Here is a 144,179-nt window from a genome sequence, read left to right on the forward strand (position 1 = left end):
GTGCCCATCATCGGATGAATGCATAAAGAAGATGTGGCGCATATATACAATGGAATATTACTCAGCCATAAAAAGAAACGCAATTGAGCTATTTGTAATGAGGTGGATAGACCTAGAGTCTGTCATACAGAGTGAAGTAAGTCAGAAAGAGAAATAGAAATACCGTATGTTAACACATATATATGGAATTTAAGGAAAAAAATGTCATGAAGAACCTAGGGGTAAGACAGGAATAAAGACACAGACCTACTGGAGAACGGACTTGAGGATACGGGGAGGGGGAATGGTGAGCTGTGACAGGGCGAGAGAGAGGCATGGACATATATACACTACCAAATGTAAAATAGATAGCTAGTGGGAAGCAGCCACATGGCACAGGGATATCGGCTTGGTGCTTTGTGACCGCCTGGATGGGTGGGATAGGGAGGGTGGGAGGGAGGGAGACGCAAGAGTGAAGAGATATGGGAATATATGTATATGTATAACTGATTCACTTAGTTATAAAGCAGAAACTAACACACCATTGTAAAGCAATTATACCCCAATAAAGATGTTAAAAAAAAAAAGGAATCAAAATAGACATGTGTGCAGCAAGTTATGGGTACTATTATAAGACTACCCTGATCATCTAATAACAAAAGGATCTTTGATACTAAAAAGTCTAATTAGCCACTTGCCCCATGACAGCCATCATTGCTGCCATCAAGTTTTATTCACACAGGCAGGTAGTAGAGACAGAGACTGATATGGGATGCCATGTGTATTTAAACCAGAGATTTGCCACTTAGCCCTTAAAGCCAACTTAGAAGACACCATCTAGAGATTGGAAGATTTGTCCTTCTTCTGGAGAAGCTTCCACTGAGACAGGCAGTTCTAAGGCCACCCTGGAGACTCAATTTACTATTTGGGGTTTTAAGGTAGTTCACTCTTAAATCTCTTGGAAATGATACACATTCTTGAGAGAGGAGAAATTATCCAACTATCCTTGAACTATTCTAGGTTTTGTATTAATACATTCAAATGCCAAGTAGTTTATCATTATAGATGCACACATACCAAATTAGCTCTTGTTCCAACCTCAAAATCTGGGATAACTCCTGGCAGCTGAAGAAACGTTCCATGGTTAGGGATACGCATTCAAGGTTGATGACTGGCACTTTCTAGTAAAGTATAGATGATGGCATATGCCCTCTCACTGCCTAGATTCACCTTATAAAACACTGTTAAATAAAAGTCAGAGCTGAGTGACTTTTTTAATGACAAACTATTACACTGAAAAAGTAATGTAACCATTATGAACACCTGAAAAAAATATACAACCTCTCACTATATGATTCTGGTTTTAAACACAATTTTTAAATTATTACTTCTCTTTTATTTTCAAAAAGCCATAAGAGGACTCTGAGAAAGCATCTAGATAATTTGATAAGTATGAAAATAAATTTAGGCATGCTGAATTAAGTTAGTAATCCAACTGGTAGATGGTAACTTACAAGTTTTAAAGTCATATAAACTGAAATAAAAGGAACATTTTCCTGAAAATGTTAAAATGCATGAAAATTAGCTGGTATATCCTAAAACCTACACAGCCTGGTATATTCTATAGCTGTAATTTAAAAAGATAGCTTTATATACCATCTGGAATTTATCCTTACACTGAATTTAAGTAAGAAATGTACCACTTGTTATTGGAGGAGGATAATAAACTCCCACCAGAACTGACTTACATGAATGCCTATTAAAATATCACTGATGTAGAAATTAAATAATTTTTCAGCTCCAGATGTGTGAAAGACAGAGACAATTTTCAAAGGAGTTTGGCTACTAACTTCCTCCTCCCAGAGGTCTTTGAATCAAGACAACTTTAGCCATTACTTATCCTCAAGTCTCACGTTCCAAACCACATACCATTGCAACTTTAAGTTAACCAGACATTTTAAAATGAACAAATATTTAGGTAGATAGTAATGGTGAGGGAGGTCCATCTACAAGTGGGCTGGCCATGCCAGGGGTAGGGAGTGAGCCAAATGATAGTAGGTTACAAGAACAAGGGGAGAGATGAGCAGCAGAGTCCCAGTTATAATTAGAACCCAGGTATATGACATGGGATCCCTATTTCTCTCAGCAGCTAGGATTTTATTACCCTATGAGGCAGAGAGTGTGCCCTTCATTGTTTAAAAATTTAATTCCCTGCATGGTTTAGGGCTGTGAACTTAGTATCTATTTGTTGAATAAGTGAATAATTAATGATGACTAAAATCTGTCCACAGGTCATGTGTAGTTCTGAGGAAAGACTTCAGCTATTAAAGGATCTATTAGAAGTCTTACTTTCTAAAAAGACTAATTAATTATTGATATATATTGCTGACCATTTCACTCTCACATGGTAGAGAAAGCAGTGAGGTTCTCTTGGCCCTCTTCCTCTGCGTTCCACAGCCCTCTCCCCTGGTCCACGAAGGGGCAGTTTTGTGGATCTCAGTTCATTTGCACTTCTGCTAGAACCTCCTTCCATTCTCCAATGTAGCCACCTTCGCTCCTACCCAACATTCACTGGGGGAGTGGGGTGCGGGGAGCAAGAAGAAATCACCCTCTAGATGTCAAAGGGAAGAGAAGCATCATTTGGGCCACCATGACTGTCTCCTAAGCTCCAACAAATATTTCTACTGGATCTCAATGCTGTTTTCCATAGAGCCCAATCCCAAATTGGCCCCGAGTTACACAGAGGAATAAAGACTGGGAAATTATTTACCCAAACTTCCCTAACCTAACTACCAAGATGAAAAAAGTAAATGCTCAACTCACCGTCCTTTTTTCTCCGTCGCATGGCGGTGCCTCCTGGTGTCGGAAACTTGACTGATAACAACCCGTGGCTCAAAAGCGTTGGTAATTTTGCCGAACCTTCTCACCTTGTCCAGTTACATCTCCAGGCAACCCCTCAGCCGGTCAGTTTAAAGCCCAGATGAACAGCCAACTTTAATTATGACCAATCAAGACTGTACCAGAAGCTGGAGTTCCTGAGTACCTGATTTGCTGCCATCAGGAGGGCTAAAAATAAGAATTTGGCATCGAGAAAAGCTGATATGTAGGCAATGCCCAATGGAGACCATTTTTTTTTAAGTTTCAAATGTATAATATCATCAGGTCCACACACCTGGGATAAAACCAGGCTTACATTTAAAGAGGCTAAAAATTTTTGACGACAATGGTAACTAATTTTACACAGGAACTTTCTTTTTAACACGCTGCTCTCCTTGTGAAACCGTGGGTTAAAACCATTTCACCTGCCTTCACTAATCAAGGTCATTTTACGACTTGCAAGTACTCCGAGCTGCACGCAGATAACTTAAATAAGATGCTCGCCCGAGTTACTTTTCAGGAACTTGGAGTCAGCTGCGTCTAGTTCCAGCGGAGCTGGTTAAAACCAGATAGGACCACCAACCCTTCTACTGAGCATGCGCGGGTGTCCGCTCATTGACCTTTTGACGTCAGAGGGCCGAAAACTTGATGCTTAGAAAGTGCGGAGGCCTGTAGCCTGGTTACGCATGCGCAGAGAGCGGTTACCGCACCTTTTTCCAATCACGTTTTCTGCGCTTCTGAAGGGTCAGGGTGCCCTGCTTCGTTAGTGTTATACCCTGAATACTTGGAACCTCTTACCTTAAGAGAGGCAGATTTGAAATTTGTTTTCCAGGTTCCTCGCTTGGCTACTTTGCGAATAATCACTATCTTTGCTGCAAACTTCGGCGGCTGTGAGTCAGGCAGAAGGAACCTGGTTCAGGTAACACTTGTCTTAAATTTTGTGAGTTGCTAATATGATGCTATCTTTTTTAATGAAGTGTCCTTTTTAAAATAAAAAGGGAGTGGAAAATATACTATAATGTTTACATTATCAAAGCTGTAGGAAGGCTGTGTATATATTCCATAAGTCCCCATCATCCACCTGGTGGCCGTTTACACAAGTCGAAATTCAAATACCAAAAAAGGTAAATAAAATTTGTGTTTTCCTGGCCTTACTGGCTTCTGAGCCCAAATCTATAAAATGAGGAGAAACTTCCTAATTACTCACACTTTGCTCTGTGGAATCAAAACAGATCGATTAGAAAGATGATTCCATAGTAAACAACTAAATGTGATCACTACCTTCTGTGCTTTCTTGGTTCATGTTTTTATTGTATGGGGGTTTTTTTCCTTTATAAGCAGATAATACTTTTCCATAGCAATGTAAAATTTGCAGCTGCATTAAAAATGTCAATTTATTTTTTTTCTTTAGGTGTCTTTTTCAAAAGGTGTACAAAACAAACGAGAAAGTCTGGTGTTGGAAAGGATAAAGAAGAATAAAGCTTGAAAAGGAAGGAAAATTAGTTATTTGAAACAAAAGTTCTTGAGATAAGGGAGCTAGTTACTTAGATTAAGGTTCTGTTCTAGTTTTTACTGTTTGTTTCTCTTAGAAGACAATATTGATAGCAGATAAGAAAGAAGGGTTTAAAAAGGAAAATACCAAGGTGTATTGAGATTGACAGTTTCATGAAGATGTTACAGAAGGTGTCCCTTTTCCAGCATTTGTCAGCATGGTGTTATATATGTGTGCAATGTGGAGAAGAGTTCACACACATTGCTGGGTGGGTGATCAAATCGTGATTCCCAGAATAGAATCAGACACTGATTCATTTTCCTCTTGAGATTCCATAATCTTAGTATCAAAAGCTGAAAATTCAGAGGAGGTGTATATATATATAATCTTTGTAAAATTAAAAATCAGTAGGAGCCTATTACAGATAAATGTGCTTTGCTTCATAATCAATACTTAAGAACATTATAGATTTAAACAATATATACATGGTTAAAATAATATAGTCTAATATTGGATGTATAATGTAACATTGTTCAAAATGCTTTTTAACCATGCAAATTGATCGTTAAAGCGATTATCATGGTAATTTTGGAAGTAAATGGCATTGTGGGTTATGGCAAAATGTCTCTGTTCAAATTACATGATTCTTTATTTTTTTGGCCATGCAGTATGTGGGATCCCCAATCAGGGATCGAACCCTCGCCCCCTGCAGTGGAAACGCAGTCTTAACCACGGGACCCCCAGGAAAGTCTGAACTACATGATTCTTAACAAAATAATTATCTCAAAGAAATATCTGTATCCCATGAGTACAAAAAAAAGAGCATTCTCAAATTAAGATAACTTAAATCTTGATTTAAAAAGAGGCTACTTACAAAGGTGTGGGGTGATAGGAGTAGAGGCACCACAGTAAGTAGTACAGAAACTCTGTCTTAGTAGCGGCAGAGAATCCTGGGGAAGAAGCCACCTTGAGACAAGAAAGGAACGTGACCTTCTTAAGAGACACAGATTGGCCAAGGAGACCTAGTAGGGAGGGACCTTGTGGAATAACCCCTGACCCCTCTCTTCCTCCCCACTAATCTCTTGAACACAGACAGAAGCCGAAGAGTAAGGGAGCCTACTGTTATATTCAATACAGGTCGTTCTACTTGGATAGAAGTGGGTTAAAGTGTGGAGTACAACTCGGAATAAGGAGCAAACAGAATATTTCACATGTGCCAGTCTAGATCAATCATGTCAACAATGGGGATTTTCAGTATTTGAGTTCTCCAATGAAACTTACATGCATCGCTGTATTGTTTTGCATTTACGGTGATTCCAGATATGGGTGCAGACATGAAACTTTTGTTACCTTCATTGTGCTTAAGTATGCAAAGGCTTTGGCACAACTACACACAATTTATCATATAAAATGTTTTATTATAAATTGATTTCAAATTACTTCTTTATATTAATTGGGACATCACATTTTTTAATGACTTGAATACATATGTTATGTCTTCAGTAACATTTTAGAGTAGTGAAGAGGCCATTTAAGAACTTGTTATGAAGTGGAGATATTGGATCAGATAGAGCTGAGAACCCTTGACTTAGATTTATCACTATTCATTCTAGGGCCAAGGAGGGCCCACTGAAGCTCATAGTGTCCAATTCCTACATAAAATAGGGGTTCTATTAACCAGAGGAATAGAGAATGTTTGTTATGAAAGTAAAAAGTATATCCTCTATGGCTTATAACCTATGCACTGTCTAATAATCAAATAATTAAAAGTTAAAGCCTCATAATGTGAAAGACATTTGATAAGTACTTTGAAACAAAAATATGGTCCCTGTTTTCAAGTAGTTGGCAGTCTGATTGCTGAAGCAAAATAACAGGTCTTTTGAAGAACATTAAATGGAAGAGAATGTAAGAACATCTTCTCTGTGTGTCTGCAGTGTGAGCTTTTTCTGCTTCCTGTTAAGGGCACATTCATATGATTTAATAACTGAGCATAGAGCACCCTAAAGGATAGTTTATTATTTTATTTATTTGCCAACCAACAACTTTCTAGATCAAAAATCAGCCATCCGGGCTTCCCTGGTGGCGCAGTGGTTGGGAGTCCGCCTGCTGATGCAGGGGACGTGGGTTCGTGCCCTGGTCCGGGAAGATCCCGCGTGCCGCGGAGCGGCTGGGCCCGTGAGCCATGGCGGCTGGGCCTGCGCGTCCGGAGCCTCTGCTCCGCAGCGGGAGAGGCCACAGTAGTGAGAGGCCCACGTACCGCAAAAAAAAAAAAAAATCAGCCATCCTTTCCTCAGGAATGAGCCCTAGGAGAAGCTGTGGGCAAAGGCAAAGGGCAATCGTAGCCCCACAATAACTTTACTCTGGAAATATCCAGGCTGTCAGTGTCTAAAGCCTACTTTTTTCTATCAGTCAGGTAACGATGTAATTGAGGTAAGCTTGGCATGACTCACTCTTAGTGAATCTCTGCCACCAGCTTTTTACCCTAAGTGCTCTCAAAACACCTATTTAATGGACCTTCCTGAAATTGTGCTCACAATCAATATGAAGCTCATTGATATTGTATTTTTGGAATTCACCATTTGCTTCTTTATTAAACCTGGAATACTCACCTATCTTCAGGGTTCTAATATCCCAAACACTCTCCTCGAGCTTCTCAAAATCACCAACATTTTTTTCCACTAGGATTCCTAGAAGACTTCTTAATAGTGTGTTTTTCTGACACGTAAATTATTTTACAGCAAGGAGAATATAACATTATCTTTCCCGAACCTAAACTCACAATTACACGTCTTGTATCATCATTGAGGACCTTATCCTTAATACCAGAGATCTCTTCTTTTATAAATTTTAGTCTTGGAAATAATTTCTAACTTCTCTATAAATTTAACCAACATTCTTTACTTGTATTCTGCTATTAAGAGAATTACATAATATATTGAAGACTAAAACCTGCCCAATTTTCTGATGGGAATAGGAAGGGTTTTTTTTTTTCTCCTAACTAGGCAAAGATCCTGATTTTTCATGCCAAAATACAGGCAAACTCAAGCATTCAGGCTCTGAGATTCTAAGAAACTTGACACAAGTTGGCTTTGGGTAGTTCTAGTTTCTAAATTATAACATGGGCATGTAAACATGAAGGGGAAAATCAACTATTACTATGTAAACTTCATGATATTCAAAGGAAACTATGTATCCATGTGTTTGGGCTCACAGAGCAAGAAGTTTAGCTTGCTTGGATGTCACAAATGAAAACTTTTACTGCTATTCATAGAGTTCTAATACATTTAAGCCATCTCCAGAGTAGCACCCATGGGGAAAAGAACATATGGAAAACTAATTGTTTTTTGATTTGGCATTCCTCTGGATTAAATTTAGCACTTTCTTTTTAAACTCTCTCCTTTTGCCGGTCATATGTAATAAACTTTCTAGCAGTACAAGAGCTACTTCCATAGGAAAGGACGGAGAGCACCACACCCAACAGGGATTCTTTGCTCGATACAGCCAAGTTAGAGCAGCTTCTAAAGGTGTGTCTAAACAGTGTTCTTCTGGATTCATATTATTCACCCAAGTATGCCCTGAAAATCCTATCTGTTTATGCCATTTATAAAGCTAAACTAAGAGGTCACAAGTGTAGCATTCACAGACTTCAGACTCTGACAAAAATTAATAGCTGTGCAGTTCAAAGGATTTTTTTCTTATTTGTTTTATCCTTCTGCACACAGTCATAATGCTGTCTTGCTGACTGTCCTCTGGGAGCAAAGAGTCATACCAACCAGAAATACATACCTTAAAGAGAGATGTTTATTACTCTGCTATGAATTCCATCTCCTATTATGCTTTAAGGATGCTACAGGGCTTCCCTGGTGGCGCAGTGGTTGAGAGTCCGCCTGCCGATGCAGGGGACGCGGGTTTGCGCCCCGGTCCGTGAGGATCCCACATGCCGTGGAGCGGCTGGACCTGTGAGCCATGGCCGCTGAGCCTGCGCGTCCAGAGCCTGTGCTCCGCGGCGGGGGAGGCCACAGCAGTGAGAGGCCCACGTACCGCAAAAAAAAAAAAAAAAAAAAAAAAAAAGGATGCTACAAACTTGAACCATTACTATATAGATGACATTTCCAGCAAGCCTCCAAATAACATGAGATTTCAAATGCTAAGATTATGAAGCAGTAAAAGATTTCAGGAAATAAAAGAAAGAACAATATATGTATAGATGGTATTAAAACACAAATTTGCAATTATGAAAGCATATAATGAGTAGCAAGCTTTATTTTAAACACCAGTTAAGTCAGAACCACCACACAGGGAATAAAAGTGAATATTAAACGATTGTACCAACAATAACAAAACTTTCTCTTGCATGATGGAATTTAGTATTTACTGAGGAAAGTATAAAATAAGATGCCTTTAAGAATTCGTCTACCAGAGACAGTGTGGAGAAAAGGGAACCCTCTTGCACTGTTGGTGGGAATGTAAATTGATACAGCTACTATGGAGAACAGTATGGAGGTTTCTTAAAAAACTAAAACTAGAATTACCATATGACCCAGCAATCCCACTACTGGGCATATACCCTGAGAAAACCATAATTCAAAAAAGAGTCGTGTACCACAATGTTCATTGCAGCTCTATTGACAATAGCCAGGACATGAAAGCAACCTAAGTGTCCATCGACAGATGAATGGATAAAGAAGATGTGGCACATATATACAATGGAATATTACTTAGCCATAAAAAAAAACGAAATTGAGTTATTTGTAGTGAGGTGGATGGACCTAGAGTCTGTCATACAGAGTGAAGTAAGTCAGAAAGAGAAAAACAAATACTGTATGCTAACACACATATATGGAATCTATAAAAAAAAAAGAAAAGAAATGGTTCTGAAGAACCTAGGGGCAGGACAGGAATAAAGACTCAGACATAGAGAATGGACTTGAGGATGCGGGGAGGGGGAAGGGTAAGCTGGAATGAAGTGAGAGAGTGGCATGAACATATATACACTATCAAATGTAAAACAGAGAGCTAGTGGGAAGCAGCCGCATAGCACAGGGAGATCAGCTCTGTACTTTGTGACCCCCTAGAGGGGTGGGATAGGGTGGGAGGGAGACACAAGAGGGAGGGGATATGGGGATATATGTATAGCTGATTCACTCTGTTATAGAGCAGAAACTAACACACCATTGTAAAGCAATTATACTCCTATAAAAATGTGGAAAAAAAAAAAGAATTTGTCTACCAAATTAAGAAGTGCATACACTGGCCAATAAATAAATAAATAAATAAAGCAAAATGAATATTAGTCAAACAACAAATTACATTTATTACCTTTGTATTAATAATATGTTGAACATTATTAAGCATTAACATTTCATTCTTTGAGCCAAAACATACTTAACATCAGCACACAGCATTGATATACTATTGAGAAAATAAAAGCTTACCATCTTCCAGTTCCTACTAAAGACTTTGTGTTATTTCATGCAATAATTACAATAAATCTATGAGGTATACACTGACTTTATAATTTTACAGAGAAGGGAATTGAATTGTACAGAGTAAGTTGTAATGACATCCATATAATCAGTGGCATAGTTGAGACCTGAAGTCATCAACTAGTAGAGTTTAATTTATGAAAGAAGTACAAATGATGGTTAAAAGCATTGGCTCTGGATTCAAATTCTAGCTCATCCCCCTTAGCAGCTGTGTGATTTGGGAGAAAGTTCCCTTACCTCTCTGTGTCTTATTAGTTTTACCTATGCATCAATTTGTGCCTCTTTTGTGAGCTGGTGAGTATTATGCTAATTGATGCTTATAGAACACTTAGTGCCTGGCTCTTGATAAAGATTAGCCATCTTGTACCATTTTCTTTACCTTGAATAGTTCATGGCCTCATAGAAATCAATGTCAATATGGATAAATGCTTATAAAGGCAACAGGAAGAAATATAAAACCATATAAACAACTCCATTTTACTGGAAAGCATATTTGAAATCTGTTAAATTGAGAAGGGGAAGGGAAGGGCTCTAAGGATGAGCTCATAATGGGGGATCAGTGACTGGAAACTGATGAGGCTTGTCTAGAACATTCTTTTGGAGACCCTGAGACTTAAAAGTTTTGACAAAGGAGAAGAGATGATTGAATAGTGTTGGGAAAAGACATTTCTGAAGCCAGCAGATATGACAATTCAATAACAAGAAAGACAAATGCAGTACAGGGAAACAACATAACGTTATTTAATAAGTAATAACGTTATCGGGTATCAGTAATGTCTGTCCACAGCTGAGCAGACCCTTACAGCTTGGGTGAAATTGATTGTCTTTAAATGCAACTTTTAAGATTTAAAAATCTATTGTCAGTGAGTAAAGTGGGGATTACCATCAACACCTTTACCTCTAGTGGGTTCTCAGATCACATTACAATGTAACTCTCTTTTATCACATTCCAGACATTCCTTCTTCCTCCTGAAAACATCTTCTTTGAAGACTGTGGCATCTCTACGCCTTTTATGTCTGTCATCCATAGATCGTCAGCCTCTTGCTTAGTCTTCCATTTAATCCTGAATTTTGTTTATCCTACGTCACATGCCCTCTCCCCCAATGCAGGTTCTTGACTGTATTCTTAGCACTGACTGTGGTTACTTGGCTCTGTAACCTACTCCATTCCCTGAGCTACATCTTCAAGTATTTCTCTCTGAACTTCACCTCTAAGCACCTAGGATCAATTTCTTGCTTTCCAACTATACTTTCCCAGTGCTCCAAGTATCCCCTATGACCTCTTCTACTCTTGCTTTTCATCTACACAGATGCCAAATTCCTTGATCCCTCCAATTTATCACATTTTTTGCTTATTCCAAGCCCTTATGTGTCCCTGCAATCTGTATATTTCCTCAGGAATTATGGCCCCATGGTGTATTTATGACAGTAGACCCTATGTTAGGCACTATAAAAATAAGAATAAATCCTGGCCTCTGCCTATAAGAAGCTAGTTTCCAGCCTAAAATACTGACAAGAAAGTAAAATGCAGAATGATACGTCTCCAGAAGCTGATGAGCATGTACCCAATTCAGATTGGGAATATCAAGGAAGACTTCTTGAAAGTGCTGATAACGTGCTGTGACCAGAAGAACAAACAAAAAATTTAGAAATAAATAGAAATAGAGGATTATATGGATATGAGTGTAGAGAAGGGACATCCCTGTAGGCCAAGGAAGCTTGGAGATGAGAGAAGGCATGAGAACATATAGGAAAGTTCATTAGCTCAATATGGTTGGAGAAAACTGTATGAAAGGAAAAGCAGGAGAGAAAGCTATAAAGAGAATTTTATCACAATAGGGTCTATACAAAATGCTAAGCTATTTGGACTTCTTCCTTATGGCTACAGGAAGACCTAGAAGAACTTGATGTAAAAGAATGACATGCTTAGGTGTGTGTCTTAGAGCACTCATACAGCAGCGTGGAAGACTTAGAGAGGAGACAAAACTTCCAACGACATGAGATTGTGAAATCAGGTACCATCAGTGGAGATAGAAGGAAAGGGTTATAGAGGTTAAAGAGTTGGAATAGATTGGCTATGGAGGACAAGTGTGCATTGGAGTAGAGGAAAAGATGCTGAGTATGACCCATGGCTAGAGGTGGCTTTCACAAAAGATTGAGAAGTAATAACCAGAGAAGTAAGGAGGAAATTATTGGAGTGTTATATTTCCTTCTTAGTAGAAACCTAAGTAAAACGTATAATCAAATACTTGATCTTTTAACTGATCTCTACTTATATTGCTCCTGAATTAACATACATTTCAGTCTGAAAAACTGCTCAGCACTTTTGGCTGGCAGGTTATCTATTATACCCAGGTATTTTTGCTAACACCAGCTGAGGTATAGGTTTACCAAGGGTGCCTAACCTGTTCTCTACCATATATACAGTATTTTATCATTGTATGTACAAGATTATTTAAATATTATGAGCATCGATAACAATATAAATTTAGTTATAAATACTGTGAAGATTAAATGGATGCTTTTTCAATGGCTGTCACAAATTAGATGCTGAGTTTGCAGTATGTGTTTCTAACGAACAGAATAATTAAACAAACTGTCTGATTCATGATTGTCTATAGGGGAGAGACTTTAACATTGCCCTGAAACTTAGAAAACAAAGGACCATCAGAGGAGTGAATGGTGATCCAGAGTCTGTACAACTTTAGCATAAAACACAGTTCACCTGAGTCAAACATTGTTGCTTTAGGGAATTACACTTTTTAGTCAATATCCAAAATTTATAATTTCAACAATAAGGCATTGGTCTAGGAAAACTACCATTGCATATATGAAAAAATGGAGAAATCTTCCCGAGTGTAGAAATTCTAATGATTTCCCTCATCAACTGTTTCCAAATGCAGCCCATGGAAAGCATACGTTAGGGTTATTTGAAAGGACATGCAAAAGTAATACATATCCTCAGCTCCCCAACCCAGAAATGTAGGAGAAAGGCTAAAATCCTGCCCCATCATAGATAGATATCTCTATGTTATAGTGTTGTCAGTAAAGGCTTCTAACAGTGCCTCATGGTTACACCAGATTTGATAATTAAAATGACTCATAAATGGTTCTTATTATTCACATCACATATTCAAATAATATTTCCCAAACTAAATATTGTCTTTCATGAAAATTAGCCAGAAAATCATGACCCAAGCTTAGTCCATAATAACTGCAGAGCATTCAAGGCATACCAATGCCTCCTGTGTTGAGAGATTAACAAGAAATTACATGTTATAATGTAAAATTTTATCTCATTTGGTAACAGGTGATCTTCATTTTGCAGCAATAGAGAATTCTAGAATTTATGAGATTCCAGTTTCTCAGGAAGCTGACATTTCAAGAGGAAGCCATAAGGGAAGGAAGAACGTCAACCCTCATTTCAGGTAATCAGAATTTAGCAAATATCCTTCCTTTGTTGAAGTCGCAATGGGCACTTCAATGCTATCATTAATTCTTTCATTATTAGATAATACTATGGGAACTTCATGGGAAATAGGCACTATAGCTCCATCACAAATCGAAACAAGGTCTTTTTTATGATAAGCATCCCCATAAAAGCACAGTTGCGAGATCACAACTCCTAGATAATTTACTCATTACCTCTACAGATCATGAATTGTCTGATCAGCTTTCCTGTATCTTCACTTGTTCACATTTGATTCCATCATTCTATCAGTTGTTACAGAAGCATCTTACATTAACTTCCCAACTACTGTTTCGTATAATGTTGCCTTGCCATCTTGAGCAACAAAATATAGGGCTCACTCAATGAGGTGACGTAGACTCTGGCCTGTGCAGTCTTGCTTATATATGACACCCTTTTCTACCAACACCAAGGGCAGCCATACCTACAACCATCTAGAGAACACTGAAATGGGAGAGTCCATAGATCAAAAGGCAATAATAAAGGGTTAGTGCAGGATAAAAAGGCTACCTAGACTCCTGCTTAATCCAAATCTGAATAGATTCAAAATGCTGGTGCTATTCATGCCTCTTCAACAGTTCCAAATCTATTGATTTTTCTGGGCTACACCTTCCACTGCTAAAATTACTAAATGTATAGAAAATACTACTGAATGTTGATAACCTTGTTTTGTGCCTTTGAGTGCCCTTATTTATAGTTGTGTGTTTCAGTGATCTAACTTGGGTTTAGACCCTAAACTTTACTTGCCTTGATAAGGTAAAGTTGTTAAGATTCTGCTTATTTCTTGATTCTTATTATATCAACACTTGATTTACTGAATTCAACAGTGAGAATAACAAATGAATACATTCTGTAACCTGGACGCATCTTAACCAGGCATGTTCCTTGGTCGTGCTATGTACAAAAGTGTGTGGAGATAGATGACCTGCAATGCTGCATTTGTTGCCTGTGAAACCAACGGGAAATGCAGGCTACTGAGGTTTACTTACGCAAGGCATATTTCCCACCAGCAGTTTTGGGAAGCTTTACCCACAGCCCATATATCTTTTGATATGTGGGTTACCTCTAAGGGGGAAAAACTGAACACAAGCATCAACTTTGCATAGAGCTGGACCTGTCCCAGAGCTTTTGCATGAATTTTCTTATTAAGCAACTGTTGTACGTCAGCACATTCACACTATCAAACTTCAAAACAAGAGACCAAATTGTATATTTTGCGTTCTGTAAAATTTGATAAAAATATTTTTAAGCTTATACTCTTACAAATGCTGTTATTAGATTTTTATGGCATATTAGGATATGCCAATTAGGAGATTACTTTCAATTTAATTTAACCAGCCCCCTGCGGGTGGGCTAATTAGTTATACATCACAATTATATTGGTGGCCATGGGTCTCACAAGAAGGTCCTAAGAGTGTTATTTCGCCTACAAGGGCATGAATGAAGAGACTTAATGAAAATCAGTCATTACAAAGGAAGAACTGTGGTAGCCTAGCTTTTCACTTGTAAAATCCAATTAATTTTACCATTTAATATTTTAACCTAGCAGGCATTCCTCTTATAGTAGAACTTGAAACGTGCTAAAAATCCAACTATAAATGTCCTATACACTTTGACGGAGGTAGCTGTTTGGAGTTGAGCTTTTGCCAACTAGACACCTCTAAAAAATCTGGGGGGGGGAGTTTTCAGGAAGTCATCACACCCCCTGAACATCAAGGTTATTGCTTTTAACATAAATATAAATAATTTATCCACTATCAACCACTTTCAACAGTCCAGTAAGTAGTCTTTATTGCTCATTGCACTGGCGTGATATACATAAACAGATGATCCATATTCTGTGGTACGTTCAGAAAGTTCTACCTGGTAAAGTCAAGTTTTGAAGTTACCTTCCATGTGATATTTTTCTTATAAAAATATGTCCACTTAAAGGCCTATTTCTATTTTTTTCTCATTTTCACCTCCAGCCCATCTTTTGTCTCCTGCCTGTACCTCATGATCAGTGCCCTGTAGCATTAAATATTTCTGGAAATGCTTCAACATAAAGTTATTAGATATAGAAAAAAAAGTACTTTACCAAACTTTGTTTTATTCATGGATATCTTTACCTACTCAGCTCTAGATAACTATTTATAGGTTCCATATGCTATTTATATGCAGTTTAGAAGAATTTTCTTCAAAATCAAAAGTTTTACATAATTAAAATTATGTGCTACTGTAACTATACAGTGTTTCCACTTGTATTTCAAAATTTAGAAATTGAAGGAATCAATGTCCAGGTGCATAGGATTTATAATACAAGAACAAAGGTTGCTGCAGAAAGCTGTCTGCCTTACAGATGTGTCTAATGACTGTTTATATGATTTTGTATATACCAGTAACTGGAGACCTGGACTGGTCAATAATTATATTAAACAAGAGAAAGAAATATTGCTCAAATTTCAACAACCAGCCAAACTGAGTAGGTTAGCCCTTTGAATTAAACAGACACTAGACAGCCTTTACAAATTAAACATTTTCACTGTTTTAAAAAATTATATAACCATCAGAGTATGAGGAAAAAAATGAAATAATCTACTTTAACTTTTTAAACTGTATTAGCCAGAGAGTGCTTATATCCTAACTTCATTAGTGTCCTTTGGCTTTAAAAAGAAATCTTTCTTTGAAAATTCACACAAATAAACTAATGTTGACATTTATTTGAGGTACTCTTTAACCTTTCAGACAACATTTTGAGAACTCATTAGCCACATATCACCCTAATACAGGCTAGTAATACACGGAAATAATGAGGTCATTGTAAAGTTTAAATCAGTGATAGCGTGATCAGGAATTTTCGTTAACCTAAAATGCATAATTGGCTCTAGAGGTAGAATGAAAGACAAAAATCACTTCACCACTACGATTCCTTTGCTATTAAGAGTCAGTGAAATCTATAATTAGGGAACATTAAGGAAAGGTTAAAGATGAGAATACATGCAGTCTATCTATAGGAAACCTAAACTGTTTAGGTTAATGAAATGTCTACTAATTAGCAAGTTCACAGGAACCTAACTTTTATAAATGCCATAATAGAAAGTATTAGAGCTCCATGCCCACACCTGTGTCCCAACTAGATTACTGCACAGTGCTACCTCTTTCAAACTTCTATTCATTCCACTTCCCCCCCACACACAATTATCTGGATGCTATTAAGTATTACACATTTCTGGAAATTCTTCATGAAGTAGAAATTTCATTTAATGATATGGATTTGAAGATGTTGAGAAACAGTAGAAACTTCCTATTTTTTAGAAAAAAGAATTGTTGAATTTTCAACGTTTCATTAACATAATGTTATAAGATGCGATATTTCCTTACTTTCCTTTGTCATTTCTAATGTTGACCAAAACTATTCCTTTTCATTCAAAGATGAGAATTTTACCCATAAAAATCCAGTTTAGGGCTTCCCTGGTGGCGCAGTGGTTGAGAGTCTGCCTGCCGATGCAGGGGATGCGGGTTCGTGCCACGGAGCAACGGGGCCCGTGGGCCATGGCCGCTGGGCCTGCGCATCCAGAGCCTGTGCTCCGCAATGGGAGAGGCCACAGCAGTGAGAGGCCCGCGTACCGAAAAAAAAAAAAAATCCAGTTTAAACTGGAAAACAGAAGGCTAGAATCAAATCGTATGTGAGGGATTAATTGTATAATAAGTAGCAGGGCCAGAAACAAAGACAAAACCAGAATATTATCAGAATCAATCATTACCATGACACCAGTTCCACTTTGATACCATGATGTTAACCACTTATCCACAGGAAAACAATCACTGAAGGCAGATTTTTTGGTGAAAGTTGATTATTGTTGTCCTTGCCTGCATCAACTAAAATGATACCTGCAAATAATACCTTTTATCACTGTTCTTACTTTCAAATGTATGGGTATATCTGATTAGCCGAGCCTAAATTTTATATGCACATCTGCCTACATGGAATATTGGAACTTCAAGCCTTGATTCTGTTTACAGAGGGATTTACAACTTGGAAATTTCTTTAAATATAGAGAGGTCTTTTCAAAATATGATGTACAAAAGTTTAAATTACAACGATGTGGTAGTAGCTCATATCTGACTAACTCAAATGCAGAGGAAGAAATATAAACTCAGATCAAAACATTTGAAAGACATTTGATATCATAGAATGAAAAAGTAAATAGGTAGAGATATCAGAGTATGAAAGAAGATGACAGCATTAGTTGTTTGCATTAATTCAATTTTATATCTGATGACACTCTGCAGTCTCTGAAGAACTGGATGACTATATGAAGCAGTAAAGTTTTTCTAACTTGAGGAATAAGTAATAAGTACCGAGTTCCAGGCTAAAAGAAAAGAAGGGCTGGGAAATTGAGTGGGGTGGGAGAGAATCCCATACAATTGAAAGTCACAGAGGAGAATGTCACAGATAGTGAAGATCTGAACTATGCATATAAACACCATTCAGATTATGGGTGACCCCTAAATTACACACCCATAGGGGAAACTCCATTAGACCCCAGCAGAAAGCAATAGCTGGGGAATTAGAGCAGAGATTTCAATTACTACCCACCACAAAGGAATGAAAATTTGATGTTTTGAATACAGATAGATGCATAATACTAGAAGAAGGTCACTCTTCAAAGGAAAATAACAGAACCCAGAGTCTCTACAATGTATCAACCACAAAATCTAGTATATAGTTAAAAATAGCTAGACATAAAAAGAAACAGGAAAATATGTCACATTAAAAAAAGCAGGCAATGGAAAGAGACATTGAGATGGAGTACATGTTGGAATTTGAAGACAAGGACATAAGTATGTTCAAGATTAAAGGAATGGGTGGTCATACGTATGAATATATGGGGAATTTCAGGTGAGAAATAAAAATGGAAAAATGAGGAAATAGAAATTCTAAAACTGAGAAATACAATATCTGATATGAAAATTTTACTTGATAGGCTTACCAGAGATGGCAGAAGAAAATATCAGTAAACTTGAAGACAGGTCAAGAGAAATTTTCCAATACGAAGAATACAGAGGAAAAAATACCAATTAAATTCTGCAATGGAATGTAATTTCTCTAAATTGACTGGAATGTTCATTGTCACATCATATGGCTTTTTCATCACTTTAATCCAGTGATTTTTAAACCACAGTAGATTTGCTTAAAATTTTAGAAATAAGAGCTGAATTAGTGTCTTAAGGAGTAACACCCAGGCTTCTAATTTTTTTTGTTGTCAACTCCCCAGTGATTCCACTGTGCAATCTGGCTCTGCCTTATTCAACCACATGTACTTCATTAATTTTCTCCAAACTCAATTTTCTTTTGTATATGAAAGCTAGTTTGTTTTTTTTTTTTAATTTATTTGTTTACTTTTGGCTGTGTTGGGTCTTCATTTCTGTGCGAGGGCTTTCTCTAGTTATGGCAAGCGGGGGCCACTCTTCATTGCGGTGCGAGGGCCTCTCACTATCGCGGCCTCTCTTGTTGCGGAGCACAGGCTCCAGACACGCAGGCTCAGTAGTTGTGGCTCACGGGCCTAGTTGCTCTGTGGCATGTGGGATCTTCCCAGACCAGGGCTCGAACTTGTGTCCCCTGCATTAGCAGGCAGATTCTCAACCACTGTGCTGCCAGGGAAGCCCTGAAAGCCAGTTTTGACTATAAACATGACCACTTAGTTTCTTTGCAACTACAGTATATCCATTTATTTAACCAATATTTATTGACAACTGACTATATTTTCAGTTGCAGGCTAGACTCAGGAATGTAGCTGAAAATTACCCAGGTAATTTTGCTGTTTCTTTGAAGGCAGAAAGAGAAGTACACTCAGTCTAGGTTCAAAAATGAATGTAGGGGCTTGAGAGTCCGCCTGCCGATGCAGGGGACACGGGTTCGTGCCCTGGTCCGGGAAGATCCCACGTGCCGCGGAGCGGCTGGGCCCGTGAGCCATGGCTGCTGAGCCTGCGCGTCTGGAGCCTGTGCTCCGCAACAGGAGAGGCCACAACAGTGAGAGGCCCGCGTACCGAAAAAAAAAAAAAAAAAAAAAAAAGAATGTAAAGTTCCAACAACAGAACTACATTATTCTATGAAATTCCCAACTGCTTTTATAATTTAGGCTGAAATTCTGCTAATACACAGGAAATTACTATACCATGTCATATAGAAATGGTTTAATTTTTAGGTTAATAATCTTCAGGTGTTAAAAATGTACTATCAGTGCCTTTTTAAAATATTTAATTTATAAGTACTTCTCTTGGAGTTTGCTTGTCTAAAAATCCTTCAGTCATAAATTGATAAATAAGTTTATCTAAGTACATTCAATTCATAAAATGCTGATTAATGGGGCACAAGGCTTTGAATTATAAAATAGAGATAAATTTTAAAAAGCTAGCCAAGTTCATAACATACATAATATATATATTTTAAATTATTGTCATTAATAATTCTCTTCACCTTTAATCAGATTTGTTCTAATAGTTTGAGACTAAAGTGGACTGTAGTGATTAGATTAAATGCTTTATTATGTACAGATGAAAAATTTTCAATGCAATTTTATAGGATATTTTGCTGATATAATATCCAAGTTCCCACATAATTTATAGTTTAAGGTTTCGCTTTTAGTTTTTCCAAAGAATTTAATGAGTTTCTTCCCTGATATAAAGTAAGTTTAATGAAGCTCAAAATGCATTGAAATATTTATATTTTAGATTGAAAATTGATGAGTTACTATGATCTTTATCATCAGGAGGTAAAAGGTAGATTTTTCAATCTTACTAGTTTAAATAAATTCCACTCTATCTCACATAAAGATTAGCTGTGTATATGGTATCAATATTTAGGGGTAAAGAACATAGTTGCTCTGTGTTTACATCTGGCTTAACAGGTGTGTAATGTTTCCCATCATTTTTTAAATTTATGAAGGCAAGTGTCACTTTATACTAGAAAGTTATTTTCTGCTGGTGACAAGGCTGAGAATTGCTGTAAATTGCCACCAAATGGATGACAGTGGCTGATGCATGTACACGACACGTGCACAGCCACTGGACGGCAAAATTTAATTGTCAGTTCACATTCCCCTTCATCTCCCCAGAATTGCATCTAGATTCCAAGGACCACGGTGGGGTTTTCTATATTGTTGAGATTTTGCAGTGGGTGGGAAGTAGCACCAAAGTTAACCATCAAGATCGACTTACTCTTATTGGGTCCTTAGTCATTAGTCCATGAAGATCACTGCTGTGTTCACTTTGTTCCAAGGACAACCATAAGACCTCTTCAGATCTGCCAGGTCTGTGGAACACATATTTCTGATATCAGGTCCACAGGCTCATGATGAAGCTCCCTTGTCATTCTACCTGCTGGACAAAGTGCACTAATTTGACTAAGCATCTCACTTTTTTCTTGAGAGCAATGTGCAGGATAGGGTCACAGAGAGGCTTCTCAGGCCGATCTGATTCCACCACATTGCAGACATTTCTCCTGCTCCTACAGGAGCTGGTACAGGGGAACTTTAGGATCTTGTTTTTAACCACTCTTCTTGGATTCTCCAAATCCATTTCCAACAGTCACTCCCCAATACCAGTTTCAGTCTGAAGTGAGGAGAGGTTCTCACCATCAATTTCTAAGCTATCCTAGAAATTGCTATCTGCGCTGCTTCTCCTCTGTCTTTTCTCTTCCCTACCCACAGCCTAACCTAGGGGATCAAGGGGAAGACAACTTCTCTACATCTGTGATCCCAAAATGTTTGGGTCCTGACCTAGGCTTTAAAACCCAAGAGCCTGACAAAAAGTTGACTGGTTTGGTTTTATGCCCTATGCAGTGTCATCCATATTCAAATAAAAAACATATAAATTTATAATTATACCACATCACCCAACAACTGGTCTTTGTAGTTTATTCTGTTTCTTATGATTTTTTTAAAATACATAGTTAAACAAATTTTAAAAGGGTATAAACAGTGACATAATTTAGTTTCCTCTCAATGAATGGATGCTTTTTGTTTTTTTTTGTTTTTTTGGTTTTTTATTTGCGGTACGTGGGCCTCTCACTGTTGTGGCCTCTCCCGTTGCGGAGCACAGGCGCCAGACGCGCAGGCTCAGCGGCCATGGCTCACGGGCCCAGCTGCTCCGTGGCATGTGGGATCTTCCGGGACCGGGGCACGAACCCATTGTCCCCTGCATCGGCAGGCGGACCCTCAGCCACTGCGTCACCAGGGAAGCCCTGAATGGATGTTTTATCTGGAGTCCTAGAGCAATACCCAGACTGTTTCAAGAGTGCTTAGTTGGTATCAAAATTTTTTTAATTAATTCATTAATTAATTTTTTAATCTATTTTGGTTTTGGCTTGTGTTAGGTCTTTATTGCTACGTGTTGGGTTTCTCTAGTTGTGGCGAGTGGGGGCTACTCTTCATTGTGGTGTGCAGGCTTCTCATTGCGGTGACTTCTCTTGTTGTGGAGCACAGTATCTAGGCACACAGGCTTCAGTAGTTGTGGCGCGCAGGCCCTAGAGAGCATGGGCTTCAGTAGTTGAAGCGTGCGGGCTCAGTAGTTGTGGCACATGGGCTTAGTTGCTCCGCAGCATGTGGGATCTTCCCGGACCAGGGCTCGAACCCATGTCCCCTGCATTGGCAGGCAGATTCTTAACCACTGTGCCACCAAGGAAAGCCCCTGGTATTAAATTCTTAAGACCATCTACAGTGTCCACTTGCAACCCAAAAAAAGGCAAATTAAGGGGAAGAATAGTTCTTCACTAATTAAAAAAGAAATTTTCATATATGTATACATAAATCTGATTCACTTTGCTGTACAGTACAAACTAACACAACACTGTAAAACAACTATACTCCAATAAAAATTAATTAGAAAACCAAAAGAAACTTTCAAAACTCACAAACCAGTGAGTATAGTTGAACAGTTAAAGATCTATCAGGAGAGAAAAAACAATTCTTTCCTGCCCCTTTACACTTTAATTCTATATGTAAGCCAGGCTTATTTCACAGTTTGTATTAACCCCAGGAACTGTGCTGACTCATGAGTGTTATCTTGGAAATTTGTGAGGCAAATCTAGTTACTGGGAACCAAGCTAGGTAAAGAGGGAAAGGCCTCGCTCTGACATAAAGTCCACAGAAGGAGTGGGTCACATGCTATCAGACAGACACCCCCAGCCCCCTTCAGGGTTTGGTAAAGAAGGTCCTTGCTACTGGGAGATAATACAGATTCAACTATTTCAGTTACAGGTAAATGGATTGGCAATGGTGTCTAAGATGAAAGAGTATATTACCCACAAAAGGACATTTAGAATAGTTAGTACTTGAAATTCAGAAAGAGATTAGGCCTTTAGGTTGAGTGAAACTTGCAAGAAAAGCGGAGATCCAGTTTTAGAATAAAATTAGGCCCTAGGAAGGTTTATAATTGAAAAATTTAGAAGAAGCCAAAGCAGAAGGCTGTCTGCCGGGGCTTTCAGGCAGTGAGAATGATTGGACTACTAAGCCAATTACCAAAACTGGAGCTCAGGAATATGGATTCTTAGGGGACAGAAACTTACTTGCCGGATTATTGAGGTAATTATGAGGTAGACCGTGGTAGAGAGAAAGAGCTCGAGTCTGGAAATAAATGGGGTAACCTAAGATCTTAATTGGAAAACTCCATAACTGTCAGAGGTGTTGCAGAAATAAAACTTTAACTGTGAGCTCTTTTAATCCCCAGGATTGGTTCTAGAGACAGGGAGAGGGATATAGCCTACAGATAAGTGTGTGTTAGTAGCAGGAGATGAGACTGTGGATGGGAGAGAGGTATTGGGTTGACCGAAAAGTTCGTTTGGTTAACGAATATGCTGTTCAATAAAGTTCTTGGTGAAAATGAAAAATGTGTCTTTTATCTTTACTTCACACCAAATGAACTTTTTGGCCAACCCAATGTTAAGGCTGAAAACTGGATGCAGTCTTTAAACTACGTGGAGGGATTTGACCTTTGTTGTTCCCCGCCAGCAGCTGCCAGTAGTTCTCAATCATAATCTCCTGGAGGGCTTGTGAAACCACAGTTGGCTGGGAGAGTTTCCAGTTCTGTAAGAAACCCAAATTGGAGCAAGATGAGGTAAGCTGGACATTTATGACACCGTGGGCTGCTCCTGGAAAGAACATTGACTTTGAGAGGGGTAACCATTCAGCTTAGGACAGGGGCAGACAGACAGGGAGAGATGCTGACACTGATGATCTGAGCCATACACCAAGACATCTTACAATTTACTCTTTATCAGTATATCCAAATGGCATTGTGTCTTTAGACACTTTAGGAGGTTAAAAATTAGAAACATACATCCAATGACATTCATTTGCCCTTGGGTAATATATCAGTCTGGATGCTTCCAGCTTGCCCTTGCTTGGTTAGAATTTTGGGTTGCTCAGAGGAGAATTTCACATTTGATCACATGAAATTTTAATGGATTCAACTCAGCCACTGACCTACTGTTGACATTTAAAAGATACACCTATATAAACCCATCTTTCTACATGAGACAATTCAGCTCTTGTTTTCCTTGTGGATTTAAATACTTTTCATAGTAGTAATGCAAAACAACATGCATAATGCAGAAAGCTGCTTGAATGCTTTGTATTGTTTTATCATTATTTAGTTATGTGGATCAAAGTCACCTTAAAATTTCAAGGATTGACTATAGATTGAGGACCAATTCATGTTAAAAGGCTGCCCTCTTGTGACAATGTGTTGTGTGTTTTACTGGTAAAACGACCTTATACCCTTTAGAATCCAACTTATAATAGTATTAAAAAGAAATAAAACCTGAACATGTTTTGAGATATTTTAATAATATTTTGTGTATGTGGAAATTTTGGATAATGGATAGTTCTGATTAGATAGATGTTCCAGGGAGATGAAGGTTTAAACTTCTCTCATTATTTAATTTACTTAATGGATATGTTTCTAACATTTATAAACCACTTCTCTGTTTCTTTTTAAATAATTAGTTAAATTTCACTATAGATCAAGGTGTCAGTGGCACATATCATAGAACTTAACAGCTTAAGTTGTCATCTATGTTCCTGTAACTATGAATATCACCTCCAAATTGAAGAATCAGTTAATCGGTAAACATCAGTAATGGAATGATGACTGGTACATATCTTCTGGCTTTCAAATGCTCTTGGTCTAATGTAGGAGAGAGATGATATAAATAAACAATTGCAAAGAAAGACTGTAATGTTTTGTGATATCAATTTTGGGGGATCTTTTTTATTTCCAGTATTTTCTGAGGTCTTCTTCCCCAGTTCTAGGAGCAAAGCTATTCTGGTCTCACTGATTTAGAGAAATAGCAAAGAAGAAGGAAGAATTTCATGGAAAGGCATAAAAACCTGCAATTCTTTCTGTCTTTTGACTTCTAGAAGCCTGAGCCTTAGGGACAGTTTAGAAGCATCATGGAACTGGTGTAGAGCAGTATTTTGCTGAATGAGAAAGACTTGTACACATGTGAAAGGAGAAAGCTTGTCCCCAGATTAGGAAAAAATCCACTGTTGATACCTCTACACTCTCTCCCCATGGTTGAGATGAGGGGAAAGGAGGGGCCCCTTGATGAACAGTAGAGATCTAGGAGCAGTTCTCTAGAAATATCCCAGGAGATGTAAAGGTCCCAGAAAAGAAAACAGCAACAAGGGTGTCTAGGTGGAAGGGACCAAGGGGAGACTCATGGAGGATTTGTGCACTCCAAGTACGATAAAGCAGCAGCAGTGAGCTTGTTGTCCTCAATGTGTCATGCAGGAGTGGACGAAGGAGAGGCCAGCAGCAGACTGTGTGGACAGATGGCCAAACACTAAATGCCTAACCCCACCTCCATCCCGCATGCTCTGGCTCTGCTCACCAAGGCTATGCTCTGCCACCCTGATGCCATCTTCAGGACTACGGCATCATTCTTCTAGCTCCTGGGAGTGTTGACAGCTGACTCCTTGCAATAATGCAGATGAATATGCAAATGATCTCATCCAAGTTCACAGCCCCTTTTCAGGGACAGTCCCTATCCAAAGACTGGTCGTGTGGACATAAAAGGTGTGGCTTCCTTACCCTGATTTAGAAGCATTTTTAGACCCTCTCAGAGTCAAAAGAGGAGTAAAATAATTTTATCAAAGACTTAATAAGCAATCTCAATAGTGTAACATCAAAATTGCAGTTAAACATGGCACTTCATGATTACTTAAAATGAATAGTTTAACTCCAGGTACAAGATATCTGGGATATACAAGAAATTGGTAATAGTTTTGTCTCTAGAGCAGGGAACTCTGGATCTATGTCCTTTTAGTGCATTTTTATTCTGTATCATATTGAGAGAGAAACCCTTACACAAGCAATAGGAAATTCCCTGTAACACTATATACAGATTCCAAGAGTTCTGTAACTCAGACAACTTAGACAGGAAAACTATGGCCTACAAAACCCTGTAAGATAACTTTAAAGAGGGCTTAATTGATTAAAAAAAAACATATTTATGTAAAAAAAATGCACGTGAAGAGTTTGGGTAAATTGTTTCATGAAAAGTGAGAATTTCTATATCAGCATATCATCTTATATAATTAATAAATTTTATAGGTAGATGTTTGACTTTTATCCACAGCATAACTTCTGTATTCAATTTATACATTTGAGTTTGCTCACATGAAAAACTGGATCTTCCGAATAGGAAAATTTGGGAGATCTCTAATACCCTCCCTTTCCCCACCCAGGGACATAAGTAGATATATGTAGTTATTAGTCAGTGATTTTTTTCCCTAGGAAGAAAGAGAAAATAAAAATAACATTTAAGATGCTTATCATGATCTCTTAAAAAAAAAAAAACTGAGCAAACAAAAAATACCCTTATTCTGGAGAAGGAATTGCCGAGATGTGATGCAATTTGGGCCTAGACAGTATTGATCTAACTCATTTGGGACCTCTATGTTTGGCAGGCATGGATTTTCAAACCATCACTACTAGTAGTACTTCAAATAGCAGGTCCCATTCAGATTTTATCTCTATTATGTAGATCAACTAAATCTGCCATGTTCTTCAAGTCCCTGCTATTGCCAGAAAGAAAGACTATAATATGGTCTTTCAAAATAAAATGCATACAGTTTTCAGGTGGATGGTATATAGCAATCCTTAATGGTTTCTCTTATGTTTTTACTCACTCCATTTGAGGACATTTTTTTTTTTTTTTTTTTTTTTTTTTTTGTGGTACGCAGGCCTCTCACTGTTGTGGCCTCTCCCGTTGCAGAGCACAGGCTCCGGACGCGCAAGCTCAGCGGCCATGGCTCACGGGCCCAGCCGCTCTGCGGCATGTGGGATCTTCCCGGACTGGGACACGAACCCGTGTCCCCTGCATTGGCAGGCAGACTCTCAACCACTGCGCCACCAGGGAAGCCCATTTGAGGACATTTAACAGAACTCCCACTGGGTTTTCCCTTTGGAACTCAAAAGGGGTCGCAGCATGTATTAGAGAAGGGATGAAGAAACTTATGTCATGTTAGAGCACCACGTCTACACAACACATGAACTTTTCCTTTGCTCTTTCCAGGCTGTTGTGACAAAACTCTAATGTATCACTGTGCTGAATCCCTCCATCTTTTATTTCCCTTGCTTACCTAACATCTCCTTTTATTATCCTACCTCAGTATGTTCAGGGCTCCAGCAGAGGGGTTGGTAACGTCCTCTCCAATAAGGCACATGAGAGATATGTCTTTTTAATAACACAAGTATGCTCATGCCTTATTGTTACTTGATAATCTTAAATAACTCCTGACTAGAATAACTCCTTTTCTATGACATACAAAACTTCATATAATCTGACCCAGCTGTATAACATCTGTTCTCTCTTCTTGCCTCATACTCTACAACTGTACCAAGCTACATTCTCCTCTATAGGCCTCTCTTTGCATGAGCTAATCCCTGAACATCCATCAGGAACCAATTTAATCATCTCTATTATCAGTCAAGCTTTCCCTAACCTCCACTGCAGCTGATACTCAGCCTCTGCTCCACACCAGCCCTCGGAGTAATCATTATTTCTGCAGTAATCACAGAGTATGACAACATATATTTAACCAGGTCGCTTTTCTAATAGAATATAACTTCTTTGAGTCTAGGAATTCAAATTTCTCCCTTTTTATATTCGAAATACCTAGCATACTTGAGCAAGGCTCATTGTTAAATACACAGTAACCTCACTCCTTTCAAGGAGATGCATGAGGAACTCTTGAATGTTTACAAATATTTTAAAGCTGCAAAAGTAAGTCTTCAGAGGTACACTCTCTAAAAAATGTTTCAGGAGATAGCTAGCACAAAATTGAAGGAGATGAACAAAGTTGGAGGACTGACATTACCCAACTGTAAGATTTACTATAAAGCTACAGTAATCAAGATGGTGCAGCAAAAGGATAGCCAACTAGATTGATGGAACAGAACAGACAGCCCAGAAACAGACCCACATAAATATAGGACAAAGGAGCAAAGGCAGTACAGGGAGTAAAGGTCACTTTTCAACAACAGTGCTGGAACAATTGGACATTAATATACAAAAGAATAAATTTAGACAAAGACCCTACCCTTCACAAAAATTAACTCAAAATGGATCATGGACCTAAATATAAAATGCAAAGCTATTAAACTCCTAGAAGATAACATAGAAGAAAACCTAGATGACCTTTATCATGGCCATTGCTTTTTAGATAAGACGACTCCAAAGGAATGATCCATGAAAAGAGTGATTGATAAGCTGGACCTCATTAAAATTAAAAACTCTGTTCTTCAACAGACAATGCCAAGAGAATGAGAAAATAAACCACAGACTGGGAGAAACACATCTGATAAAGGACTTATACAAAATATACAAAGAACTCTTAAAACTCAACAATAATAAAATAACCCTATTAAAAAATGGGAAAAAAAAACAAACCTTAACAGACACCTCACCAAAGAAGATATAAGGATGATGAATAAGTATGTTAAAAAATGCTCAACCTCGTATGTCATCAGGGAAATGTAAGTCAAAACAAAAGTTAGATTCTACTATACATCTATTAGAATGGCCCACATCCAGGACACTGATAGCACCAAATGCTGGTGAGGATGTGTAGCAACAGGAACTCTCATTCATTGCTGGTAGCAATGCAAATTGGTACAGCACTTTGGAAGACAGTTTGATGGTTTCTTATAAAGCTAAACACACTCTTACCATATGATCTGACAATTGTGCTCCTTGATATTTACTCAAAGGAACTGAAAACTTATGTCTACACAAAAACCTACATGTGGATGTTTATAACAGTTTTATTCATAATCAACAAAACTTGGAAGCAACCAAGATGTCCTTCAGTAGGTGAATGGATAAACTGTGATCTATCCAGACAATGGAATATATTTTCAGCACTAAAAAGAAATGAGTTACCAAGCTATGAAAACACATGGAGGAAACTTAAATGCATATTACTAAGTGAAAAAGCCAATCTGAAAAGGCTACATACTGTATGATTCCAACTATATGGCATTCTGTAAAAGTACAGCTATGGAATTTATCCAAACCCATAGAATATACAACGCTAAGAATGAACCATAATGTAAGCTACAGGCTTTGGGTGATTATGATGTGTCAATGTAGATTCATCAACTACAATGTAGATTCAGCACATTTTCCACTCTGTGGGGAATGTTGATAATGTGGGCGGCTCTGTTAGTATGTGAGCAGGGGGCATATGGGAAATCTCTGTACCTTCCTGCAACTTTGCTGTGAAGCTTAAACTGCTCTTTTAAAAAGTCTTAATAAAATAAAATTTTCCAGCAATATTCAAATTGAGACCCTCTGGCTCACAAGCAAGCCAAATGAGCAGCTTCCAATGATGTCAGAGCACAATCTTACCCTGACATACATTGCCCATGCAGCATGGCTGCTCTGTAACTCCTGAAGTAGCTGACACCAATGACCAATGTCCTGCTTCTGGTCTCTACCATACATAAAGATAACAGTTATAATAATTACTATGTCTCTGTGAATTCTGTCATTATGTTCTAGACATTATAATTATTTAATCCACACACCAACCCTGTGAAGAAAGTATAATTAATACTACCACTTCTCAGCTAAGGAAATGGAGACACAGGGTGCTTAAGTAGTTAGGTGAAAAGCACCCAGATGGGAAGTGGCAGATCCAGGATTTGAACTCAGGAAGACTATCACCCAGGCTTGGATTGGGAACCACTCTCCAGCACCACATCCTCCAGGAGAGTCAGAACCCCAGACACTCTGATTCTGTGAAATGCATTCAGAAATGCTTAAGACATGAAGTCCTGTGGGATGACCAATTTCCTTCTGTAGCTTATTTTGCAAGATGAGATTTCAGGGAGAAAATATAGTGACAGTGATAGCGACATTGTATTGTTTTCCCCTATACATGTATTCATCACAGTGTTTTATGCCTAAACAGGTAGTTTGCATGTTCATTCCACACTTAAAAATAGATGCACTCAATCTGGTAAAACCCAGAGAAAGCGGGCAGAGTATATTTACAATCTTGATAAAATGTTTCAAAAATAACCCCATTCCCAGGCTCTTTTGGATCAGATGCACAGCCACCCATGGACTGGATTGCTTAGCTTTAGCTTGGTAGCCTTGAATGTGGGTGTTCCATGTTGAGTTTAACTTTGATTGCTCCTAAACCATAACAGTTGGTACATACAGGACTCTACAGAGTTCTCACTGATTTAGGTGTTCTGATATTCTGGCAGTTCTCACCATGAAGGGATGGTGCTTCATGGGCATTTCTGTTGAGATTCTCTTTTTTTTAAATCAGAAACCAATTCCTCTTGCCTCACCTACATTTGAAAATTTACCATTGAGTTCATTTATTCTAATCTCTTTTTCTTTTTCGTCTATCAATTTTACAGCAGAAAATAATCGCTACACTATTACAACTAGAAATGACTGGCGTTATTTGTACGTCACCTCACAATATATTGTTATTTTTTTCTCAATACTATACAGTTCATATCTCATAGTTATTATAATTATTACTATTTAGAGTGGTACTAAATAAAATCAAATTTATATTAATCTTCTAGACTCAGAAATTAATTTTTAATACCATTTCAGAATATGATAGCACATTAAAGGTATAGTGTTATGTATTTTAAAAACTTGTTGTTTTTCTTTTTTTGAAAAACAGGATTTTGTAGGCGGTGGTGGGAGGAATGTAGATACAATTTTGGGGTCTCTTTCGTTTCTGCACAGGTTGCAGGCACTGACCTCCTAGTTCTTGACTGTCTTTGAGAATGTCTATAAAGAAAACAGCCGTAGAATATAAACCATGTCTCCTTCTGGAGCAAAGGAAAGATTTGTTTACTATACAGTATAATACAGATAATGCCTCCCTCTGGGGAAAAGTTCTGCAAGTGAAGTGCATCAGCGTCCCTAAGCTTGGGTTGCTCTCCTGCACTGCAGTGTTCATGCATCACTTGGCCCACTTTGTGTTGCCCTGTGAGAGCTGGAGCTGTCAGAGTTGGGTACCCTGTCTATGCTATTGCGAGGTTATTTTCTTCTCTGAGTCAGGAATCATATATCTTCAGCCAGCATCCATAAAACTATAGCAGAGAAATTTGTTAGCTTGCAAGTAAGGAAATGTCTCAGGAATTTCTAAGTTACTGGCAAATATGATCTAAAAAATCTTTCAGTGTACCTTTTTATACAGAGATACATGTTTGGAGTGAATCAGTGAAGCGGGGAGAGAGAAATTAAGAAAAATGCTCGCTGGGATAAGATTTCATGATTGTAAATTTTACTTATTTTTCCATTTTTCTATAATTGATAGGTTTATAAACATAAAAATTAATGTTTTATAAAAAATAACAAACTAGGTATACTATACTTCATTGCAAATGTGAAGTAGATCTCTTTTATAATTGTATTTTCAATGTTTTCTAGCTAATAATATAGGGAAGTTATTAATTCCTGTGTATTCTTTTATATTCTACCACTCTACTACATTCTTATGTTATGAGGGTAGTTTATTGTGTTTTGTTTGTAGACAGCATTATCATCTAATAACTTTGGAAAGGAGAACTCAACATTGTTTGCAGATGGTGGTAATATATTTTATTGTAATATGTTATACTAAAGTATCCTATATAACATTCTTCTATAAGATACATATTATATTTTGTTGTCTAACAATTATATATATAAAATACACAGTTTTTCTTGCTGTCATCCATGCTCTGCCTATTTCAAGTTTCAGAAAGTATATTGCTTAACTTTTGCTGTATAACAAACCGTCCCAAAACAGTGTCTTAAAACAACCACCGCTTTATTTAGAGTTCATGACTTCATGGGTTGGTGTGTTTCTTCAGGTCTGGGCCAGCTCTGCCAGTCTCTGTGTCTGTGGTCAGTCCTTTCGATGGCATTTGTTGGCTGGGGTGTTTCAGTTCTCCTCCATTTGGTGTCTCATCCTTCCAGGAGACTAGCTTGGGCATTTCCACTGAGGTCTCTGGGATCCAATGGTATCAGGTACTTTTCAGGACTCAGCTTGCATCACATTTCGTTATTGTACCAGTGTCCAAATTAAGACATATGTTCAAGCCTACAGTAAGGGTTTGAGGGGCTTATCTACAGGAATGGTTACAGGGAGATTCGAACAAATTGTGGGCCATTACTGAAAAAAAAAAATTTACCACAGGTGGCAAACCATCATTGCCTGTCTGTATTTGTTTCCAACAGCATAATTTTCCTGGACTTGGGGACTCCTGATGACTGGAAAGTGAAATAATGGAGGAGAGTGTGAAAATTTTCTTGCTCTCAGAGAGTAATTACTTCCCAGTAGATAAATGACCATATACCTCTAGTTGGAAAGTGAAATGGAATCACAGAGCAGTGGGTCAACCTCTTCCTCCTTATTCTCAGCTCAAGTGTCTGCCTCAGTGTCCTATTTGGCTTTGATTATTATAGTTTCCTCCTGAAGTTTGGAAGATTGTGAACAGTTTTCCTAGATTGCAGAGATTTTCAAACCTAGATTCTGTGTATTTCCTTGACTCGTTCAATGGGAAGGGAGATAAGGGTGAATCCAGCACCGTTGGTTGCCGGCACCCTAACACTGGGGTGTCTTTCAAATAATTTTCATTTACCATATGTGAAAGACCGTGCCTATATTCAAATCTATAAATATTGATCAAGTGTTTTTTGGTACAGGCTGTGGGAAAATAAGGATGAAATAAGATAGTCCCTATGTTCAGTAACTCATTATTTAACAGAAACCATATCTTGGCATTGAGATGGAAAGTTTCTTGTGGGAAGTGACCCAGGTCACGTGGTTCTGAGAATACATTTACTTTAAACATTAAAATAATATGTACTCTTAATAAATTCTGATTCTCTTTGTCACTCTCTCTTTCTCATCCCATATCCCCCATTTAAAGAGTATTCTGCTAGGAGTAAACCCACTTTCTAGTTCTTCACTCTTCATTAATTTTGACAACTCTTATCTTGAAAAAGCTTTTTCCATAGACATTTTCCTAATTAAACATCTCTCCTACCAAGTGTTAAAAAGAAACACAACACTAATAAATATTAGAGAGTAAAAACTCCTTTGAAAACTTAGGACACGTTCCACTGACAAAGTTCCAGTGATTTCAGGATCTATGCCTGCTGTAGACTTTTTTTTTTTAACCTTCAAATTGTTTCTTTTCCCAGAGAGTTATTAAGGAAAAACCTAAAATTTATAATTCATCTGTGTTTAGAATGTTAATATTTTAATACTTTAACAATATATGTAAAAGAACTTTTTAATTCTAAATGCAAATTATTCTTAAATACTATAATTGTCTTGACTAACATTGTCTAATGTTAAAATCAAATCTGGTTTTACTACATTCTTAGAAAAGAATGTAAGACAAAAATAATCTTAAATTATCTTCATGAGGGCTCTCTGATCTCTAACCAGAACCACTTGAAACATTTTGTTCTTCTAAGTAGCCAGCAATCATTGGTGTGTGCCCACTCCTACCCAGCTAAGCCAAAAAGAAACTTACTGCTTCATATATTTAATTTTGCATTTATCATTCAACAGATGTTTATGGAGCCCCTGAAAGAAACCAGGCATTCACCTAGACCCTGAAAATACAAAAATGTATATATAACACAAAATTCCTTACTCTCAGGAAGATCATATTCTAGTGATGGATATGAACAAGTAAGCAAAGAGTTATAATACCCTCTGCCGTAACAGAGACATGAAATAGCATCTTTGGGGAAGAGAGGAGGAGGCAAAAGCAAAGGAAGGAGTGAGTTTGGGAGAGATAACAAGTTAACCATGGAAAAGGCCAAGAAAGGGCCCAAGTGTGAAGGAAGGTGCGAGGGTAAACCTGAGTTAAAGAGCTGGAAGGTGCTGATGGGGATCAATAGGAAATCTGGAAGAGTTTTCAAAGGGTCCTAGTGAATCTGGGTGAATGATCTGTTGCTTTGAATCTTCAAACACTTTCTGCAATATTATGTTCCATTTAAAGCACTTTAATCATGACTGCTAGCCTACATGCAAACACATTCTTCCATGTCCCTGTGAGATATATAATCCTACCCCCAGCCAAGAGCCTCACATTCCAGAAACTCAAGCCATGGTACAGAAATCCAAATTCAACTCATCAACACCATCTGCATAACCAGCTGTTCAACCTCCCATATAGCCTTCTTTTTTCATGTACCACATGTTCATAGGATAAAAGAAATTATGAATGAAAATGCTATCTGTGCACTGAAGTCCTATATTTCATAACTCCAATGTCATCCCCTAATGTCCTCTGACAATTCTGTTTATGCCACTTGGAGAGGCAGGTTATACTATCTTGGGGAAGGATTCAGGTATTTGGTAACTTTTAGCAGCATCTTCATCCTAAGATCCTGAAAGCACAGACCAGAAAACCAGCACATGTGTCTGATGACTTGCTGGGATGTTCCCATGCAGCAAGCTTCATGGCTATTGGTAGGCACTCACTGGCCACATCACAGTTTCTCAGGACCAGGCTTCCCCCTTTGTCCTGTGCTTTTTATCGAGAGAATCTGACTTCCTGTTCACCCTTTCACAAACATTTACAGGATGCCTAATAAATACCCAATAGATAACTATCAAAACACAACAAATATATCTTTCAAGTGTTGAAAGTAATAGTCTGAAGGATTTTTTTTTTCTTCTATTTCTCCCCTTAGTCACTGAAGGTGATAAAATAACATACCTGATAGGGCATTTGTAAGGACTAAATGAAATATTGCAAATGAAAGACTTAAAACACAGACTGGCATATAGTAATTACTCATTATGTACTTATTATTATTAGAAAAAACAGGATTAATGCATAGACCATAAATGTTATGACTCGCGACAACACTTTTATGATTACGGCTGATTGTAAGCTTACATAATTGTGCCTTGTCAATAATGGGCACACACACACAATTAAACAATTATCCAGTAAATTAGATTGGTATTGCAACTTATCTGAATGATGCAATTTTTTTAAATTGTAGTTTGTTAAAACAAACAAAATCTAGTTGCCCTTTGATTATGTCCACTTAAAAGTTCAGTCAACTATTGTGTGTAGCAAAGTGTGATTTGTTGCTTTGTTGGAGATTTATTTTTTTAATAAAATGTTCATTATTCAATGGAAACACAAAGAGGGCACATCAGTAAAATATGGAACATGTTATTTAATTAGATAAATCCTCAAGTTAACTTAAAAATACACTATATGTTGCTGAGAGGACTTTGAACGACAATGTTGAGTTCGAGACTATGACCCATGCCAAGTAGGCATCCTGAAGGATAAAGAACTTAAACAACTCCTCTCTCTGTAGCTTTCTGTATCTGACCCAGAGCAGCATGTCTTCAAAGCAGCCTGGTGTCATGCATTTTTGTGCGTAATGGCTATCTGTTCCTTCTGTTGTCCTAGATAATTGCTATAAAAATACCTGTGCTTCATCACAGTCGTTCAAACAGTTAATTTTTTTCCTCTTACTACTATTTTTGATCTATGATTTCTACAAATTTGGAAAAAAACAAAGATGATTAAAAATATTGCTTGAAGACTTGCGGATCAGAGGAGTTTACTTCCCTCACCCTGAAGACAGGCTCCAAAGGTTTCCTTTCATTGTTCATCTTAAAAAAAGTAGAGGGTATTAGGACACTGGTGAAGGTAATGCAATAGGAAAACCTATAAACATTTCATAAGTTTATATCTTCAACTTATCCGTGAAAGATTCCATCACTTATGACAAGGAAGTTTTCTTACGATGATTACAGGGCCCTAATTTAATGTGCTGTGGGACAAGTCGGGTACTGTTTCTCTGCTACCCAGAGGTCCTAAGCAGTCACAAATACTGGAGCAGGATTTCTGCCCCTAGGAATGTATCTCTAATGCATTTTATTTAATTTTAAATGTCACAAACTGAGATTCAAAATTTCTGGGGATATCTGACAAACTATTTGAGGGGGATTAGAAAAGTGAAATTACATAAGCGTCCGTGGTTTTGTTTAAGAATGTGGGAAGTTTGTGAGCAAATGCCTAAGTGACAGAGAGGAGAGAGAATGTATCTATTGCTTGGAGTCAGAGGCCTGTAGAGTGAAGGGCTGAGGCAGAACCTGAAGGGGCTATTTTCAAGAAGGACTGACAGACAGTAGAGGTGCAGGCAGCACTGCTTAAATCCCTAAGCAAAATGTGAAGAGCCTTCTACTTGTTTCTGCCTGGAACACACATATAATACATCGAGGGTCTTACACATCAGTGTTTTCCAGGTAGGCACCAATAATGGTCCCAATTCACCTTCAAATGTCATTATACAAAGGTCATCATTGTGGAGCTAATGAGTGATAGAAGGTATTATGAGATGAACTTTTTACCCCCAAAATTCATATGTTAAATACCTAACTCCCAGTACCTCAGAATGTGAATATATTTAGAGACAGGGTCTTTAAAGAGGTGATTAAATTAAAATGAGTCCGTTAGAGTGGGCCATAATCGTATAAGGACACAACTACCCAATCCTGGGTAAATTAGTTAACATTTCTGTGCCTCTATTTCTTCATCAGTGGAGATAACAAGGCCAATCTCATAGGGCTTTTGTAGGGATTAAATGAATTAATGTATGATTAATTAAATGAATTGATGTCTATAAAGTATCAAATTATGCCAAGAATACAGTGATGTATGTGTTAGCTGTTATTATTTTTATTATTATTATCACTATGGGCAGACACTAGTCAAAGTGTTGACTCAGTCTTCACAAAGGTAACTGCAACATGGTGAGGTCAATTTTGTTACTCAAGATCACACCATTAGTAAATGGTAGACCCCAAATCTGACATTAAGGATTTCAGGCCCATAGATTATTGTGCTCCACAGAAACAAAGCCTTTATTTACAAAGCATTACAAAATGCCAAATAGCTCACTAAACAGAAGGTGTATTTATGTTTACAAGATTTACATTAATCCAAGTGACTTCTCAAAATGATAAATTTACAAATTTTTAAAAAATTCATTTATTACTGCATTCTGAGTAGAGAATGATACTATTTAGACAGTGTGTTGAAGCAATAAGCTTCTCTCTTTTTCTAAAGACATATTATCTATTAATACTAAGTAATTAAGGGAAACATTCAATGAGAAACATTTGATTAAGGTAAACAGAAATAAATAGCTTTTAAAATATATTCAGAATGCTTTAGCACATGCATTTAAAAATATTTCATATTTTTGATTCTTAAAAATTTATTCAAGAAGTAGAAATATCTGAATTTCAGATTGAGCAATGCATTCTGAAAGAAATACTAATTGTGTTGTTTCCATTTACAAGTTCTTTAATTCACAAACAAGTTGTTACATTTGATAGAAGAAGGCATTTTATATTTCATCTGGTGTGCATGTATTTGGACTGAGAAATATTTCCTCACTTTCTTTAAGTACAAAATTGTAAGTGCATAGTGGTGGTCTGTGAAAGAGAAAAACAGAGAGAAAAAATAACTATTAGTAAAACAGCAAATTTATTTTCTTCTCATAAATATTGGAATACCCTACGCCTGTGACTAACTCGTTCTCTAAATGCAGGGAGTTGAGATAAACCTCTGGGATCATTTCTACTCCATCTAATTTGTCTACATAGGGATGAATAGACACAGTATTTGTGAGAAAGAAAAAATGCTCTGTGCTTCAACATCTTCTCTCTTTGCTGCTTCACTGGAAAACTTACATTGAATGGGAAATATTTTTGGATACTGAAATAGCTGAAAACTGAACTCAACTCTTAGTGGCTGGGCCACTTCTTCTACCATGAAAGCCACCATGGAAGAGTTGGGCTGAATTGCACAGACAGTTTTGCCAAATATTTTAATCAATCCTCTGCCACCTGCTAAAATGGAAATAATAACATTTAAAGTATTCTATATCTTGGAGAAATTGTGTATTTGGTATTTGAAGGTTTCTGAGAAGTCACGTCACTGTGGTGAATCAGGCATCTTGTCTCGTGATTTATCTTCCTGTTAATGTCTTGAAAACTTCAAAAAAGCAATCAACTAGAATAAGCAAAGATTGGTCAAAATTCAGGAAAGGAGCTAAAGGAAAAAGTGGTGTAATAAGTGGAAATTTCCCGTATCAGCCATACTAACTTAGTCAAGGAAAAGGGAGCAATTCAACTGCACAGGTGCTGGTAGTTTGCCTTTATTCATATGCACTGCTCTAGTTCAAGAGATATATTGTTGTCTGTCTCCTTCTAGCTTGATTAAGACATTGTTGAACACGTTTTAAAAATATCAACAGTGTTGTTAGGTTAAATTCTTCCATTTTAAATCAATTTCCTATATCTGCTAATATTTGAAAAGTAATAAAATATGAACATATTCATCTTTAATTCTAAAAGCTGATATAGAATACTACAATATTTTCCACTGGAAATAATAAATGCATCTAGGAATTTTAATTTTAATAGTATAGAAGTAAATATGAAATGACAGTACCTCAATTTGATAAGATTCTGATTCTTAGATATTAGATAAAGTAGCTTTTTGTTAAATTGTCGGAGTTCAGAACATAATCGAAAAATCAGATGTAATCCTTTCTCCATTATTAAGAAAGTGGAAGAATGACTTTACCACTTTACCACTTCCCCTAACAAATACATATATACTTATGTCAATTTTTAATCTAGCCTGCTACAGCCTTTATTCAGTGAGTGAGCCTTCAATGTTATGGATATCCCTGATCCACCTAATTTTTAAGTTGTCATCATAGGACAAGGGTGTTATTAGACTTATTAATAAATTACCTCAGTCATTAAGTAATTGTTCTATTCACATATTCATAATACAATATTATGGCAAGTGTGCTCTTATTTTCTACAAAAAAATAAAAGCTCATAACCCTGTTACCATTGAAATATGTTCAATATAGTAAATGTATATTTTTATTAAATATTCCACATTTTACCAAGCTTCTGCAAGCATTACAAAACAGTTTAGTCAGGTTCATTATGCCTACCAAAGTGAAGTTTTACTAAAACATATGAGAAAAATTAATTTTCTTTGTTTTTACATTGTGAAAAGCCTATCTGGTTCTACTACCAGGACTCTGATTTTGAGATCATTTATCCTATGTTATTAATAGTTCCTTCTCCCCGAATCAAAATTTTTAAACTCTATAATTTAGAAAAAACTATGTGATATAGGTTGAACTATCATAGGAAGAAGACTATTTAGTGGATTTTTTTAATTTAAAAAAAGAGCACTGAATATTGCATTTCTAATGCTTTGTTTACCACAAATTAGCAGAAATGAGCACAGTACATTGATAAAGTATAAACTTTAATAAAAAATAATAGAAGAAATCCAAGGGTTAAAAAATCTCTCTAAAATTCAAATACAATTAGCTTTTAATTTTAATCCATATATATTCTACCAAATTACAGGGAATAGACGTGCTTCTTTATTTAAAAAAGCTCCCTAGGGCTTTTGTACAACATATCACCACATCTATGCATCTAGTATTTTTAAAACTTACTTAGGATAAGGTTCCCAGCATTAACAAAGGTGTCTGTTCCTACCTGCCAGATGATCAGGTAAAAAGAATAGAATGGTCTTGCCTCAGTAGTGGGGGTAATTAACCCTAAACTTAGCACTACTCCAGTCCTGCCTAAAACACCTTGAAGGCAGGACCTGAAAGAATCAACCTGTTTAAAAGCAACTTAACAGCATCTTGAGAATTAACCTGAAGAATATTTATAAGAATACAAAAATATGGAGCACCTAACATGATGAAATACACAGTCTGGTGTCTAATCAAGAATTACCAAGCATGCAAAGAAGCAGGAAAATGGAACCATATGAGGGTCAACCAATTGAAACCACCCGAGAACTAGCATAGATGTGAGAATCAGCAGACAAAGGTATTCAAAGAGTTATTATAACTGTATTTCATATGTTCAAATAGCTAGGTAGAGACATAAGAGATATTAAGAGAGTCAAATCAAACTTCCATAGGTGAAAACTATAATATCTGAGAGGAAAAATACCCCGGATAGGATAAATATCAACCTAGACATTGCAGAAGAAAAGAATAGTGAACTTGAAGACACAGCAGCAGAAACTATTCAAAATGAAATGTAGGGAGTAAATGAAATTTAGAACTTCACAGAGTATCAGTGAACTGTGGGACAACTTCAAGCAGCCTAATAAACTTGAAATTAGAGTCCCCAAAGGGAGAGGAGAGAGTAGGGGCATAGAAAAAGATATTTCAAAAAGAGTTAAAAATTTACATAAAATCTGATGAAATCCGTAAACCCATGGATCCAATAAGGTCAAACAGTAAACACAAGAGATATGCAAAAAAATTCCAAAAAGCCACATTGAATCAAACTGCTTAAAATCAGTGATAAGGAGAAAATCTTAAAACCAGCCAGAGAAAAGAGGCTTATTTTCCTCATAGGAAAAAGGAAGGATAGTAATATATTTCTCATTAAGATCAATGCATGGTCTAAGACTGTACAGCAACATTCTTAACGTACTGAAAGTAAAACAACGACAACTGTCAAACTAGAATTCTATACACAGAGAAATTATCTTTCATAATAAAGACGTCATAAAGACTTTTTCAGACACACAAAAGTTGAAAGAATTCACAACTATCAGATCCTACAAAAAAATCTTAAAGGAACTCCTTTTGTTATAAGGTAAATTATACCAGATGGAAATACGCATCTACATAAGGGTTAGAAGTGCACCAGAAATGGTAACGATATGGAAAAAATATATAAGACTTTTCCTAATGATTTATATATCTTTAATGGACATAACTCTTTGAAGAAAAGTGATGCATTGTATTATAGAGATCTTAGTATATGTATAATTAAAACGTATGCCAATAACAGCACAAGAGAGAAATGGAAGTATACTACTGTAAGGCTCTCATGCTATATGTAAAGTAGTAAAATTCACTTGAAGGTACACTGTGATAAAATAAAGATTATAATATAAACCCCAAAGAAACCACTAAAATAATCAAACACTTACAGATAATAAACCCACAAAGAAGATCAAATGTAATCATAAGACTCCTCAATTTACCAAAAGGCAGACAATGAGAAATTGGGAACAAAGAACAGATGGGACAAACAGAAAACAAAATAGCAAGATGATAGATTTAAACCCAAATATATCTACAATTACATTAAATTTAAAGATGCAGATACCCTCAATTAAATGGCAGAGGTCATCAACATCATTTGTCATTTGAGAAATGCAAATTAAAAACACAGTGAGCTACCACTACACAAGTATTAGAACAGCAAAAATAAAAAACAAACAACAAAAAAACTGTTGAAGGTGCAGTTTTTGGTGTAAGAGAGCAGTAGAACTCTGATAAGTGCCAGTGGGAAAACAAAATGTACAGTCACCTTGGAAAAGTCTGTCAGTTTCTTATAAAGTTAAACATACACTCACAATATGACCCCACAATCTCTCTTCTAGGTGTTTATCTAAGAGAAACGAAAACGTATGTTCACATAAAAACCTGCAGGCAAATATTTATGTTGGCTTTGGTCATGGACAGATATCAAAAATTATGAACAAATTATATTTCCTCCAACTGGTGAATGGATAAAGGAACTGTGGTATATCCATACAATAAAATACTATTCATCAATAACATTCCACTGATATAGGCAACAACATGGATGAATTTTAAATGTCTAAAGCTAAGTGAAAGAAGCCATACTTATAGGGCAACATACTATATGATTCCATAGGGCAAATCTAGGTGCAGAGGTTGTCAGAGTGGGCATGGGGAGTTGGAAATAAAGGGCAAAAGGCAGTTTTTATGATTGATGGAAATGTTCTGTATCTTAATTGTGGTGGTGGTTATATGACTCTATGCACTTATTAAAACTCATAGAAATGTATACAAAAAGAGTATACATTTTACATGTATATGTATTTTGTACATGTACATGTATTTTGTATACATGTACATGTACATGTATACATGTATTTTGTATACATGTATTTTGTATACATGTACAAAATACATGTACATGTATTTTGTATACAAAATGACATGCATTTTGTATACAAAAAATGTATACAAAAAGAGTACATTTTACTTTTTTTTTTTTTTTTTTTTGCGGTACGCGGGCCTCTCACCGCTGTGGTCTCTGCCGCTGCGGAGCACAGGCTGCGGACGCGCAGGCTCAGCAGCCATGGCTCACAGGCCCAGCCGCTCCGTGGCACGTGGGATCCTCCCGGACCAGGGCACGAACCCGCGTCCCCCGCATCGGCAGGCGGACCCCCAACCACTGCACCACCAGGGTAGCCCCATTTTACTTATTAAGTAAAGTTTTTAAAAGTAGATTTAGTTCATCTTTTCTCAGGAAGTCATCCAGGTACCTCCACTTGAATATTCCTCTCAGTCCCTAAGTTTGAAAGCCTAGTCCACTGGAAAAGCTCAGAAGAACTATGTTGTTTGTGTAGTCTCTATCATAGTTCGTTACAGATAGCTAATTACTGATTGAGTAGATATACAGTTTAGTCTGGACCATAAGGCATCATATTTTTATGACTCACATTCCCAATGATTTGGCAGTGCTAATTCTCATTCATTGCACATTATCTGTATGGACAGATCTAAATGGGAAAAGCAACTAAATGGTTACTGCAATTATCTAGGTAATTAAACTTTAAAGCACATATTTCATCCAAGCATCTGTTAGCATCCACAGCCAACAGGGAACGTTAACAGTTTTGTTAATCACCCACAAAATGTATTTTAGGGTTTTTTTTGCCCTGAGTAGAAGTAATTGCATCTAAATTTTGTAAATTTTGTAAATTTTCATAGTCTATCCACTGTTTAGATTTTACATAAAAATTAAAATGACATGCATGCTTATTTTTTTTCTCTGTGGCCTATCCCAATGACTTTACCGCATTTCTTACTTAACCAATGAAGGAGTTGTATATAACATTTGTCTGTGTAAAACATGATTAAGGAGACAGTGAATCAAATATAATAGTGGACATACCCGTCTGCCTTTACACTTTCTTTTCCTCTTATAAGTGACTTGAAAAAGAGAAATAAATGGAGCAACCTATGACTGTTGGGTCATCGACATTCTGTGTCAAGGTGTGAACATCATGTGGTGAGGCAGAAGATTTGAAAATGTTCTTTCTATGAATATAAAAAAGCCACTTGTTTAAAGTGCAGATAGTTGTCTATACATGGATAGTGTTTATGAAAAACAAAAATTGGGGAGAAAGTATTCAACATAAAGGAAAATCTAAGTTGAATATTCTACAAAAGATGAAATATAGTGAGTCATTAATTTACAGTTAAAAAGAGAAAAATTGCTTATAACCAGGTACATGATGTTGCACAGCTCCAAGTCCAATGTGATCACATTATTATCTATGTGAACAGTGACCCTTGAAGCTACTATTGTAGGGAATAAGCTGCATGATTCTACACAAAAAGCCTGCTTGTACTTCAATGTAAATAGTTAAATTCATGATTCAACTGTAGCATGTGTGACTATAAGTAAGTATGACAAAATATTAAGTGTTATCTCTTAGTTGTAGGATTATATATGAATTAAATTTTCCAAATGTCCCACAATGGGAATAATTGACTATATTAATTAGTGAAAAACTGTTATTCCTATAAAAAGAGCAGCAACTAAAAGCAAAGAAAACAACAAATGAAAAAAGCCAAGAAAAGTTTGGCTTCGAGTCATTGCAAAGGCACTTCTCAGCTGAGAAACCTTAGACATGTTATAAAGCCTCTGAGTTTCTGTTCCCTTACTAGTAAAACAAAGAAAATACTTAACTCATGGAGTTGTTGCAAAAATTGTAAAAATAGCATTTGGGATGTAGTAGATGCTAAATAAATTTAATCACTATAATTCATCTTGAAAGAAGTTCACTAATATTAAAACAAACTTCTCTGGGATATCCTTTCCAAGAAGTCATCAATCCTTTGTACACAATAATGTTTCCTTAAATCACATGCATCATCCAAAACATGCATCTTGGATAAAAACTAAAAATCCTCCTTCTTATATACTAGTTCCCTAAAGGAGAAGGTTAAATTGAGTTTAGGGCAAATAACTCACAAGATAAATTCCACTTTATGAGATAAATTTGCAATCAATGCAGATTTCTTTTTCTGAAGTTCTTAACTCTGCTGAGAGTCTTCCTATATCCCCCAAAACTGATGCGTGAGGATTCTGATCACTACATTATAAGAGTGGGAAGTGTGGTAGAAGTGAATAGAGAGTTTGGATAAGAAGTTTACAAAGTATTAATGAATGAAACTTTGACAAAAAGGTAGGAGTGTTTTTATGGTTGGAGAATGTGACATAGTTTCACAGAATTATTGGGAATAAAGCATTTTATTGATGAATTACCTTAGCAAAACAGGCCGATATTTTTCATATAATTATGGGCTGGGCCAGTCTATTGCTTGAGCTGTGTATTTATAGATAAAAGGAGGTATAAGAAGAGTTAAATTGGGGACCAACAAAAGAAGGGAATAAAAATGAAACGAAAGGATTGCTACTAACTGAGCATCTGCTATGAGCCGAATGTATACTTCACATATATAATGTCACTGAAAACATATGGAACATATTGCAAGGCAAATATAGAAAGAAAAGCAACTATTTTGTGAACGCAGGTTGATTGTAAAATGCATTTATATTTATATATTTATTTATGTAATGTACTTTTAATCAAATTTTATTAAGATTTGTATCAATTATTGGGTATTTATATAATAACTATAATTGTATCTTACAGCATAGTTAGTGAAAATATATGTGCTGTAGTTTTTAGGATTATAACCTGAAATTTCTTGCTTACAATGTCCAATTATACTATTACCATTTAAAATTATGTCATAACTTTAGGCAAATCAAAAAGATAATCACTGGGCTTCCCTGGTGGCGCAGTGGTTGAGAGTCCGCCTGCCGATGCAGGGGACACGGGTTCGTGCCCCGATCTGGGAAGATCCCACATTCCGCAGAGCGGCTGGGCCCATGAGCCATGGCCACTGAGCCTGCGCGTCCGGAGCCTGTGCTCCACAACGGGAGAGGCCACAACAGTGAGAGGTCTGCGTACCAAAAAAAAAAAAAAAAAAAAAAAAAAAAAAAGATAATCACTTATCTTAATTATCAAATATTTTTTAAAATATTTATATAACTGCAACAAAATTTTAATCTAAGATAAATAATTTTAGAAGTAGAATATGAATAAAGTATCTTGTCCCTATATATGATAAATAAAATATTGAATTTCTAAAAATATTTAGGTATAGTAACCTCTTTGTTCAATACTCTAATGGTATACAAAAGAAGCTCATTTCCAGTCATCCTAAAACCTTATTCTTATATGAGGCATAGTTTGCATTACATATAGAAACACACAGTGGCTATTCACACTGTTGACATTTTTTGGAATTCTTTATCTGTGTCACCTCTCAACATTACACAGACCTAGAGCACCATTTGAGGACCCTCGAGAAAATGGGCTGTGGAGAGTGAAGATGGGGGACAGGCTTCAGAATGAGTGAACAAACTTTGTAAAAATGTAAAACAGTTTTGCCAAAATTGTTACCTTTAAACGCCCTTCACAGTTCTAGCGTTCCAATCCCCACATTCTCCCAAAGTACCCTTGGCCTTTTAACCAGGCAGTTTAAAAGACAAAAGATGAAGTGTTAATGACTTCCGCACAAATAGTATAACTGTAAATTGGTTTTCTGAGGTTACTCTCTAAAGACAGTTCTTTGGCTGTTCTTAACCAAATACTTACCCTCATTAAATCTAAGCTTCATGTATAATATTGTCAAAAGAATATTGAAACTATTTAATGAAATGAAATACTAAATTAACGAAGTTACCATGAAGTAAGTAAAGCATAGAGGCCAAAGCTACAAAATTATAGATTTAAATGTTTAATTAATTTGAAAAAGGACAAACGTCTAAATTTATACATAAACCCTCATGATACTGGAGTAAATTATTTGAGGAGTTACTTCAATGTTTAATCTCACATTGTCTTGTCAGTCAAAATATTACATTATAGTCATGCAGAACTATAAACATAGCTATTTAAAAAACCTAACTTACCCTCAAATTGTTTGAAGTATCCAGACCCTGAAAGATCTGAATTTGAGTGCTCTAGCTTAGCTATTCATTTATTGCTTTCATTCAGTAGTTAACTGTGTCAGCCAGTCAGAATTATATTTTTTAGTTAAATCAATATTTAACTTTAATAAGATATATTACAAGCCAGACAATGTTTAATTAATATTTTGCTGACTTATCAAAATATTTTCAGTCTCTCTGTAGTGGTCTGTTATTTTTGCCACCAAGCACCTATCCCTTTCGGGTAATATTACCCTCATCATTCTTTACCCCACTCTCAGTCTATAAACTTTGGATGAACTTGATCCCATCTTGTCTCAGAGTTAAGCATAAAACACTGAAAGAACTTATTTCCCTGGCCAAGGAGAAGAAAGTAATTCCCCAAGCACAGTGTGAGGTTCAAAGATATGTACTTGCCCAATCAAAATCGGTGAGATGCAGTGGGACCTTAAAACTTTTTTTTTTTCCCTGAGGGGTGTGAAGTTGGAATCAGGTAGGTATGATAGTTACCTATCATAGTACCTATTACCATCATAGTGTTAGCTAACACATGCATCACATCACATAATTACCATTTAGTTTGTGGTGAGAGCATTTAAGATCTACTGTATTAGCAACTTTCAAGTATATAATACAATATCTGTTAACTATAATCACTCAGCTGTACATTAGTTCCCCAGAACTTATTCATCTTATAACTGGAAGCTTGTACTCTTTGACCAACATCTCTTTTCCTCCACCTCCCAGGCTCTAGTTAACCACCATTCTAGTTTCTGTGTCTATAATTTCAGCACTTTTAGCTTCCACATGTGATACCATACAGTATTTCTCTTTCTCTGTCTGACATATCACTTGGCATAGTGTGCCCAAGATTCATCTATGTTGTCACAAACTGCTGGATGTCTTCTTCCCTGTGGCTGAATAATATTCCAACACACACACACACACACACACACACACACACACACACTCCTTCCACATCTTTTTTTTTTTAACATCTTTATTGGAGTATAATTGCTTTACAATGGTGTTGTTAGTTTCTGCTTTATAACAAAGTGAATCAGCTATACATATACATATATCCCCATATCTCTTCCCTCTTGCATCTCCCTCCCTCCCACCCTCCCTATCCCACCACTCTAGGTGGTCACAAAGCACCGAGCTGATCTCCCTGTGCTATGCGGCTGCTTCCCACTAGTTATTGGTTTTACATTTGGTAGTGTATATATGTCCATGCCACTCTCTCACTTCATCCTAGCTTACCCTTCCCCCTCCCTGTGTCCTTAAGTCCATTCTCTAGTAGGTCTGCGTCTTTATTCCCGTCATGCCCCTAGGTTCTTCATGACCATTTTTTTTTCTTTTAGAGTCCATATATATGTGTAAGCATACGGTATTTGTTCTCTTTCTAACTTACTTCACTCTGTATGACAGACTCTAGGTCCATCCACGTCACTACAAATAACTCAATTTTGTTTCGTTTTATGGCTGAGTATTCCATTATATATATGTGCCACATCTTCTTTATCCATTCATCTGTCGATGGACACTTAGGTTGCTTCCATGTCCTGGCTAATGTAAACAGAGCTGCAATGACCATTGTGGTACATGACTCTTTTTGAATTATGGTTTTCTCAGGGTATATGCCCAGTAGTGGGATTGCTGGGTCGTATGGTAGTTCTATTTGTAGTTTTTTAAGGAACCTCCATACTGTTCTCCACAGTGGCGGTATCAATTTACATTCCCACCAACAGTGTAAGAGGGTTCCCTTTTCTCCACACCCTCTCCAGCATTTATTGTTTCTAGATTTTTTGATGATGGGCATTCTGACTGGTGTGAGATGATATCTCATTGTAGTTTTGATTTGCATTTCTCTAATGATTAGTGATGTTGAGCATTCTTTCATATGTTTGCTGGCAATCTGTATACCTTCTTTGGAGAAATGTCTTTGGAGAAATTTAGGTCTTCTGCGCATTTGGGGATTGGGTTGTTTTTTTCATATTGAGTTGCATGAGCTGCTTGTAAATTTTGGACGTGAATCCTTTGTCAGTTGCTTCATTTGCAAATATTTTCTCCCATTCTAAGGGTTGTCTTTTCATCTTGTTTGTGGTTTCCTTTGCTGTGCAAAAGCTTTTAAGTTTCATTAGGTCCCATTTGTTTATTTCTGTTTTGATTTCATTTCTCTAGGAGATGGGTCAAAAAGGATTTTGCTGTGATTTATGTCACAGAGTGTTCTGCCTGTTTTCCTCTAAGAGTTTTATAGTGTCTGGCCTTACATTTAGGTCTTTAATCCATTTTGAGTTTATTTCTGTATATGGTGTTAGGGAGTGTTCTAATTTCATTCTTTTATATGTAGCTCTCCAGTTTTCGCAGCACACCTTATTGAAGATGCTGTCTTTTCTCCATTGTATAATCTTGCCTTCTTTATCAAAAATAAGGTGACCATCTGTGCGTGGGTTTATCTCTGGGCTTTCTATCCTGTTCCATTGATCTATATTTCTGTTTCTGTGCCAGTACCATACTGTCTTGATTACTATAACTGTGTAGTATTGTCTGAAGTCAGGGAGCCTGATTCCTCTAGCTCCATTTCTTTCTCAAGATTGCTTTGGCTATTCGGGGTCTTTTCTTTTTCCATACAAATTGAGAATTTTTTTGTACTATTTCTGTGAAAAATGCCAGTGGTAGTTTGATAGGGATTGCATTGAATCTGTAGATTGCTTTGGGTAGTATAGTCATTTTCACAATGTTGATTCTTCTAATCCAAGAACACGGTATATCTCTCCATCTATTTGTATCGCCTTTAATTTCTTTCATCAGTGTCTTATAGTTTTCTGCATACAGGTCTTTTGTCTCCTTAGGTAGGTTTATTCCTAGGTATTTTATTCTTTTTGTCGCAATGTTAAATGGGAGTGTTTCCTTAATTTCACTTTCAGATTTTTCATCATTAGTGTGTAGGAATGCAAGAGATTTCTGTGCCCTACCCAGGTACGTGGGGCCTTTCTTGCCTTTTGGGAGGTCTGAGGTCTTCTGCCAGCGTTCAGTAGGTGTTCTATAGGAGTTGTTCCACATGTAGATGTATTTCTGATGTATTTGTGGGGAGGAAGGTGATCTCCGCCTCTTACTCTTCCGCCATCTTGAAGCTCCTCCACATCTTCTTGATCCATTCATCCTTTGATGGATACTTAGGTGGTTTCCATATCCTGGCTATTGTGAATAATGCTGCAATAAACATGGGAGTACAGATATCTCTTCAATCTTCAATATCCTGTTCTCATTTCCTTTGGATATATACCCAGAAGGTAGAACTGCTGAATCTTATGGTAGTTCTTTCTATTTTTAATTTTTTGAGGAACCTCCATACTGTTTTCCATAGTGGCTGCAACAATTTACATTCCTACCAATGGTTCACAAGTGTTTCCTTTCCTCCACATCCTAGCCAACACTCATCTCTTGTCTCTTTGATGATAGCCATTCTAATAGGTGTGAAGTGGTTTTGACTTACATTCCTCTAGTGATTACTGATATCTATTTTATTCCTAAACTGGCATACAATGAAGAAAACCCAAATGGCGATATTTAATCTATCTACTTTTTTATTAATTTATTTATTCTTATTTATTTTTTTGGCTGTGTTGCATCTTCGTTGCTGCACGTAGGCTTTCTCTAGTTGCAGCAATGCTTTCACTGCAGTGTGCGGGCTTCTCATTGTGGTGGCTTCTCTTGTTGTGGAGCGTGGGCTCTAGGCATGCGGGCTTCAGTAGTTGTGGCACATGGGCTCAGTAGTTGTGGTTTGTGGGCTGTAGAGCACAGGCTCAGTAGTTGTGGTACACGGGCTTAGTGCTCCATGGCATGTGGGATCTTCCTGGACCAAGGATTGAACCTATGTCCCCTGCATTGGCAGGCGGATTCTTAACTACTGTGCCACCAGGGAAGTCACTATCTATTCTTTTTTGAGCTATAAATCAGATAACTACTTATTGAAGATAAAATATAAAATCCTCAGTGATTTTTTGGAGGAACCAAAGATCTCAATTCTAATAATTACCACAAACTATTATTTGCCTCTTTGTTTTTAAGGAGTCTATAAGTTTTAAAAATTCAAGAGGTAGATATAGAAATAATTTTAAAATCACATCATCAACTTCAAAATCCAAAAACAATTTCTTATTTAAATATTAAAATATTCAACAATTTCACTTTTTGTAAACACTACAGTTTTTAGTGTATGCTAATTTTTCTACATAGTAACCAAGAAGAGCAATAATTGTTAAAGTATACAGCAAATTACAACTTCTTAAGAAAGTCCTTCATTTAGTATCAGTATAAATTTAATTTATCAAGGTCCCTTTATAAGAGGAAATAATTTCATTAAGTTTTTTCTAATTATGGCATATATTTTTATTATATTAAAATGAGTCATTACCATTATGTTATGGTAATTTTGCCATTTTAATGATTGCCTAACATTTCATATTGTGGATATTCCATAATAAATTTATCAAGTGCCTCATTGTTGAGCAGTTAATTTATTTCTAATTTTCAGCATTATAAATCAGACTGTGAAAAGAGTTCTATACAAATATTTATGTGTATTTCTGATATTTTATCTATTTCACAAACATTTGTGTAACCCTTATTCTATGTCAGACAATATTTTATATCCTTTATAAATGTTACAATATTTAATCTTAGTAGTGAAGTTGATTATCACTATGCTCATTTTACAGATTAAAAAACTGAGACACAGAAAGATGAAATAATTTGAGAAGGTCACAGAACTAGCAAGGAACTGAACTAAAGTGAAAACTCAGGCACTCTGAACATTACCCTATGCTACCTGGTCTCTGAAGTATAAGTTCTAGAAGAAGAAATAACAGGCTAGAAGTATTAACATTTGAGGATTCTTGACATATTTTGCTAAATACTTTCCAGAATGTGCTTATATGTTTACACACCTACCAGCAGTGAAACACAGTGGAAATTTGTGTATAACTTCAGCAACAACAGATATTTTTCTTTTTCCAACTTGGGAAGAGATATATCTCATTGCCTTAATTTTAATTTATTTGAATACTATTGGGGTTACAAATTTTAAAATATGTTAGCCATTTATTCCTTTAATTTTTTAAACTGCTCTTTGTCAATTTATTTCTATGGTTCTTCATTCAGCTGTTCACTTAGTGTCTATTTTGTACCAGGCACAGTTGAAGTACTTGTGTGAACAAAATGGATAAAATCAATGTCCTCAAGGAACTTAAATTCTACATGGGGAGAGACAACCAATAAACAACAAACATAATAAATATGTAGTATACTACCTATAAGTCCTATGAGGAAAAACAAAACAAAACTTGAGCAAGGTCAGGGAGATCAGGAGTGGTAGGATTGCTATATTGAAAAAATGACATCTGAGCAAAATCTTGAAGAGAAAGTTAGGCTTCTAGGGAAGGAAATTTTCAGGCAGAGGAAACAGCCAGTGCAAAGGTTCTAAGAAAGATCCTGCCTGGTCTGTTCAAGGAACAGCAGGGAGGCCTGCAATGCTGGATCTAAAGAGCCAGTTCAGTGAAGGAAGAGCTGAGGTCAAAGAGGTATGGGATAGTGGAGGTGTAGCCCCCGAGTCAGGTGGGATTTGTAAACCATCGTGAGGGCTTTGGCTTTTATTGAGACTGTGGTTGAATACTGGATATGTTTAGAAGGTAGGGGCAAAAGTTTTTATGATTGGATGTGGAGTGTGACAGAAAAAGACGTCTATGCTGAACCCAGGTTTTTTGACTAAGGCAACTAAAAAGATGTTTCTCTATGTTTTAACTGAGATGTGTCTTTCTGTAATTTTATAAAATGTATTAATATGTAAATAATTTAAAGCCATTCTGTATCCCACACATTATAAGTTTTCTTATTTTGTTTTTTGTTAATGTTTGTGACATACAGATTTTATTTTTTTAATTTGTATGGAGGCAAATTGATTAATATTTTCCATTTAGTTTCTCTGTCTTGGCTGTCATTATTCTGCATACATAAACATTTGCCTATGTTTTCTCCTTACTGTTTTATATTTAATATGTTACTATATCTATAACTAATTTTGAATATGTTATAATTAAGACATTAAACTCTTTTTCAGTTGTCATTTATTGTTGTGTCATTACTTGAAAGGTTATTCACATCATCTACAAAATTACGTTTTGGAGTTTTCCTTTTACTCCCTTAAATGCATATATATTCTTCTGCCAGTATCAAATTTTTTAAATTATTGCTGTTTTTGAATTTGCTTTTCTGTTTCATAGTTAAAGTTATAAACACGACTCTCATTCAAATTTTCTTGGCTCATCTCAGTAATTTGTTATTCCAAGTTAATTAGGAAGAGCTAAGCCATCTCTTCTGGAGATTTTGACGGGAGTCATGTTAAACTTACAGGTGAGTTTAATAAGAATTGCCATTGCTACAGCATTAAATCTTCCATTCCATGAAGAAGTCTTTGAATACTTGCAGAATTCTATACTTATCACTCAATCTTAACAATAAAATATATGAGTGGCTCTAAATGTTGCTCTCTTTTAGTTTCCTGGTTCTTAGTTCATTCTATCAATTTGAGATCTGTATCTTCTTCAGTTGAGGAGAGATTCCTTTCATCAGATCTGTAGTTACTTCTTCTGTTGTGTCTCCTCTTCAGCAATACTAGGTATCTACATTTTTTCATTTTAATTATTTTCCAAAAAAATTATTCCTCAGTCTTCTCTATTATATTACCTTATTCTGTAGGTTATTAAAAATGAGTTTTCTACATTATAATTCTACTCTTTCTTGTTTTTAATGTTGACACTAAATTTGATGTTGACCTTAGTTTCTTAAGTCTCAGTTCCATTTAATCACGGCCAGTTGCTTGATCATCTTGCTCTTCACTTGTTCCCTCACGGATTACTGTTTACTTAAATATTATTGAGAACACCAAGCAATTCTTTGTGAAATTTCCTGTAATAAATCTTTTAAAAAGTCAACCTTATTTCTAAATCTTGACTGTTGGATCTTTCTCATGCTGCTGATGCTGAATTAGGCACCATTTTGTTGTTGTGTTTTTCCTGTTCACCTCTGCTTGAACAATGAGAGATGAGTGTCCAGCTCTGGCACTTGCCCATATATACATTATCCTTGGTTGCTTTTACTGTACAGATGTATGGAACTAAATTTCTCTTTCTCATAGTGAGCTCATGTGCTGTTTTATATACAAAGATTCTAGCTAATGCCTGGCCAAGACTTACAGCATATGCTTCTTCTAGACTGAGGAAGAAACTCTTTTGTTTCTCTTTCCAGTTATGATATACAGGGAGAAGACTATATTCCAGAACAATATAAATCCTTTACATTTAAGGGCCAGAAACAGAGCATGTAAAACTATAACAACTACACTTCTTTACTCATACTCAGCACCCTGAGGCTCAGACAGGTATTAATGGAGGAGACTAGGGGAATATGATAGTGCAAGTTATCTCTCCGTTACAATGACATTTCACTCATTGACTGTTTTTTTTTTAATAAATTTATTTATTTTTTTTTATTTTTTGGCTGTGCTGGATCTTCGTTGCTGTGTGCGAGCTTTCTCTAGTTGTGGCGAGCTGGGTCTACTCTTCGTTGTGGTGTGCAGGCTTCTCATTGTGGTGGCTTCTCTTGTTACGGAGCACGGGCTCTAGGCCCACGGGTTTCGGTAGTTGAGGTGCTCGGGCTCAGTAGCTGTGGTGCATGGGCTTAGTTGCTCCGTGGTATGTGGGATCCTCCCGGACTGGGCTCGAACCCTGTGTCCCCTGCATTGGCAGGCAGACTCTTAACCACTGTGCCACCAGGGAAGTCCCCACTCATTGACTTTTGAATGACTAAATATTCTCATACCAAAAGTTTACAAAATAACATACTTCAAAGAATTTTCCCAGTTCTCCTTTGTTGAAGTAGACCTCATCTAAATGCATATGCTTACCACTTATTATTTTTATTCTCCAGAAATTCTTATTTACTGTGTTCGACATTCACAAAAAGGTAATTGGGAAATCAAGTATATAAATACAGGAACATAAACAGAGATAAAGTGTTGCAGTCAACCAAAGAAGAGAGATTTCTAGCAATCCAGAAACCCATTGAAATGACTGATAAAGTTCTAAGGCAGACATTTGTCTCACTTTTTTCATGTTTATTGTGTCTTGTGAAATGACTGTGTTTTTTCTTTGCTTGGGTAATGTGATTCCAAAATAAATCTCATCTAAGCCAAAAAAAAATTTTGTATCTTTTAGATATTCCAACATTTATATAAAATACAATCTAAAATACAATAAACAGATATTCAAATACATGAATTTTTAAACCACTCCTTAGCAAAGCAATATTTTCAAGTTTAAAAGATAACATTGAAATCAAAATTTAGTTTTCTTACCTTTCTGGATATGTAAGTGATTTTAACTTGAGACGCTGAATAGTGTATCTGCATGTGGAACATTGCTGATTTGAGCTCTGAAAATATGCCAAACTAATGGCTGAAATATTTACAACATCATTTAAAAACTGAGCAAGAATCTTGAATTCTTGAAGTTTATAAAATAATCTGTTCTTCCTAAACAGAAAATTTCATATCTCATCATATTAGTAATTCAAAATGTAAAACAACTTCAAAATCAATACAATCTTATAAACATTAGATAGAAATACCAATATTATAGGGAAAAGGCCAAACAATAAAATATGTGGTAAAGTATTAATTAAAATAATTTAAACAGTAATTAAAAACAAAATAAAATAATAATAATATATATATATCCCCACACTCAAATAGTTTGGGAAAACTTTTCTGAGAAAAAGTGGGACATCTTGTCTTTCTGACTTGGTATCTAGATTGTGCATAATACTAAGATTAGAGAAGTCACATTATGCTTCTTTTTATAGGCCCCTGAACAACTATCGCCGTTCTTTGAATAGACGGAGCCCTCAGACAGTGATGCTTTGTTGTCCTGCACCACTTTATCACTTCATGGGTCTGCCTGACTCCAAAGGAAACAGCAAAGGAGTATGAGGAGGAGAAAGGTAAGAAAGAGGAGGAGGAGGAAAGAAAGGGAAGGGGGAAGGGATGGAGGATGGGTGGAAGATACAAAGGAAAGAAGGAAGGAAGGGGATGAAGGAAGGAGAGAAGAGAAGGAAAGGGAAAGAAAAAGAAGAGGAAAGGAAACTGAAAAAAAAATCTGTTGAAATAATTTCTTCCTTTGAGGCAACAATGACTAACTTGAGCAAAGGCAACTATCACACATAGAATAGCTGAAAAGCAACCAGTGGGACAGCCAGCACTTCTGCCATCTTATATTTGTCCCTGCTCTCTTCTACTTTTGATTCTCCCACAGCCTCTAGATCCAGAAAAGGTTGTTATCACTCCCCTCAAAACCCATCCCTGCTCCCTGTGGCAGAGTGACTACCCCCTCTTTCACAGAATATAATGTCATTGGTCATATCTCTAATTTCTGTCCAAGAGCTTATCTAGATTTCTCAGAGATACTTCAGAGTCAACATATCCAGATGGAAACCTGTTGTCTTCCCCCCAAAACTCACATCTGCTCCACCAGTTCCAAATACCAACTGTGTGTTCCACCAAGCCTCTGCCCCCAGCTGAGCCCTGTCTGATGAGACCCAGACACATATACCCGCTGTTACTCACCATGTCTACTTGGATATCTCAAGGATGCCTAAAGCTCACTAAGTTCAAATTTAATGACATCTTCCCCAACACTCAACTCTCACCAAAAAAGAAAAACAAAAACCCTAAAACAGGGGTCCCCAACCGCCGGGCTGCAGACCAGTACTGGTCCATGACCTGTTAGGAACGAGGCCACACAGCAGGAGGTGAGTGGCAGCCGAGCGAGTGAAGCTTCACCTGCCGCTCCCCATCACTAGCATTACCACCTAAGCTATCGCTAGCATTACCGGCTGAACTCCCCCCGTGCCCCCGCAGTCCTTGGAAAATGTGTTTTCCACAAAACCGGTCCCTGGTGCCCAAAAGATTGGACACTGCTGCCCTAAAACGTAGAAATTTTCCTATAATTTTAAATAGCACCACTATCTATTGCCCAAAATGGACAACTAGGCTTTGCCCTTGAGATCATCCTCTCTTTATTTTTTAATTAAAAAAATATTTTTCGCATCTTTATTGTAGTATAGTTGCTTTACAATGTTGTGTTAGTTTCTGCTGTGTAACTAAGTGAATCAGCCATATGCATACATATATCCCCATATCTCTTCCCTCTTGCATCTCCCTCCCTCCCACCCTCCCTATCCCACCCCTCTAGGTGGTCACAAAGCACCAAGCTGATCTTCCTGTGCTATGCAGGTGCTTCCCACTAGCTATCTGTTTTACATTTGGTAGTGTATATATTGTCAATGCTACTCTCTCACTTCATCCCAGCTTACCCTTCCCCCACCCCATGTCCTCAAGTCCATTCTCTATGTCTTCCTGTCCTGCTCCTAGGTTCATCAGAACCTTCTTTTTTTTAGATTCCATATATATGTGTTAGCATATGGTATTTGTTTCTCTCTTTCTGACTTACTTCACTCTGTATGACAGAATCTAGGTCCATCAACCTCACTACAAATAACTCAGTTTCGTTTCTTTTTATGGCTGAGTAATATTCCACTGTATACATGTGCCAAATCTTCTTTACCCATTCATCTGTCAATGGACATTTAGGTTGCTTCCATGTCCTGGCTGTTGTAAATAGTGCTGCAACGAATATTGTGGTACATGACTCTTTTTGACTTATGGTTTTCTCAGGGTATATGCCCAGTAGTGGGATTGCTGAGTCATATGGTAGTTCTATTTATAGTTTTTAAAGGAACCTCCATACTGTTCTCCATAGTGGCTGTATCAATTTACATTCCCACCAACAATGCAGGAGGGTTCCCTTTTCTCCACACCATCTCCAGCGTTTATTATTTGTAGAGTTTTTTATAATGGCTATTCTGACTGGTGTGAGGTGATACCTCATTGGAGTTTTTATTTGCATTTCTCTAATGATTAGTGATCTTGAGCATCCTTTCATGTGTTTTTTGGCAATCTGTATAACTTCTTTGGAGAAATGCCCATTTAGGTCTCCTGCCCATTTTTGGATTGGGTTATTTGGTTTTTTGATATTGAGCTGAATGAGCTGCTTGTATATTTTGGACATGAATTTTTTGTCAGTTGCTTCATTTGCAAATATTTTCTCCCATTCTGAGGGTAGTATTTTCATCCTGTTTATGGTTTCCTTTGCTGTGCAAAAGCTTTGAACTTTCATTAGGTCCCATTTGTTTATTTTTGTTTTTTTTTTTCCATTTCTCTAGGAGGTGGGTTAAAAAGGATCTTGCTGTGATTTATGTCATAGAGTGTTCTGCCTATGATTTCCTCTAAGAGTTTTATAGTGTCTGGACTTACATTTAGGTCTTTAATCCATTTGGAGTTTATTTTTGTGTATGGTGTTAGGGAGTGTTCTAATTTCACCCTTTTAAGCTGTCCAGTTTTGCCAGCACCACCCATTGAAGATGCTGTCTTTTCTCCACTGTATATTCTTTCCTCCTTCATCAAAGATAAGGTGACCATAAGTGCGTGGGCTTATCTCTGAGCTTTCTATCCTGTTCCATTGATCTATATTTCTGTTTCTGTGCCAGTACCATACTGACTTGTTTACTGTAGCTTTGTAGTTTAGCCTGAAGTCAGGGAGCCTGCTTGCTCCAGCTCCATTTTTCTTTCTCAAGATTGCTTTGGCTATTTGGGGTCTTTTGTGTCTCCATACAAATTTTAAGATTTTTTTTTCTAGTTCTGTGAAAAATGCCATTGGTAGTTTGATAGGGATTGCATTGAATCTGTAGATTGCTTTGGGTAGTATAGTCATTTTCACAATGTTGATTCTTCTAATCCAAGAATGTGGTATATCTCTCCATCTATTTGTATCGTCTTTAATTTGTTTCATCAGTGTCTTATAGTTTTCTGCATACAGGTCTTTTGTCTCCTTAGATACATTTATCTCTAGGTATTTTATTCTTTTTGTTGCAGTGGTAAATGGGAGTGTTTCCTTAACTTCTCTTTCAGATTTTTTTGTCATTAGTGTAAGGAATGCAAGAGATTTCTGTGCATTGATTTTGTATCATGCTACCTTACCAAATTTATTGATTAGCTCTAGTAGTTTTCTGGTAGCATCTTTACGATTCTCTATGTATAGTATCATGTAATTTGCAAACAGTGACAGTTTTACTTCTTCTTTTCTGATTTGGATACTTTTTATTTCTTTTTCTTCTCTGATTGCTGTGGCTAAAACTTCCAAAACTATGTTGAATAACAGTGGTGAGAATGGGCAACTTATCTTGTTCCTGATCTTAGTGGAAATGGTTTCAGTTTTTCATCGAGAATGATGTTGGCTGTGGGTTTGTCATATATGGCTTTTCTTATGTTGAAGTCGGTTCCCTCTATGCCTACTTTCTGGAGAGTTTTTATCATAAATGGGTGTTAACTTTTGTCAGATTTTTCTGCGTCTATTGAGATGATCATATGGTTTTTATCCCTCAATTCATTAATATGGTATATCACAATGATTGATTTGCATATATTGAAGAATCCTTGCATTCCTGGGGTAAATTCTACTTGATCATGGTGTATGATCCTTTTAATGTACTGTTGGATTCTGTTTGCTAGTATTATGTTGAGGATTTTTGCATCTATGTTCATCAGTGATATTGGCCTGTGCTTTTCTTTTTTAATGACATCTTTGTCTGGTTTTGGTATCAGGGTGATGGTGGCCTCATAGAACGAGTTTGGGAGTGTTCCTCCCTCTGCTATACTTTGGAAGAGTTTGAGAAGGATATGTGTTAGCTCGTATCTAAATGTTTGATAGAATTCGCCTGTGAAGCCATCTTGTCCTGGGCTTTTGTTTTTTGGAAGATTTTTAATCACAGTTTCAATTGCAGTGCTTGTGATTGGTCTGTTTATATTTTCTATTTCTTCCTGGTTCAGTCTCGGAAGGTTGTGCTTTTCTAAGAATTTGTCCATTTCTTCCAGGTTGTCCATTTTATTGGCATATAGCTGCTTGTAGTAATCTCTCATGATCCTTTGTATTTTTGCAGTGTCAGTTGTTACTTCTCCTTTTTCATTTCTAATTCTATTGATTTGAGTCTTCTCCCTTTTTTCTTGATGAGTCTGGCTAATGGTCGATCAATTTTGTTTATCTTCTCAAAGAACCAGCTGTTAGGTTTATTTATCTTTGGTATTCTTTCCTTCATTTCTTTTTCATTTATTTCTGATCTGATCTTTATGATTTCTTTCCTTCTGCTAACTTTGGAGTTTTTTGGTTCTTGTTTCTCTAATTGCTTTAGGTGTAAGTTTAGGTTGTTTATTTGAGATGTTTCCCATGTTAGGGAAATTTTTAACTATAATCTCTTCAAATATTTTCTCAGACCCTTTCTTTTTCTCTTCTTTTCTGGGACCCCTGAAGTTAGAATGTTGGTGAGTTTAATGTTGTCCCAGAGGTCTCTGAGACTGTCCTCAATTCTTTTCATTCTTTTTCCTTTATTCTGCTCTGCAGTAGTTATTTCCACTATTTTATCTTCTAGGTCACTTATCCGTTCTTCTGCCTCAGTTATTCTGCTATTGATTCCTTCTAGAGAATTTTAAATTTCATTTATTGTGCTGTTTGTCATTGTTTGTTTGCTCTTTCATTCTTCTAGGTCCTTGTTAAACATTTTTTGTATTTTCTCCATTTTATTTCCAAGATTTTGGATCATGTTTCCTATCATTACTCTGAATTCTTTTTCAGGCAGACTGCCTCCTTCCTTTTCATTTGTTTGGTCTCATGGGTTTTTACCTTGCTCCTTCATCTGCTGCATATTTCTCTGTCTTCCCATTTTGTTTAACTTACTGTGTTTGAGGTCTCCTTTTTGCAGGCTGCATGTTTGTAGTTCCCATTGTTTTTGGTGTCTGCCCCCAATGGGTGAGGTTGGTTCAGTGGGTTGTGTAGGTTTCCTGGTGTAGGGGACTGGTGCCTCTGATCTGGTGGATGAGGCTGGGTCTTGTCTTTCTGGTGGGCAGGACCATGTCCGGTGGTGTGTTTTGGGGTGTCTGTGAATTTAGTATGATTTTAGGCAGGCTCTCTGCTAATGGGTGGGGTTCTGTTCTTGCTTTGCTAGTTGTTCGGCATGGGGCCTCCAGCACTGCAGCTTGCTGGTCGTTGGGTGGAGCTGGATCTTAGCATTGAGTTGGAGATCTCTGGGAGAGGTCTCACCAATTGATATTACGTGGGGCTGGGAGGTCTCTGGTGGCCCAATGTCCTGAACTCGGCTCTCCCACCTCAGAGGCTCAGGTCTGACACCAGGCTGGAGCACCAAGACCCTGTCAGCCACATGGCCAGGCACATGGACCCTGTCATCCACATTGCCAGGTACGTGGGGATTTTCTTGCCTTTTGGGAAGTCTGAGGTCTTCTGCCAGTGTTCAGTAGGTGTTCTGTAGGAGTTGTTCCACATGTAGATGTATTTGTGGGGAGGAAGGTGATCTCCACGTCTTACTCCTCTGCCATCTTGAAGGTCCCCCCATCCTCTCTTTAACTCCTACATCTAATCTATCCCATGTGCCTGCTGTCTGTGAAATATCCTGAATCTGCTTTGAATCCATCCTCATTCTCATTTTTCCATTTCCACTGTAAACACTTTATCTCAGGGCACCATTGTTCCTGGTCTCTATTCTTGCAACAGCATCTTGTCTTTTCCCTCTCCAATCCACTGTGGTCAAATTGTTTTTCCAAAATAATAATCCAGTCCTGGCTCCAACCAGGCTGCCCCAGCGCAAACACTTCATTGGTTTTCATTTGCCAAGTGAATAAAATAGAAATCCTTGAACATGTCCTACAGGTTCTAATTCCTACAAAATATAAGTGTTTTCTACCTCTCTCATCATTCTCTTCCTTTCCCTGCCTCTGTTCTCAGACATAATAAACTTCCTTCAGCTCCCAAAATGGACTCTACTTTCTCCTGCTTCAGGAGTTTTGCCTTTGTTGGCCCCTCTGCCCAGAATGCAGCAGAGCAACTAATTCCTGCTCCTCCTTTTGGTCTCAACTGATATAAAAAGGCGTTAGAGAAAGTTTTAGTGACCCCACTAACTATTTCACATTCCCTATTCTGTGTTCCCGTATATACTATAATTTGCCTCAAGACATTTTTCACAGACAGACTTTTATTTATATATTTTTATAATTATTTATTTTATATCCCTCATTAGACTGTAAATTTAATGAGGGTAGGATCATGTCTGTTTTTCTCATCCTAGTATATTCAGCACCTAGTACAGTGCCTAGCTCAATATAGATATTCATTAAAAATTGTTTGAGGGCTTCCCTCATGGCACAGTGGTTGAGAGTCCGCCTGCCGGTGCAGGGGACATAGGTTCGTGCCCCGGTCCGGGAAGATCACACATGCCGCGGAGTAGCTGGGCCCGTGAGCCATGGCCACTGAGCCTGTGCATCCGGAGCCTGTGCTCTGCAGTGGGAGAGGCCACAGCAGTGGGAGGCCCATGTACCGCAAAAAAAAAAAAAGAAAAAAAAATTGTTTGAAAACAGGAATGATGAACATCATCATTTTATTTGTATTATTTATTTGCAAACTGCTTACTAGACAAAAATTATGAAAGGACAGAAATCTATAATTTTCCCAAAATTTTGTCCTTAATTTCTAGTACAGTTCAAGAAATTTTATTGAATGATTAAATTGGCTCCTCTCCATGTATCTCCTAGCTCAGTAAATGGCACCATAATTCAAATAGTCACCAAGCTTAAAACTCAAAGTCACTCCAGATTGGGTTTTTTCCCTTCACTTTCACATGTTTAATTAATCACAAAAACAAATCTACTCTAAATCCTAAAAACCCACTTCCACTGACTCGATCCAAGCCTCCATTATCTTTCCTATAAATTATTACAATAGCAACCACTCTGGACTTGTTCCACACTAATCTCCCCATTACTCATCCATCTGGGGAGTCATTCTACCCTGAATACACAATATTGACACTCTCTGTTTAAAATCCTATATTGGCATATTAATATATTTGGCATCCTATTATGATGTGTAAGTGATTTTTAGTGACACAGAAAAAATGATCACACTGTAGCATTCAGTATAAAAATCAGAATGCAGAACACATTTGCAAAATGATCCTAATTTTGCTAAGTAAAAAAATAATGTATGCATGTGCAGGGGCATGTAGAAGAAGAAGAAAGAGGAGGAAAAGGAAGAGATGAAGGTGGAAGAGAAGGAGAAGGAAGAGGAGGGGGAGGAAGAAAAAGAGGAATGTTTATAAACCAAATAGTAAATGTGAATATCCCTGGACAATGTAATTATAGATTATTCTCACTTTCTACTGTATAACACATTTTCTACAGCAAAAAAAATTCCTTTTCTAATTTTGAAAAGGGAAATAAAAGATCATTTAAAAGTCTCTGATTGGGCTTCCCTGGTGGTGCAGTGGTTGGGAGTCCGCCTGCCGATGCAGGGGACACAGGTTCGTGCCGCAGTCCGGGAGGATCCCACATGCCGCAGAGCGGCTGGGCCCGTGAGCCATGGCTGCTGAGTCTGTGCGTCCAGAGCCTGTGCTCCACAACGGGAGAGGCCGCGGCGGTGAGAGGCCCGCGTACCAGAAAAAAAAAAAAGTCTCTGACTTTCCTGGCATCTAAAAGGGCTAAAATCCTAAAGCATGTATAAATTTATTAGTAAAGAATTATTAATAGAAAAACAAGAAAGCCATTGGTCAGGCTTAGATGGGTAGATTTACCATGCATATGGGTTTTATATTTTGCATTATTCATGAAAAATGCACTAATCAAGTGTTTGAATAAAAATGCATCAGTATTTCATGGTGTTCTGCATAGAACATGATTCTTGTAAAGGAAAGCAAGACTCACAGTTTGTTTGCCTTCTGAACAAGTTTGAAACAACTGCTCTAGGACTGCAATCTGTGCTGTTAATGAACTCACGTATTTACCTATCCATGCCTTTGAAAGAACCATCTCCCATTCCCTGACTGCAATACCACCCTTTCAAATGCTTCCTTGCTTCTTCCTCTGTACTCCCATAGCACATAAGTGTTCTGCTACTATAAAACTTATTACTCAGAGCTGTAATTATGCATTAGTCTCTTCCAGGATTCTGTGACCTCCTTGAGCACGGTAACATTGCTATTTCAGTTTGGATCACCATGTGTCTGATAAGAATAAGTGATGAATCATACGTATATGTGTGCATGGGTATATACATATATACACAATTCTAAGCAATTTAAAGTAATAAAATATTATGGGGTGATATTATTAGTTATTACAACGCATTCTATCTGTGTTCAAAATTAGGTGGAAAGTTGCTTCTCTTCTTCTAACTCTTGTAGTAGCTAGATGTATCACATGAACAAGTTATTTAGTTTCTTTCATATTCGGCATCTCCCTCCATAGAATGAATGAATTAGAATATGACACCAGAGATCCATTTAATATTTAACAGTTTAAGACTCACTGCATAGAAAATTTGTACTATTTAGATTATCCTCCAAAAGCTCGAGAAAACATATTTTACAAAACAAAAAGATACTAAATTCTACTTACTCATAGAGCCTTGGCTCTTCAACCATTCCAAGTTGGTTTAATAATTTAAATGTAATACAGCCATCCTTCATCGTTTTATCCAGAACAATTATACTGAGAACAAAATAATAGGCTACAAAACAAAAATATGGAATGCAATTCATGTTATTTTTTAACTTTGGTTTGGTGGAGATATGAATGTAAATATATATTTATGTAATCTAGACATATATAATATCTGCAAATAATATTGAGAGGCACTCATTTGGTACATATGTAATATATTTTACCTATTGTTAATCTTTTTTAAACATTTATTTATTTGGCTGTGCCGGGTCTTGGTTGTGGCATGTGGCCTGCAGGATCTTTAGTTGTGGTATGCGAACTCCTAGTTGCGAACAGTTCCTTGACCAGGGATCAAACCAGGCCCCCTGCATTGGGAGCACGTAGTCTTAGCCACTGGACTACCAGGGAAATTCCCTCTTGTTAATTTTTAACTGGTCTTGAAAATGAGGAATAAAAGCTTGCCAGACAGTCATGGGTATGGTGAAAAGTTGGTCAAATAATTAGTAAATACTAACTTGTCTGCAAATCGAAAAATATCAGAATTTAGGTCAATTAAACAATTTTTCTCTATCAATAGCACATCTAAGGTAAATATGATAAGGTTCCTTAATTATCTGATTAATAGTCCTAGCTAAATTTGCTTGACAAATATAATTCCCAATTTCACTGGTTGTTTTGGAACGACTGTAAAATTAGACAGTCCTATACAGAGTGAGCTCATAGTAGTTCTTTTTCAAAATTCCCGTACAAAAATAATTGATATATCTTTCAGAGGCAAAGATACTGAACTCATCCCTATACCTGATATTGCCTGGTGTACACAGAAATTTCTTACTCTCCGTGAATTTTCCCAGTATTGTGCAAAACTCTTGGAAGACAATGTATATAAACAGAACATGGGATAGATGAACTTTTCTTGTGAAATACATATGTACTAAAATTGTGCATGCTAGCCATTAAATGTTGCTACTAAACAGCCCAGAGTAACTTCTTGCCTATGCCAGATGCTTAGTACTACCTCAAATAAGGTAATGGATTTATAATTGACCCTCATCAATTGCTAACACAAAAGACATAAAGGAACACTTCTTACTTTGAAGTGACTGCCCAGCTTTAGATAAAATACTTTGGTTCCCTCACCCAAAAAACTGGGTGCTCATGCTTGCTCAGATGATTCCTGGCAGTATGATATATTGAGATGTTACATAATAAGCCTGCCTCCTGCTACAAGTGTATAGAAATTCTGGGTATAAATCGAAAACACAACCAACCTCAGATGAAGGAAGAGAAAATATCAGGAGACAGCAATGTAGAGAAATTAAAGGCAAGGCTTAAGAAGAACTGAAGCCCTGGATCTGCATGGGACTTGAGAACTGGGTGTAGCATGGAGACAAAGGATGAAGTGTCAATTTCCATGGTACAGCAGGAGACAACACTAAGTGATGGAGCTACAGTGAAAAACATTGCACAGTCAGGGACCTTAGCTCTCTGCTTTGTCATTGAAAGAGAAACTTGAAAAATTCTTCCTACTGGTTGTGTATGGGTCTTAAGTGGAAAAATAAATTCCTTGAGACTAAATAAAACTCCAGGTAACACAGAATTTAAATTTACAAGTCCCCATTGGTTAAGGACCTCCAAAAATTTACATGAAAAATCCTCCAGTATTATGGTACCTAAATTCTGGAAAAAACAAAATCCATGTTCTGAAGGGAGAATTTTGAAGAAGAGCAGACTGATGAGAGTTTTCTGTTAAAATGTGACATGAATCTTTATTTTGAAATAGCACAAATATATTTTTCTTTAATAGAGACTTGAACTGACCACTGAGACTAGAAAATAGCAACAAATCATGCATAAATTAATAGATGGATAAATAAATACATATAGACATACATAAGTTTAGCCAGAAGAAAAATATAGATTATCTGCAGGGGACAATTAGACTGCTAATAAATGAAAAGAAAATTATCTTAAAATGAGAGAATTAATATCTTCAAAGTACTCAATGAAAAAACTCTCAGTGTAGAATTCTATTCCGGACTAAATTTACATTCCAGAGTAAGAAAAAAATAAGGACATTTTCAAGGAAACAAACAAACAAACTGAGAAACATTACTTAGTGAAAAGTCATTAAGGATCTATTTTAGCAAGATAGAAATTAAATCCCAAAGGAAGGAGTTGGGAAGGGAGGAAAGGACAAGATAAAATGTAGAAAACAAATTGGTAAATATAAGTGAGCATTTGATTAATTATAATATTCATAATAACTGTTTATGGTTAAATAAGTGAAATAAAATACTACTGAATATAATATTGAGGATAGAAAAGAAGACACAAGGTTCAAAGGCTCTATGAGACAAATTGTTGTTGTGATAAAATCTGATAAAATAGTCTGTGAGGCAAAAAATCATGCATTTTTATTTATGAAGCACAAAAAAAGAGCAAAGTAAAGCAAATCACCAGGAAAATATGATAATCCTGAAGCTTTACGTAGCTAAAACTCACAGTCTCAGAATACATAAAGCCAAAACCTAAACAATATAACTCCTGCTAAAATAGAAGATTTAAACAGGACTCAAATTGTCACATAGAGAAAATGTCCAAGATGTGATTGAAAATTACCCATTATACCAAGAACAAAGAAAATCACAACTCTGGTGAGAAAAGACAATCGACTAATGCCAGCACTGAAATGAATCAGAGGCTGGGATTATCTGACAAGGATTTTAAAGGAACTGTCATAAGTCAGAGTCTCTTGAAAAAAAATGAAGGAATAGCAAACTCTCAGCCAAGAAATAGAAGCTATAAAAGAAAGTAAAAGTAGACACTACATAAATGACAAATACCATAATGGATACAGAACTCACTGGACAGCCTCAATAGCAGAGTGGAAATGAAAGAGGATAGAAATCAGTGAACTGGAGAACAGATCGATCTGCCTGAAACTCCACCTGAAAACAGAGAGAAAACAGACTGAGAAAAAAAATGGACAGAACCTCAGGGATCTGTGGGAGTATAACAAAAGAATTATAATTAAGCTTCAGAAAACTAGAAACAAAGAAAAATCTCTTGAAAGCAGCCAAAGAGAAATGATGTGTTATCTACAGGAGAACACCAAATTGAGTTACAATGGATTTCTCATGTGAAACCACAGAAGCCAAAAGGAAGAGACGTGGCATTTTTCAAGCGCTAAAAGAAGGAACTCAACTCTAAATCTTATACCCAGAAAAACTATCCTTTGAGAATAAAGGAGAAATAAAGACATTCTCAGACAAAGAAAAACTTAAAGGATTTCTCTTTAAAAGACCCATTCTTAAATATTGTAAGAAGGAACACAGAGGAATTGATGAAATAAATAATCTTGGAGTATCAGAAACAAAAAGGTAATAATGGGAAGAGAAGAAATATGGGTACGTACAATAAATTATCCTTATCCTTGTGAATTTATACATCATATTTGACACTTGAAGTAAAAATTATCACATGATCCGATAGTCAAGACAATGATATATAAAAGTGGAGAATGTAAAATAACCTAAATGGAAGTGAAGTTCCCACATTTCACTTGACATGGTAAATGATGATACCAGTAAACTGTGAAAAATCACATATGCATATTATAATTGTGGTAGACCTCCCCAAATATGTCCATGCCCTAATCTCTGGAACCTGTGAATATGTTACCTGAAATGGCAAAGGATAATTAAGATCTCAAATGGAATTAAGATTGCTAATCAGCTGCCCTTAAAATAGAGAGATTATCTTGAATTATCCAAGTGGGCCCAATGCAATCCCAAAGATTGTAATCACAAACCCTTAAAGGTAGAAGAGGAAGACAGAAGAAGAGAATCAGAAAAAGAGATGTGATACAGAAGAAAGGTGAAGTTGATTATTTCTTCTTTATTCTTCTTGGCAATGATTATTTTAGATATTCTAGGGTATGTACTTTTCAATATAAATTTAAAACAAGGTTGTCTATGTTTAAAGGAACACACAGAACTATAAAACTGTTAGAAAAAAATTGGGGGTGAAAATCTTCAGGACCTAGGGCTCAGCAAAGAATTCTTAGATACTGAAAGCATAGTCCATGAAAGGAAAACATGATAAATTAGACCTCATCAAAAGTAAACACTTTTTGCCCTTGTGAAAGCCCTTGTGAAGAAGATGAAAAGACAGTCAAGTTTCAGACTGGGAAAAAATAATTGCAAACCAAATCTTCAACAAGGAAACAAGGACTACTATCAAAAATATATAAAGAATCCTCAAAACTCAATAGTTTAAAAAACTCCAATTGGAAAATGAGCAAAAGACACACTTCACCAAAGAGGATATACAGAGAAAATACACAATCTCATAAGCCATTAAGGCAACAAAGATTAATACCTCAACAAGGCATCACTATATACCTATCAGGAAGGATAATTTTTTTAAATAATGACAACACCAAATGCTAGTGAGAAGTCACTCATTATATCACTCATACTTTGCTGCAGGTAATGTAAAATGGTCAGCCACACTGAAAAACACTTTCTCAATTTCTTATAAGGTTAAATGCACAATTAACTTCTGACCCAGCATTTGTATTCCTGGGCCTTTCTAACAGAGAAATGATAACCTAAATTCACACAAAAACTTTTATACAAATATCCATAGCAACTTTAATCATAATAGCCAAATCTAAACACATGCCTAATGTCCTACAAGAGATGAGTGATTAAACAAACTTCAGTACGTACGTACTGTGGAATACTGCTCAGCAATAAAACGGAATGAATTATTGATACATGCTGGATGAACCTCCAGAGAATCATGCTGACTTTAAAAAGGCCAATTAAAAGGTCACATAGTGAACGATTCCCTTTATATAACATTTTCAAAATGACAAAATTTTAGGAGTGTATTAATGGATGTCAGGGATTAGAAACAGCAGGACAAGAAGCTGGTATATATGGCTATAAAAGTGCCACCCAAAGGGTCTGGTAGTGATGGAACTGTCCAATATCTTCACTGTGGTGATAGATACAGAGCCCTATATGATGATTAAGTTGTACAGAGCTAAACACACACACACACACACACACACACACACACACCAGTGAGGAAATATAAATAAAATGGATGGATTCTAGCAATATCAATATAATGTGGTAATGATACTCCATTTATTCTATAGTGTTACAAAATTTTACCACTGAAGAAAACTGAATAAATTGTACACAGGATCCCTCTGCATTATTTCTTATATCTGCATGTGAATCTAAATTTTAATTCAATACAAATTTTAAATTAAAAAATGGATGAGCCCAATTCTGAATGACAGGGCACATCACAAATGTTTAAAGAGTATCTTAAAAATTGATAATAACTTTGACTGCAAAACATCTGCAATAACTGACCTAAAATATTTTAAAGTAATAAGAGTCTATTTTAAATATTTATTCCCCAGTAACCAAGATCAATGTCAGTGACTGGAAACTTATTTCATAAGATTCTTCATATCATAGGATTTGCTTTTATTTATAAAGCACTTTAAGATCTTGCTCTCCAAACAGAATAATTTTACTTTTTTAAATAGCTCCTCATAAATCTAATTAGTTATTACATTTCTGAGATTCTCTTCTGTTCTTCAAATTTTTTCCTCTTGTCTAAATATATTGGGAAGATTATTATTTACTTGCATATTTTTGTATTTATATAATTTAGTTTCAGTTTCTGAAAGGGTGGTAACAGTGTCGACAGATGTCTTAAACTCTGTAAGCTGTTATATGCTGACATAACTCTAAACGTGGGAAGAATAATCATGGAAATTGGGGGTTAAAAAAAAAGACCTTGATTTTTTTGGAAGAATATTACCCAAAGCATATGCTCATTTTATTCAAAAATTAAGTCCTTATTTGAATTTGTATAACTGGCTCTAACAAAATTTAAAGTTCCTTGAAAGTACATTTTGAGATTTGAATTTTGAATAAAAATATGAATTACTATATAAAACTAATCAATTGTTCATTTGTTAAAAATGTTAACTTACTACAGAATGGATTTGTGCCAACAGTATCCAAAAACACAGTGGTCCTGAGAGTTCTGTTCTCTATTCTCTCTTTTAAAACATCTTTCCATAGCTCAGTTTGATAACCTGAGATTTGAGAAATAGAATATTAGTAATTGGACTTTTATCAAATAGCATACAAAAATATCAAATCACTAAAAGAACTAAAGGATCAATGTATTATGATAATTATTATAATTTATGAATTTTTATAATTAAAAAATCATTTTTCAAATAATTTCACATTCTATTTATTTCAACTACAGTAACAACTCTTAAATTCAAGAGTCACAAATAAATCTACTCCCTGGAAACCTTATCAGAGCTTTGCATATGCCATATAGTTAAAGTCCATTTGTATAAGTTTTTACTATTACAAATGCAGAATTTTACTTGAAACTCTTTTCAGTTAATTCAGCAGAATAAATTGATTAGATAAAACTTGAACACAGAATTTAGCTCCATGAGCACAGCCTTCAATTATCCTATATACACATTCATACAGATACAGTATGCATATGTATACATTATATATACAATGTATATATTATAGATAGCATCTATGTACACTATATATTGTATGTATAATATATATTTCAGATACAAACAATATTTGTACATACAGAATATATAACATATACACACACACATATTTAATATGCTTGCTACTTCATGTATGTGTCTGTTTCCACACTGCTACCTCCGAATTTGAAATTTGAATGCAGTAGAAAGAATACTGAATTGAAAATTCAGAGATTTAACTCCCATTTTCACTTGTGCCCTTCAGCAATCCATATGTTCACACGGGGTCACAATTTCCTCATTTATATGGAAAAGCAACGGGACCAGAAAAGCAATCCCCAACATGAGGACTGAAGAAAACTAATCCCACAAGATATTTTGTGGACAGAAGGGGTCTATGAGGAAATAAGTCATGCAAAGCCTGCATATTGCCTGCCTCTTCTAGCAATTCTCTAGTATATTAGTATAAACCTCCTGTGAAAGAAAACCGCAGGAGGCTGTTTAATTCAGCCTTTGTAATTGCTACCCATTTCATTGAGGTTACTTGGCTTTGGAAACATTTCTGGTAGAGCCTATCATGATACTGATCAGATGTCTACATGCCCATGACACGCTTGGGGTCTGGTATTGTCTTTGGCAAACCCTGAACAAACAGCCTCTGAGATTCTTTCCAGCTCTAACATTCTATTTTTTATATGGATTCATTTTTCTCTATAATTTCCCACTGGCAGGCTTTAGTTATCAAAAGTTGCAACACTTAACTGCTCTTAAGTTTATTGATTTAGATGGTGTGGACCATGCATGATTCATATCTACTTGCTAATAGCAAATGAAAAGCTAACCATGGTTCACACCTCTTCACTTGTTAAGAATTCCCTTAAAAATACAAACTAACAAACAAACAAAACCCTCAGTACCACTAAGAATGCACAAGTTTCTTTCTTTAGTGGAAATAAAGATGGATGCTAAATAGTGAGATCCTTTTGTGAATCAAGAAAAGTATCATCATGAGACGACCAAGTGTGCCCACAACATGGAACACAGAAAGGAGGTTGACCAAGTTCCTCTCACTAAGAATCTGAAAAATATTTAGTAGGAAATAACTATTTTCTCTGTTCCACAGAAAATTTTTCCATAAAATGTTAATAGCATATTCACAAGTAAGTATGAAAGCTTCCAGCAGAAAATACTAACAAAATTACATTGTTCATTTTCCACAAAGAAGTATAGTAAGTATGATAATCTCTCTTACCTAGTTTAGGACACGATTTTTCCTTAAAGTCGGCACAATCCACACACGAACCAGTCTTGTAATCTTTGTATGAATGGCAAGGAAATGAAATAAAATTGCAGCTTGTTTCCAAAGCTGCCATGAATAAGTAAACTGCTCTCTGATGGTCGCATTTAATAAATTCAAGTCCTTAAGTGTTCAAAGTCAAGCAGTTAGATGTATTAAGCCAAGTTCAAGTAAGTTGGAAAAAGAAATATTAAGTTCTGCCTAACGCTGTGCACTGTATGAATATCAAAGTGCTGACTGCAATGCAGTTTTATCTCAGGCAACTAAACAAATGTTACCGTTTAAAACTTAAATGTAATATGCCTTTTACGTGAGATTTATTAGAAATTTTTCTAAACTAATAACACAGCAAAAATGTTTAATTTCAATTATTCAACAAACTCTACACACAGTGCTACCATATTTAATAACTAGTGTACACATATCTCCCTTCTAAACTCTCACGCTTAACATTTCTATTCAGTGTCAGAGACGAATGAGACTTTATCATGTCTCTTTCCTTTCCTAACTTCTCACATCCCTATCCCTTTAACCAAACTTCTCTAGTTGCCCTGGCCTTTAATGATGTGGTACGTGACTGGTTGCCACTGTAGACCTCAGAACATTTTTTTGCCATCGCTCTGAAGTGAGCCAAATTCCACACCTGGAGACGTTGCTCAGTTATTTATGTGCAGAATAACCAAGTGCAGAAGTTCATAAATCTGTGTTTGTACAATACTATGGTAATGGTAAAAATTAAATCCTGAAGCCAAACTTGCGTTATATAACTTTGCTATACATGCTTCTTCATTGACTTATAACTTCTCCTAATGTTTAAAATGATAAACTAAAACTGTTGAGACTATAATGTAATAGGTTACACCCATAACCAAATGGGATGTCTACTGGTAACATTTATGAACCGAGAAGGATCACATTAAACCATTTTCCACCAATAACTCCTGAATCATGAGCAATGGTGATAAAAAAAAATCTTGCCCCCAGATTAATAAGGGAAAAAATAAACTGATTTTCTTTCATTATTTTGACTCATGTACAATTTATTCTAAAATACTATTGGTATACCTGAAAAAATTGATTTAGGACAGCCAGGTTGCTTTTTCCCTCCATTTGGATAGAAATCTATATGTCCCAAGGGTTCTTTAATGCCTAAACCTGAGAAGAAAAGCACCCAAGAATCACAAAGTAAATATAATCAGGTCAGCAACACTTATGTAAAACAAAATCTCCTATAAAATCCTTTGAAAGTGACTCAAAATTTGAATTGAAAATAAGATAAATGCTATTTTTTAAAAGATGAGTTTCCGGTATTAATTCCTCATGCAAATTATGTTTCATTAATTTAACACATTTACATGTGATCAGTTTATTGTGGGTCCATCACAGTTCTTTGTGCTATGAATATATAAGTGAAAAAGGAAAATAGAGCAAAAATCCTTATCATAGTGGAAATTACATCCTAGTGGGAGAAAGTCATAATAAACAAGTAAAAATACAGTATGTCAGATAATAATAAGTGCTGTAGAGAAAAATTAAGTAGAATAAGGAACAGTGAATGCCTAGTAAGTGTGTTAGGTTGCACTTTTAAGTAGTTTGGTTGGGGAATTTCCCACTGAGGAGGTGAGAATTGAGCAGAGATGTGAAGGATGTGAGCAACGCAGTGAGTCAAGAAGGTATCTGTGTGCACATGGAGTATTCAAAGAATCCAGGTTAGCTGGTGTAATGCGTGAGAAAGAGCATTGGAGGAAATGAAGCCAAGTCATTTAGGATCTTTTAGGTGAGTGTGATCATTCACTCTCATTCTGGATAATAATGTGTAGGATTTGGTGCTAGACTCACTAACTGGAAAAATCGAACGCTGCTTCTGCTGGAACAAGTTGTGCCAGAGTGACACGAAACGTGTAGCTATGATTTAAGAGTTTCTGTATACACTTGTCCATTGATATCCATGGGATATTGGTTCCAAGACTGCCCCCCCCCCAATCTCCTGCCCTCCCACACGGACACCAAAATCTGAGGATGCTCAAGTCCCATATATAGAATGGCGCAGCCCAGTCGTCCCTCTGTGCCCAAGAGTTCCACATCCACAGATACAGACAGCCAACTGTATCTATAGAGCCTTGGGGCACCAGGGAAGATGCAAGTTCTGGGTGCATTACCACTATGGGGTCTATAACCCAGGGGAGCCATAGGAAGGAAAGAGGTCAGCAAGCTCAGAATATTCAGGACTGCGGTTAGATATAAAATCTTGCTGCCAAGTAAGATTGCAATGCTTTGGGTTGGGGTACAAGAAATTTCCTACAACATAATGAACTCTTGAGAGAGATCAGCAATAGATTCAGTACAATGAAGATAAATACTTGGGTCTGACGGTACGGATTAAGTTGCAGTTAGTTGATTTAGTTCTAGTATGTATCGGAACACGATAACAGCTAGTGAGGTGTTAGCAGGGCATGAGGACACTGGGCAGGTACATTACAGGGGAGGGGATACAGCATATAAGGAAAGACAAAGGACAACTTACATGACTTCCTTAGAACTCCCTGGAATCCAGGGAAGCATATGTATGATTTGATTGTGACAGTGGTGAGAGTATGCTAACCAATTCCTCTACATTCCATTATCCACTTAGCTTGTGGAATTTTAGTAAGGAAGGACAGTCTTCTAACTATAACCCAAAAAAAGTCCAATAATTTTGGAGATCTTTACAATTTCCTCCTATCTGAACTCAACACAGAGTTCCAAGACTAGGGTGTTTCAGGTTTAGAGCCATCATTTTCTCCAATCTGCTTCTGAAGTAAAATCAAACCAAGAAGACTGCTCAGGAATCAGGAAGAAGCAAAAGATATTTATTATTACAAGCAGCCCTTGATTCAGGCATGTCATTTCCCTTTTATCAGATGGAAGGGGCAGGGCAGCTTGGTCTGCTTAGGCCATTCATTCTTTTGATTTCAAGGAGGGTGGGGAGAGCAGATATGGCTTTCTAATTTTCTTTTTATTGTAAAATATAAAACCTACATGCAGAAAAGAACATAAAACTAAAGATTAATTAATGAATATAAAGCAAATAGCCACTTAGCTACCACACCCATGTCAGGAAATAGAACCTAGAAACTCCCAGTGTGACCTTAACCCAGTAACTAGCTTCTTACTTTTCTATAAAACTAAGAACCATGTTTACTTTTAATTTTTTTTTCTTTTTTGCTATTGCTATTCTTTACCTTCCAAGGATGCCTCTAAAACAATATATTTTAGATTAGCTCATTTTGGAAATATATTTGTATTCATATTTGTATCTGGCTTCTTTCAATTATCAGTATATTTGTGATATTAAACCACATTGTCAGGTGTAAATGTAGTCATTCATTTGTAATCATTCATTGCTATATAGTATTTTATTGAATGAACATACAATAACTTATTTATCCATTCTCCTGTTGGTGGACATATGTTGTTTCAAATTTGGGGTTAATATGTGTTAATACTATGAACATTCTTGAACACACACATCAATGCATATGTGAAGGAATATCTGTTGGTTTTATACCTAGGCGTAGAATTGCTGTGTTATAAAATATGAATATCTTCAATTTTAATAAATAATCCTAAATAATTTGCCAAAGAGGTTGTACCAATTTACGCCCTACCAACAACATGTGAGTATTTCTGTTAGTCTACATCCTCTCCAATAAATGGTATTGTAAGGCTTTCTAATTTTAGTCATTCTGGTAGGCATGTGCTGTTTCACTGGGGTTTTAATTTACATGTTTCTGCTCACTGAAGATTTTAAGAACTTTCCATTGCCTAGTTGGAATTTCTCTTTTGTAAAATGTCTGTTCAAGTCTTGATTTTTTTACATTAAGTTGTATTTTTCTTTATTACTGATGTATAGTGCTTACTTAACTCTTTTTCTGTTTTGCCTTGCTGTTAGCTTTCATAAAGTGTTCTTTAACGAAGTTCTCAATTTTAGTATAATCAGACATCTTAATGTTTGAATTTGGCTTATGGTTTTTCATGCACACTGAAGAAAAATGTTATGTTATGAAGATTTTTTAAATAATATCTTGTAATATGTTTATTGCTTTTCCTTTCACATTTATACACACCATAGGAAAAGAATTTTTGTGTTTTATGGGAGTTAGAGACCTTTTTATTTCATTTTGAGTTTTCAGTTGACTGACACAGAACCACTTATCAGAAAGTCTACGAATAACAAATGTTAAGAAAAGGGAACCCTCGTACATTGTTGGCGGGAATGTAAATTTGTGCAGACACTATAGAAAACAGTATGGAGGTTCCTTAAAAAACTAAAAATAGAACTATCATATGATCCATCAATTCCACTCCTGGGTGTATATCTGGAATAAATGAAAACACCAATTTGAAAAGTTACATGCTCCCCAGTGTTCAAAGCAGTACTATGTACAACAGCCATGACATGGAAGCAACCCAAGTGCCCATCAACAGACAATTGGATTAAGAAGATGTGAATGGAATATTATTTAACCATAAAAAATGAAATATTGCCATTTGCAGCAACATGGATAGATCTAAAGAATATTATGCATAGTGAAATAAGTCAGACAAAGAAAAACAAATATGATATTACTTATAAGTGGAATCTAAAATATAATACAAATAAATGTATATACAAAACAGAAACAGACACACAGACATAGAAAACAAATTTATGGTTACCAAAGGGGAGAGAGCAGGAGGAGGGACAAATTAGGAGTATGGGATTAATACATCAAACAGATAAGCAACAGGGGTTTACTGTATAGCACAGGGAATTATACCCAATATCTTGTAATAACTTATAGTGGAATATAATCTGTAAAAAAAAAAAAAAAAAAAAGACTATCCTGTTTACCTGAAACTAACACAATATTGTAAATCAACTATTCTTCAATTAAAAAAATGAAACCCAGAAAAAAAAGAATCATTTTCACACCGTCCAGCAGTACCAAACTCATAATAAATGTAATAAGTTCCATAACTCTTGTTTTTTTGTTTTTTTTGTGGTCCGCTGGCCTCTCACTGCTGTGGCCTCTCCCATTGCGGAGCACAGGCTCCGGACATGCAGGCCCAACGGCCATGGCTCACGGGCCCAGCCGCTCCGTGGCATGTGGGATCCTCCCAGACCAGGGCACAAACCCACATCCCGTGCATCGGCAGGCGGACCCTCAACCACTGCGCCACCAGGGAAGCCCTGTTTTTGGTTTTTTTTTTTTACTGACTTTTTTGTCACCCTTACACTAATGACACTGTCTTTGCACTTTTTCCTTCTTTTCAAGAACACTTTAACAGGGGCTTCCCTGGTGGCGCAGTGGTTAAGAATCCACCTGCCAATGCAGGGGACATGGGTTCGAACCCTGGTCCGGGAAGATCCCACATGCTGCGGAGCAGCTAAGCCCGTGCGCCAGAACTACTGACCCTGCGCTCTAGAGCCCGCTAGCCACGACGACTGAAGCCTGTGTGCCTAGAGCCCATGCTCCACAACAAGAGAAGCCCCCACTTGCCACAAGTAGAGGAAGCCCGCACGCAGCAACAAAGACCCAACACAGTCAAAAATGAACAAATAAATTAATTTTAAAAAAAAGAATAATAATACTTGACCCTTTTCATTTCCATATTAATTTTATAATTAGCTTGTGAGGTTATTTTAAAAATATTGGCTTTTGACAAAGATTGCATTGAATCTGTAGGTCAACTTGCAAAAAATTGACATGTATACAACACTCACATTCATATGTGTGGTTTAGTTCCTTTTTATTTTGGTCTGCAATGTTTTGTGGTTTTCTGCGTAGAGCACTTGCACAGTTTTCTTAAGAGTTATTTCTAGATTTTATCTTATTAAAATGGTATAATTCTAAAGTTTTATTTGCTAGCTCTTATTGCTGGTTTCTAGAAAGAATTGAATTTTGTATATATAGCTTATATTCAACAACCTTGCTAAATATTCCTGTGAATTCTAATTATCTGGAGATTCTTTGGGGTTATCTATGTATGCAAACATATCATCTAAAAATGATTTTATATTTTTATATCTTTTAATACTTTTCTCCCCTTACTGCACTTAAGACATCCAGTAAAATGTTTCTTCAGAATAACTAGACTAGGCATCCTTTTCCAGTTCCCAGTCTCAAAAAGAAAGTCTTCCAAATTCCATCATCAACATGACATTTTCTACAGATTTTTGAATAGATATATTTTAACAGATTGTGGAATTTTACTTCTTTTCCCAATTTTCCAGTTTTTGCCATACATAAATTCTCCCTAAAGCTTTTTGTTCATTTGATTGAGATTATTAAATGAATTTTCTCCCTTATTCTTTTGCTAAGATGAATTAAGAAACTGATTTTTGAATGTTAAACTAAATTTGCTTTTTGATAATAAATCCAAATGGATGTGATTCAATACCAATTTTATATGCTGCTGGCTTACTAATTTTATATTTTATGCAGAATTTTTGCATCTATGATTATTATAGAGAATGTCCAGCAAACTGTCTTTTCTGCAATGTCTTTCTCAACTTTTGACATTAAGTTTGTGATGGCTTTCTAAAAAAGTTGCAAACCATTTCCTATTTATTTGTTATTATCTGACGTTGTTTGTGAAACAGTGGTCTTATTTATCACTTAATTGTTTGGTAGAGAACAAAAACTTGCCTGGGAATTTACTTTGATGGAAGGCTTTAAATTACAGTTTCTATTTTATCAATAGTTAAAAAAACTCTTAAAACTTTCCCTTTTCATTTGGTAAATGCTTTTGCTTTTCATAAGAATTTTTATATTTCATATATCATACCATATGGTCATATATTTTCATATTTATTTGCAAAATATTGTTCATTACATTGCTTTGTGATGATTTTAATACCTATAGTATCTGTAACACTATCTCCTTTATTATTATTGATATTAGTTGTGTTTTCTCTCCTTGTCCTTTCTGTTTTTTTCTCTCCAAGGACTCATTACTCTGGACGGTGATATATAAAGTTCAAGCATTCTATGTTCCTTTCATTTTATTGAAAGAAGGTAAAAAATGACATAGTTTTAAATAATTAACGTTGTCTTTTTAAAGTGCAAAATTTTGGCTCTTTATATCACTTCTAATTGATATTTTTATTCCATTTTTGTATGTTTATCATCAACTTCTTAATATCTATGGGTATGTTTTATGTTTAATTCTTAATTTCCCAAGATAGATGTTTAGATTATTGATTTTCAGCCTTTTAAGATATCTGTAACTGGACATTTATTTCTAGTCATGGCTTTTGCTGACTCCAACAAATTTTAATATGTAGTAACTTTAATACTATTGAACCAAAATATTTTATATTTCCATTATTATTTATTCTTCCCTCATTAGTTATCTAAAAATATGTTTCTTCTAAAAATATATGGATTTTCTACTTATATTTTTCTTAGTTATTTATAGTTTAATTGCTTTGAATATAGAGAATACTACCTTTTATGCTTCCCCCTCTATGAAAATTTTGAGAATATTTTTAAGGCCCAGTGTATAATGTTTCTCTAAAATATCCATGATGCTTTAGAAGAATGTATATTCTCCAGTTGTTGGGTATAATGTTTTATAAATGTCCATTAGATCAATTTTTCTAATTAAAATCTCCCACTATGATTGCGCAGTTGCTTTTCTTTCTGCAATGGGATAGTGTAAAGTTTGCTTTATGTAATTTTAAGCCATGTTATTAGGTATATACAAACTATCTTCCTGGTGAGTTGAAAGTTTTATCATTTTAAGCCTTTCTATGTTTCTACTAATTTTGAGATAAAATTATTTTTGTCTAAGTTAATGTATGTAGATTCACCACCTTTTGGTGGATAATATTTGCATATCAATGTTCTACTTTCACATATTCTGCTTCCTTACTGTTATATATGTCTTTAATAAATAACACATAATTGAATTTTCGTCTTTTTGACTAAGTGTGACACCATATTTTAATTGAATCTAACAGCCTAAATTTCATTTAGGCTAATTTACATTTAATGGTATAGCTGGGTTTAATTTTACCATCATATTATGTACTTCCATTTACTTTGTCTGATCTTTATGATTCTTTCTCTCCTTTCTTGCCTTCTTTTGGACTTAAAAAAAACTATTCCCTTTTGTCCTCCGTTGCTTTGGAAGTTATATACTCTTTTACTCTTTTCTTTTTGGATACCTAGAGATTTAACAGAAAGCCTTGATTTATAAATACCAACTGTTGACAATTACTTTTAACCTTTCTTCCATAAAATTAAAGGAACAAAAAATGCTTGAACTTCAGTTAACAGCTCCCCAAAATATGCTATTTTTGTAACGTGTTTTAATTCTCTCTATATATTCCAAATTCCATAAAACAATAACAGTGTTTTATGCCATCAACATCCATTTAGATTGAACTGTATTTTACCATTTTCAATACTCTTCCTTCCTGAATAGCCATCAAAGGATAATTTTCCTTCTTTTGATGACAATTTCTCTCAGTGTATACTTGTCTGAAACTATATAGTTTCCTTTTTTTTTTCCTGAAACAGATTGGGATACTAGGCAGCTATTTTCTTTCACCATATTGGAAGTATAACTCTATTCTTTCCTAGCTTCCACTGTTTCTGTTGAGAAACTAGTTATAATTTGGGTCATTTTTTATTCATTTAATTTTATGCTGTATACTTTGTTGTGGTCTTTTCTGTAACTTTACTATCATGTGTCTCAATGAGGATGCCTATTTATTCACATTGGAATTAACTGTGCATTCCAATTTTTATTGATTATAATTCCTCAGTTTTTAGAAATTCTGAGATATTATCTTTAGATATCATTTCTGTTCCATTTTTCTCTCCTTTTATTTTGAATTTAACATGATTGACCTTCTCATTATTTATCCTATGTACCTCTTACCTCTCTGTATTGTCTGCTCTCTGATTTTTGCTCCGTATTGTACCCTTTTACTTTATTCTAGAAACAGACTTCTCAACTATTTTCCAAGTCACTCGCTTTCTCTTTTTACCTGATTCAAAATTTCTGTTCAACCCATTCAATAATTGTCAATTATTTTATTTTTTAAGTTAAAAACTTTTTATTATTTTTATCAAATATAATAGGTCATATTTATATTTAAATGTCATTCTCTGCTGATATTTGCAGTCTTATCTTATCTCTTTGAAAATATTAAGCACGTTTTAGCCAGTGTTGGAGGCCTATGGGTCTGTTTCTGCTGATTATTGTTTCTGTTGGTTCTCATGCACGTTTCTTGCTTCAAGTGTACCTGGCTATCTTTATTTGGATGCTGGACATTTAAAAATATATTTATAGGGCTTCCCTGGTGGCGCAGTGGTTGAGAGTCTGCCTGCCGATGCAGGGGACGCGGGTTCGTGCCCCGGTACAGGAAGATCCTACATGCCGCAGAGTGGCTGGGCCCGTGAGCCATGGCCGCTAAGCCTGCGCGTCCGGAGGCTGTGCTCCGCAATGGGAGGGGCCACAACAGTGAGAGGCCCACGTACCGCAAAAAAAAAAAAAAATATATATATATATATATATATATATATATATTTATAAAAATAATTTGAGACCAAGGATGATGTGATCTTCCTACAAAAAAGGACTATTATTGGCTTCTATCAGGTACCTAGCAGGTCCAACAATCCAAGAGCTCCTTAAACAAAACACAATAAATGAGATTTTTCTGGCAACTTCAGATTATTAAAAGCTTTACTAGAGATTATAAAAAGGCTGGTTTATTTCAAGTTTACCTTTATTCCTATAGCGCTACCCTTTGGGGTCCCAAAAAGTAGTATAAGATGTTTTACAAGCCTCATATGAGGGTTTCAAAAACACTTCCCATATTCTCTACACCAGAGAAAAGTGACTCCAAATTACCAGTTCACCTCCCTGGAATTTTCCTGTCTTCTGGATATTAGACTGGTAATTTTTTCCTGATATCCCAGCAGGAATGTTTGTTCAAATTACCTAATCAACAATTATGAAAGGCAACATAGCTTCCTTAACATATACAACTGAAAAAGGACAAGAATTACTGGCAAGTAGAAAATGCACTCATAGGTTAGAATTTAAGGAAAGAGCAGTATCTCATTCAGAGATTCCTTGAGACAGGTGAATATGCAGTATCAAAAATCTGTGTTCCTCATTTGTGATAGTCATAAAAAGATCAGTTAAAGGTGCCAACTATGTGGCATCTAGTGGCAAGTTAGATTTGGTAAGCTGAGTCATCAAAAGATATTAAGAATATAAGACAATCCAAACAGTTTATTAGGAAAAGTCAAAAATGCAAACAAAAACAATAAAAAGTATGAAGAGCCAATTCAAAAGGCCATAAGCAGAATTGAAGTTGGAATTTCAAAAAGAGGAGTTCAAAATTGCAGAGTAATTGGCACTAGGTGTGCTGTGTGTGGGAATGTTAAGCTGATATACAGGGCTAGAGAAAGAAAACGTGAAAGGTTGAGGGTATCAGAACTATGAGACTTTAGGCACTGACTCTGTATGATGTAGATGAACTTAGATTCCAAATAAAGAGCATAATTGTTCTGATTATAGGCTCAGCCCATGGGCATATAGACATAGAATTTGAAAAATTGTCATCTATGGCATTAATGGTATTTATGTATCTCACAGAATCATTGGTATGGATCACCACAGGGTAAATTCAGAATAATATGGAAGAAAATAAATTACCTGGACCAAAGAGAAAATAAACCTGAGGAAATAGGAAGTTGGGAGCAGTCTTTGGGTCACTTCCTCCTGTCTCTGCCTTAGCACTATATTCTCCCCATGCACCCCAACCAAACACATGTAAATTTCCAGTTAATTTGAGCAGCATACTGGTGAAGTGCAGATTTTGGAATCAGAGGATTCTATTTCAAATTCTGACTCTGCCTCCTACTGGCCTTGTCACCTTGACCTGAGCCTCTTCTCCATTTGTAAAAGGGGGATGATAACATTTACTTACTCATGGGGACTTAGGAGAATTCCATAATCAATTCACATAAAGAACTTGAAGTGCCTCGTATATACGAAGTACTCAATAAATATTAGTACCATCAGTTTCAACTCAGGAAGGGGATCTGGGCCATCTAAAATATTACCTGAAAGTGTCTGTCCAACACACTCTGGTTAAAACGATCAATAGCCGGTTAGACATTTTGAGGAAAATAATTTAAAATCTTTAGGGAAAAGTACTCTCTCTGTCCCTGAAGATCTGTGCTGAGTTTGAGTTGACATACAACAAAGTGATAAAATGATAAGAGAGAATGGTAATCTAAATGCATCAGGAACATTAAGCATGAGGGAAGTTGTAATCAAATCAATAAAATGTTAATAACATGAAAAGGATGAAGTATATTTTTTTAATCAAATTTCAGTTTTTTTAGGATGACATGACAGTTCTTGAAACCTGAAGGAGGAAAGCTGAAGGCAAAGAGTCCCATTGGACACCACAGGTTTTCACTAACTCCAAGAAATGTTGCTTGTGGGAAATATAATCACTATATAATTACAGTCTTATCACTTCATCCACTACTCTCTCATTAAGTTTTCCTCTTCCCTTTTAGAAAATAGAAAAGGAGATGTCTACATCTCCTTTTCTATTTTCAAATGATTAAGCAATAAATCCTACATTGTTACCATTGGTATCAGTGTGTATGACATCCACAATACGTGCATCAGTGTAATCTAATTTGCCATTTGATGGTTTTCCAGAGAATTGTGGTCCAGCAGGGTCAAGACCTGAAATTCAAGAAAGAAGCTATTAATCTATTAATCAAGTCATACTACAGAGTTCAGCAGATCATATGCTTGCATTATTATTACATTATAAACATAATGAGCCTATACAGTTTTAGCTTAAACCTGTCCTAAAACAAATCTAACAGTAAATGAAATTAGATGAATAGCAAGTATCTTCTTTATTTGAATAATCTTTTTTCCAGTCTTCAGAGTTCATCGATGATGTAGTGTTAAGCCACATTACAGATGCCTAGACAAAGTATTGTGGGTTTTTTTAGCATTTTTACTTAAGAAGTAATTAGGAATACACTGATAGTAAATCTCTGTGTAACAGAAAGTAACTACTACTACTGCTGAGGAGGGGAAATAATAAATACTATCCTGGTCCTGTCTTGAGCCCCATTCTGCACGAGCTCATCCTGGATCTCTCTATAGGTCTAAAATGTTAAGTGCAATTTGAGCTTGGAATAAAACATATTTATTATTAGCTTATCATTCATTTCTCACAAAAGTTTCCTGCATACGCATAAGGAAAATATATTAAAAGTTTCATAAAATGTAGATATTATTTCTGGTGTACTTGTAATTCTAAATAAAAATTTGAAGCTCATGACCTACTGCAATGTGTAAAAAAGGTGGGGAGGACATGAAATGCAATGCCTTGAGAACATCTATGCAATAGGGCAACAATCATCTTAAAAAGTAAAATATAATATTGCTTTATCTCAGTACCTTCTGTTATCCCTAGTTTATTTGGCCCATATGACTGAATGAGGCAGAAACTTCTCTCTTCCTATAAGTTGTTCTGATGTAGAACCACTGCATTTGCTGGCTTTTTAAACCCTGATGATTGCTTGGCATGTGGAACCATTCAAACTAGACTCATATGTGAATCAACACACCTTAAAATAAAGTAGGATTACCAGCAGATCAAATGGAGCTAGTATGGTGGTTGAAAGAGAATGGACTTTGGATGCTAGAGGCCTTTGTATAAATCCTGGCTTAGCTGTTACTAACTTTTTGACGGTCCTGCATTCATTCAGTTAACCTCAACTTTCACATCCATATAATGAGAATCAAGTTAAAACTGATAAAGTAAGTAAGGTATACTTAAGGTCTGTAAAGATCGTAAAGATCTAAACAAGTTATTCACCTCTACCCTCCCTCTTTGTTAACTTAAGACTCTAGTATTAACATTTGAAATTATTATAAATCATCTATGGGAATGGATCTCAATAATTCTAAAAAGCTAAATTAACTGGGGAAGGATAGTTTTTAAATCACCACCATTCCTAAAGGGAAGCCTGAACGTCCATGTCAGCATTATTTGGTTACTAAGCTTTGTGGATGCAGTAACCTTGTTAAGGAAATACAAGGAGAACTGGGGTCCAGAATCCCTCAGGCATGGATATCAACTCCTGATCCTCCCTTCTAGTGTTCAAGTAAAATTGTTAAAAGAATTAAAATACATTAAAGTTTCTAAAATTTAAGTACATGGTAATAGGTTATCTTCTTAGTTAATACATGAAAAAAGTTTTACATTTGATGGGCCAAACTTTCCTTAGGATTGATACAATAATGTGTCCTTAAAATTCATATGGGACTGCAGAAATTAATCATTTTCCTCCCATTTCTATATGGGTAATTTAAGTTCGGTGAAGAAATAAGTAAGACTTAAGAGTCTAACCAAACAAATACCAGCATCTGAATATAATATAGAAAAAAAAAGTTTGTGCATCATTTCCTTTCCTTAAATATTGCCCCTGTTAAATGTTAAATAAAGTAATAACTTCTGATGCTTAAAAGTATACTAAAATATTAATTTTGTCAAAAATATTTTTACCTGTTATTCTTCCAACTTGACCATGAAATATCTTTCCAACAAATCCACTAATATGAGCCCCTAAGCTCACACCTATGAAATGAAAATTATCAAGAGATGCTCCATGCCCCTGCAATTCAAAATACAATGTTACAATTTTCATTTCAGAAAATCACAAATTATGCCTGTTGCATCAATATTCTAAAATTCATTATTTTTTCCGGTTTAATCCATTTCTGGGAGACAGGGAATGGGATTTTATAATTTCCAATAACTATATCTTTGTTCAACTTTTTCCATAAAATATCTGATTTTTCTGTACAGTTTTAATACCATTAAATTTTTATTTAAAAATTTAGAAAACATTGTCATTTTTATCTAGAATAGCATATGCAAAATAATACATTTAATTAATAAAGCATTTTGTAATAATAATAACAAAACTAACTTTGTGCTAGCTACCTTGGTATGTGTTTTTTAAATCTCATATGTAATATTCACAATAGTCCTATGAGTTACATATTTTTATCCTATTGCCTAAAACTTTCCCCAGCATCTATTAAATGCTGAATAAATACCATTTGATAATGAGTTGCCCAAAGTCTCATATACTTATTACTATAAGGGAAAAAGACCTGAAATCCAGGTCTGTTCAACTCCAAAATATAAACTAATCTACCTCCCTTTTTTATCTGTAGATTGTGTCAAAAACTTTAGGAAGACCGAACCGTGTGAAAAATCATCCTTACTTTGGAGATGATAAAATGAGACTCAGATTTTTAAGTGATTTCCCCCAGCACAAGCTGGAGAGTAATGGAGTCTGATCTTCCAAGCCCAAGTTTTGAACACCTTCTAGAGTCTCAGCCCAGGGGAGGGGGAGGGGGGCATTAGGAGCTTAAATGAGGAAGAATTTCTTCTACCACACTCCCAGGAAGCAGGTCATGGTCCATTCTACACAGTGACACATCCAATGGCTTACAGAAAGATGTGGAACATTTACTCTAATGAGAAACTAGATTCAGGTTTTGCAGGCACAGAATGATAATTTTCTTCAACAAATTTCTCAGACCAATGCCTGGAACCTCCAGGGAGTATCACTCTCAACTTCAGTGCTACTGAACTTTTCATCCCTTCTCCTTAATACGGAGACTTTGCAAGCAAAAGCACTGTTAGAAATCTAATACTACAATTTTCCTAAATTTCTCTACTTAACATTCACATGTTCCACACTTTGAGGTACATATTTGTGAATTAGAGCAAAGACCACCGCTAAAAGGAAAAATCAATTATGCAATTTATAGACTATCAGTAAGAACAGGTGAATCAATTACTTCTTCTGTCTCCAGAGGCATAGTTTGGTTTTGTCCAAATTTGAGGATGTAAAAATAATAATGATAGCTGATTTTATTCAATGGTTATTATATGCCAAGTGCTGGTTAAGAATTAATTTCATTTAATATTTAAATAAAATATTGTTAGAAAGTTTTGTTATCCCAAATGTATAGACAAGGAAATGAGGCAGAATAGTTAAGCAATTGCTCCAGCTCACGCAGATGATATGGATTTGGTGGTCTTTGAACCCCTCCAGTCTGACTCCTAACCACTGTGTGTAACTGCTTCTTGGATCTATGACGCTTGCTCGATTTCAGCAGAGGCTTGGAAGTTCAGCACAACACAACTCAAAGGCGATTTCAAGCTCAAGAATGTCCCCAAATCATATATCACCCTTCCTTCTCTCGAGTGCCATCACTACCACCTCCCTCTAGAACAGACATGGATCTTCATATGTATTGACTTAGCAGTCAAAGATCAATCAAACTATAGACGACCTAGAACTGGCCTGAATTTATTTGACTCATCCCAACCCTGGACCTAAATGCTGGATAAACGTAAATGGAACTGAGACCTGCCTCCACGGTTGGCAAAGTATGCTACTTTTCAAGCTGTTTTCCCCTCACTTTTACCAACGCACACTTGATTAATTTGAAACATTTTAGACGTACCTTAGAAAATATATCTAAAAAAATCTAATGATTGTATAGTTTATCCCCTCTGTGTACATAGAATCACTACATTATCCTGAAGTATAGGTAGAGTTAAAAAAACAAAAATCTTAAAAGATTTTAAGATAAAACACAATAATTGAGTCTTTAAGATAATTTTTAAAAACTAAGGTCACGTCTAGGTATAGAATTATCCTTACACAAAGAAAAGATGGCTGCATACATTAGCATATCAATGCAGTAATTCTAAATGCTACAGGAAAATGGTATTTTATTACCACTTTGCAGTATTACATAACGTACTGTATATTGTATAACATATATAACACATAAAATTCCAGACTTACCAAAAGATTCTGAATGTACCTACTCAGACTCACAGCAACTTTTCTGGTATTTTTAACCGCTCTACTGTAAAGAAAAGTTGTAGCACCTCGGTTCCAGTCTACTACAATTATATTTATATCGTCTTGGTCCAACAAAATTCTCACAAAGTTCTGAAGCCATGGTGGAGTGGAGCCCGTTGGTCTGTATCCATGAATAAGCCAGACTGTTTTCTTTCTTGTGTTGAAATTAACATTAAGTGAGTTATCCTGCTCAAACAGTGACTCAGCACAGCTCGGGTTGTTCCTTGTATACAATATCAAAAATATCTCCACTTTGGGATTAAACAGATCTCTGAAGGAATCCTTTAAACTTAGGTGAGAGAATGTAAGGCATGGTCCTTTACTCTCTGAAATAAAAAAAAGAAGTCAGTCAAGCTGAGTATTGGGATAGTATTTGATTCGATTCCTGTTGCTGTTGCAAAGAAAAAAATTGAACTTGGAGGGTGGGGAGGTTTTCACTTTATTAGCCTTTTAACATAATTTTCTGAGCAACTACAATGTTTTAAGTAATTCGCTGATTACTTAAATAGACTTTTTGAACTAGATGTATTCAAAATTTACAACGAAATATAGAAATAAATGTGGTTGGCTAAAAATTAAGAATTAATTTTTATCTGTACAAAATAGCAACCGTGTGATTAAAATCGTTAACATTAATAAGGAAATTGTTATACACACCAATAAAAGTCCATAAATTGACTATGAACTTTAACAGAAATTTTACAGGGACTTCCCTGGTGGCGCAGTGGTTAAGAATCCACCCGCCAATGCAGGGGACATGGGTTCGAGCCCTGGTCTGGGAAGATCCCACATGCCAGGGAGCAGCTAAGCCCATGCACCACAATTACTGGGCCTGCTCTCTAGAGCCCTCGAGCCACAACTACTGAAGCTCATGTGTGTAGAGCCCGTGCTCCACAGCAAGAGAAGGCACTGCAATGAGAAAGGCACGCACCGCAACGTAGAGTAGCCCCTGCTTGCTGTAACTAGAGAAAGCCCATGCACAGCAGTGAAGACCCATTGCAGCCAAAAATTTTTTTTAATTAAAAAATAAATTTACAGAAGAATATTTAGGTATGGATAATAACCATTAGAAAAAATATATTTTACCTGACTAGTAATCAAATAAACACAAATCAAAACAAAAAATATATCATTTCCTTCCTATCAAATTAAACAAAATGAAAAAATCCTTTAAATACATAATACTTACAAGGGTAAATTTGTAACGAATATTCATATACATGGATGCTGAGAGCATAAGTTGACACATCCTTTTGAAATTTTATATGTGTCTAAGTGTATACTACACAGACATAATCTTAAAAATATTTACTCTTCCTGATTTTCTTCCTAGGATTTACATTAATGAAATAAATAATTTGTATTAAATATAAAGACATTAAATCAACTATCCTCCAATACAAAAAAAAACTTCTAAAAAATATAAAGACATTAATCAGAGGGTTATGCATAATCACACAAAAATTTAAAACGCCTTAATTATCATCATATAGAATTTCATCAATGTGTGCATCCTATTTGTCTATCTACCTACATACCTACATATCTATCCATCCATCCATCCTAGAAAGTAGAGCAGAAAATGAAATAACTAAGCCAAACCAACAGCAATAGTCATTACTAGGCAGTGAAACATGGCTGCTTTTTATTTTCTTTTCATAGTTTTTAAGAATTGTATTTTTTTTTCCAAAATAAGCATATAATCTCAAAAAAAATTTTAATGAGAACATACGCTCGTACTGCTTCTGGAAATTTAACTTGGTAAGAAGATTTGGGAAAACAATTTGTCAATATATATCAAAAATGCACAAAAATATTAGTAATGTTTATGCCAGTAATTACACTTCTAAGAATTTATCCCAAGAAAATAGTCTGAACACATGTAAAAAATGAACATACATTATTTTAATACTGGAGAAATAGAAGTGATTTAAATGCCCAGAAATAATGATGTGCTTAAGCCACTACATATATACATTTAAATGTTTATTTGAACATATATAAATATATATTTAAAACTACACATATATATTTTATATGTAGATATATTTGGTAAATCCATAATAATATGCACTAGTTGCCATCAATCTAGTTTGGAAATTATATATGTGACATTGTCACAATCATTTAGAAGAAAATAAAGGACGAAGGCAGTGAAGAAGAAGCAAGACCTGCATTCAATTCTCAGATTAACAGCTGAGAGATACTTGGACAATTGAAAAACTGATACTTCATTTGTTCTAAATACAAAGGAATGAGGAAGTGGAGAGGAGAAATAAACCTCAGTGCAATATCAGTGCTTACTACACAGTACAAATTGTGTAGGGAATTGTGCTTATCCACCTTCCTACCAGCTGGAACTCTGAGAAGTCTAAATGCAATTGATACATCCAAACTGCTGGTCCACTCCAAGCCAAGGTAGATTTTACCTGGTCCTGGAATGAGTAATGAGGAATAAACAATGGAATCTCTGTGATAATATAAGGGAAAGAAATCACTTAAAACAGTCAACAGAAAAGTCTATGGCCTATTACCAGGATCCAGAAGTAATAGCAGAAAACTCTTTAGCACCCTCATTAGAATGCAAGAAAAACCACATCTCAAAAACAGGAGGCCACTAAGAGAAAATTTACTGAGGTGAAAAACAATAGGTTAAGTTTAAAATGGAATAATGAGGAAATTCCCTGGCAGTCCAGTGGTTAGGACTCTGTGTTCCGCTGCAGGGGTCACAGGTTTGATCCCTGGTCAGGGAACTAAAATCCCGCGTGTGGTGCAGCCAAAAAAAAAATTGATAAAATGGAATAACAAGATACTCCACTTCAGGAAAAGTAAAAATACAACTGCAGAATAAAAATTCACTTTATAAATGCTAAAACCTGGAAATCTCACCTTATAGTAAGAAAATGAAGGAAGAAAGATATTTAAATTATGAAGGTAAACACAGATATGGGATAGGAAATAATGAATCAAGTTAAAAATCATCAATGTTCCCCTGGCAGGTGGGGGAGGAATTGGGGAGAGAGAAGGTAGCAGTTAAAACAACTAAGGAAATAATTGCATACCAGGGTGTGCAAACTGAAAAAGCCTCAGCATGACCTAGAGAAAATCAGTTCATCAGACTCACAAAGAGACCTCCTAGAACCCAGTTTTGGTTTCAATGAAAGAAAAAATATCCTAAAAATATCAAAGCAGAAAATCCAGGTACAAATAGAAGAATGAAGTTATGGTGACTTCAGATTTGTCTTCCAAAACAACACATCAGACAGATAAAAGTATAATAAATGAAGATTGTAAGTGCAAAAGTTTGTGGCCTAATAATTTTATATTCTTCCTAAAGTATACCACCCATAATTGACTAAGTACAGTTCCTGACATCACCGTTAAATAAATGATAGATTTATTGAAGACAAGATCGATAAAAACTCACAGTATAAAAAGAATGAACGTGAGCATAGAAACAAGTTAGACACTAATATAAGTGTAAACAGCATAAAACTGAGTAAAAAATATGCAATATCAGAAGTTATTCTTGTTCAAATGTTTAATAAGAATATTTAGTATAAGTCAATATGCTAATAAAATGGGAATGTAGGTTAAAAGGGGTACAGAGAAAGTAAGTGTGGTACAAAAATTCCTTAACTGGGGGATTCAAAATATGTCAATTAAAAAAATTTTAATAAATAGATAAGTGTGGGTTTTAAAACATTGAAAACTTAACTGTTAACCATTACACTATATAAAACAGTACACATAAATTTCTACACACTAAATAATATATAAGTATAGCAACAGTGTATATATACAAGACACAAAGAAAATGAAAAATATAGAAAGTAGAAAGCATAAAACAAAATGATAAAATTACACAAGAGAAAAAGATATATATGATATATAAAGTCATGTAACTGTAATAAAGCCTTCCTATTAAAAACCAAAATAAAATCAGCTTTCATAAAAAAAGAAACATCTATAAATTATTTAAAGAAGTACATGGGAAATTTTAATGGAGAGGTAGGTATATTCTACACAAATAAAATAAAAGGAAACTAGGTTGATATACTAGATTGCAATGATGGCTCCAATTCATCACTCTTTCCTGAGTCCATGCCATTTGTCTTGTAACTTTGAGGTATTCCCATGATAAGCGGGGTGATTTGCCCCGCTTCCTGATACGCGTGCAAATAGTAGAGCTTGCCCTGGAAAATAGGACGTTGGTAGACGTAATGCAAGCAGACGCTGAACTGGGCTTGCATGTTAGGGCTGGGCCTCCCACACTTCTGCCATCACCGTGAAAATACCCCAGGTCTGGCCTGCTAGAAAAGTAAGGACAGGTGTAAAGGAGCTAAGTTGTGTTAGTCTCCCCAGCTGATTGACGGCGAGTCAACAGCCAAACCTGCCAGCAAACCCAACAAAGAAAAGCAGTGCCGACCCAATTCCCACCTGACTCCATAAATGTGATAAATGTGAGTAATAACTGCATTACCTCAAATGCCACTGAGGATCCGGGTTTTTATTTTGTTTTGTTTTGTTTAGCTTTATTGTGACATCATATAATCAATTTCATCAGCAATATTAATATTAGGTAAAGAAAATAAAAACAAAACTTTTCCAATGATACAAAAAAGTTAAACTAGTGTACTGTAAAACTCTTAAAGAACATCGAACTGACTCAATTCAGGTAGATTATAGGAACAGAAAGAAAAATACAGTTCTAGGCATCAGACACTTACAGGAATCCCCAATAAGATTATCAGTGGATTTCTCAGCAGAAAGTTTGCAAGCCAGAAGCAGTAAGATAGAGTGGTTAAAGAGGAGAACTTTCAACCTAGAATTCTATATCCAGCAAAACTGTTCTTCAAATATGAGAGAGAGGGCTTCCCTGGTGGCGCAGTGGTTGACAGTCCGCCTGCCGATGCAGGGGACACGGGTTCGTGCCCCGGTCCGGGAAGATGCCACATGCCGCGGAGCGGCTGGGCCCGTAAGCCATGGACGCTGAGCCTGCGCGTCTGGAGCCTGTGCTCTGCAATAGGAGAGGCCACAACAGTGAGAGGCCCACGTACCGCAAAAAAAAAAAAAAAAAAAAAAAAAAAATTAAGTTAAATCACCTTTCATTAAATCGTTGATTAAAGCTGTTTATTTCTGTGAAACGAGTGGTTATTTTGCCAGTGAATCCAACGAACCTTAAAACCGAAAGCAGGCTTTCGGCAAAACAACTATTTTATGTGAAAGTTAAGTTTTTACTGAAGTCTTTATTGTCTTAATTGGAGTTAAGTTAGTATCAATTTAAGATAAATTGTCATAACTTTAGATGTTATATGTAATCCCCATGATAAACACGAACAAAATAATCTATAGAATATACACAAAAGAAAATGAGATGGAGATCAAAATGTGTCAGAACAAAAAATCAATTAAAAACAATGAAGAAAAGAGATAACACTCACTTCAAACCCATTAGGATGGCTACTATTAAAAACAAACAAACAAACAAAAAACCAGGAAACAACTCTTGGCAAGAATGTGGAGAAATAGAACCCTTGTGCATTGCTGAAAGGTTGCAGCTGCTGTGGAAATGTTATGGTGGTGCCTCAAACAATTAAAAATAGAATTACTACATAATCCAGAAACTCCACTTCTGGGTATATATCCAAAAGAATTGAAAGCAGAGATTCAAAGAGATTTTTATACATGCATGTTCATAGCAACATTATTCACAATAGCCAAAAGGTAGAAGCAACCCAAATATCCATCAAAGGATGGACGGATAAACAAAACCTGGTATATACATCCAATGGAATATTATTCAGCCTTTAAAAGGAAGGAAATTCTTACACATGTTACAACATGGAATAACTTTGAATATGTTATATTAAGTGAAATAAGTCAGTCACAACAATACAAATGCTGTATGATTCCACTGAAATGAGGTACCTAAAGAAGTCAAATTTATAAAAACATAATGTAGAACAGTGGTTGCCAAGGGCTGGGGAAAAGTGGAAAATGGGGAGTTCAAGGGGTACAGATTTTCAGTTTGGGAAGCTGAAAATGTTCTGGAGATGGAGGGTGGTGATGGTTGCACAACAGTGGGAATGTACTTAATGCCACTGAACTGTACACTTAAAAACGGTGAAAATGGTCATTTTTAATATATGTTTTACCACAATTAAAACAAAACAAACAAACAAAAAGTCTTACAGAATCCAATTCCTGTCATTATAGATACTATTCCAGACATGCTTTACTTCTGTAAACAACTAGAACACTCGATAAAATATATGAAAAAAAAAAGTTTAGACACTGGACAACAAGAACCACAGGACTATAATATCTTTAAAAAGGTAAACAAATGATTTAAACCATATATCTAATACCCTTCTACCTGGAGGCAGTTTCCAGACTTCAGTGCAGGAAGGTTGAACCCAACAAAGCATGGCGGTTTTGCCAAGGTGAGGAGAAAGACGGGAGTTTGAAGAAGTTGAAGCAACTAGGATTTGTATCACAGTGTGCCACAGAGGAGGGAGCCATGCAGAGGGAGAGCTCTAAACCCTGCAGAGGAGTCCTCTTGAATCTGTTGCTGGAGACGAACCTATGCCTGCATAGGGTGAAACTCCACAAAGAGCTGTAAGCTCAACAATTCCAAAGGTCACATCAGGCTAGGAGACATTGAAGTTCTGACCAGCCAGAGTAGAAAAACCTTAATGAACATCAGGGACATTCAGTGGGGACCCCAGAAGGGTCAGACTTAGTTACAATGGAGCTAAACTAGTTCTAGAGGAAAAGAGAACTTAGACCCATTCTCTCTCCTTCTCATTCTCTCAGCTCTGCTTGCTTTGATTTGGCTTCAGTCTCTGGCAGGCAACAGGACTTGTGTGTGAAATACTGAGAGAAAATATTAACAATCTTGATGTAAGCAAAGATTTTTCAGATACAATAGAGTACGCACGCAACATAAAAGTGATAAATTGGAAATTGTCATAGTGAAGGATGTCTGCTCCTAAAAGGACACTGTTAAGAATGTGAATATGCAGGCTTGCAAAATATACACCTGAAAAAGTACCTGTATCCAGAATATATGCGTGTTATGTTGTATGTGTGTGTATACACACACATATATGTAAAATAGGAAAACGTGATTTTTAAAAAATGACAAAAGAATTGAAGATACTTCACAAGAGACGGTCTAATGGCCACTAGGCTCAAAAATGTTCAACATGATCAGTTATCAAGAACATGTAAATTAAACCAAAACAATGTACTGCTACAGGATCACTAGAATGGCTACAATTTAAAGACTGACAAAACCAACTATTTGGAAGGATACAGAGCAACTTGAAGCATCCTACAGTGCTGAGGAAAATGACAAAATGATACAATACTTTGGAAAACAGTTGGTAGATTTTTTCTAATGTTAAATATACATTTACATGACCCCAAACATTCACTTCTAGGTGTTTACACATAAGAAATGAAAACATTTTCCACAACGTGTATAACAAGTTCATAGTAGTTTTTTTTCATAAAAACCCCAAATTGGAAAAAGCTACATGTCAATCAAGAGGAATCCGGATAAACAAATTATGGATTATCTACATGATGTAATACTACCCAGCAATAAAAAGGAATAAGCTGATTACACATGCAAAAACTTTGATGAATCTCAAAAACATCACCCTGAGCAAAAGACTCCAGAAACAAAAAAGGACATATTCCCTCTTGCACTGTTGGTGGGAATGTAAATTGATACAGCCACTATGGAGAACAGCATGGAGGTTCCTTAAAAAACTAAAAATAGAATTACCACATGACCCAGCAATCCCACTACTGGGCATATACCCAGAGAAAACCATAATTCAAAAAGACACATGCACCCCAGTGTTCATTGCAGCACTATTTACAATAGCCAGGACATGGAAGCAACCTAAATGCCCATCAACAGACGAATGGATAAAGATGATGTGGTACATATATACAATGGAATATTACTCAGCCATAAAAAGGAAAAAATTGGGTCATTGGTAGAGACATGGATGAATCTAGAGACTGTCATACAGAGTGAAGTGAATCTAGAGACTGTCATACAGAGTGAAATAAGTCAGAAAGGGAAAAACAAATATTGTATATTAACGCATATATGTGGAACCTAGAAAAATGAACTGGTTTGCAGGGCAGAAATAGAGACACAGATGTAGAGAACAAACAAATGGACACCAAGGGGGGAAAGCGGGCGGCGGGGGGTGGGATGAATTGGGAGATTGGGATTGACATATATACATTAATATGTATAAAATAGATAACTAATAAGAACCTGCTGTATAGCACAGGGAACTCCACTTCACTGTACAGTAGAAACTAACACAACATTGTAAAACAACTATACCCCAATAAAAAAAGAAATTAAATAAATAAATAATAAAATAACAACAGAAAAAGGATGTATTGTTTAATTCCATGTATACAAAATTCTAGAAAAGGGATAATATCTAATGTAGAGTGTCAGAAAGCAGATCAGGGTTGTATGGAGCCAGAGGTAGGGAGCAGATTAACTGCTAGAAGCTACATTTTTGGACGCAAGAAATGTTTTGTATCTTGATCGATGAGATGTCTTGGGGAAGGGGAAAATTGCACAAGAAAAATGAATGAACTTTACAGATAATAAGATGGCATGATTAAAATTATATTTATATTATAAGTCAAGTAAAAAGAGGCCTATGAAACTGAATCAAGAAGTGACAGATAGATTAATGAAAAGGAATGGAACACCCAGAAATACACTCTATTATCCATGATACCTAAGGATACCTATTTTAAAATAAATAATGGCTGTGATAATTATTTGATTCTAGTTATATAAAAAGCATTTCATGTAAAAGTAAAATCTATGTGAACTAGAAGAAGAATACAGTTAATATGTACATGATCTCAGATTGAGGAATGACTTTTTAGCATAAAAACCAAGGAAGAAACAAACCATAAAGTATGACCAATAGATTTCACAGCACATGAATTTAAAACTTCTGTAACATAAACACTATAAACTAGCCGAATGACAAAAAAAAAAAACTTAGGGAAATATTTTCAGTGTAAAGTAGAAAAGGAATTTATATATATAAAGAGCTATTAATGAAGAAAAAGAACACCCCAATTGAACACCAGGTGAAGAATATAAACATACATTTTACAAAATTAAATATTCAAGCAGCTCATAAATGTATCAAAATGTGTTCAATCTTCTTAAAATCTAATAAAAATTAATTAAAATAATGACATATCATTTTTACCATTATACCCATGACCATTAACACCAATGTATATCACAGAATTTTTTAAAGTAGTTATTTAGGGGACTTCCCTGGTGGCGCAGTGGTTGAGAATCTGCCTGCTAAGGCAGGGAACACGGGTTCGAGCCCTGGTCTGGGAGGATCCCACATGCCGTGGGGCAACTAGGCCCATGAGCCACAACTACTGAATCTGCGTGTCTGGAGCCTGTGCTCTGCGACAAGAGAGGCCGTGATAGTGAGAAGCCCGTGCACCGCAATGAAGAGTGGCCCCCGCTTGCCACAACTAGAGAAAGCCCTCACACAGAAAAGACGACCCAACACAGCAAAAATAAATAAATTAATTAATAAAAACTCCTACCCCCAACATCCAAAAAAAAAAAAAAGTAGTTATTTAGGAAAACAACTAAATATATGGCAATGCAAGTCTATAAAAATAAATTATGATGTATCCATGATAATGCAGGAATTAAGAAATCTATATAGTCCATAAATACACACACATAGTCCTAATATTAGCTGTAATACATAGTGTATATACAGGGCACTCTAAATGCACATTTGTGCACGTACAAACATATTTATTGTAATAGAACTGGTAAGAAATAAACCAATACCTTAATTGTAGTTTGTGATGATGGTAATTTATCTGTTTTTCTATATTTTTCTGTGTGTTTTCTCTCTCCTGTATTTTAATCTTTTCTGAGTATTCTAGATCTAACATACTCTTTGTTAGTGTTATGAGGAAATATGGTTTAAATAGACTTCAGTTAATTAAAAACTGATAACAAGTAATGTTACCAGCAAAAAGATAAAGACATTTAGAACAGAAAAATAAGCACTGATTTTGTTTGAAACTTGAACAAATTGAGGTTCTGGGGACTAGATTAAGTAATGCTACTGTGATTAGAAATTTAGTAGCAGGGGCACAGTATTGGATTTCATTGCCAAATATGTAGAAAGATGATGACTCTAGCAGTAATCTCAATAGAGCAGTACACAGAAAGAATTCTGAAAATCTTCTTAGGTTTCAAATTATAGAAGCAGTAAAATTTTTTAAAATATCAAAGACATATGAAGTTAGGAATAATGATTCTAGGTTGTTCAGCTCTATCTCTGAAATATATTTCCATTATAGTTGCAATGGCTGTGAAGAGGAAGACAAGGTGATCAAATGGACAGAGTCCAGAGGTGTGGACAGCACCTTGGACGTGGACAGCTGAGACTCAGGTGACTCTAGCTTCTCTCAAACCTCCCTTGTGACTGAGCAAATTTTTTTCTCCTCTCACTTCTGAGTCTCAGTTTCTTTAAATGGAAGGAGTTGAAACAAATGGTCCCCTATGACTTGTGTTATTCTAATATTCTTTGATTTCAAACCCATTTGTACACTCGGTTAGCTGCTGAGACAAGTTAGTCTGTCTTGCAACTTTCAGCATTGACCAAATGAATAACAGAGGGGCCTCAAAACCCAGTCATAAAAATTTACCAATCCTAACACATCCTGGAAAGATTTAACCCTTCTTCCTTCCTCTGAAAATCCTCTGAAACCCACATTTATCCCCCAAAGCCTGCATGAAAACCTCCTTCCTTCTCTTTCTCCATTTCTGAAAACGAAATGTATTTGTTAACAGCAATAACACTAACATCAGTAATGTTAATAATTGCTTATGTTTATTTAGGAATCACTCCATGTAGGAACTGTACTGTTTTATATTTGCTATCCTTTACCTCATTTTATGTATGAAGAAAGTGAAATTGAAAAAGATTAAATGGGGCTTTCCTGGTGGCGCAGTGGTTAAGAATCCGCCTGATAATGCTTGGGACACCGGTTCAAGCCCTGGTTCTGGGAAGATCCCACATGCCGTGGAGCAACTAAGCCCGTGTGCCACAACTACTGAGCCTGTGCTCTAGAGCCCACAAGACACAACTACTGAAGCCCGCGTGCCTAGAGCCTGTGCTCCGCAATAAGAGAAGCCACCACAATGAGAAGCCCATGCACCACAATGAAGAGTAGCCCCCGCTCAGCACAACTAGAGAAAGCCCACGCACAGTAACAAACACCCAATGCAGCCAAAAATAAATAAATTAAATAAATAAATAAATAGATAAAGTTAAATGACCTGTGGAAGGTCACACAGAAGCAACAGAACATTTGTGGGTGAGATCTGAAAAGCATGGGCTTATTTATGGCACGAGTTATTATGCAAACAGTTGAGCAACATAAATAAGACTCTATCAGAAGTTCACTAACTCGATTATTTACTCATGTGTAATAAGAAGAATGAAGACCTTCTGGGGCCAGCAGAATTCCAGATAACAAACGGCTGACCGATTTGATACTATAAGACAATTAACTGAATTGAAGACAGAGGTTTGCATGGCCATAGAGCCAGTTGAGACACAAAACTGTAGGTAGAAGTTTAAAATCCCTGAACGCTTGTGACAGAAAGTGATACAGTACGTTTAATTTTCTGATTCTGCAGCAATCAAAGCACATTTTGAAAACATACATTTATTTAACATGTCACAAGAAATCAAGATATTCAATCAGTAACTTTTTCAACTATGCAAATGTTTGGAAAGCTGTTGAAAATAAAGCTGACTACACAAGCAAAATAAAGTAGGTGACTGATAAGTCTTTAGACCAGGAATTCCCAGGCATGGGTTTAAAAATGGGTGTAAAAAATGACCGGGAAAGTTTATTCAAATGTATTGTTAGGTTTCTGGGCCATCCCCAGAGATTCTGATTTGGTAGGTACACCTACACTTTTAAATGCATAACTCAGGGAGTTCTGGTATACATAGTCCATACAGGTCTAACATAACTGTACACAGGTAGATACAGTGTGAAGCCCTACACCTGGAAATTGCTCTGAGAGAATTACAGAGAAAATGCATGTGGAAGAAAACACAGTGGATTATTCTAACCTAATTTATATTGCTTTATAATTGACCAAATCACTCATTTATGTTATCTCTTTCGAGCTTTACAATGCACTGAGATAGTATTATAAATTTTACTTACATTTAAAAATGAGTGAACTGATGTTCAAGGAGGTTAAGTGATTTGGCCTAGGAGAACAAGCCACCAGAACTAGCCACCACTACTATTCATTACAAAACCATAAAATGCCTATCAGGAGAATTCCAAGTGAGTAAAATATAAATAATAAACTGTATATTATTACTATTTAGATTCTGTATTTGAATGTAAAACTGAAATATTTCCAGAATGTACTTCTAGCTCAATATTCAATTGAAAATTACAATTTAATTGAAAAGAAATAAGGAATAATTTGAATTTCTAGCTGACATTTTAAGGTTATTCTAGTATGCATTCAAGAATTTTTTTAAAAGAAATTTAAAATGAAGGAAATGGCCTGCTTTTGCAAAATCTCTACAAAAAAACTATTCATTGTGAATTGTAAATTTGCTGCTTTTCTTATTATCATAAAGTATAACAAGTAGTTCTACTTTATTACCATAAAGTAGTAAATGATATTGCTAAAATTAGTAAACTTTATTACCATAAGCCAGTAAACCAGGACAATAAAGTTCTACTTTATTACTGTAAACTTGTTTTGGTTTAGTGTAATAGGACAAAAAAAAAGTTGTAGAGTATGCTTATACTGTTTCTTTTATAATTGACAATTTACCCATGTAAAAATTTTCCTCAAAGTTAGGGTTATTTGAACATATGAAATTGAAACAAGATGTTTATTAAGTCATGATTTCCAAATACTGAATTAATTTCTCTGTTACTAAATTATTCTAAATTTCTCTTGAATACTTGTATTTGTTCTCTATTTATAGCTCCTTGTAAAAGATTTTCTAGTTACTAATTATCTAGAAAGTAAAATAAAATACAGAACATACAATTTACCAAGCACACATACATGCACACACACACACACACACACACACACACACACACACGAACTTTCTTCATAATAATCTGTTTGATATAATTAGTACCCATAATCATAGTATATTTTTATACCATAATGTCATATCATTCTTTATTCCAGAATACAGACCATACTGATTATTTTATACATAATTTTTAAAGATAAATCAAAGCATTAGTTCTTACCAGATCTTGCCCAGCACATCAAACAGAGAAAAATGTATAGTCTCATTTGGAATCTGATAAAAGTAAAAGAAGCACTCAGGTTCACCAAAAAAGAAATTCTGAAATTCATTAAGGTTTCTCTGGTAGGACTGTCACAGTCTGGTAGGTTTTAATGTAAAATACCCCTGGCTTTTGCTCCTCCCTGTTTGTTGAAAAGGTGAGGCAGTTTGTTTTCTCCAATTCAGCTTGTACTCGTGAGAAGGGTTTTTAAGTTAAAGACTGTAATAAGTCACAAACATTCAGCTACACAAGTTGAATTTAAGGGAAAGAAAAAGCTAAAAATATCTTTCTTTATTCCTCTAAACCTCAGGATTTCAGAAGTGGTTGGGAAGAATATGTTTCTTGAAAGCCTAAAGCAAATGTAATGTTAGAAAATGCTAGAAATGAAAAGAGTCAGAAAAAGTTGTGGTTTATGTTCATTTTGATTACAAACTAAGTTGTCTTTATACACCATAAAATCAATAATAAAATCCATATCCACCAAGCTGCCAAGTATAAAATATGGCCCTTTTATATTTGTGTCATTTTGCAACCCAAACTCAGTGGCTATTTTAAAATTCAAAATGCTAGCCTGTCTCTTGAGATCTACTATTTGAAATTTTAAAAAAAATTTCTGTTTTCAATATAACAAACATTTAAAAATTATTACAGGATTTCTTTTCACATGTTTACTTAATTTTTCCCTTATTTTCCTTCTTAGAAATGGACTTTAGTAGGCAAGGAAAATACAGAATTGCTATTCTCTATGTACATGCCTTATAAGTTCAAAAATTAAACTTGCATTTTGGAAATTCAAGTTTCTGTAAATTTCCAAAGATATTTTAAGAACAGACCTGTTTAATTTACATCAGTCAGTAGAAACTATGCTGAGGTCTGGGGAGGTGTTTCAGAGGAACCACAAACAAAATGAGGTATTCATTTAAAAATCATGAAAAATGTAACCGCTGATGAGATGTCATCATTATTTTGGCCTGTTTGATCTCTTGGAATTTTATGTGAGACTTCAGTTTTAAAAGGGTGCCACCACGATAATTTGACTGGAGACCAACAAATAACCTAGGTCCTTCCACACCATTTAGCTGTAACAAGTATACTTTTCTAACAAAGATATAAGTAAACTACATCTTTTCAGAATGTGGGAAGAAAGATAATATGTCATTCATCTTTAGAGAAATTCTTAATAAGTTTATAATGAAATTAACAGATAAGCCTTTCCTATTTAACATATCATTTTTCTTTTGCTCTGTGCCTTTGATGTGACACTGTAATATGAATCTTGCCAATTATTTTCATCTTAGCCATTCTAAAGTGCTCATTGAAAATATCAAGTTGGCATTTAAGACAAGACATGGCAGAGTTTCAAAATATAAAATTATATTTCATTTTCATATTTTTCACTTACTGTCAATACTGAGAAAGTTGGGATTGTTCATGGCCACTGCATTAAATAGCAAAATATTGAGGAATGATGCAATATTATATAAAAGACCTATAGTTTAGTAAGACAATATATATGTACTATTTAGTCTCCTTGGATATAAAAAAATTATTTTAAGAATCTTGCAGACATGCATACAATATAAATCATACTATAAGACTGAAAATGAGAATGATGATGATGAAGATATAAAATTGATGGAGCCCTATGCATGAGGCAAGCTTCTAGGCACTCTATAGCTAATTACAGTAGGTAGTTGACTCGTATTTATTGAGATGAGGAAGTCATTTTTTGTCAGAATATATTGTGGCACAAAAAGTTGAATAATTTAGCAACATGTGCCAAAATGCTTAATGATCTTACCATTTGGTTCCGTAATTAAATATCCAAGATACTTTCCCACAGAAATACTAACATGTGCACAAAGATATATGAGCAAGGAAGTTCATCTCAACATTTGTATAATAGCCAAAAAATGGAAACAATATAAACGTCTAACAGTGGGGGATTAGTCTAATTATATACGTACTGTGAATTAAAATTAATGATGTAGAGAAATCAGTATTTATTGGTGTAGAAAGCCTTCATTACATGGTTTTGGGGTTATAAAAGGCAAGCTAAAAAACAGTATGTATAGTAAGGTTTATTTTCCTAAAATATGCTTCATGTATATATGTATAGATCAAAGTTAGGAGGATTTTCCTCCAAAATGTTTATATCTGCATGGTAGACTTGATGATTTTCACTCTCTTAGTTATCTCTTTAAATATTATGAGCACCTCTTTACAATAAACATCTTATGTAAGTAAAGCAACACAAAATTATATTTACTTGGGACAAATATGGTTAAGAAAATCAGAAAAAAGACAAAAAGACAGTAAGAAGAAAAAAATGAAGACAAAATTGAGGTCAATTTTTAAAAGGCATCCACCACACTCCCTTAACATTAATTTCCCAAGTTTCTCCATTCATTCATTCATGTGTTCACTCATTTATGCAACTCTTATTAAGTATCTATTAATTTCCAGGCTTAACTTAGTTGCTGGACATACGATGTAGAGATATTCATTTAGTCAAACTGTATTATTTCAACAACTATTTATGATACATCTACAGAGGTGTCAGGGATTGTTCTAGGTACCAAAATATATTTATCCTACAGTACTTCACAGTGAGGAGGGCTGGGAAAAGGTATATCTAGGAAACTATGGAACCACACAGGTGGAACAGCCAGCTAATCTACAGTGCAGAATGGGAAGCCTTGCAGGAAATGCTGTCTACAAAAGAGACAAAAGAGCTGAACTACAAAAGAGAATAAGTCACCTGGGCAAAAAAGGGGAGAAAGGAACTCTAGAGCTCTATTTATATCTATATCTATATCTATATCATCTATATCTATGTATACACACACACATACATTTTCATTTTTGATGTCTTCATGCAGTTAGGGGTATAAGACATCTTGATATGAGTGAAGAAAAGCTAATTCTTTATTCATTCATTTAACCCATTAAACCTTATATGTGACTAATGGCCCAGGAAATTCTGAGAATAAAGTGGATTCTTTTTTACCTACCACTAGCATTCACTCAATTTCAATTAGGAAATACAGTAAGCTTACATTAGAAAAACTCTCTCTCTCTGTCTCTCTCTCTCCATATATATATATATATATATATATATATATATATATATATATATGGAGAGAGAAAGAGAGAGAGGTCAAATTCTAAGCAAACAGCTAACTGCATTGAGCTGAACTTCAGAGCTTAAAACATTAAATAATTACTCTAGAAGTACATGGGCCATAAACTTATGTACTGCCAAAAGAAAAGAGGATGTGATAACACCAAAATCATACACACTGTAGACAAAGAATGATGCAAATTTCAATCCAGCAAGAAAATATGATCATGACTTATATGCACTACATATTTTACAATGAAACCTGAAGTTACAGCTCCCAGATAAGCAGTGTCTGAGGGGAAGTTAAAGAGAAAATATCTTGGTCTGGATAAAATTTATGGGGTAACTGAATTTTAAAAATAAATAGGTCTACACATAATACAGACCTGCAAGTATCCACTCATTTGATCAACATATATTTGTTACATGCCTACAACGTGCAAGTTTTCTCAACCCCCTCCTACCCTACTACAACAATATTGATGATAGAAGAAAGAAAGAAGAAATGAAGACAGGACTTATAGATTCATAATATATCAACCAAAGGTAACTAGTGAAAGTTACTGACACATGACTTTATATTTATATGTTCAAGAAGTCTGTTTCTCCCATTACACTGTACGGTTTAGGAGGGCAGATCTTTATACTCACCTTTGTTTCCCAAGGATTAAAAACAGTGCCTGGCACGTAATAAGCACTCAGAAAATATCTATTAAATGAGGTAATTATATTAGTCCAATCTGTTCCTTAAGAAACAGAACTTGAATTTCAAAAAGTGAAATCACTTGCTTAAAGTCATAAAATTAAGTACTGTCAGAGTTCAGTTAGAAATCAGAATTCTAAAAATGTGTCCCTTTTCATTAGAAAAGATGATTTCTTTGGTCCAGTAACCATGTAAAAGAATATCTTTTCAGTTAAAAATGAATGATCACCACACCTAAGTAAAGGCCAAATAGTGATTACTTGCATATTTACAGGATGATTTCAGGGTCCTATGTAGACATATCATGTCAGAAAGGAAGCCAAGTTAACAGTTGACAGTTAATTTATCAAAGCACTGAGATTCTGAGTAAGTTTTCTTCCTCCTTTCTTTTAATTATCTTTATTGTTTTTAGGATTTTTTTTTCAATCTTCAAGTAAGAATTAATTCTTCACCCTGGTCCCACAGCTTACAAAGTACAGCCCTGATACAAAATACAAACATTGGATCCTACCACAATCACCCAGCAGCCATCCTCAAGAATTCTGGCTTCAGTAACAAAACTTGCTATATTCCTTCCAGTATTCCTTGGTATAGTCTGTTTTCTCAAGTTCAAATGCCTTCTGCAGTCCACTTAAAACCTGTGTCCATTTTCAAAGACTTCACTAGGGAGCGCTTCCTAGGTAAATAAACTAATTCTAGTACTCTACTGTATCCACATGCATGCATGCATGCATGCACTCACTCTTTCAAAAAGTATTTTATGAAGAATACAAATTTCAAATCCCAATGATTTATTCATTTACTCTTTGGAAGCAAAGAAATTAGTCTTCCCCCTTAGCCTGGGAGCTTCTGTAATGAAGTTAGTATGTTTTAAATCACCTCTATAGTCATTTTATTTAAAATGTTTGTTGAATAAATCCAAAATCAATTCATAATGTCGTGCCCTGTTAAATGAAGGAACCTCCATAAGCAAGAGGTCAACGCCCCTTGCACACTAATCTTACTTATTCTCACTCACTCTCCCAAGGTCCCAGCCGGATCCGAGGAGTGGCGAAGGCGCGCTGGGCGGTTACCACGGGGTGCTGGGGGCGTGGCGCCGCAGCCTCGCTCCGCCCCTTGAGCGCTCTCGTAGCCGGCTCCGCGGGTGAGGAGAGGGGTCGTGGTCTCGAGGCGAGGGGTCGTGGTCTCGAGGCCTCCTCCGTTCTTGGGCCGAGGCGAAGGCATGTTCCCTGCTCAGGAGGAAGCCGACAGAACGGTGTTTGTGGGAAATTTAGAGGCCCGAGTGCGGGAAGAGATTCTTTACGAGCTGTTCCTTCAGGTACTGTCGGCGGGGAAGGGGTGGCTGAGGGGCAAGGCGCGTCGAGCCGGAAACGCAGCCAGAGGGGCGGGCCGCACCTGAACCATCCGGAGCCCGGCCCTCTTCCCGCCCCATCCTGTGCCTTGGTTTTAATTTAGTTCCGCTTTGGCGCACCTGTCACCAGGTGAGCAACTGGGTAGTGAAGTGACAGAATGCGCCCCTTCCCCATCCCTTCCGCATCCCATCCCCACTGCAGAGTCCTGGGGTGAGCAGTGACTGGGCCCCCTTCAACCCCCAGCCCTGAGTAAGGGCTTTTCAGAGGCGCTGCCTGGGCCTTGGGTGTGTTCAGGCAAAACACAAAACAGCCCTGTCGCTGTCTTGCTTCAGGTAATAAGCACCTCACGCCTTACATCCCGCGAAATGAGAGGAATACATTTTAACATGTTTCCATATGCATTACTTATGCCCTTTTACACGGCAAGTATTTTTACTCCAGAATGATAAATGAGATTTGAAATGATTTGGGCAGCCAAGTCGTGACTGTGACCAATTGATTCCCTGGCCAGTTCCCTTTATTTCATACTAAGAATCTTATGAAAACTTTTCCAGACCTGGTACCTCCAGGATTAAAACTCCTGTCTCCTGTAAACACTCACCTACTGTATACACATAGGTCTCACTTGCTAAAGAGATGTCTTCATTCAGCCATTCATTTAACCATTTAATGATCCACAATTATGTGGCAAACAGTAAGTAAGGTGCTGGACATACAAATTAAAGAGACAGTCCTTGGTCTTCCTAAAAGGAGAAATTTCAAATTAATTACCATGATTTAAGATAATCTGCAAAAAAGAGGGACACATAGTACAGAAAAGTTGTTTAGAGTGTGAATTCTGATGTCAACAATGTGACTTTGGCCAACTAAATGAGTAGCTCAGTGCCCAGTTTCCTCAAATGTCAGTGAGAGTAATAGTATCCACAATATGATGTGGTGTGAAGATTGAATAAACTAATCCAGATAAAACAAAACTGAACCTGGCCCTTACTAAGTGTTTGCTGCTGCTGCCACTACTAATATCACTACCATTGCTATCGATAATACTACTGATACTAACATCAAGAGAAATCAAGAGTGACTTCCTCCTATCAGAATAAGGGCAAGTTCAAAGGGAGCAATAGCAAAACTAAATATCAAAGGCTAAGTATGAGTACCAGAGGTGAAAGGCGTTCTTTATGTAGTTTCTGAAAGGCTCTACCTTCATCTCTGAACTAAAGCACCCCTCTGTTAATTACAGATACACACAATTTGATAGAATTTCCTCCAGGAACTCAGTTTCCTTTCCTGGACATAAAACATTTTTATTATTTGAAAAATATTGTTGATTTTAAGGCTTTTATTCTTCTAACTTGCCGTCTTTTTTAAACTCGCCCTTTTTAATCTACTCTAATACTTGTCTTTTCCTATGGTTATGTTGTTCTCCCCGTATTACTTGAAACTTATCATTTTAACTTAAAAAAAGGAGGGGGGAAGGAAGGGAGGGAGAGAGGGAGGAAGGGAGGGAAGGAGGGGGAGAGAGAGAGAAAGAAAACTTACAGTTCTTTTTCTCCAGGAGGCTTCTTTCATGTTGAGCTAACAAAAAAGGAGCAGAGGGGACTGATGAGGGGAATGGGATAGGCATGAAGGCCCCCATGCACATATATTATTTCTAGTCAGTAGGGACTGGATCTATATCAGTTGTATGTGGATCTACAAGATATATAGGTAGATCTCATTGCTTATAATTTCTCCCTAAACAAAATATTCATCTCTTTTAACAGTTCAGACAACCAACCATACGTTTGTATTTTTGCCTAAGCCCTTCTCTATTCTAGAAGAATTTGCTAAAGTGAGGTATCTTTTAGGAAGGCTTCAACCCAGCAGAAGTTAGCAGATCTTGACAACTGGCCACACTGTTTATGTGTTTCATTCTGTTTTAAAGAGACTAAAAAGTTTTGATGTGATTGTTGCTACTGGCAAGCCTTCTTGCTGGACTTTAAAAATGCATGGGCATAGTTTTGAATTTGTGAAACTCAAATCATGTAAGCACATTCTGTCCATTCGCGATTTTATATATTTAATATCAGCAGTGGAAAAGTACCGATTAAAATTGATTTACTTTATTACTATATGTAGTTATCCTTTTTACTGGTTTCTTTCAAATTTCTGCTTATCCTTGGAAGAGTGGACATCAGTTTCAATATCTTTGTACTTTTAACCAAGAAATACTAAAGTAGAGATTTCAAGGAGAAGGATAATGAATTCAGTTTCAAATATGTTGAGTTTGAAACACAATCACATGGAGGTCTCTAGGAGACTGTCTCCATGAATGAGGCATGAGTGGGAAAAATAGATTTGTTGATGCAGTGGCTCTTGAAGACAGAAGGGAGGATGAGCTACTCTCTGGGAAAGTAGAGAATAAAAAAAAAAAAGATTGAATCTTAAAATACAGCATCATTTTGAAGATGATAATTAACATTTTTCTTTAGACTAGAAACAATTTCTTAATGTACTTATCCAACTCAACAGAGATCAGTAATCAATCATTAAAGTACAATGGAAAACTATGAGCTGTTCACCATTAACTCTTAGCTATTGTGAGTCTTGGTGAGCACTTCCTCAAATCACTATCATGGTGGAGAGGTAACATTCTTTTGGTTGTAATTAACACATTTTACAATAGTTGGCTCTGCTTTTTTACTCTGTATTGCTAATTATAGGTTTTATTATCAATAAAATCTGAATATTTTCAATTTATTTTATTCTATTTTAATGATACACCATGGAATAATATTCTCCTGTTGTTGGATTTAGAGCCTTCCTCATTTTTCATTCTTATAAATAATGCACCTACCTAAAAGTGTTAAACATATTAAAACATTTTTCCCTTTGGGAATATTTACCAAATGGGATTACCAGATCAAAATACAGTTTCTATATAGATCAAAAATTTAGTTTCTCCTGTGAAAATGTTTAATCTTGTCAGAAAAAATTAGGCTTTGATGTAATGTTACCAGTTTCTTTATGATAAGTCAAAGAATATTGGGTTTGTCATTTCAATTATTTTTGAGTTATACACTGTTAATATGTGTGGAGACAAAGTAGTATTTTAACCTTAGATTTAAATGCACTCTAAATTGTTTTGTTAGGACTAACATAAGGGTAACATATCTTTCCTTTTAAGATTTGGAACTATTACCTAAAATTTCCTGATCTTAACACCATAAATATTTTTTGATGAGCCAGAAAAATGCCAAGAAAGTGTAAGTATGATATTTATTGTTAGGAAAATACATTATTAACAGAGCTGTTATTGCTAACAGATTTTTTTTTAGTCTAAAGTTGAGTATACTTGATTTTCTCAGTGTAAAAAAAATCTTTAGATTTATGAGAAAATAATTTTTAAGTTTCTTACAGGCTGGGCCATTAACCAAAGTGACTATCTGCAAAGACAGAGAAGGAAAGCCGAAGTCTTTTGGGTTTGTCTGCTTTAAACACCCAGAATCAGTGTCTTATGCCATAGCTTTGCTGAATGGAATTCGTTTATATGGAAGACCAATTAATGTGCAGTATCGATTTGGTAGGTTTTGTCACTGATGAATCTTCCAAGTGTGTTTTGTTGGTGGTGCTGTTCCCAGAGGTGTAAACATTTTTGTTTTCTATATTATAGCCTAAGACCAAAACAGTGCCCCTGTAGTCTCTTAAAATTTCTCAGAACACATTCATAATGTTATGCAATTAGTTAATATTACCAATTAGGTTGCCAACTCTATAGCATCTTTTGTGTATTAAAATTTTAAATGTTCTATTTTAATGTCAGCCAGCAAATAGCTATGATAGTTGCTATTGGCTGTTAAGAATTAAACAAATCTAAATGAACTGGGGACACACAACTCTAGTTTCTATATAGCAATGCTATTTGCTGATCTTCTTGTCAATGGAGTCAAATATCTACTATTTGGAAGATAAGGTGGGTGCCTAGTTCTTCTCCTGGTGTTATCATGCTATACATATCACCCTGGATCTGAGTCCCCGTAAAAGCAGCTGGCCAAAGGCTGACCCTTAATGGAAGAAAGCTTCCTGACATGAACGGCCTCAAATGCCTTCTCCTGCTACATGTCAAGAACTGATCATCTTTGATTAGATGCCCAGAGAACATTGTACTATTGCTCTAGCCCTTTCATAGTTTGAGGGACTGATAGAAGCAATGCTTATGCTTTTGCTGCAATGTTTGCAATGCTTATGTTGCCTACCTCCCCTAATGATTCAGGTTTATTGATGTATCTCTTGTTTGTTTGGTTTTTATTCTTCTTGCTGTACTAAAAAAAATAAATAAGAATAAGGAAACAATGCCTTTTTGCAAAGGAAAAGCATAACTTTGCATTTCATTTTGTTTTATTTTGTCTTTGCAAAGATAATTAATTGGTTGCATCATGCTCTCACGTACTGTCCCGTTAACTCATACTGACTGGTAAAACGGGCCAGGCCATATCGTGTTCTGACACATCCCCAGCCAGCTGCTCATTATCCTGTCAGGTTGCATTCACTTTTGTCAGTACAGTTTAGAGAGCTCATGCCTTCAAAACAGGAGGCAAATAACACTGATTATTTGCCATTTTTAGTTTCCAGGTGTGTATTTGACATTTTTAGTTTCCAGGTGTGTAGAACCAAATAGCATCACCTGTCTTATATGGCCCCATGTCAACAGAATTCTTTTCTACACCCATTGCTTTGGACAAAGCTTGGTTATAATTCAGTCATTTATAGTGATGTAAACAACCTAAGAATATTGGGAGATCAAAGATATATTCATGTATCTTATATGGAATTTTTTAAAATGGTTTAAGGTGAGAACTCCAGAAACTTGTACCATGAAGTAATCTGTTATTCTGTTTCTTTTAAAGGGAGCTCTCGCTCTTGTGATCCAGCTAACCAAAGTTTTGAGAGCTGTGTTAAGATAAATTCACACAGCTACAGGTAATTAAAAATATTTTTTTCATAAAGGTAAAGCAAATAAATATGGTCTCACGCCAGGAAGGGTTTTTATATATTCTGGACTACTGTAAAACCTTACTGTTTAGACATAGGATAATATTAAGGAATTCATTTTTCCTGAAAACATGAAAAGCAACAGAAAATATTTTCATTTAAAGTTCAGTCAATATTTTCTGCAGTAGGTGGGAGAGATCTATATTTGTGGCATTCTTTATAGGTTGCTGCGTACTTTTCATAACTGTTAAATCACTTAAGCATCCAAAGTCTCATTGCGATGGATCACAGAGGCACTATTATCCATATTTTATACTTGAATAAACATAGAGATGCAAAAGTTAACTAATTGCCAAGGGCACAAAGATGAAAAAGTGATAGTTGGTAGGCTTAAAATTAAGCCTTCTGACATTAAGCTACTCTACCGTTTATGTTACTATTTTTAAAAACTTCTCTATGGTAATTTTCAAAATATTCTCAAGTTTTGTGTAGGCTGATTTCTCGATGCAATGGTAGCCTGCAAGGACACTCTCAGTGCAGCTATCCCAAAGGTCGTGGAACAGAAAGTCTCCGAAACCAAATAAGATGCTCAAATAACAGCATTTAGTAAAACAATTTAAAAGATACAGTCAAAAGCAAAAGGAAAGATACTGGATACTGAAAAGCAAAAGGAAAGACAGTGGATAGTTAGCATAAATGAGCGAAAGGAGCATACTAGCTGAGTTCTGATTACACTAATATTCATATGCCCTGTTTCTCTCTCTGCTGCATCAACCTTTCCCACTGATAGTGTGGTCATGAACCCTAGAGTGGAGGTTTGAGTAACGAATTCCATTCAGATAGAAAGTTCCCGGAGCTAGTTTCACTCACTTGCTCTCTCAAAAAGACATAGGGGCAAATACACCTGGCTACAGAAGGAGCTAGATGCTCACAGGTTCTATCTGAGTTTCTTAGGCAGAACAAAAACAGGAGCAGCAAAACTGTTAGCCCATAGGTGCCATGATAAGTACTAGGTATTTCCTTCCCTTTCTTTCTATGAGTAACAATCTTATTTGTTCCATCATATTTTCTATCGGATCTATCTGTGGCATCTCTTAAAACATACTAATTTATTATGCGTATTTAATATATATTATGAATTCTGCCTGTGTCTCCCAAGCCACTTGCTTATTCTGTTTCTAACATGGTTTCATTGCTATCTCATCAACTCGTATTAGCTGAGTTCTGGTTACACTAATATTCGTAGACCCTGTTTCTCCCTCTGCTGCATCAGTGTAGCTTACTTAAAGGCTACCCTAAGCATTTCTTGTGAGTTTCATCCATCCCTGTTTTTTTCGTGTTTTCTGTAGCAGAACTGAGTATTCTCCAGTAGGCTAACAACGGCTGAACCTCCCATGCCTGCTAATTATATCAGCCCTCCTAGGCATGGAAGAGTGGCCTCTTAGAACTGACAATTTCCCAGTCTTATCTTTAGGAGAAGTACTGCACTCCAAGTATAACACGGTGTTCTCCATGTCTTCATTCTCCCCAACATTTCTGTATCAGTGAAATAAAGACAAAATAGGTACTGAAACCAGACTGCCTGAATTTGAATCCTGCCTCTGCCACTTTATTAACCTTGGACAGATTATCACCCTGTAGCCCATCTCTAAAATGAGGATAGTACCTCAGAAGGTTATTGTGAGAATCAAATTTTATAATAAATTCAAGGTATTTAAAATACTGAGCACATAGCAAGCATCCAGTAAATACTTTCAGCGAATGTTAGCAAAAAGGGGTAGTGATTCACTTCCATCATATGAGAGGAACTATGGACTCATGAATTGAGCCGTTTATGTAATATAAAAGCTTCCCCTCTTCTTCTAGTGGGAAAAGATACCTCTTTTTTCTCAGGAGTTTGGAAAAAACAAGCTATTGCTAGGTTTGGGGCAGAAGAAGAAAGACTAGATAAACAGCTAGAAGATGGCAGTAACTCGCATTCTCTACTTATGATTGATGTACTTTTAATCATCACAAATTCTAGGGTAGAAGATCAGAAATATGTGTATATTCCATAATACTCCACTTCACTGGTTGTACCTTATTCTTCTAGTATGTGCTTCATTATAAAGGAAGAATGGGAAAAGGTTATCATGTTCTAGAAGTGTTGTGCAGAGAAAAATGGTGCACTTGTTATACCCTATAGTCTTTCTTGGAAATGGGTTTTTGTGCTTGTTATTGCCTCTTAGGCAATAAATAGTTCTGTTTTTAATAAATAGTTCCTGTATTAGCGTGCTAAGGCTACCATAAAAAGTACTGCAAACAGAGTGCTTAAACACAGAAATGAATTGTCTCACAGTTCTGAAGCCTCAAAGTCCAAGATCAAGGTGTCTGCTAGATTTCCTTATGAGGGCTGTGAGAAAGAGTCTGTTCTGGGCCTCTCTCATAGCTTGTCCCGGTTTGTTGGCAATCTTTGATATTCCTTGGCTTGTACAAGCATCACCCGGCTCTCCGCCTTCATCTTCATATGGTGTTCTCCCTGTGTGCATCCGTCTCCAAATTTCCCCTTTTGATTATAATAAGGGTACCTGTTTAGCTCATCCTACTCCAGTATGACCTCCTCTTAGCTAATTACATCTGCAACAACGCTATTTCCAAATAAGGTCACATTCTGAAGTGTTGGGGGTTAGGACTTCAACATATAAATTTTGAGTTGACATGGTTCAACTCACAGCTCTTCCCAATTTACATGTGATTCCTCTGTGGAGACAACTATGCATGCCCTGAGATTCACATAGGAAAGATAATGGTTTTAGAAAGTCGGCAGCTGTTTTCATAACGGTGCTAATCTCACCACCTCTGTTACTGAGTTGTATCTTCCCCACTCTATAACTTCATTGCACTTTTTATCTTGTTTCTTTTCCATCACTTACCCCACACACATGTTCCAATCTCCTTGAACTCTACCTCCAAATCATGCTGTTATATTTTTCCCCTTCCTCTCACTGAAAAATTATCTTTCGCATCCTTACCTCCTATTCACTTCTTAACCCCATTGTTATGGGGAAGTTGTTCTTTTAAAGGTTATCAGGAACGTTCTGATCAACAATTGAGTAGCTTTGGTGCTTACCCAGTTTACTATTCTGTAACACCCGACACTAAGTATTTCCTTAATGAAATGCATCTTCCACTGGCTTCTGTGATACTACTCTCACCACTTACCAATGCCTATCAATCTGACTGCTTCCTCTTATTCTCCTGCCTTTGCCTTTGCCTCCACCTGCCTGTATTAATTTCACCCTTCCCCACAGTAAACTTCCTGTCCTAAGATAAGTAGTATTAGCATTAAAATTGTGGAATACTATGGAGCAAGTAGGCTAATGACTAGCTGTAGAGTCTAGTCACTATGCATACCATTGGAATTTATTAGACATCTCCATAGAAGCAAATATTACATGTATAAATAAAACTTTAGGACACTACTGCTTTTAAATTAGGGATTGGTATTGTTTTAGGTAGTGTGTGGAAGAAATCAGCAGATATTATGTGTTCATGTTAACATCAGCAGACCATTTAGGAAAGAACATAATTTTTGTAGTTATACAGTGAACATTCCTTCAAAAATAAATTGAGAACATTTCTACCTTTCTTTCGCTTTTTTTTTTTTTTGTAGAAGATTGAATGTACCCTTGGTGATTATTAAGGACTTGCTTTGCTTTCTTCATATCTAAGTGTTCTTTGTCTTTATACAACTATAACATTGATTAACATTTTCCTGTCAGAAAGCCAAATGTGACTCTAAATATTGAGCTTTCAATATGTAGTAATTAGTAAGACTTGTGGTACTGCTGTGTCACTACATTACCAGTGTAATAATGATCGTGTGTTTAAAGTTATCTTAATTGAGTTCTTTTAGAGAAACTCTTTTTTTTTTAAATTATGAAGACCTATCTTATTATAAGAGTAAAGGACATTTATGCATAGGAATTGTAACTTTGTGTTACTTCTTTTACGTCCCCCAAGAAATGAAGAAGTCGTGGGCAGAACTTCCTTTCCCATGCAGTTCTCTCCAATTAATAATGCAGCTTTACCTCAGGAATATCTTTTCTTTCCGAAGATGGTAAGTTTGGTATGCCTTTCGTTCAATATATAGCATGATACAAACTATAAAGAACATGAAAACTACTTGGAACTTAAGCTGCTCAAATCTAAACCTAGAATGAAGGCAGCAGCTGCCCTGAGTTCTATGCCCCAATGGCAGTCTGCTCTAACGCAATCATCTGAAATCCTACACATAGTACATAAGCAAACAGCCAGTGTGTCAACAGAAAAGGAGCAGGTGCTAGTGATGATTCACTGTGGTACAAGTAAAATTTGACTATAGAGTTCTCATTCAAATTGATACAGCCACTGTATAAAACAATGTGGAGATTCCTTAAAAAACTAAAAAATAGAGCTAAAATAAATAAACTAAAAATAGAATATATGACCCAGAAATCCACTGCTGGGCATATACCCATAACCCATGTACTCCAGTGTTCATTGCAGCACTATTTACAATAACCAGGACATAGAAACAACCTAAATGTGCATCAACAGATGAATGGATAAAGAAGATGTGGCACGTATATACAATGGAATATTACACAGCCATAAAAGGAAATGAAATTGGGTCATTTGTAGATATGTGGATGGACCTAGAGTCTGTCATACAGAGTGAAGTAAGTCAGAAAAAGAAAAACAAATGTCGTATATTAACGCACATATGTGGAATCTAAAAAAATGGTACAGATAAACCTGTTTGCAAGGCAGGAATAGAAATGCAGACGTAGAGAATGGACATGTGGACACACAGGGGGAAGGAGAGGGTGGGATCAATTGGGAGATTAGGTTTGACATAAATACAGTACCATGTGTAAAATAGATAGCTAGTGGGAACCTGCTGTATAGCACAGGGAGCTCAGCTTGGTGCTCTGTGATGACCTAGATGGGTGGGATGGAGGGGAAGGAAGGTCCAAGAGGTAGGGGGTGTATGTATACATATAGCTGATTCAGTTCACTGTACAGCAGATACTAACACAGCATTGTAAAGCAATTATATGCCAATAAAAAAAGTGGAAAAAAATGACTATTTTAGAAGATATGCTTTTAGAATCGAATAATTTCATTTAGTGAAACATTTTGGTAAAATATAATCATCAATTACAAATATATTGCTTTTGGACATGGATATTTTTAAAAATAAATTTCTTCTTTTAACTAAAGGCAAAGATTCTCAACTGGTAGAGTAAACTACATTATTTCCGAAGACTCTCAAAAATATCGTTCTGGCCTAGAAATCATAATGATGGTCTATATTGTTAAAGGGGAACTTATGAAAATTTTTTTTCTAGCTCCTCATTTTATACATAATAAAATTGAGGTTCAGAGGTATTAATCAACAAGCCCAAGATTATACAACTTGTTAATAAAATATGTGGGACTATAACACAGGTAGGTATTATGATTCACAGGATGTGATTTCTTGCAAACATCCCACATACCTGTGAGCTTCAGATTTTTCAAATAGCCATTTTCACTTTGCAAACATAAGGAAAATTGATAATTTAACCTTTAGAACAATCTTTTCTTAGTTATAGTGAGATATTAATAAACTGCCAGTTCTTGTCTAAAACTGTCAATATCTTCTTTCTGGCATTTTTTTAATCTTTGATGAGATGAGAAATACACATACACACACACACACACAAGATCATGTTATCTCTATTAATCTTTAATCTACTTTGAGTTAAAAACTATTTTAAAAACAAGGAAGTGTCTATCTTAACAATTGAAAACTGCTGTACAATATGGTGGCCATCAGCCATCCATAAGGAGCTGAGTTTTAAATTTTTTAAAATTTTAATTAATTTAAATTTAAAAACAGAGACTTCATTCAGTTATTGTAAAACTTTTAAGTATGTTTGAAATAACTTGGGTAGTATATCTACTTTTTCAACTAAATTTTATGTAATCTGAATTCAGATGAAGTATTTTCAATGAAAATTTACCATCCAAATTAAATATGCTATAAAAGGCACACCAAATTTCAAAGACTTAGTATAAAAATAGTAAAATATCTCATTAACAACTTTTATATTGGTTACTTGTTGAAATGATAATATTTTAGATATTTGGGGATAAATAAATTACATTATTTAATTGCACCTGTTTCTTTTTTTTTTTTTTTTGTGGTACGCGGGCCTCTCACTGTTGTGGCCTCGCCCGTTGCGGAGCACAGGCTCCGGACACGCAGGCTCAGTGGCCATGGCCCACAGGCCCAGCCGCTCCGCGGCATATGGGATCCTCCCGGACCGGGGCACGAACCCGTGTCCCCTGCATCGGCAGGCAGACTCAACCACTGTGCCACCAGGGAAGCCCCTGTTTCATTTTTATTTTCATATTGTGGCTACTAGAAGACTTAAAACTACATACATGGCTTACATTATATTTCGATAGGACAGCACTAATCTGTATTGTAGTAAGCTATACACTACCTTGAATCTTTATGTTAACCATTTAAGAAAACTACCATATCCCTAGTATGAAAAGTCACTGTCCTTCTTATACCAACACATGGTTTGGTTTGCCTGTAGTTATTTGTGTAATGAATGTAAACTGTTAACCCTTTTTTTTTTTTTCCTAACTTTGTGGGCTTGTTTTGGTAGATGAATGTTTGTGGGTTTTTTCCACAGCAGTGGCATGCATATAATCCAGCACTGCAGCTTCCTTACTATGAGATGACAGCACCACTTCCTAATAGCACTTCTGTGTCTTCCTCACTGAATTGTGTTCCAGATCTAGAGGCTGGACCCAGCTCTTATGAATGGGCACACCAACAACCAAGTGACTCTGACCTTTATCAGATGAATAAACGCAAGAGGCAAAAACAAACCAGTGATAGTGATAGTAGCACAGAAAACAATAGAGGAAATGAATATAGCCAAAATTTCCGAAAGTGTAAGAAAAAAAGGCACTAGTATTTACATTCTAATGAAATGTATCTACACTGGTCTTCATTCTCTTAAAAGAAAAGAAAACTCTGTATTCCAGTAAATGACCAATTCCATGGCTTTCTTGTCTTCTTTGAAATATATAATAATATGACCTCTGATTTGCTATTCAATTTTTGTCTTGAATGACAAAAACTTAAAAATAATATAGTGTGCTTTTTGTATTTGTAATGGTGTTGTTAACAAGAAATGCACTTTGAGTTGTTATATTTCAGTATTATAATGAACTTGTACTAAAATATTAATCAAAAGTCACTTACTGAGCACTTTTGTATTTTGTTATTAGAAAATATAAAACTTTCCTTAAAAGGGTTAATATCATCTACAATCCTGTATTATTTTAAATTATCAATTTTCCCAATGTTATATCTTTGAGTTAAAAATTATTTAAATTATTTTCCTTCAGTATTTAAATTATCTTTCCAATTTTAATTCTCCACTCTCAAAATCTATTTATTTAAGTATATGTGTACACATTCTGCTTCAAATGCTAGAAGCTTGGAATTTGTGAACAATCATCTTTTTATTCTCACATTCACTACTTTATTTTGTAAATGAGTTTCTGTAATACTGAAAAACAAGGCAGTTGAAGAACAAGACGGAAATTACATTTAAACTTGGTCAAAAAGATGAATGCAGAACACACCCTGAAATCTTTGCTGAAATGACGCGTCCTGAGGTATGGTTTCAAATGTATTGCTGTTAAAACAAGTATATCACCTTTGAAACATTAGCATTGAATGCAGCTATAATAAGATAATAACTAATTTATTGTTACATGATTATTATAAAATTCTGATGTAAAAATGTTTTTGGTAACAGTTTAATGAAAGAAACAGCGTTAAGAATTATTACCGTTCCTTTAGCACCGTCCACGTGCTGGGGCATTGTACACTGATGTGTAGTCAACCCCTTCCTTTGTATTGCTAAAATAACTGATGGGTGATTAGAGAGTGAGATCTCTCCCTCTTGCCGGAACATCCAAAGCGGCATCCCCAGACCTTTTTCTCCTGTGCCTACAGAGTATACCCACCTGGGTGTCTCATTAGCACTGCAATTCAACACTTTCAATTTTACCCTAATTTTTTTCTCTCCAGATATTTTCTTCTTTGACCAGCTTGGGCCAATATTCTACTATGGACCAGTTGCTGGAGGGTTTCGACAATTGTTGACCTCGTTTCAATGACTTAACAGAGAGCTGTTCAGTCCGTCTTAGCCCACTTGCATGTTTCAGTGGTAAGGAAGCACTCTTGATGTCAGGCACTTAGAGAAATGAAAATAGGCCCATTTATCAGGATGGTGAACAAAATGAAAAGATAGATGTGACACTGGTTGTTCAGCTTCATCTCAATTTAAATATATTTAAGAGCTGGGTGTATTCTCCCTTACGGTAGATGTGGCCTGTGGCAGATGTGATTTCAGTAGCTATTCCCCAAGGATGACTTGGCTGTTTGGTTCCCAGCCTTCCCTCTCTCTAGGAAGGGGCAGAAGGCTGGAGGAGTAGAGTTGGCTCCTATAATATCATCCTAAAGAATCGATGGCACACCAACTGCAGCCACTCTGGTCTGTGTTGAAAGCTCAGGAGCTTTAGAGTGTCCATATCCTACCACTGTTTTCTGTTTCTGTACATCCCTGTAAAGCTAGTTAAATCAGAATTGAGTTTGTCTCTCATTAATTTACTTACCATCAAGAAAAGTAAATTGATAGCATGGGTGTGATGTTGGTGAAAAGTGAGCATAATATATAAATCTCTATAGAAATCACATTTAACTTCAGAAAGCTCAGAAAAACCTCTTTTTAACAAAGATGATATCTACCTCGATACCTCAAGCCCACAAACGTTCAGTGAGCACAGCCTCTCCAGTCTGCACTAAGCAATATTTGCTGAAGTGGTTAGTGATGATGTTTTTCTGCCCAATCAGGATGAGATCTATGAGGTCACGTCACCCCAACTGACTGTGGGCTAAGTCTCTTTATTCCCAGTCATGCCCAACCTGCAAAAATTACTTCACATACATGCAGAAACTCCCTTAGCAAGTGAGACAAGTGATCTATTATCTGGTTCCTGGTAAAACTTACTTTTGAGCTTCCAGTACTACCTTGTTACATTATCAACAGGTTATGTATTAATTAAGAAACACACAAGCTACTTGCATTATAATTAGAGAATATAACCAGTAGGTAAGGATACTAATATATTTCCTGTGTTATAAACCCTGGGAAGGATTGAGCCCAAAAAGCCTGTATAGTATCTACTGCAAGGAACCTGGATCTAACAATAATTGGCACAGCTACTTGACCTTGCTTGAGGAGCTTAATAAATGAAAACATTTTTAGATGCATACTGTTGATCAGTCCAGCACACTAGCTGAATCCTAATAATTAACGTCTTTGCTTCTATTTTTAAATGAGAAAAATGGTAATATCCTGGATAGAAAAATAACCCTCATCTCAGCTACCTATCCCAGCCTGAAAGTATCTTCATTATTTTATTCCACCTCCAAGTCAATCACAAGTGAAACATTGCAGACTCTTCTGCATGCCAATCAAAACCCTGGTAGTTACTCTAGACAATTTCCTTCACTTTGTTTCTAAGTGGTTATTAGCTCCTCATTGTGAATTTGTCCAGGTTCTGTTCATTTCCTGCTGGGAATTTTCATTAAGCAAACCAATCAACAATGAATGAATATCATTCTAAACAGAGATTTTGGTGCTGAGGTTACATCACTGAAAGAGTGTGGTCCCAACATTCAAGGAGCATGTAGTCTACTAGCATAGCTCGAAAGTTAGGTAATTTCAGGATAACATTATAATATATATATATAACATATATATATATATATATATATATATATATAAAACATATATATAACATGTAAACACACACTGCAGTAGGAGTGCATGAGAGTCTCCATTCCTCAAGAAAATAAAACCTGGGAGGACAGAGACTTGCCTGCTCATCCAACTACATTATTTTAGACGTGTTTCTTTGTATCAGAGAGATTTTCAATTAAGACATAAATTCAAAGATTTCTATCTTCTGAGGCCTCTGGATTTAGGGCAATTGTGTCTTTGGAATATCTGTGTACTGCATTCCACAAAGGCTTTAGAATACTCTCCTTCCTTCCGAGTGCCTAGTTCTACTTTAGCCCACTTAACTTTTGAAGGGAAGTCTTCTCTAGCTCCTATCAAGTCCTAAATATCAGACAAGAAATGGCTCCAATTGGGCCATTTCTTGATCATTTGGAGGAGGGCCTGGGAGAGGGTCTGGCTGTTTATATACTCAGTGAAGAGGATTTTCTCCAGGGGGCCACCTGGCTTGTCATATGACTCTAATATAATCAGAGGTGGGAAGGACACTCTTTGGTAGCCCTATGAGTGGGATTGTGGATGGCCACCCATCTTTCTATTGCTAGCTCTTCTCTGGATGCAGTAGGATCTCCAGAAAGTGGGGGTGAAAAGGGTTTTGTAATTTAGAAGGTCAGCTACTGTACAGGGTTCATGAATTCATTGTGGTGGGGATACAGGGAACCTGCATAATGGGGATTTCATAGGAAGGCTTGAGGCTGGTTGGGCCTGATTGTTTTAGGCCTGATTACAGAGTCACCGAAAGTAGGTGGACTCAAAAGGGATGGTAACAGAGTCACCGAAAGTAGGTGGACTCAAAAGGGATGGTAAAATGAACCTTGCTGTGCATCTCTGGGGCTTCAGCTAGAGCTACTTCTTGGTTGACACTAGTCACATGAATGACTTGACTGCCTCATGTTTTGAGGTCAGTTTTAAAAGCCTCCTATATTGTAAGGAAAGAGAGGTTAAAGCAGGTGTTAGGTGGTCAAGAGATTTTCTGGGGAAGCCAGAGAAGTTTGGGGAATTAAAAGAATTGGTTGAAGAAGTGGGGCTGGGCTTGGAAGCACGTAGATTTGGGACAGGGGTCCAGAGATCTAAAAGATCTTCTGGGGGGTCAGGAACAGGGAACTGGGGCTAAAGGTGAGTATAGGAGGGAGGCAGAGGAGAATTTATGGTGAACTTAAATTTTTGTCCTAAGTCTGACTTCTGCTGTTTACTTTTGTTAAGGGAATCTTTTAAGCCAGCCATAATACGTTTTTGTGACCTGCTTTCAATTTGATCCTCCCAGAGGTACCAAGAGGGTATTTGTTTAGGATGAGAGCTCTCTATAAATCCCCTTAAATATGAAAGTTTTATAAATCATAGGACCCATTGTCTGGCCACTGACACTTAGGATCTGCATAAGTATACCTGTTCAAATGTAACACAAACCAATAAGTCTCTTTTTGGGAAGACCTGGAGGTAACCTTCCAGGCTTAAAATATGATTTAACTATGTACACAAGAGGTGTCCCTGAAGAGGGCACAGAAAATGCAGCCTCCATAATCCAAAGTCGCTCCCAAATATAGCTGGAAAGAAGGAGAACAAGTTGCTACCGGCAGTAAGAATGGTACTCCAGTCTCGCACAAAAGGGAGACACCTCTAATCAGGAACCATCTAATCCATGATTCCGGATGGGCAATACTGAGAAAGGAATCTCAACACTACAAAGGCAGTGAGATAGGAAAGGTTTTAGATTAGACAATCCCCTGAGAGCTGATAATGGTACCTCGTGTCTCAGAACCCTGACCTGACAGCCTCATGCAGGCACAGACCCTATAATCTGCACCTCCAGCAGGCAGAAAATTAGAGAGAATGCTCTTTCTGGAGCTAGGCCAAGCTCTCAGAACGCAAAATCAAGATGGAAGGAGGGCCTCATCCCGTTTTAGAGGTGACTCACAGAAAAGTTCATCCAAGTGAACAGCAGTCCAGCGAGAATCGCAAACTCACTGGCCTATGAGGCCAGCTCAAACTACAGATTTATAAAACCTATGCCTGTATTCTACCCTATGATTCTCATTCTTATGAAAAACACTTTTAGACGGCACAATACAAAACAGTAACACAAAAGACAATGACAAATGGACACAATGATTATCCCTGGGAAAGACTAATCCAAACCAAGAATCACAATACCCAGAGAACTAGTTCTAGCCAAAAAGTTTTTTTCTTGTAAATCTAAATTATGGATATTTCCCTTTTTAAAAGTCAAGGGAAATTTCTTATTTCCCTCACTTAATTGGACACTTAGCAGAGACCCAAGAGTCTGACTGGTAAGAAAGCTTACTTTCTCTGACTTGGTTGGAGGTTTCAAAATCTCAACTGCAGGGACTTCCCTGGCGGTCCAGTGGTTCAGACTTTGCCTTCCAATGCAGGGGGTGCGGGTTCGATCCCTGGTCAGGGAGCTAAGATCCCACATACCTCGTGGCCAAAAAACTAAAACATAAAACAGAAGCAGTATTGTAACAAATTCAATAAAGACTTCAAAAATGGTCCACATCGAAATGGAGCTAGAGACTGTCATACAGAGTGAAGTTAAGTCAGAAGGAGAAAGACAAATATCGTATATTAACACATATATGTGGAATCTGGTACAGGTGGTACAGATGAACCTGTTTGCAAGGCAGAAATAGAGACACAGACATAGAGGACAAATGTATGGACACCAAGGGGGGAAAGGGGGAGAGGGATAAATGGGAAGATTGGGATTGACACATATACACTAATATGTATAAAACAGATAACTAATGAGAACCTGCTGTACAGCACAGGAAACTCTACATAGTGCTCTGTGCTGACCTAAATGAGAAGGAAATCCAACAAAAAGAGGGGATATATGTATACATATGGCTGATTCATTTCGCTGTAAGTAGAAACTAACACAACATTGTAAAACAGCTATACCCCAATTAAAAACAAAAAACAAAATCTCAACTTTAGGCTCCAGAGTGAGTGGGGAGCCTGGAATACCCCATCCTCATTATCAGAACTGTTGGGAGAAAATAGTTCCCCTATCAACTTATGTCCAAGTGGGTGGGGACCTGTGAATTAATTAACAACATACAGATCAACAAGATGTATTGGAGTTTTTCTAGAGAAACAGAACCAATAGGATTGGTTGGTTGATTGATTGATTGTAAGGGATTGTCTCACATGATATGGAGGCTGACAAGATCTGCAGTAGGCAAGCTGGAGGTTCAGTGGAGCCAGTGATGTAGTTCCAGCCCAACTCAATGCCTGAGAGTCAGGAGAGCCAATGGTGTGCTTCCAGTCTGAAGGACATTAAAAAACCAATGTCCCAGCTTCAAAGCTGCCAGGCAGGAAGAATTCCCGCTTATTCAGGGAGAAGTCAACCTTTTATTCTACTCAGGACTGTAACAGATTGGATGAGGACAACCTACATTAGGGAGAGCAATCTGCTTTACTCAATCAATTTAAATATTAGACTCATCCAAAAACACCCTCCCAGAAATACCCAGAATAATGTTTGACAAAATATCTGGGCACCCTGTGGCCCAGTCAAGTTGACACATAAAATTAACTATCACATAGGAGGACAGTTTAATCCACATGCATGTGGGAACACTATAAGGAGGGGCTCCCCAAATTGCCAGAGGTCATGGTTTATACACCAGTTTAACAAAAGGGGAGGGGTGGTTTAGAGCTTCAGTGGGAAAGTATAGAAGTTTTTATCAGGCTTGTTTACACAATTTTTCATCCAGGTGCTGGGGGCAACCTCCTTCTGAGCTGGAAGCTCCTCCTAAGCAGAGTTTATGGCAGTTGAACTCTCACATCCCAGTGCTAAGGATCAGTCTTCTCCCAAACAGGAAACTCCTTCAGAGAGGGGATTATGGCTCTGCTTAAGTCAGTAACGGGAAGTTTAGATAAGGTTTCTTTCTGAGGCTGCTGTTTATTCAGATGTTTTTAGTTTAAAGTAATCCTTATACCATTCTGGTGGGTGGTTGGTCCCTTTATTAGCAAATTCACTTGTCTGTTTATATTTATGTAAGGAACCTGATACTACATTTTGAAAAAAAATTAGTCTTTCTTAAGTGGCAAAAGTCAGTAACCCTTAAATTCTGTTTATTATGAGCCAAGGTGTTTTGGGCTCAACTAACACATGCCTCTGTATGCATGGCCAGACATTTTTTAATTGTTCAAATGTCTGTACAACACTTAGTCTGAAAAATTGTCATCTTTTTTTAACCAGAGATTCTTAAATAATCATATTGCTTTAAAATTGAATTAAAATCGCCTGGGCTTAAAACATTATCCCTAGGTAGTAGCAAAGCTCAGGGCCATACAACCAGATTTTGGATGGCAGATCAGACCAGTCATTTGCCCCAACTTGCCCTAACTCAGAATATGTGCACAAAGATAGAATCTGATTAAAATAAACATTATACCTAGGAAACAAGAAAATAAGAAATTCCAAATGTCAGCCTGTGGGTTGTTTGTGAACATAGGAGAGAGGCAGTTACATGCCATTACTTTGATGAAAGTCTCAGATCTGTCTTTATCACAAATTGGTACCACCTTCAGCTTCTGCCCACAGATTATCCAGCTGCCCATGCAGCAGTTTCTCTCCTTCTCGTCCCCCATCAAAGTAGGACTAAGACAATCATTCTGGTCCACTGTACCACAGAAGTAATTGGGAACCTTATGAAAGAATTGTGCAGTTTACCATAATGTACTTTTCTGAAGAACACTGAAGATGAATTCACTGAACTGCTTCAAAGAACTAAATCTTCAGGCGATAGCAGAATAGAACATCAGTCAAACTTTGTTTAGTACAGATGTTCATTACTTGATTTGGGGAGTATGAGTGAATGAATGGGTGAATGATTAATGAATGAAGGAATAAGGGACTGAAGCTGTAAGAAGCTAATAATCTGAATAACTATTACTTATTCAGGCTGCTGTGTGCCAGACATTAGTCCTGAGAAAAACACCTGTAAATGAGGAAGCTGAAGTTTAATTGCCCAAAAATGCACATCTTTTTTCAGCAGAGAAAAGCTAGGATATAAGTGTCATGGGACCTGTTCCAGGGCTCTAAATATACTACCACACTATTGGTACTAAAGATTTACTGGCAGATCCATAATAACTGATTGGTGCTTTTTTTTTTTTTGGGTACGCGGGCCTCTCGCTGTTGCGGCCTCTCCCGTTGTGGAGCACAGGCTCCGGACGCGCAGGCTCAGCGGCCATGGCTCACGGGCCCAGCCGCTCTGCGGCATGTGGGATCTTCCCGGACCGGGGCACGAACCCGTATCTCTTGCATCGGCAGGCGGACTCTCAACCACTGTGCCACCAGGGAAGCCCTGATTGGTGCTTTTAAATGGAAATTTGTTAACAGCTATCATAGTTACCTCTTTCTAGAATTGATTTCATTGTCACTTCTCCTAGATACAAACCTGGACCTAATGGTCAGTGTGACTAAAAATGAGGCTCTGTGTAAAGACTCTGCCTTAACTTAGTATATATTTCATATCTATTAAGGTTACTTTGGGTAAATGGAATGGAGGCTTTCCTGCAAATATTCTTTGGAAGAGAATCATTTTATGACAAAACTGCTTTTACATTCTTTGATCCCCTAATTTTCCTATTTTAGTCCCATATTTCCTGAAGTTTCAATTCTTTTTTCTCCACATAACATTCACCACTGAGAAAAAAACATGAGAAATTTTAAAAGAGCAAGTGGAGTGTGTGTGTGTGTGTGTGTGTGTGTGTGTGTGGATGGGTGTGTGTGTGTGTGTGTGTGTGTGGATGGGTGTCTGTGTTTAAGAGTTATCGGTATCAAAAAAATCAAACAAAAACCAGAAATTAAAAGAATTTTTAAATGCAAGACAACACCTACAAAGATGAATGACAATGAAACGACATACTTCACTTTTAATTTTTGCTTGGTTAGTTTTTATGTCACTTGCTTAAAGAAACCTAAACCTGAGGCATATTGACTGTACCGAAATTTGAAAGAAAGGTACAATATAAAGCAGGATTTTTGTCTGGAGAGAGTAGCCAGCTCCCTGACAAGAGGACTTACAAGGTGGAATTGTTAAATTTAATACGAAGAGCAGTCTATGAAGGGTCTGTTCTTTCATTTCAAAGTTCAGAAACCTGATTATATCTGCACACCTATTGTGAATTGATTCACTTTAAATAATCTCATTGAAATACCAATTCCCTACCACTATTATCCACACTATAGCAGCCAAAGGACACTGGTTCCTTAGTCATGAATGTTTGAAGCAGATAAATGTACAAAACCCAAGCCTAGCCAATCAGAGCCTCTTGGTGCCTTCAACTTCTGGCCAAAACGACTTGATCAGAATTGGCACCCAATCCAGGATGGCTCAATCATGGTCTCTTCCTCTGGAAAAGACAAAAGGAAAAGAGAAGGAATGGCTGTATTCAGAAAATGTAAATTCAGGAGATGTCTGTAGCCGTTTTCATCTTGTGTATAAGGAAAACAGATAAAGTCCTTTACAGAAGAGAATAACATAGATATGCAGAGAAAAGCAGAAACAAAAGAGAGTAATAAAGGCATTTGAGACCGTGGTTCAAATAATCTACCTAAGAATCTGTAGTTTTACAATAAATTTCCTCTCTTTGCTTAGGTCTTTGATTTAGAGTCTAAATAATATACTCCTTAAATCCAAGCATTTATTGTAACATAAGGATCATAGGTCAAGCTGGTAGTGATCTCTGTGTCAAAATCCAATCTGTTACTTAGGGTAAGTGGCTTAACTCTTCTTATTTTGGTTTTCTCTTTAGAAAGATTATGGTAATCTATGTTTCTATCAGCAGTATTAGTCACTTCTAGCTGCTATGTCAAATTACCATAGGCTGGGTGTCTTATAAATAAATAAAATTTATTTCTCATAGTTCTGGAGGATGGACATCCAGGGTGTTCTCTAGTGAGAACTCTCTTCCAGGTTTTAGGCAGTGACCTTCTCATTGTTTCCTCACATGGCAGAGAGCAGAGAGGTGAGGCAAGCTTTCCCATGACTCTTATAAGGGCACTAATCCCATTCAGGAGGGTTCCACCCTCATGACCTCATCTAGTCCTAATTACTTCCCAAAGGTTCCACCTCCTAATACCAGGACATTAAGAGGTATGGTTTCAACACATGAATTCTAGAGGAACACAAACATTCATCCATGACAATGTAAGGTAGCTCATTTTCCAACAATCTTACCTTCACTAGATATTTAATTTCTTTTATAATTGCCAGTCTCTAATAAGCCAAGTATGTTATCTTGTTGTTGTTACTTTATTATAAATGAAATTTATGAGGAAAAAGAGGGAGAATATTTTGTTTTAATTATTGATCACTTCCTGGTCTGTGTAAATGAAGTTCTTTGTCCATTTTGTCTAGTGGGGACTCGTATTTTTCTTAATTTTCTTAGTTATTTTAAGTGAGTCCTTTATGAAAGGAATACTAACCATTGCATTCATAGTTGTTACAAATGTACTTTCCCTGTTTGTCAGATCTTGTTTGGGGACCTTTGAACTGAAGAATTTACAATTTGTTCTCAAGTCTGTCATTCTTTTCCTTTGTGGTACCTTCTTTGGGTGTCATTCTTAGGAAGGCTTTTTCATTATTAAATTATGTGACTTTTTTTAGCTTTACCTCTGGCATGTTATTTCATATTTAGCATTCAAATATATAATATAATCTATTTAGAATTAATATTGTTGTGTGGTATAAGTTAAAGATCTAACCTATTTATTCTCCAAATAGTTAGTTAAAAATGACTCCTCTGTTATGTAATAAATTCTTACTTGTTCGTGTTTCTGTGCTTTTTACTATATTCCATTGAAGTATTTGGCTTTACAAAAATACTACATTGTTTTAATTACTCTAGCTTCAGAATATAATCTCCACAGGCTTTTGTATCTCTATAAAACATTTAAATCAGTGCAATTTTATTGCAGTTAAAATTTGTTTTCCTGCTTATTTTATTTTATTAATGTAAGATAGTTTAAATTCAAGAACTACTTACCAATAATTAAATAAGGAACCTAGCAAAATAATCACCTTGAAGGGTTAATTTTGCTTAGGATTCCTTTTTTCCTTCTTTTCTAATGTGAGTTAAAATATCTACAGAATTTTTTGAAGTCCTGGCAATTTATTTTGAAAATATATATGAGAAGGCTGCCCTCTTGTGTCAATGTAATTTACATTTTATCAGTCATTCCAGTTTTAAGTAGTCTCTATTCAGGGTGAAAAGGATAAAACAAAATCAATATTTTTGAACGTTTATATGACTGTGTCATTAGAAATAAATTATAAGGGAAAGTGAGCAATCTAATATTGCTTTATTTTTTCTTCTCTCTTCTTTGTTCAATTGGTAGCTCTTGCAACATGAAACTTTTTTTTCTTCAAGTTCTGTTCCTATTATAAAAATGTGCCAACCCTAGTTCCAGTGGTATTGACACATAATACTTTAAAAGGACTAAACATCCCCAAGTCCTTGAATATTTATATCTATGTAAGATAAGTGTTTCCCCATGGAGAGACCCTCAATGGTATAGCCTTTTAGCATCCAGAAACCAGGAAAAGGCTAATCTGGAATTCATATAACATGACCTCCGGCTCAAGGGCAGGAAGTACTAGAGTTATAACAGGATGGTGTAGTTATTACAGGTGGACATGCAAATATTCTGTCTTAAATGAACATGTACATGAAAGTTATGGAATTCAGAAGTGGAGGAGAGACTGACAGAGTTATCTGTTCTCTCTGGGCTGTTAGGTACATGAACACCAGAAACATCAACAGCAGCTTCAACTGAGAAATCTTCAGGGGAAGTTTTCTCTAGCTGAAACAAATGTGAAAGCAGGAAGACTTTGTAGGTCTAAGCAATTCTACAACAAGTGGTAGAAGCAACAAGGCTAAAAATACCTTCCCACGTGTGGAGTCCACATTACCTGACAAAGCTCCCCTTTAATACAGCAATAAAGAGCAAGGAAGTGAAAATGAAGAGGGTTTTCCAGATTGCAAAGAAAAGCTTCCAACTTTGCAAATGTCCACACTTTCTAAGACATTAGCAATGTTTTGATTGCCACTTTGGAAAAAAAAAAAGGGGGTATGTCTTTGTGGATTTTACCCAGAAATGTGGTAAATGCTTGTACCAAAATAACCCTCCTACAGGAATGAGTTGAGGTTTACAATTTATGTATCTATACAGTGAGCATCGACTATCTGGTATTAAATGGATAGCACTAGCTTTCTGTCAGAGCTGAAACCAGGATGCCCTACCCATTGTCCCATCTACCCATCGCTACTCATTTACAGCTAAGTCTCTTGCAATAGACTTTGGCAATGCTAAATATTGAGTTCTAGAATAATAGTCCTCATGGCTAGGAATTGGCTTTTTTCTAAATTTGCTGAGGGTTTGGTTAGAGCTGGGATATTTATGAGCTTCCTATTAACTCTTGAACTCTTTCAAAGTTGAGGTACATCAGAGACTTGGTGGGAATGAACTCACCTTGAAGGTTTTACACCCATTTTTAGTGAATTTGTCGTGTGTCAATTTAGATGAACTGGAACTACATTTCCCAGAATTCTTGTCTCTGTAATTCCAGGTCAGGTTAGGCATATGGAAAACTGTATCTGGATGGAAATATGGAAACAGCAACAATTAGGCTTTGAAGTTGCGTGTGGGACATCAGACACTGTTGCAGCCCACTGCCACAGTGTTACTGTTCTGCAGGTTCACGTTCAAGCCCACAGCTCCTCAATATCCCAGGGATCTCCTTGTTCAGTTTTTCTGAGTCCTGGGGCAGGCATGTGTTTGGTTCTGAGTGAAGTGTCAGCTGCTTCTACAGTCACTCACATCATCCTGGTTGGAAATTCTAAGAAGTAAACATAGGTTCCGGTTTGTCCTTGATCACCCCACTTTCGCATCCTCTTTTTTTTTCTCTCTACTTCTGGCCGTAATGATCTATAGCAACTTCAGGCTGGCTACTGGATGCAGAGGTAACACTCTTCCAAGACTTCTCCACCAGGTTCAATGATAGTGCAAGTTTTAATCCCTAGAATAAATCCCCATTCCTTATCACTCATAGTAGTTCTTCCTTGGTTGCATCCTACAAAATCTGGTACCTGAAATAGAAATGCTGTCATAACAAAAACCTAAAACAACTGACCCTGGCTTTGGGACAGCATGGCAGGAAGAGGGCAGCTGGCTGAAGCTGGAAGGGTTTTCCCAAGATGATTCATTAAAGTTGAAGAGTCTACAGAAGACAGTGAAAATTTGAAAAACAGTAAGAAAAATTTTATTGGAAAGTTTGGTAACATAGCTCCCAGTCATAATGTGGAAAATAAATAAAATATTTAATGAACTCGCTGATCTAGCTGGAGAAATTTATAGACAGAATGTGGAAAATTCCAACAGGCTTCTTTCTATGATTAAATACAAAAGGAAAGGGGGATGGGGAAAGAAAGAGAAACTAAAGAAAGAATTGTACCATTTTCACTTAGACTTTAAGAATTTAGAGGAAATACAAAGAATCCAGGGATTGTCAGGTTTGAAAATAAAATGGTTTTTCATCCCTAGTTATTCCCAAAAAAATTCTCAGAGAAAGAAATAGCCTCAGCAAATATAAAATCCGATGCACTGAAAGAAACTCACAGTAAAGACTGTAAATGTGTGGCTGCTCTAAATCCCCTTGTTGAGACCTCAAAAAATGTAAGCGCATGACTCCTAGGACTCTAAAGGATCTTATAGATGTTGCCCCACAGCAGCCTTACTCTCTGCCGTAGGTAGAAAAGGGCCTGTCTCAGTTAAAAAAAAAAAAAAAAAATTGTGAGTGGTTTATGCTAATGGCATGGATTTTAAAAGTACAATACAAAATACAAAGGAGTCTTTGGACCTCCCCAACCTACTATGGACAGGAAGCAGGCTGAGGAGGTCACTTGGTTACAAACAAAATTGATCAGTACATATAGATAAGGACCTAAAAAGCAGAACCAAGAGCTAAAAGGCAATGCCAAGAGCAGAGGTGAATCATTCCCAGGGAGCAAAACTGTCCCTGACCCTAGATTTCAGTAACCGCTGTGCCTCTCATTCCCTCCTTATTTGAACTGAGTTTCCTACTGCTCTTATTTTATCTCACCATTGTGTGGTGGTAGGAAAACATGTCTCTTTAGTTCATAGCTCATCAGATAGAGAGGAATCAAGCCCCAAGAGCAAGGAGGCTCATCCACACCTGGCACCTGGCCTAAGCATGTTGCTGTAGTGCAATGAGAACTCAGAGGGGTCATGGGAAGGGCTGAATGTATTTTCTGTGTAGTCAAAGGGCAGGCAAACAATCACGCTGCTTGAATCTGAGTGGACTCTTTGACCTCTTTGCAAATAGAATGTGGCTAAAATGATGAGATGCTAGATTCTGGGTCCAACTCTTAACAGACTAACATTTCCATTTCCTGTATCTCGAATATTCACCTTTGGAGGCTTGAGTCTCCATGTAAGAAGTTCAGCTGGAGGAACCATGTGGAGAGGTCCTAAGACTGCATGGAGAGATAGAAGAGCAGAGTTGAACCCAGTCTTCCATCAATCTGTGCTAAGACAGGCATGTGAGTGAATCCATTTTGGACTTCTGTATCAGCCCATCAGCTGAATACCCCCAAATGACCCTGGGGAGCCAGAAGAATTTTATAGCTGAGCCCTGTTTTGATTTCTGACCCACAGAATCATGAAATATAACAAAATGTTTTGTTTTTAGCCACTTAGTTTTGGGGTAGTTTATTACTCTGCCATAGATAACTGGAATGACATTCAGTGTGGGACATCTCAATGTACAGTAGCTGGGATATGGAAAAAAAACTCGTATCATTTTAAAATGGAAAAAAAAAGCACTGCTCTTTCCCTTGGTCTCCTTAGTGGTCACTTGGCCTCAAGGTGTAGTAATTCTCTGTTCCTCATACCAGAGATTTTACCAACACAACCTTTACTACGTTAGTAAACTTTTTGGATTTTAGAGTCCGATTATTGGGACCATTTGGATCTAATTCTCCACTGCATCTTCCCACCAAGCTTTATTAATAAAAAGTGTTATGTTTTGGCCTCCATCTGCCGCTCCTTTTTCTTCAGACATCTTTGGAATTCAGACAGAGATGTAGAGGGATATTTTCTCATTCCTCTCTAAAGTATTTCTGCCAAGCCCAACTTTCAGAATTTTAATGCAATCAGATTGGTTTTATTTGCTTTTAAATACCAGTGAGATGGAAAGGAAAGAACTGATTTTTGTGTGTGTGTGTGTCATCTTCCATTAACCAACGCAAATAACTTTCCATATGCTCGCTGAACAATGTAAATGCATTTCTGCAAGTCAGCCTGCCTTTAATATTTTTTCAGCATATTTGTTAACGGGGAAGTTTAGATCAGCGTGACACCTCTCCCTCCTTATGGTTAGAGAGTGAGTAAAATTACAGAGCTTTAATCCTGAGAGTAATCTGTAAAATTTTTTACTGCTCATTTCATTTTAACCATAAAAAATCCAATTTAATCATATGCTGTATCCATAAACAGATTTTTTTTTTTTTTTTTTTTCAGTAGGCGGGCCTGTCACTGTTGTGGCCTCTCCCGTTGTGTAGCACAGGCTCCAGACGCGCAGGCTCAGCAGCCATGGCTCACGGGCCCAGCCGCTCCGCGGCATGTGGGATCTTCCTGGACCGGGGCACAAACCCGTGTCCCCTGCATTGGCAGGCGGACTCTCAACCACTGCGCCACCAGGGAAGCCCCATAAACAGATATTTTAAAACCTGGTCTTAAAAAGCCTTGGGGAATAACTTGCATTAAAACTATTCTAAGAATTTGCATATTCTGCTTATTTTTGGCTTTTAGTTCCTCTCTGAGCTGGCCATCTGTGTAACTATCTCTTGGACTTCCTTTGTCACACCTAAACTCTGGCTACCACAAAGCCACATAACCTAGAAAGCTTCAAACCCAGTTTAATCTTCTCAGCTCAAGTAGATTACAAAAGCTCTGTTTATGTCACTAAATGCCTTTCGTTTCTTTACATTTCATTCAAGGAGACAAAATAGTCTCTTCCCATCTTCTTTCCAAATCCACCCTGTTTCTTCACAGTGACCATGATGCAGATCCAGCCGTGTCATTCTCAGGCTTCCTAACTCTAAACATCTAAGTGGTATTAGGCCCCCCAGTATTTCCTAGAACTATTAAATAAGAATCTAATTATAAGAAAGTATAGAGTATAAGGTATTCTATAAATAAGAATCTGGAATCTATAGCTCTTTCATTGTTAAATCAGAGTTCTAGATCCCTCAGTAGACTGGATTATTGGGGGTTCCATCCAAAGGGACAGCTGTATACTGGCAAGATGTCCCCCCCTCTGGCCTCCTCAGTGAGAATAAAGGAGGGCTCCATATCTGTGATGCTCTGGCGAGAGCCTCATCACTCTCTCTCCCCCTACCAACCCTGGTGCTCACAGATCCTCCATCACCATTTCCCCTGGGCCTATTAAGATGATTCTTATTATGGTATCCATCTGGATTTCTTTCAGTTGCTACAAAAAAACACATCAGGTCATCCCTCCTATCCCAGACTATAGGGACCATGAGGCATCTGAACATCCCTCCTCTTATTCATGTTCCTCTCCTTCTCACTCCCTGAACCTTCCTGCTGTGCTTTTAGAACTCATAGTCATTCGGTAGAAAAACCCCCTGTATCCTTAACCTGTTCCCTTAACTACCTGCTCTAACTGAAACTAAGTTCTCCTCTAAGGACACTGGTTCCCTTGCAGCCCTCTCTGGTGGAGGCACCCACCGAACACTGCTCAGCCTGGAGGAGGGGTGGCTGGCTGTTTGCTCAGCATTGCCACTTCAAAATCACTCTCCCTTCTTCCCTCTATCGCGATACATCACCAGCCATGCCTTCTCATTGCATCATTTGCAGTGCTCTCACTTCTTTTTTTTTTTAACATATTTATTGGAGTATAATTGCTTTACAAAGGTGTGTTAGTTTCTGCTTTATAACAGAGTGAATCAGCTATACATAAACATGTATCCCCATATCCCCTCCCTCTTGCGTCTCCCTCCCTCCCACCCTCCCTATCCCACCCCTCTAGGTGGTCACAAAACACCGAGCTGATCTCCCTGTGCAGTGCAGCTGCTTCCCACCAGCTATCTATTTTACATTTGGTAGTGTATATATGTAAATGCTAATCTCTCACTTCGTCCCAGTTTACCCTTCCCCCTCCCTGTGTCCTCAAGTCCATTCTCTACATCTGCGTCTTTATTCCTGTCCAACTTCACTCCTGGCTTACTGTCCATCTCTTCAATGCTGTTCCTGCCAAAATTCTCAGTGATTTCAATGTACACCTAGCTGATCCTTCCAAAGCCCTGGTTCCTTAGTTTCCTGACCTCTCCTCTAAGGATCTCAACTCTTGCCCTACCTCATACACTCACTCCTGTGGTCATATCTTAGATTTTGACTCATTACCAAAAAATGTAACCACTCCATATTTCAACTTCAAGAATTCTGCTCTTCACAGACCAACTCCTGTCTTTCCATTAACAGGTGTGGGCAAGAGCAAGATAGAGACTAGAGCTCATATGATCACATTTTAAACCCTGAGCTAATATAGACTAGAGAAACTCACATTTCATAGTATTGCTTCATTACTTTATTGTTAGGAATTTGAAAAGTTTTTCACTAACATAGATAATGCTGTACTACACATCTCTGTATAAACTGCTGATTGTTAATGACTTTATTTAATGACATACATTTCTAGGAGTTAATAGATTCAGAAGGATGAGCTCTTTTAGTCCTCCTATTGCATTAGTTGAAAGTGGCCAGATTTGCTCAGAGGAGCTATGATGAAGGTTGAGAGATACAAGAGACTTTTATTTTTTCCTTTATACTTCTACAGTGTTTGAGTTTTAAAATAAGAACCAACATTTATGAATCAGTTGTGAAACTAAAATCTTTTAGTTTTAAAAATAGTAAATAATATTAACCAGTGATTCACAAAACAAGAAAAGTAAATTGCCAATGAATATGTGAAAAAAAATTTCCAAAGATGAACTCAGAGACCGGTAAAAATATTCTTTCATTCTTTGTAAGCAACTTAGTTATCCTGCCTTGATACTTCTAGAATTTTTCTATTTACCATTCTGTTTCTTAAAATATGAAGGTATGTTCAAGGTGTTAATTCCTTTTCGTTCACAGGATATCTTAAGGTGCGGATTTATTATCATTGACTTTACCTGGAATATGCTGTATTCTTCTTTCAATTTGGCTTTTTTTCATTTATGGAATATATTAAGTCCCTCTTTTTCTCACCCATCTCCTTTTTATCATGTCTAACTCAGCTTCATGCCAACCTGCTCGCTCTTTGTGGTCTTCTGCCATGCTTAATTAATGTGGAAACACCTTGTGTCCTGAGGAGAATTAACATGCTGATCATTATATGTCTTAAAGTAAATCATTTTTGGAGTCTCCTCTTTCTCTGAAATTTCACAAAGACTTCTTTTCTGTTGCTTTATCATACATTTTAATTTCCCTCTTTTAAAAATGTACTCAGTCCTAAATAAGGAGAACTCTTCCCAGGCACAGTGATTACCACATCACAAGGACCGAGGAATGAGTTTATGTCCATTGTGATCCAACTTGGGCGCAAGTTCCATTCTTTTATTGGGACTTTATCCAGAACACTGTTTCAGGAGCATGTGCTGATTTCATATGCTCTTTCATTACTTAGAAGACGTTTATCTATTTGGATCCTGCAGGAATGAAACGAGCCCTTTCTATACTCACCACCTGGGTTTTTAATGTTCTGAACGAATAATGCACATGGATCTGTAGAACCCTCAGTGTGTGCCATGACCGGAGGTCTTCCCGACCCCATCCCTCTTTCTAATACTTATTTGTGTGTATTACAGAAGATAGTAAGCTGCCACCATCAGTCTCAATTTTGGGTGGCCCCTGGTTCTATCCGACTAGTATTACAGAAATTTTGGTCTCTAATTAGATGTAGAAAAAGTTGAGTTGGGTCGTAGACGTTGACATCACAAGGTAGCATCTAGGAAGTAGAAGAATAGCTGTCAATTTTTCTATTTGATAAAGATCTTCAGGTTCTGAAACAGGAAGAAAATGGCAGAGGATGCAGAGAGAATGGCTTACTGCTTCCCATCACTGAGCTAATTGGTTTCTCATTTCTATCATCCTGGCAGTTTGTAGAAAATGTTCCCAAATTCGGTTAGGTTTACTACCATGGCTGTTGTGAGTTTTTGTTTTCTTCTGTTTCTAGAATCGGTTATCTGAGTTAGAAGTTGAGTGAGGCAAATTAATTACAGCCATCTTCTCAAAAGACAAGAGATCATTAACTAGATGCTTTTTATTCATGAGATGTAAAAAGGAAACCAAAGCAACCGGGTGGGGAAAAATACTGTATAAAAGATTGATTATGTTTTCAAAATTTAAACTACTGATATTTTCTGCCATTTACTTTATCTTTTACTAAGAAAAGCATTTAAATACTTGCTGGGGCACAATTAATTTAAACGGAAAGAGTAAACATCTTATTGAAAAAAGCACATTAGTCTTGATTACTTCTCTTAATGGCAGTCATATCATGAAAGCAAGTTCATCTGTTCCTTCACCATAGCTTCTAAGGGAGATAAATAGTAACTTTGAATCAAATGGACTGTGTATTCATTGTTCTTACCATTCATCTGAAGATATCATTGTTTACTAATACTTAGGTACTTAAGTCAGGATGCCATGAAAAACAATTTTACTGTAGGAACATATGCAATTAAATTAATTTATATCGTTACTTAGGACATTTTCATAAATTACCATGTACTAGTCATCTTAAATTCCCTATAGAACAGATCCTTAATATTTCTTCAAGAAACTGAATATCTGAAATCTATGTCCAGTTCAAATCAAATATAGAAATATGCAGCAATAAAACTTTGTACAATTTCTGTTCTTAGTTTATTTATACACAGAGTGGGAAACAATAATCTTTTCCACATGTTAAGGATAAAGAAACTAAGAATGTCCTAGATATCTTACAAATGTTCAGTACATATTATTTACCCTCTGGACTACAAAAAAATCTCACATGCCATATTTAATTTAAGAATTTGACATGTAATCATGAGAGGGGGTGTGGAAAAGGACTGATGTTTTCTCAGTTCTTAAAAGCAAAAGCAAAATTCTGTTGCACGAAAATGAAAAAACATTCAACACAGTGGCACAATTTAATAGCTTTCAATATTAATGTGTACAAGGCTATACTATAACTGTGTTCAGTTTTCCATATTTCTACGCCTGTGTTTATCTATTGAGACAGATAATTTATACAATTCTCCAATTCAAGTGCAAGGATGAATTTTAATATTTTTCACCCTGGAAAACATAATCAGGAAAAGAGAAATGTATCTCATTCCCTTAAATTGTTTACCCATTATCTAACTAGCATAGTCAGATTGTTACAATGTGACACAGCACAAATAGTAAATTAAAATTCTTTTTAACATAATCTAAGGTAACTATCTGGATATCCCAGAGTGCAGTGATGATGTAGGGACACCTCACTTTATTCTCCAGTTTTCTCTATGCAAAGAAAACATGAATGTTTTGATTCATCACCCCCTTTGCTACCATGGAGATAGCAATACCTAAAATCACTTACAAAATTCATTTTTGCAATGAGAAGTAGAAAAGAGAAAAATTACATCTTACATGTGTCTAAGAGTTGTAATATTATAATCATAGAGCTTTCTGAAAAGATAGATGGCACTCATGAATATAGAATCATTATACAGGATCACTGATCCTACCCAGCAGATGTCAAAGGAAGGTTGAGAAAATCATTCCAGTCCCAAAAACAAATAGGGCAAACTGAAAACTACTTCCAGAGAATAGGACTCCTCATCTTGAGTTCCAACCATTGGCACGTCCCTGGGGTTCTGTAAGTACCATTAAAGACAGAGTTTGGCTATTAATCCCAGTAATCCTGTGTGGAGGATTTTTTTTTTTTTTTGGTCTGAATTACCAAATCCAGTAAAGCGTAATAAGTAGTCAACTAAATATTAAGCAAAATCAAACTTCACTCTGAGAGTCTTAACTCAAGAAATTTTAGACATTGAGCTTCTAGTAAAAGGTCCAGAGTCAAGGGCACTCAGTATATCTTAGGACTGATCAATAAATCTCCTTGACCCTTTGCTCTTCTCTCACTGTGCTCTTTGTCAAAAATATCTCATCATGACCTCTGTGAATCATACCTGAGTTCATATTCCATCTCTGAGCTTACTCCTGAATACTGATCTCTTGTTCACAAGCACCTATAATGTGTCTTAACTGCAGATACTTGACATATTTGATTGTTTTGAAGACCAGCAGGAGAAAAGCCAAGGTTACAGCTCTGCTCCAAGAAATAAGGAGTCCTCTCAACATTCCCTCTCAGGCAGGGAGCCCACCTGAGTTGTATCAAAGGACAATGAACAATGTGACAATGAACAGCTTTCTTTCAAAATATATTTTTAATCACACAAGTGTCTATAAAGGTATTTGGCTGAGATCTGATCATTGAGACTAAAACATATTATTCTGGCCCACAGAATTTTATAGATGGGTAGTAAATCCAGTTGCCAGTACCATTAAACAAAACAAAAACAACAAACACGTCAATATGGTTCCTTTAAGCCTTCTAATTTTCATTATTTCTTGTGTTACACAAAATAAGATTAACTACTATGAAATGTGGCTGAGTGAATTACCCTATTGGAAGATATCTTTTTGTGATATTGTTCATTGACAGATCATTTATTATCAGAGATGCCATATTTTGGCAAATTTTGTGGAGAAATAATATCTTCCTAATTATTACTCAATAACTTAAATGAGTTACAATGTAAAGTTATATAAAGACTATGCTGAATACTGGTTTGGTCTATTGCAAGCGAAATGTTTAAAGATGAGTTGATCTGAACAGCTGACACCTGAGTTCTTTTTAGGTGTGAGAAGTCTGTGTTTAGGAAAACACCTTGAGAAGCCACTAGAGGGCAATAGTTAGCAGGAAGTTGGGAAAATAAAATGTGTCAGAACTGTGTTAATGTAAAATAAAATATAAAATACAAAATAAAATGTGTCAGAATAGGATGGTGTGGGAGAGAGCTGATTAAAATGCTGTGAGACTGGACCCTTTGTTGGTGGAAAGCACCATGAGATAATGTTTAATGTTCAATTTCAAATTCTTACTTTGCAGTCTAGGTCAACCTAGGTCATCTGTCCAGAACATCAGTAAAGTCAGATATGCCAGATAAGGCCTTCAGTAAAGTGTGTGTGTGTGTGTGTGTGTGTGTGTGTGTGTGTGTGTGTGTGTGTGTGTAGAAAATAAGGAAAACTCTGAGTTCACTGTTTGAGTTAACAAGTCGTGGAGAAGTGGCAATAAATTATTTGTTCTAATTTAGTTAAAGTAGGAGTTTGAAAGTAAAGATGACACTGACCAAGACTATGCTGGGTATTCCCAGAAGTCTTAGGGAGCCCCTTGAATATTTCATAAGATGTGGATTTGGGATTTGAATCAATCTTACAATTTTAAGTAGCAGGATAAGTTTAGTTATCACAGAAGATTTTAGCTTAACATGCATACACACACACAGACATGTACACACACCACAGTTTTAAGAAAAAGATTAGCACAGGGCTTTTAAGGGTTATTGGTTCATGGTGGCAGATAAAACAGTCTCAGCAGCCAAGTAGACGCTCCTTATTACTAGAAATTTATTTCTATATCTATCATGTTTATCTCTATCTCTAAATGTATCTGTATCTATCTACCAAAAAATTGGGGAGATCTATGTATATGAGATGTATCATATATATATCAGGGGTTGGTAAGCTATGGACCACAGGCCACATTCAGCTTGCTGCTTATTTGTTCAATAAACTTTTATTGTAATAATACAGCCACACCATTGTCTATGGTTGCTTTCACACTACAATGGCAGAGTTAAGTAGCTGTGTCAGAGCCCTTAGGGACCTCAGGATTTGTGGTTCTGCTAGTTTAGTGGTCTTGGTTCCCAAAGGGAGGAATTCTTCCACCAGGAGACCCAGTAATATGGTTCCATTAAACTAGGAAGTTTAGCCTACCACCTGGCCACTTGAAGCGCCTCATCCCGGCGAATCAGTAGGCAAAGAAGGAGGTGAATGTCCTGCCTGGGCAATTAATTCCGAAGAGCTAGTGGAAATGGATTGCTACTACACAGGGGCATAAAGGGAAGTATATTTGGAATTCAAACTTTGCTCTGGTATCTTAGTGTTCCCAGATTGGTTGCTATTTAAAGTGTCCAGAAGATGGTGCTCAAGCAACATATATAGTTGACTTGGGGGGCTCCTATTGGCTGATGACTTGCTCCCGACCAGCCATCCTTGGCCAGAGAAAGGTAAAGGCTGAATTTGCAATTGTTAATGCTAGAGCTGGACAGCCCCCTGCTTCTACATAGGAGCTGAATGTAACTGCTTATTTTACTTTTGGTGTAGAAAGAATAAAGGTCAAACCAATACCTTACATCTTTTATAGACCTCTACTGATACAATTTTTATAGAATCATAAAATAGTCTTGAAATTAAATCAGAAAGTGTTATATGGGCAAAAGGGCAATACTTTATAGTCATATGTCATACTTTTAATTGGAAAGTCATATTTGAAAGCTGTGCTCTATTTTTAATCCATTCTATATGCTCACTGGTTTGTTCTCTGATTAGCCTTTAATCCTGAACAAGAACACTTATTAAGCCTTGTTTGATCTTTTCTAGGAATCCCTCATCAGCTGAAATAAATAGTCAAAATATTGTAAAGGATTTCAGCTAAAATTTACAAATCTATAGATAATCAAAAGCAATTGCTAAGCAAAGTTGAAGAAAGATAGATTATATAAAGGATTTAACTGTTCTGGGCAAAATGGTTGAAAGCACAGTCTCTGGAGAACAACCCAGGTTCAAACACTCACTCTGTATAATTTGGAGCAAGGTTCTTAGATTTTTCTGTGCCTCAGTTTCCTCAATTATAAAATGAGGATCATATAATTTCTTCCTCATAAGTTTACTCTGAGATAACATGAATACAAAGAAAGCACTTAGAACATGCCTGCCATGTAGGAAGCACTAAATGAATGCTAATAATATTAATTATCATTACTATTATTTAACAAATTTAAATTTTGTGAACAGATGTCTAAAATATTAAAATTGTACTGTATAACTTGAGCCATTCATTTAAGGTAAGTTTGTCCTTTTTCTTATTTAAATATTTCATGCAAATCAACTTTATAAAATGCCATGTTATTATCTTCCATTTAAATAGCATGACACTGAGGGCATATATAATTAATTTGAAACGGATTTCAGTTAAATCAGGATTTAATTCATTAGTCAGAATTAATTTCCTCATGCTTTTTTATGAATGCCACATTCTGGTTCAATATACCAATATTTATACTCTTGATAATTAAAATATGATTGCAAATTTTATACTTAACTGGAATAGTTTAGAATGCATATTCTGTATATTTCAAAAAAGGTACACGATTTAATATATTTCAGTTAATTCTGTAGATACAATCACACATGGGTTTTGTTCTAGTGAAAACATTTATTAAAACTGACTGATTTTAATAGGAGCACTGGAGGGCCCCTCTCTCCCCAAGGGTCTCATTTACAGAGACTGCTGCACCTGTTTACATTGAGCAACTATCCACAAAGCCTTAACAATTTGATTATATTGAAAAGATATCGGTACTCCTGAAGTTAATGAATGCATTTAACAAAACCCCACCCCATACACTTATTTTGAAACTCAAGAACATAATTCTAAAATTTTCTGGTAAAAATAAATTTTCAAAACCGTGAAATAGTGCTTTGAAACAAACGGAACAATAAAAAACGTGAGTTTAGCAAGCAAAGTATAGCCTGCTAAAGAATGAAACATATTTGGATGCAATAATCACTAAAGTATTATTGTGTTGGCATGAAAATATATCAGTGAAAAAGAATAGAAAGTTCATAAACATACAATTGTATATAACAATTTAAATATAAGGAAGTACATATCACTAAATATTGGCAAAGGGATAATATTTAATAAGCAATGTTATGAACAATTAACAATTTAGAAAAAAAGTTACACAAATTTTAACATGTTCAGAAATAAATTCCAGTCAGGTTAAAGGATTAAATAAAAAAAAAAAATTCAAGTCTTAAGAAAACCAATCCTCTCAAAAATCCTGCAAGATTTTTAATACTATTTGCATAGTATGACTGGGAAAGCTTATCTCAAAGAGGTTAAGTAACTTACCCAAGGTCACTGTGCTAATTAGTGAAAGAGTAAGTAATCAAATGCAAGTATATTTAAATACAAAAATCTATAATTTTCCATTACAATTCTATATTAAGTGCTTAGAATAGTGCCTGGCATGTTTTGAACTAGACAAATTTATCATTGTTAGTGGGGTTTACACCATTACAATCATTATTATCCATAGAACTAGAGGAGAGTTGCAGAATTGATGAAATAAATAAATCAATTTAGAAATAAATATGACCTGGAAACAATGTTAGTAGTATACTTTTACATAATGTTGCCAAAAGTTACCAAGAGCCAATACAAATTTTAAACCTCCTGAACTAATGATTCTTGGTAATTTGTTTCAAGGAAGTAATAAAAAGAAGTGGATAAAAACACTTTCTGCACAAAGAGGTTTATGACTAGGTCCTCTGTGACAGTAAAAATTTGAAAATAATCTAAAATTTGAAGAATCGACATTACTTCATTAAATTGCTGCATTAGCACAATAGAATAGTAGGTTGATTTTTTTTAAGTGATAATTATATAGATAATGTAGCAAAACGAAATCATTGTAGCAAAAGGAAGAACTTAAATGTAATCCTGGTAAAATGCACTTAACTACAATAACGGTGCTTACACAGAAAATCACACATAGAGTGACCATCATGGGGATATGGAGTTTTGGTGATTTTTTTCTTCGCTTTTTTAAAAAATATTTTTTATGTTCAATTCATAAAATTGGGAGATAATACATTTAGGTAATTTGCTTAATATATTCATAATATAATTATTATTTCCAAATATACATAGTATGTTGACATTTAAATTCAAATTAATGTGAGATTTAATTAGATTG

General features: G+C 36.2%; 2 protein-coding genes across 2 annotated transcripts; one reads left to right on the plus strand and one right to left on the minus strand.

The window, feature by feature from the left end:
* Positions 1–37,132: 37,132 nt before the first annotated feature.
* On the minus strand, positions 37,133–105,973 carry LIPI (lipase I). The gene is made up of 11 exons (XM_032629436.1): positions 105,768–105,973; positions 89,867–89,985; positions 87,456–87,841; positions 85,127–85,235; positions 83,182–83,283; positions 72,595–72,684; positions 71,485–71,652; positions 69,693–69,797; positions 63,620–63,731; positions 54,407–54,583; positions 37,133–37,302 (listed from the first exon to the last, which is right to left on the minus strand). Exons 1-11 carry the CDS (start codon positions 105,971–105,973, stop codon positions 37,215–37,217), a joined length of 1,662 nt encoding a protein of 553 aa, XP_032485327.1. The 3' UTR covers positions 37,133–37,214.
* Positions 105,905–118,265, plus strand: RBM11 (RNA binding motif protein 11). The gene is made up of 5 exons (XM_032631129.1): positions 105,905–106,057; positions 109,491–109,663; positions 110,988–111,060; positions 115,075–115,171; positions 117,786–118,265. Exons 1-5 carry the CDS (start codon positions 105,972–105,974, stop codon positions 118,068–118,070), a joined length of 714 nt encoding a protein of 237 aa, XP_032487020.1. The 5' UTR covers positions 105,905–105,971; the 3' UTR covers positions 118,071–118,265.
* The last annotated feature ends 25,914 nt before the right edge of the window (positions 118,266–144,179 follow it).

The sequence above is a fragment of the Phocoena sinus genome, chromosome 4, assembly GCF_008692025.1.
Source record: "Phocoena sinus isolate mPhoSin1 chromosome 4, mPhoSin1.pri, whole genome shotgun sequence".
NCBI classification, from domain to species: Eukaryota; Metazoa; Chordata; class Mammalia; order Artiodactyla; family Phocoenidae; genus Phocoena; species Phocoena sinus.

Coding starts and splice junctions, on each gene's coding strand:
- RBM11 (XM_032631129.1), top strand. CDS start 105,972: ATGTTCCCTGCTCAGGAGGAAGCCGACAGAACGGTGTTTGTGGGAAAT. Junction 106,058..109,490: donor GAAGAGATTCTTTACGAGCT/GTTCCTTCAGGT, acceptor ATAATTTTTAAG/TTTCTTACAGGCTGGGCCAT. Junction 115,172..117,785: donor ATCTTTTCTTTCCGAAGATG/GTAAGTTTGGTA, acceptor TTTTTTCCACAG/CAGTGGCATGCATATAATCC.
- LIPI (XM_032629436.1), bottom strand. CDS start 105,973: ATGCCTTCGCCTCGGCCCAAGAACGGAGGAGGCCTCGAGACCACGACC. Junction 89,986..105,767: donor CCGGCTGGGACCTTGGGAGA/GTGAGTGAGAAT, acceptor ATATTATCACAG/AGATTCCATTGTTTATTCCT. Junction 85,236..87,455: donor GGTACATTCAGAATCTTTTG/GTAAGTCTGGAA, acceptor TTTGAATTGCAG/GGGCATGGAGCATCTCTTGA.